Source organism: Simochromis diagramma, unplaced genomic scaffold, assembly GCF_900408965.1.
Source record: "Simochromis diagramma unplaced genomic scaffold, fSimDia1.1 OVJJ01000463.1, whole genome shotgun sequence".
Lineage (NCBI taxonomy): Eukaryota > Metazoa > Chordata > Actinopteri > Cichliformes > Cichlidae > Simochromis > Simochromis diagramma.
In genome coordinates, this window is record NW_024386941.1 from 293,938 (window position 1) to 435,396 (window position 141,459).

General features: G+C 41.6%; 9 protein-coding genes across 15 annotated transcripts in view; 5 read left to right on the forward strand and 4 right to left on the reverse strand.

Moving 5' to 3' along the window:
• The first annotated feature begins 21,502 nt into the window (after positions 1-21,502).
• On the forward strand, positions 21,503-31,032 carry LOC120737200 (rhomboid-related protein 4-like). Of its 2 annotated transcripts, none has more exons than XM_040037769.1 (8): positions 21,503-21,820; positions 23,665-23,816; positions 25,225-25,537; positions 27,723-27,855; positions 27,999-28,087; positions 28,311-28,367; positions 29,153-29,296; positions 29,425-31,032. In XM_040037769.1, the coding sequence occupies exons 2-8, from the start codon at positions 23,673-23,675 to the stop codon at positions 29,535-29,537; spliced, it is 993 nt and encodes a 330-aa protein (XP_039893703.1). In that variant the 5' UTR covers positions 21,503-21,820; positions 23,665-23,672; the 3' UTR covers positions 29,538-31,032. The 2 variants fall into 2 exon arrangements, with proteins under 2 accessions (XP_039893703.1, XP_039893702.1); XM_040037768.1 differs by having other exon boundaries at positions 21,504-21,820; positions 23,649-23,816.
• A 397-nt stretch (positions 31,033-31,429) lies between these two features.
• Positions 31,430-39,017, reverse strand: slc35f2l (info solute carrier family 35 member F2, like). The gene is made up of 9 exons (XM_040037417.1): positions 38,953-39,017; positions 38,524-38,532; positions 37,214-37,413; positions 36,598-36,725; positions 35,902-36,061; positions 34,728-34,884; positions 34,592-34,644; positions 33,638-33,792; positions 31,430-31,831 (listed from the first exon to the last, which is right to left on the reverse strand). Exons 1-9 carry the CDS (start codon positions 39,015-39,017, stop codon positions 31,583-31,585), a joined length of 1,176 nt encoding a protein of 391 aa, XP_039893351.1. The 3' UTR covers positions 31,430-31,582.
• A 1,565-nt stretch (positions 39,018-40,582) lies between these two features.
• LOC120737094 (cullin-5-like) lies at positions 40,583-64,861 on the forward strand. Of its 2 annotated transcripts, none has more exons than XM_040037571.1 (19): positions 40,583-40,697; positions 43,196-43,305; positions 46,799-46,898; positions 47,505-47,681; positions 48,219-48,360; positions 48,667-48,812; positions 48,988-49,068; positions 50,641-50,734; positions 51,144-51,274; positions 51,689-51,796; positions 52,448-52,512; positions 52,627-52,759; positions 52,852-52,983; positions 53,816-53,939; positions 54,149-54,324; positions 55,184-55,345; positions 56,244-56,362; positions 56,464-56,587; positions 57,559-64,861. In XM_040037571.1, the coding sequence occupies exons 1-19, from the start codon at positions 40,674-40,676 to the stop codon at positions 57,751-57,753; spliced, it is 2,343 nt and encodes a 780-aa protein (XP_039893505.1). In that variant the 5' UTR covers positions 40,583-40,673; the 3' UTR covers positions 57,754-64,861. The 2 variants fall into 2 exon arrangements, with proteins under 2 accessions (XP_039893505.1, XP_039893507.1); XM_040037573.1 differs by lacking the exon at positions 40,583-40,697 and adding an exon at positions 40,704-41,133.
• Positions 64,862-66,476: 1,615 nt separating this feature from the next.
• Positions 66,477-74,008, forward strand: dcun1d5 (DCN1, defective in cullin neddylation 1, domain containing 5 (S. cerevisiae)). 3 transcript variants are annotated; one of them, XM_040037574.1, is made up of 10 exons: positions 66,477-66,588; positions 69,317-69,366; positions 69,532-69,574; positions 70,170-70,266; positions 71,130-71,295; positions 71,525-71,616; positions 71,694-71,802; positions 72,367-72,471; positions 72,588-72,690; positions 73,266-74,008. In XM_040037574.1, exons 4-10 carry the CDS (start codon positions 70,202-70,204, stop codon positions 73,319-73,321), a joined length of 696 nt encoding a protein of 231 aa, XP_039893508.1. In that variant the 5' UTR covers positions 66,477-66,588; positions 69,317-69,366; positions 69,532-69,574; positions 70,170-70,201; the 3' UTR covers positions 73,322-74,008. The 3 variants fall into 3 exon arrangements, with proteins under 3 accessions (XP_039893508.1, XP_039893510.1, XP_039893509.1); XM_040037576.1 differs by having other exon boundaries at positions 66,482-66,588; positions 71,190-71,295; XM_040037575.1 differs by lacking the exon at positions 66,477-66,588 and adding an exon at positions 68,898-68,903.
• A 2,214-nt stretch (positions 74,009-76,222) lies between these two features.
• On the reverse strand, positions 76,223-77,799 carry LOC120736987 (proline-, glutamic acid- and leucine-rich protein 1). Its single transcript, XM_040037418.1, has 2 exons — positions 77,263-77,799; positions 76,223-77,054 (listed from the first exon to the last, which is right to left on the reverse strand). Exons 1-2 carry the CDS (start codon positions 77,589-77,591, stop codon positions 76,223-76,225), a joined length of 1,161 nt encoding a protein of 386 aa, XP_039893352.1. The 5' UTR covers positions 77,592-77,799.
• A 3,976-nt stretch (positions 77,800-81,775) lies between these two features.
• On the forward strand, positions 81,776-113,993 carry capn5a (calpain 5a). The gene is made up of 13 exons (XM_040037493.1): positions 81,776-82,017; positions 89,934-90,093; positions 99,249-99,380; positions 108,156-108,364; positions 109,382-109,574; positions 109,646-109,839; positions 109,934-110,011; positions 110,104-110,299; positions 110,383-110,505; positions 110,635-110,831; positions 111,158-111,279; positions 111,639-111,775; positions 111,848-113,993. The coding sequence occupies exons 2-13, from the start codon at positions 89,938-89,940 to the stop codon at positions 112,022-112,024; spliced, it is 1,914 nt and encodes a 637-aa protein (XP_039893427.1). The 5' UTR covers positions 81,776-82,017; positions 89,934-89,937; the 3' UTR covers positions 112,025-113,993.
• On the reverse strand, positions 104,408-106,610 carry ompa (olfactory marker protein a). The gene is made up of 2 exons (XM_040037494.1): positions 106,468-106,610; positions 104,408-105,579 (listed from the first exon to the last, which is right to left on the reverse strand). Exons 1-2 carry the CDS (start codon positions 106,540-106,542, stop codon positions 105,148-105,150), a joined length of 507 nt encoding a protein of 168 aa, XP_039893428.1. The 5' UTR covers positions 106,543-106,610; the 3' UTR covers positions 104,408-105,147.
• Positions 113,994-114,777: 784 nt separating the features above from the next.
• On the reverse strand, positions 114,778-132,658 carry rsf1a (remodeling and spacing factor 1a). Its single transcript, XM_040037419.1, has 18 exons — positions 132,389-132,658; positions 128,490-128,581; positions 128,280-128,372; positions 127,989-128,194; positions 127,777-127,901; positions 127,218-127,325; positions 125,569-126,889; positions 125,234-125,435; positions 124,928-125,140; positions 124,089-124,193; positions 123,001-123,080; positions 122,835-122,883; positions 122,377-122,483; positions 121,904-121,968; positions 121,341-121,515; positions 121,029-121,261; positions 120,163-120,360; positions 114,778-119,914 (listed from the first exon to the last, which is right to left on the reverse strand). Exons 1-18 carry the CDS (start codon positions 132,540-132,542, stop codon positions 119,148-119,150), a joined length of 4,293 nt encoding a protein of 1,430 aa, XP_039893353.1. The 5' UTR covers positions 132,543-132,658; the 3' UTR covers positions 114,778-119,147.
• A 5,657-nt stretch (positions 132,659-138,315) lies between these two features.
• The window catches only part of LOC120737065 (pannexin-1-like), an 11,702-nt gene continuing 8,558 nt past the window's right edge, over positions 138,316-141,459 (forward strand). The window contains exon 1 of one of the 3 annotated variants that reach the window (XM_040037514.1): positions 138,316-138,472. The gene's annotated coding sequence lies outside the window, so the exon portion shown is untranslated. Of the gene's footprint in view, positions 138,473-138,518; positions 139,400-139,426; positions 141,446-141,459 lie in introns of those variants that run through there. The other 2 variants (XM_040037516.1, XM_040037515.1) reach the window with 2 other exon arrangements.

The window sequence follows — 141,459 nt, forward strand, 5'->3', positions numbered from 1 at the left end:
AGCAGCAACATCCAGTTTGTTTTTTCTCATCTTACTTTAGACGTTTTTCTTGAACCAGGAGCGAAATAACCAGATTAACAATCGCTTTAGAGTAACAATTTCTTTGGGGCCTTGGAAAGTTAGTTATTAGTCTATTTTTAGACACAGCCGTTCACCTGAATCCTGATAAGTGAATACTGAGAGTGTTGCAGGAAATGTTTTTAGTTTTCCTCCATTAGTGCTGTCACACTTATCTTTATTCTTATTTTCACAGGTGTGCAGAGACATTCTTTGGGGCATGTGGTCAAGCCAAAAAAGGGCAAATTATTTTTTATAAATATTTCTAATAATATTTGGGTGGCATTCAGAGGCACTATCCATCCTCTTATCCTTGTGAGGATCACAGCTGGGCTGGAGTCTATCCCGGCTGTCATAGGGCCAGAAGCAGGATACACCCTGGACAGGTTCCTAGCCTGTTACAGGGCTAACACATAGAGACAGACAACAATTCAAACTCACATTTACATCTATCGGCAATTTAGACTCATCAATTACCCTAACCCCACTAACTGCATGTCTCAGACTGTGGGAGGAAGCCGAAGTACCCAGAGAGAACCCATGCAAACACGGGGAAAACATGCAAACTCCACACAGAAAGATCCCGGCTGAGTGGTGGAGTTGAACTCAGGAACTTCACCTTAGAAAGAGGTTGAAGTCCCCCCAGCTGCGTTTACATCACAGCTAAGAGAGGATAAAAGGTCTTTATGTCCAACCTTATGTGATTAAAAATGATCAAAGTGCTAAAACAGAGGTTTTCTCTAATGCCTATTAAGAAATTAGAATGACACTGATTCTAATAACAAGCATCACTGTAGCCTGTACAGGGTCTGATCTTGGTGTGTAAATGTGTGGTGCAGGATGGAGCTGGGCTACTCATCGTCAGTTCGTTCAGTCACCCACTGGGGTCACAATTTTTGGGGATCTCAGATTTCAGTTTAAAAAGGGAAACTATATAATTAATTTAACTAAAAATGCTAGTTTTGCAAGAAAACCTGATGAGATGGAATTTTTAAATGATTTTTCCCAGTTTCACTGAGTCAAAAATATATAAGAAACAAAAATAAAAATCCTGTGCAGTTTTTTTGGTTACAGACCTATCTAATCCACATCAATGTTTTTTTCAGCCATTAAGTCTGGTTGTGTGCACCCCCACCCCCTCACTTTAGTGTTCCAGTCACAATTGACCAGTCTGTTTTAGCAGCTCTTAAATGAACATAAGAAATATTTTCCCCACCAAATTCAGTTCAGTGGGCCATTCAGGGGGTCTGACGCCAAAGGGTGGGTGCTGGGTGGATTCCCATTCATTTCCTATGGCGGTCACTCTTGACCAGGAACACCACACAATGTTTTAACAACATTGATTAAAACACTCAAAATTTAAAGAAAAGGGTGCCCATCACTTTTATATGTTCAAGTGCGTAGTGCAAATGATGTAAAACACAACATTTATTTATGAATATTTTAATTTGTAAATCGGTCAGATTTGACCCGAAAGCAACAGAAAGAAGGCGAATGAGCAGATGGCGCCATCTAGTGGTGAGGGTGAGTGGGCTGGTGAAGACTGTGGGTAAAATAAACGTTATTATATTGCAACCATTAAAGGAGGAAAATGGGAAAAGTTCCACCACAGCAGACCCTGTCATGAACTTTAGATTTAGAAACACAGAGCTGAAAGCAGACAGGAAAACAAGACCTTACCTTATGATGTTGTAATCATCACTCTGTGTGCGTCTTATTTGTGTGATCAGTGTTTTCTGTTGTTGATACAGATACTAAACTGCAGCGAGGCAAAAAGAAATGAAACCAGAAACACACGTCTCATCTTTTACCCATAAAGAAAGCACTCCACTGTTGGTACATCTCTGAAACGCCTTCTTTCACATGAAGTCACAATGAGACTTTTTAATTAAAAAATAAATTCTGCAGAATTATCACCTCACACAGAGATTGTTTCTTTTGCATTCACTATTTTTCCATAGGCTGTTTGAGGTCAGATATGAATAAACAGTGTTGAACATGATAATCAAAACCAACCACAGTGGGATGCAAAAGTTTGGGTAACCTTGTTAATAGTCATTATTCTCCTGTGTAAGTTGTTGGTTGTTACAATAACAAAAAGTCAGTTAAATATATGATATAGGAGACACACACAGTGATATTTGAGAAGTGAAATGAAGTTTATTGCATTTACAGAAAGTGTGCAATAATTGTTTAAACAAAATCAGGCAGGTGCATAAATTTGGGCACTACAAAAAATAAATGAAATCAATATTTAGTAGATCTGCCTTTAGCAGAAATTACAGCCTCTAAACGCTTCCTGTAGGTTCCAATGAGAGTCTGGATTGTGGTTGAAGGCATTTTGGACCATTCCTCTTTACAAAACATCTCTCGTTCATTCAGGTTTGATGGCTTCCGAGCATGGACAGCTCTCTTTAACTCACACCACAGGTTTTCAATAATATTCAGGTCTGGGGACTGAGATGAACGTTCCAGTACGTTGTACTGGTTCCTCTGCATGAATGCCTTAGTGGATTTTGAGCAGTGTTTCGGGTCGTTGTCTTGTTGAAAGATCCAGTGCCGGCGCAGCTTCAGCTCTGTCACTGATTCCTGGACATTGGTCTCCAGAATCTGCTGATACTGAGTGGAATCCATGTGTCCCTCAGCTTTGACAAGATTCCCAGTCCCTGCACTGGCCCCACAGCCCCACAGCATGATGGAGCCACCACCATATTTTACTGTAGGTAGCAGGTGTTTTTCTTGGAATGCTGTGTTCTTTTTTCTCCATGCATAACACCCCTTGTTATGCCCAAATAACTCAATCTTAGTTTCATCAGTCCACAGCACCTTATTCCAGAATGAAGCTGGGTTGTCCAAATGTGCTTTAGCGGCTCTGTTTGTGCTGTGGGCGGAGAAAAGGCTTCCTCTGCATCACTCTCACATACAGCATCTCCTTGTGTAAAATGCGCTGAATGGTTGAACGATGCACAGTGACTCCATCTGCTGCAAGATGATGTTGTAGGTCTTTGGTGCTGGTCTGTGGGTTGTCTCTGACTGTTCTCACCATTCGTCGCTTCGGTCTATCTGAGATTTTTCTTGGTCTGTCACTTCGAGCCTTAACTTGAACTGAGCCTGTGGCCTTCTATTTTCTCAATATGTTCCTAACTGTGGAAACAGACAGCTGAAATCTCTGAGACATCTTTCTGTATCCTTCCCCTAAACCATGACCATGTTGCTACTCTTCAGAGAAAATTAAAAGAGGAGGGAAACTTACAGTTGACTCCCTTAAATACTCTTTCTCATTATTGGATTCACCTGTGTATGTAGGTCAGGGGCCACTGAGTTTACTAAGCCAATTTGAGTTCCAATAATAAGGTCTAAAGGTTTTGGAATCAATAAAATGACAACAGTGCCCAAATTTATGCACCTGCCTGATTTTGTTTAAACAATTATTGCACACTTTCTGTAAATGCAATAAACTTCATTTCACTTCTCAAATATCACTGTGTGTGTCTCCTATATCATATATTTACTGACATTTTTTATTGTAACAACCAACGATTTATACAGGAAAATAATGACTATTAACAAGGTTGCCCAAACTTTTGCATCCCACTGTATCACATTTATGCAAATAATACCAAACATAACTAAGTGACAGGAACTGACTTCCAGAGCACTCTCGGGTTTTGGACTTGCATGGTCCATGCGCAGTTGGAGGCCCATCCAAGAGGCAGATATTAGTTCTTGAAACTATATCAAAACATATAGCTTTTTGTTTCTTTTTTTTCTTGGTATCATAACAGTAACATCATTGGTAATTTGCCCTTTCTTTCCTGCACTGCTGAGGCTAGTGGTCTCTCCCAAAGTCAGCTAGCTAGTAGATACGGTACTGCTACGGTACAAAATAAAGGAAACAGGCCTGATGGGAAAACTTAAAATCACTATTTGCTGTTTAACCAGTTCAGGATGGATCTTCATTCAGTCCGGCAGATGTTGTGTGTTTAGTCTCGCCTCACAGAAGAGGCAGGAGAGCCATGTTTGTCTTCATGGTCAGCCAACATCGGGGAGATGAAAGCAGGAGGGAACTGAAGTGCACACGGGTGCATTTCAACACTATTTTCATAGTTAACTTCCTAACTAAAAGACGTGACCTGGAGAAATAGCAACCTTGCTGCTGTAAACAGAGCCGTTCCAATTCTTACCCTCGCCCTCTTAATAGTGTCTCTGTGTTTCATTTCCCTTACCTGTTCATGTGTGGCTCTCATTGTTTCTTCTCAGCTCTTCTGACCTCTTCATCTTCTTTAGGCTGCAAAATTTTAAGTCTCAAATATCAATGACAAACCACACTTGTGCTGTGCTCTGTGTGAGTGCACTGCATCATCATGAAGAACATTGGACACTTAAACCTGCTTTCAGTCTAACATTTACTTTTTATCGCCAACAGACAAGTTGGCAAAATGTAACACTCAGAACATGGAGTCAGAAAATAATGCTAAAATGTTTAATTATTACTACGATTACCTTTGACTAAAACTCTACTTTGCAAGCATATTGATCTTGATAAGGACGTGCTGCTTACTTGTGTGAAAACAGTGAAACATAAAAAGTGTTTACTAATTTGTACCAACGTGAGAGAGAAATGGATCTGAAACCACTGAAACCAGAGTGTTTGCAGACACACAGATAATGAAGACATGCTGCTTGGAAATATTAGATACAGATTAAAACGGAGTGTCTGTGTGTATCTGTGTTTGCGTGTGTGTACCGAGCCAAGATCACAAGATTACATAACTGCCTCAGCCCTTATAAGTCCTTACAAACTCTGTCTTTACTCGGTTTTTACTCACGTCAGTGAAGATCATACGTACATACATCACGACAAACTGCTGCAGTGGAGCTCACGTACAGCTTTGTGGTTCAGACTGTTTTCACACACACACAATCAGTGCAGGAGAAATACCGTGTACATGAGGTGGCTGTGGTCATCACCACAGCGCTTCATGACTGTCTGGACTGATATAATTCCTGAACAGTTAACACAAACCTGTTAAACTCCTTGAATAAAAGCTTAAAATCCCCTGTGGTCGAGTGCAGTACACTGCTTGTGTGTCTGTTTGTGTGATCATTGCAACAACCACATGAAGCTGACGTCACCTGTCTGACACTGAGCACATGAACCAAACTGTCCTAGAGTACATTCACTAATCTTCCATCCAGTTTGTGACATGAAAAGAGAAACAGGACCAGAAACTACTTGGACCGGTTTCATGCGCCTCATCTTTTACCCATAAAGAAAGCATCAGTACATTATTAGTACATCTCAGAGACACTTTCTTTCTCACAGTCACAGGAAGAGTAATAGATTACAGCTCTCACAGTATCTGACCAACCAGCTGCTGTGGAAAGTCTTTTTTAGACACAGAGATGAAAGATGTTTGACTGAATGCTGATAAGTGAAAACTGAGAATTTAGAAGGAAATGTTTTCATCTGAGGTTCTGATTAAAACTGACACACTAATCTTTATATTTTTATTTTTGGACACTCAAGCAAACGGATCAGATATTCTCTTAAATATGAAGATTTGCTGCTTTATTTTTAAATCTTTAATTTTTTAAATCTTTAACAAAAAACAGGCACAAAGATGATGTTAAAAGTCATCTTGACATATGAGTATATTGGAAAATAATTCTGACCCTGAGGTTGAAGATGATCCTGGGATCCAAATGTAGGTTGAAATGAGACCTTTCATATACTATAACTAATATGACCCACGAAAGTTTACTGAAAATAATGTTTTTTTTTTAAATACACTACAGTTATTGCACACAAAGAAATCAGCTGATTCTGAGGTGGGAACTTTGTTTTTTCAGATTTAATTAAGTATATATGGAATGACCCTCCCTGGTTTCTTGCTGGTTTGGGGTTCAAAGGAGTTCAGCTTTAGGATCAGAGTCTCTTTTGGAAGTTTTCTCCAGTGAATTATCAGAAAACAGATCAAACATCCAGAGTACCAATGCTGGTTTCTGTTACTGTACGTCACAGACATGAACCTGGTGCAGCTTTGTTAAATATGAAAAATAATGCAAATTCAAAATTTGAAAAATTTAAACCAAAATAATTAATATTAAGATGCGAATTTAGTGGCTTTTAAAAAACATACACTACAGTTATTGCACACAAAGAAATCAGCTGATTCTGAGGTGGGAACTTTGTTTTTTCAGATTTAATTAAGTATATATGGAATGACCCTCCCTGGTTGGAGATTTAGAAGCTTTTGATAAAATGTCAGCTTTTCTTGTTTGAGCTGTAAAAGGTTTTGTAACATCCACACATTAAGCAGACAGAGCGCTTGATACTGAGCCCAATGCTTCAGTGTTCCTTGATGATGTGATAAAGAAGTGGCGTTCCTCCTCCAACCACAAACAGGAAGCTGATGAAGCGAGCAGTGTCAGTGCTTGTACGACACTCACCAGGAGACCTCTGAGCAGGATGGCTGCAGTCGCACAGCTCTGCTTCTCCCTGCTGTTCACTCTCATCAGCAACATTCATGCAGAAGAAATTATCGCCATAAGAGGAGAAGGAGACTCTTTTATATTCAAGCTCCCAGGTGAGGGTGACTTCTGCATAACCTCCAAACTTATTGGTGAAGATACTCTGGTCCTGTGGAATATTTCTCACTTTGGGAAGAGAGTCCCCACATTACATGAAGATGTGACAGGACGAGTCTCATATTCAGAATTAAATGGTTCTCCTTCATTTACTCTCTATCAGCTGACTCACTCGGACTCTGGACTGTACCAAGATGTGTGCTGGAAAGAGGGCAAAGTTACATATGAGAGAAACATCAACCTGACTGTGTGTAGGAGAACACATAATTCAAAAATGCATAGTCAAGTTTTTTTTAACATGGGACATACAATGTGAAGGAGCAGCTGAAAATCTGACGGTCCACTGGATCGAATATGACGCGATGCTTGAGGAAGATTTCTCGACACCTTTGGTGATGGACAGTGGAAGAGCACATTTCCTGAAGGAGACAAACATTTCAACTCTTCATGTGTCCAACATAAAAATGAGCACATTGTACATCTGTCTGGTGATGAACCAACAGCAGTGTGTGAGCAGTACTTCTTTACATGTGACCACAGAAACACCGATATCGATCATCTATGGCTTAGAGGGAGAGACCGCTGTGCTGCAGTGTCCCTTCAGTCATGGCCAGACCCCAGTTTGGAGTAAGTCGAGTAAGTCTTTCCCAAAATTAGATCAAAACTACTCGCTGGTGCTTCCATCAGTGATGTTAAATGATTCGGGTTTTTACACATGTAAAGGTCAAAGAATAAAACAACAGAACTGGCTTATAGTGTGCCCCAAATTTGGTCCATCATCAGTAGAGGTCTTCTCAGAAGGAGATGAAGTCAATTTAACATGTTCAGCAAAAAGTGGGCGGTTCACAAAGTGGTTCATGAAGTTGAACCAGACAGAAAGAGAAATTGTGCACTTTGATTGGTTTTTTAAACAAAAAGGCAGGATAACTCTTTCTGATGACAGCCTGGTAATCTCTAATGTCTCACTGCAAGATGCAGGAGAGTATTGGTGTGCAGGTTTGGATTCAACTTATAGGTGTGTGTCAGGACAAAAAACTGTTCTGATCCACAGAGAGCCCTTTGTGGTTTACTTGACCTTCTACAGAGTCAGGTGGATACTGCTCAGCGGTCTGCAGGTGATGCTTTGTGTTGTTGTGGTCTGTGTGATACAGAAAACCAGGAGAGGACAGCAGCTTTCAGCTCAGACACACACTTAATATGCTCATCAGCATTTATTATAATAATTAAAACACATGGAAGTAACAGCATGAAAACAAAACAAACAAAAATATTATTGTAGATGTGAATCTGTACTCTGACCTGATTGGACGGCTCGGGCTCTATGTGATTATGATTTTATCTTGTCACTTATATGTATATTATCTTTGCTGATATTGTATTTCAACTATAATGATTTTGTGTGTTTTATGTGATTTGATGTTTATCCATATCTCATTCATGTATCTCTCAGAGTATCATTTTGAATATTCTTCTGTTTCTATCAGTGATCAGTTCGATCTATAATAAATGTTAGAAACCAGTTGTAAATGTATTCGTTCTTCACTCTGATGTGAATCATTATCATCTCTCTTGGAAAATGTATTTTGTTATTGTGTTTAAGAGCAGATTCATTACAGCACCATGTGTATCTGCACTATATTGTTTTCATTGTTGTGAATCATTTATATTTGCATTTCAATTGTTGTGATGCAGCAGACTGGAAACATGATTGTCTGATACAGCAAACACTTCATAATATGGACTTTACTGCTTTGATTGTGTTTTTATATTCTCCATTTTTATTAGGAAACATTTCTGAAATAAAAATATCTAAATCTAATTTAACAGGCTGAATGTTGTGAATTGAGGTTGTGCTGCATCATGTTACAGAGAGCCAGGAGAGCCATGTTTGACTTCATGGTCAGCCAACATCAGGGAACTGAAGTGCACACGGGTGCGTTTCAACAGTTTATTTTCATAGTCACGTTCCTAACTGAGCGACGTGACTCGGAGAAATAGCTACCTGGCGGCCATAAACAGAGCCGTTTAATTCTCTGAATACTGAGGAAAGGAGCTTCAGTGCTTCCTTTGTTGCCTCCTTTAGGAAACACTGGAGCATCCTTTATGAAAGGAGACGAGAAAATGCTGTTCCATAATTCACTGCAGCGGACCTCCGTTCATAAAAATGATCAATACAATAAATAAAGTGACACAGATCATGGAAATGTTCATTCTAACTGTATTTTCCTATTCATGCCAAAACCTGCTGTCATATTTGGAGTTTTAACAGTTTCTAAGCTCACTGTTGAACTCTGAACATCACACTGCTGGAATAAAAACTGCTTCTTGTTGAGTTGTTGCTTTACATGAAGAACACAGATCTATATAAAGTCAGGTTTACGGCTCGATATAATCAGTTTGCGTTAATAATGCCCTTTTCTGAGTTCCAACCTTTAGGATTCATTTTTACTTCAGTAAAGTTCAGCAGCTGGATTTAAGGAATTTTACTGCAGTCACATAACCCATAAGAAGGGAGGAGGAAAGGAGTCTCACTGAATCACAGCAGGTAAATATAAGGGAATAAGATGTATTTAATGTTATATGATGTGTGAAAGACTTATTAAGGGTGACCTAACGATCTTTTTTTACAGCCAGTTGCAGCCAGTTCACTTCAGCACAAATGAGAAACTCCAAAATCCCGAGGATGGAGCGTGAGGGAAAGCCTAACAGACCAAACCAAAATAATCTGAAAACAGTAAATGAAACTCAGAAAAATGAGGAGGCTGAAGAAAAATCAACATGCTGTTCATATCACAAATAACTCTTTGGGTAGAATTTGCTGAGCACTGTGCAAAGGGTCTGAGGATTAGGACTCAGGTGCCGATTCATCAAGAGGAGCGTGGCGTTACTACAAACTGTTCCACCCTATAAACACTAAATGCATTTGAACAGCTGACCTGAACAATGAGCTGAAGAACACAAAACGTTATTTACCTTCAGATCACGAGCCGTCCCAGTCGAAGTGTGCATAAAGGACATTTTTTTAAAAGCATATTGCAATACTCAGTTCATTTTATTTCTGCTCTGAGGAGCAACAAGTGGGACTGTAAACGGTCAGCGTGAGGACTGAGTGAAGAGTTTTAGGACCAAGTTTTGACTCTGTACTCTGTGGGAATTAGATCATTTTACAAGGATATAAATTTCTAGGTTAGAGTTAAGACATAATTTGCTCGTAACTGCACTTTGTGGCTGCATAAGCAACAGTTTTTGCAGAATGTGCTCCTGATGTTCCAGAGATAAGCGAGAAGAAGATCAACAAGAAGCACCTGGCGTGGAGACGGTGAAAATGTCTCTTTGAGTGTGTTAAAGGTCGTCAACAAAAGAACTGTGGTGACTGTTATTTATGCATGTTATGTATCTGCTGACATATAAAAATCATTTGAAGTGTGCTTTTTAGCAGAGATTTATCCTGAGGATTGTGATGGTGTATTTCTTCCCACACTTGTGTTTAATAAAATCATTGTTTTGACGCCAGTGGTCGTTTGTCTCACACCTCAATCACGAATCGGGACAGTTTTTTGGTGCCGTTGACCCAGATTGAGGAAGGAGGTTGTTTGGTGGATCGGACGAAGGAGGCCGAGGTCCAGTGGTCATCAAACGGAGGACAGGAGCCAGCAGGTCGACTGAGTGGCAGGCCCTTAATAGAAAGGTAAGGCACCGCCTATTGAATAAAGTAAATATCTAAAAGGTGCTGAATTAGAAATCAAGCTAAATTAAACGCCCACTCAGTGGATTTTCTGGTGAAATGCCCGTGGTGATTTTGGGTCATTGGTGATAAAAGCAAAAGTTTGGGGAATATTTGATTGACAAAATTTATTGTGATTAATGCTGGGGTGAATTTCAAAAGCTGATGTGACGTGTGTTTGAAGTTGGTGTGTTATGTGTGTCGAGTGTGACGTCAGCCAAGAAAAGAGATTATATTAGGGCATTTGGTTAAGGGACAGACTGGCGACCTGTCCAGGGTGTACCCCGCCTCTCGCCCTATGACAGCTGGGATAGGCTCCAGTGCCCCCCGCGACCCTGAAAAGGATAAGCGGCAGCGAATGGATGGATGGATGGTTAAGGGATTTCATTCCCAAATTGATTAGCAGGGTTAGACTCGGGCACCAGATAATTAAACTGGCAGTTAGAGTCCATAGTGGTGCTTTTAAATGTATTTAAATTATCTAGGACAGGAGTTGGACTCCGAGGAGCGCGGTTGCTCAGCGGCCTGGCGACGTCCCGCAGGATTTCGGTCACCCGAACCACTGGTTCACAACTGGTGAACAACAGGCTGTATGGTCAGTTTCTTGCAAACACGTACTTCCTACAGTTTGTTTCACCACTGATTTGTGCCATGAAATTACATCTTCATTTTCTTTCAGCTGCAGAAATTGAAACCACACTGGTGCTGTTGGAGCATCCACAGCCTCTGTGTGAGTGCACGGCAACATCATGACATGAAGAACACTGGACACTTAACCACACTTAAACTTTTACTTTTTATCTCCAATAGACATGTTGTCAAAGTTTAACACTCAGAACATGGAGTCAGAAAATAATACTAAAATGTATTATTACTATGATTACCTTTGACTACAACTCTTGTTTGCAAGCAGCATATTGATCTTGAAGGACGTGCTGCTTACTTGTGTAAAAACAGGGAAATATAAAAAGTCTTTACTAATTTGTACCAACGTGAGAGAAAAATGGAGCTGAAACCAGAGTGTTTGCAGACACACAGATAATGAGGAGATATTAGATACAGACAAAAAGTGGTGTGTGTGTGTGTGTGTGTGTGTGTGTGTGTGTGTGTGTGTACTAAGGCAAGATTAAAAGATTACATAACTGCCTCAGTACTTATGGACCTTATAAGTCCTTACAAACTCTGTCTTTACTCGGTTTTCACTCATTTCAGTAATCATCATGCTTACATATGTCACAGCAGTATAATTAACTGTCTGCGGATGAATTGCTGCACTGGTGCTCATGAACAGCTTTGTTGTTCAGACTGTTATCACACACATGCAATCAGTGGAGGAGAAATACCATATGCATGATTCATGCAGGTATGATGCAGAGTCTGCTGCAGAAAAAAAGATTTCTTTTTCTTTAAATTTCATTAAACACGACTTTATCTTGTTGATTCTTGGGCATGCGGCTGGATGTTCTGGCTTCGACCTTTTCTTTGTCGGGGGTGGGGCTTCTGCCGGGTACCGGCTGGTTCTTGGGCACCTGGAGCACTGGGACTCTGATCTCAGGTGGGAACAATACAAAGCAAACACAGCCTATGTTTTACCTGATGGGGTACAATGTTGCTGTTGAGGGGTTGCTGGAGCTCCTGCTGCTGATAGTGCTGGAGGGCAGGGCTGTGTTGATCTGAGACTGCAGACATTAAAAAGTCCATAAGTCTGATTAAAGTCTGACTAAACAAGTGGCATGAGATAACAATAAAATGCAAAGAAATGCAATGGTAGGCTAAGAATGTAACACAAAAATACACACACGCACATGAAGTGAGATACTTTCTCCAGAACACTGCAAATACAGTGGCCACAAGTTTGGTTCATGGTGCTGATCCAGAATCCTTCCCTTACTATTTATTTCTAGTGCTATAATAATAAAGTAATAAGAATAAAAAAATAAAGTGATAAATATTTTTTTAAAAAGTATTTATGATGATTTAAGTTGTTTGACTAATCACTCTGTGCAAAGAAAGATTATTAAATGTTTAAACTGTAGAGATGTAATAATTTTGCTGCTTTAAAATCGGCACTTTGTTATATTTGAAATGTTGAATTTGAAATCTAATATAATCTTTTTCTTAATGCATTTTCTTTAAAACACAGTGAATGTTTTTAATATAATAATTCTAATAATCTACATTGAATGTGAAGATGCATACAGTAGAGTTTTTAACTGTTTCTGGGGTTTTTTTTCTTTTTGTGTGATTTTAGATATTGTGTTGATGGTATTTTACCCTGCTGTCATCTGTAGGGTTTCCTGGGAGCAGCTGGTGTGTTCACTGGGTGTAGTCGGGTTTTTGGTGGTACCTGGTGAGATTTTTGGCATATGATGGAGTTAGTGAGTTTAATGCAACAGTGCTCCACACTGTGCTGCAACCTCTGTCTGTCCCATTGTCCACCTGATCTTTGTTTGGACCAACGTTTGTTTTGTTTCTTTTTTGCTTGTTACGGTGCTTGAACAGGAGATTTCTGACTGCTGTTGTCTTCATTTTAAAAGAGTGGTCACGGGTTTGCAGGGACACTTAAATATGCTTTAACCTGTTTGTTGTGTCCCAGCTCACTACTGATTTATTTTCATATGAAATCAACATGAAACAAAGATAACCATGAGGTAGGGAGGGGGGGGGTGAAGCCCACTTTAAGGTCTGATGTGTTGCGTATTTCCTGTCAGCTCAAAGCAGTCTGACGATTCTGCTCTGACATCGACATTTTCACCCAAATAAGTAACACTGACTGGATGTTTTCTCTTTTACAGGTCACTGAAACAAACATTCCAGATGTTTTACCAGCTGAAATAAGGGAACAGGCCTCACCTGGACATGAAACTGATGCTCAGTCAGGTGATACTCACCCACGAGCCTCAACTCTTGCGGCCTGGTACCAAACGACTCACGGACTAGTACCGGTCCGTGGCCCGGGGGTTGGGGACCTGTCCTAGAGTACATTCACTAATCTTCCATCCAGTTTGTGACATGAGAAACAGGACCAGAAACTACTTGGACTGGTTTCATGTGCCTAATCTTTTACCCACAAAGAAAGCATCAGTACACTATTAGTACATCTCAGAGACAACTTCTTTCTCAGGAAGTCACATGACGAGTAATAGATTACATCGCTCACAGTATCTGACCAACAAGCTGCTGTGGAAAGTCAATGGGTTAAATGCAGAGAGGAATTTCCCCACGGGGATGAATAAAGTATATGTTATTACATTATTATTATTAATACCAAGAATTTAGAAGGAAATGTTTTAATCTGATTAAAACTGTCACACTAATCTTTGTATTTTTTAAATTTGGTCTCACTTTAGCAAACACATCAGATATTCTCTTAAACATGCAGATTTGTTTATTCCTTTTAAAAAAAATGTGTATGTTTGTCTGTAAAAACAGGCACAGAGATGATGTTACAAATCCTTTTTGGGACATTTTCTTAGAATAATGAAATATGAGTAAGTTTGAAAATAATTGAGAAAGAATCTCAGTTTGATGAGCCTCGGTTTAAAATGTAACTCAAAAGGAGACCTTTCATATGCTATAACTTGTTTGAAGCAGCCATCTATCGTCATATGACCCTTAAAAGTTTACTGAAAATACACTTTTTGACGTTTTTTTCCAGTGAATTATCTTTTGGTGTCCCTGGAACTTGAACCTAGCTTTTTCTGTTTTTTTATGATTTCATGGTCTGTTTGGGTTTTCAGAAAGGATTTATGTTTTGCTCTTTAGTTTTCTAATTAATCAGTTGTTCCTTTTTGGTTTTCAGTTTTGTCTTTTCATGGCTTAAGCCCTTGCCTAGCTCTTGTTTGTAGGTTTGTTAGTCGCTGCGGCATAGGAATAACAGACCCGACCACATACTTTTCTCCCAGTGAAAATGTTTCTTCCTGAATTTAAGGGGCCCGGGTGGAAGTACAAAGAGTCAGCATTGCAGGTAAAGGCGACATGGGAGGAGGGAGTCCAAGGGGTCCGGGTGAGAAGTGATCCAGAGACTCCAGAATGTACGTGGTCCAACAGCTCTGGCAGGGAGGCAGGCAAGTGAAGTGCTACGATATGTAACCTGACAGCAGAAAACTTGCATCCAGACAGAGGTGAGTATTGTTCCGTCTGTGAAGCATGATGACCAGGCAGGTAAACGAGTTAGCTGAAGATCTGGCAGAGGTCTGTTGTGAGTGCTGGTGTTAAATGCTGGAGACTGCTTGATTGCTGTCAGGTGTGAAGGCTGATTGAACTCATCACAGTGTACTGTTATTTCTCAACAAATCAGCTGATCCTGAGGTTTCAGATTTCCTAAGTATATATGGAATGACCCTCCCTGGTTTATGCTGGTTTGGGGTTCAAAGGAGTTCAGCTTTAGGATCAGTGTCTCTGAGATTTAGAAGCTTTTGATAAAATGTCAGCTTTTCTTGTTTGAGCTGTAAAAGGTTTTGTAACATCCACACATTAAGCAGACAGAGCGCTTGATACTGAGCCCAATGCTTCAGTGTTCCTTGATGATGTGATAAAGAAGTGGCGTTCCTCCTCCAACCACAAACAGGAAGCTGATGAAGCGAGCAGTGTCAGTGCTTGTACGACACTCACCAGGAGACCTCTGAGCAGGATGGCTGCAGTCGCACAGCTCTGCTTCTCCCTGCTGTTCACTCTCATCAGCAACATTCATGCAGAAGAAATTATCGCCATAATCAAGGAAGGAAGCTTTTTTCAATTCAAGCTCCCAGATCACAACAGCTCCTGCAAAACCTCCAAACATGTTGGTGAAGATACTCTGGTCCTGTGGAACATTTCTCACTTTGGGAAGAGAGTCCCCACATTACATGAAGATGTGACAGGACGAGTCTTATATTCAGCATTAAATGGTTCTTCTTCATTTACTCTCCATAAGCTGACCCACTCAGACTCTGGACTGTACCAAGATGTGTGCTGGACTCAGGGCAACGTGACATATGAGAGAAACATCAACCTGACTGTGTGTAAGACAGTAAGTAATAAAATGAGGGATATTACAAGTCTTGAAGCAATACTGAATGAACAATGTAAGGGAGCAGGCAACAAACTAACGGCCCAGTGGATCAATTATGAATTGACAAATTTGGATGACATATATACAGGAACTTCCAGGATCAGTTTGACTTTGGGGAAGAATGCTGCAAGGCTACGTTTCCAGGAGCTGACCAACATGTCAACTCTTCATGTGTCTAACTTCATAGTCCACACATTTTACATCTGCCTGGTTATGAAGCAACAGCAGTGTGTGAGCGGTAACTCTGTACGAGTGTCCACACAACCAAACACAATCTATCACTCGATGGGCGAGACAGTGGTGCTGCAGTGTCCCTTCATTGATGATCAGCCCCCGATTTGGCGGAAGTTTGACGCTCACACCAAAACTTACAGAGAAATCAGTCGAAACTACTCGTTGGTGTTTCCATCACTGATGTTAAAGAATTCAGGTTGGTACACCTGTCAAAGTCAAACCTTAAAAAAGCGGTACCAGCTTATAGTGTGCCCCAAATTTGGTCCACCTGCGGTAGGGGTCTTCTCAGAGGGAGATAATGTCACCGTCAGATGTTCAGCGAAGAGTGGACAGTTTACGAATCTTTTCTGGTTTATGAAGTCGATCCAAACAGAAGGCAAAATTGTTCAAATTCCACAAAACAGAATGAAACTGTCAGATAAAGGCATGACAATCTCTAATGTCTCACTGGAAGATGCAGGAGAGTATTGGTGTGCAGTTTTAGAGTCATATGGTCCGTGTGTGTCAGCAGAAAAAACAGTTCTGATCTACAGAGAGCCCTTTGGGGTTTACTCGACCTTCTACACAGTCAGGTGGATACTGCTCAGCGGTCTGCAGGTGATGCTTTGTGTTGTTGTGGTCTGTGTGACACAGAAAACCAGGAGAGGAGAGCAGCTTTCAGCTCAGACACACACTTAGTATGCTTATTATTATTATTATTGTTATTATTATTATATTATTATTATTATTATTACATGTTATGTCTCTCACATGATTATATTTTTTTAAACATTTTGCCTTATTTTAATCCTTTGACTTATATCTAAGATAAATATGTTATTTGTGCTCATATTTCATTTAAAAGGTAATTCTAAAGTGTATTTTTTTTTGTTTTATATGATTTTAATTTATAATCTTATCCATTCTATCAGTCAGTGATCAGGTAGATCTAGGATAAATTTATTAGTTCTTCACTCTGATGTGAATCATTATCATATCTCCCGGAAAATGTATTTTGTTATTGTTTTGGTGCACGCCCAATCATCCAGTAAAGTACATCCCAAAAAGTTGATTCTGCTCATCTGGAAACGTTTCGTCACTCATCCAAGTGACTTCTTCAGTCTCAGCTGACTGCAGGTTTCCCCAACCTTATAAACAGTACAATTGCACATGACTGAAACTAGCACCACTGAATGAACAATGGGCTATGAGGTCAGTTCCTTGATCATTAATATGCAAATTGTCATGATTATTGATCAACAACCACTAATTTGCTCAATGGCCATGAGTACCCTTCACAGAGAGTTGGGAAATTGCTGCAATTGTTGTGGATTTTATTATGATATATACATATACCTGTATACACTGGACATATAATCATAAATACTCACATATATACTTTGCATATAATATCTATATATACTCTGTAATATATCTATATTATTGCTCATATATATTTTGTAATATATCTATATTATGGCTAAAGCACTTCTGGATGGATGCAAACGCATTTCGTTGCCTTGTACTTGTGACATGTGCAATGATAATAAAGTTGAATTCTATTCTATTCTATTGTAATCATATATACTCATATACACTACATATACCTACACCATTTTATAAGTGTTTTAACCTACATGTTTAAATCACAAGATGCATATATTTAGGTCCTATATTATCTACAATTATATTAATAAAGTCTGTGTCTTTTGTTGCATGAGCCTGTTGATCCATAGTGTTTGAAATGTAATAATTAGGATCAATGAGTAACCTTTGGTCATGTTATTGCCAACAGTGATCAGTCCAAACACAGGGTTAAATAAACTTCGTCCTGCTAAAGATGAAACTGGGACTCTCTCATGTGTTGGTTTTGACATCATCCTCTTGTAAAAAAGTTGCACATTTTCCAGCAAGTTTTTCTTCTTTTTTTCATCATCTTTGTGCCTGTTTTTACTGACTAAATATAAAAAAATTAAAGGTTTAAAAATAAAGCAGCAAGTCTTCATGTTTAAGAGAATATCTGATCTGTTTGTTTGAGTGTGTCCAAAAAATAGAAATATAAAGATTAGTGTGACAGTTTTAATCAGAACCTCAGATGAAAACATTTCCTTCTAAATTCTCAGTTTTCACTTATCAGCTTTCAGTCAAACATCTTTCATCTCTGTGTCTAAAAAAAGACTTTCCACAGCAGCTGGTTGGTCAGATACTGTGAGAGCTGTAATCTATTACTCTTCCTGTGACTGTGAGAAAGAAAGTGTCTCTGAGATGTACTAATAATGTACTGATGCTTTCTTTATGGGTAAAAGATGAGGCGCATGAAACCGGTCCAAGTAGTTTCTGGTCCTGTTTCTCTTTTCACGTCACAAACTGGATGGAAGATTAGTGAATGTACTCTAGGACAGTTTGGTTCATGTGCTCAGTGTCAGACAGGTGACGTCAGCTTCATGTGGTTCTTTTGCTTCTTGCAGTTTAGTATCTACAGCAACAACAGAAAACACTAATCACACAAACAGACTCACACAGACACACAAGGACCGAGTCAGTCCAGTCATAGTGTCTTCAGATCGCTTCAGCCTTCATCTCCCTGATGTTCGCTGACCATGAACCCAAGCACGGCTCCCCTGCTGTGTAGCTCCTCCTGTCACGGTCCTGGATCTGTCACCCATCCTTTTGTGTTTTTGAATTATTAATAATCTTTGATTTCATTGTTATTTAGTTTCCAGTCTCTTGATTTCTGTGTCTGTGCTTCCCCTACGTTCCTTAGGTCACATTTAGTAAAGTTATGTTTTCGTGTCTGTACTTCTCATTGTTTCAGTGTCAGGTTTGTGTCATGTTTCCTGTTTTACTTTGACAATCTCGTGTGCTATGTTTGTGTTTTCAGTTTTGCTTCCCCTGATTTTGTGTGATTTCTCCCAGCCCTCCTCCTGTGTCTCATTCGCTCGTTACCCCTGTGTGTTTTAAGCCCTTTATCTGTGTGGATCATCTGTGTATCACCTGCTGCATTTCTCCGTGTTCCAGGTTTCATGGTTTGTGTTTCATGTCTCTGACTGTCAGGTTTTTAGTTCCTTTGTATTGCTTCTATAGATGCTCCCAGTTTAGGTTTAGTTTAGTTCTTAGTCACTGTCTGCTTGCATTCTGTTCCTGTTATATCGAACAGCCCTAGTTACTCTATTGAGAAAACTGACCAGGAAGTGAATTCCCATTTGCTCCTTTTAAATCCACGCATCTGCCAAATTGCTCTACATGAATGATATGACCTGATGTGATGAAGTCCACAAGGCTTGGCATGTTTGTTGGTATGGCCAAATTGATGAAATTGAGACTTGTCATCTATTTCCCCGAGTCATGCCTGTGCCACATCGAGTCTGCAGCTCAGAGAGTAAAACGGCCTCTGTTTCTACTCTGGTCGAAAGAATCCACGCTTCGTACTGATGTCCACAATTCTTTTATTCCTCTCACAATCATGGAGCACTGTGAAAACTAGAAACAAGTAAAATAATATCAATAGCACATATGATATTCATCTCAGCCACTTATTTCCTTTCACAAAGTGCACAAGTGTTAAACAAATAACAGCATAATGATTTTTACCGTGTACGCCTTGTAAAACCAGCAGTAGAAAAGTTGTACATTGCGAAAAGTCCGCCGTGTTACCTTCTGTCTTGTCTCTCCCGCGCACAACTTCCGGTTCCCGCAACTCACAGGAAGTGACTACTTCACAATAATATTTTAACAGAAACATTTTTTATATAAGAAGGATATATCACTGGATTCATAGATTATCTTTTCCTACTGCAAATGTACACAAGCATGAGAAGCAAATAAAGAAAACAAATAGAAAACAATAACGATCTCAGATTCACTTTGGTGTTGTCATGGCAACCCACACAAACATTTCAGCGTCAGCTACAGCCTCCATTTAAAATGAATCCAGTTTCAAATTCAAATTCAAATTTTATTTGTCACGTACACAGTCATACACAGTACGATATGCAGTGAAATGCTTAGACAACTGCTCTCGACCTAAAGGAAAAAAAAAGGAAAAGGCTATGAATAAGATAGGAAATAAATATGAAAAATTAATAAGGGTAAATTTAACTAGGAAGGAATAAAATATAAATTAAGGTTAAAAATGAAATAACTGCACAACACAAATTAGAATGAAGGGTAAATTTAACTGGGAAAGAATAAGATAAAAATATAAATTAAAGTTGAAATAAAAACTGTACAACAAAATACACAATACACAGTATAGAACTATATAAGAATGTATGAAGAAATATAAATAAATAAATATATACACAATAACAGCAGCTGTACAAGTATTACCAGCGCAGATATGCTGCAGGACCGGATGCGCTGTCTACACCGGCTTCTCTCTTACCCTTTACCCGCCCCTGTTGCTTGTCTTGTGTTTCTATGGTGTATTGATAGTCATGTGCTTTTGTGCTGAGGTGTTTTTTCTGTTATCAAACTGTTCTCCCACTAGGAGCTCAGTCTGAGTGGAGTTTTTTTCTCCTCCTCTTACCTCATGTAGTGTATTTTCGTTGGTTTTTTTTCCCTATCAGCCTACCTTTCTGACATGTCTCCTCAATGTGATGTTTGTGTAAAGTTGGTCAGAAGGTTCCTTTGTAAGTGTGCATGCGCCATTAGCGTGCTGCCTGCTGTAACCCTAATTTCCCTCGGGATTAATAAAGTATTCTGATTCTGATTCTGATTAACTGGAAATGAAGAATATAGTGACCAGTGTTATGCAATCCACTTTATGTCTTGTGCAGTGCAAATACGCTTAAGTGATTTAAGTGATGAAGTGAAAACAATGTCCAGAATGTCCAGTGTGTGTGTAAGAACTGTATGTGTGGGTCAGTACTGTGTGGTGGTGTGATTGAGAGACCGTATCGCCTGCGGGAAGAAGCTCCTCCTCAGTCTCTCTGTGTTGGTCTTCAGGGAGCGGAATCGCTTTCCTGACCTCAGCAGAGAGAACAGTCCACTCTCTCCACTGGGCACTCGTTGATGACAGGGGTCTGGTAGTTCCTCTCCTGCTTAGTGCTGAAGTCCACTATCAGCTCCTTTGTCTTACTGACGTTTAGAAGGAGGTTGTTCCTCTGGCACCAGTTCTCCAGATTCCTAATCTCCTTCAGGTAGGCCGTCTCGTTGTTATCAGAGATCAGGCCCACCACGACGGTGTCGTCAGCAAACTTGATGATGGTGGTGGAGCTGGTAGCCACACAGTCATATGTGTACAAAGAGTACAGCAGGGGGCTCAGAACACACCCCTGGGGGGCTCCAGTGCTGAGAGTGGTGGAGGCTGAGACATGTCCGCCCATCCTTACTGCCTGTGGTCTGCCAGTTAGGAAGTTGGAGATCCACTGACACATAGATGAGCTGAGTCCCAGATGCTCCAGCTTGGTGGTGAGTGTGGAGGGAATTATGGTGTTAAATGCAGAGCTGTAGTCTATGAAGAGCATTTTAACATAATTCCCCCTTCTAGTGTCCAAGTGAGTGATGTGTGGAGGAGATGAGAGATGGCATCGTCTGTGGAACGATTTGGACGGTAAGCGCACTGTAGTGGGTCCAGTGTGTCTGGTAGTGAAGAAATGATGAAGTCTCTGACCAGGCGTTCAAAGCACTTCATCACTACTGAGGTGAGGGCTACAGGGCGGTAGTCATTGAGAGAAGCAGGGTGGGGTTTCTTCGGGACAGGAACAATGATGGACTCTTTGAAGCATGTGGGGATCACCGACTGAGATAAAGAGATGTTGAATATCTCAGTGAACACAGGAGCTAGCTGGTATGCGCAGTCTCTGAGGATACGACCTGGGATGCGTCTGGTCCTGCTGCTTTCCTGGTGTTCACGCTCTTGAAGGCTCTTCTTACTTCATGCTCGGAGATGACGAGCACGTTTCCGGTGCTGGCAGCATCTTCCTATCTGCAGCCGTTAGCGCCGCTAGCACTAGCATTGTTGTAGTAGCATTTAAACTATGTAGCATAGTTTAAAGCTTCAGAGCTGCCGTCACCTTAGAAACAAACAGCCGGGTGAAGTAAAGTGAAACGCCCACTTTTAGATTGACGATGTGCCACAGTGCCACCCTTTCCCGTGAACGCGCAGGAGAAACCTGGGTTAACTTAGCAAGTTAACAACCAGCCTAGTGTGGTCGGTTATCCTGATCAGCGGTGTTAGGGTAAGTGAATCCACATCACAGAAACGTAACCCGGGTGTGATTAACACACTTCGCCCTGGGCTCAGAGCGGTTAGTTATCACATGCTGCAGAGCTTTGTGTTTGTTAGCTGTTCTTTACAAACTCATATATTTTAATAGAAATGCAATTATGGAAGGATGGAATAGGATATAAGCATCCACGGCGCAGGATTTACACGGATGCGTTTCAGATCGTACTAAAGCCCAGCTCCGTCCTCAGCCAATGAAATCTCGCTGTGCAAACATACCGAGGGTGACGTGTTGCCCGCTGATGGATTTATTGCCCACCGGCAATCAAACTGTTTGTGCTGCTATTTGTTTATTAATTTATTGCGCGGGGTCGTTCTCCTCTGAGGTATCACTTTCGATTTTCGTCCCCCGGCGGGAGCGCGCAGACAGACCCACAGAAGAAGTGTGTGCCCGACCCAAAGCATGCATAAACAAACACATCGCCAGACGGCACTGAGTTGACCTGTAAGTTTGTTCAGATCCTGCTGATTCTTATTAAAAGAGAAATAATGAGGACGAGGAGCAGACACTGCTGAGTCTAAAGACTGCAGATTCATGTTTACATTATGTGAAAAAGTGAAGGTTTGGCTGTAACTGTGTGGGCACCGCTAATCTCGTGATGCACAGGTCTATACAAGCCTAGATGCTAAACATTTTTCTGTTTGTTTGTTTGTTTGTTTAGATATTATTAGATAGACCCCATCTTTGTCATTTAGTTCATGAAATAATGAAATAAAGTGACTCATCTGTGAAAAAGAAACATTAACATTTCAACATTTAGGGAGCGAAAGGAGTGCAGATAAATGCTCAAGAGAATGTGTATTTGAGCGTCTTTCAGCACACAGTTATTATAATGTTATATCTGATTATCAAACTCTAAACATGTCCATTTGCTCACTTAGGTTTGACAGTCTCACTCTGTTTGTTCTTGCACATCCACCTAAGGGTGCAGGGAGATCTTTGAGGCTGTGCGGCGCATGACCAGTGGAGAGCTCTGCCTGCAGCACTGAGCTCTTTTAGAAGTCAGCTAAAGACTTAAATACTAATGTTATGGCGTGTATCATCCCCCAACTGAACCAACCCCACTCTGCATGTGCGTGGGCGCGTGCTTTTCCCCCAAATCATGACTATGCTCACTCATTGTTTAATGTTTAATTGCAATTAATTTTGTCAAGCGCCAAAAGATGTTACTAGCATGTTTTTAATTTTTTTTAAAATTGTCGATCTAAAAATGTCTCAGTGACAATAACAGCAAAAGAGTGGACATCTGTTAGGAGCATCTGTAATGGGATAAAATGTGTTTTTTCATCATTAAGACTGTGATGTGATTACATGAAATGGTCCCTTCAGTATTGCTGCTGTGAGAAAGAAGTTTTGACACATACTAGTTTTTAATAAAAGGTTTGAAACAAAAACTGTAATATTCTCTTTTAGCTGGATGGTTTTTGTTTGTTTTACTTTTCATTGTCCATGTTTGTTTGATAGTCACATCTTCCGACAGAGTAGCGCTGTCGACAAAGTAAAACAATCCCGTGAAACTTTATTTTTCTGCTGTATAGTTTTGTTACTAACCACTGCGCCACTGCGACACAGTGGCGCAGTGGTTAGTGCCACACAGTAAGGTTGAATCCACCGGCCTGCCGGTGCTGTCTGTGTAATCTCTGGCCTGTGTGGGTTCTCTCTGGGTACTCGGTCTTCATCTCACAGTCCAAAGACATGCATGCATAGGTCTGGTTAATTGGTGATTCTAAATTGGCCTGAACTGTGAATTGTTGTCTGTCTTTATCTGTCATGTCAACAGTTCCTTTAAACCTCAGCTTTCAGCATGCAGAGGGGTTTCCAGGCAGGCCTCCTGCTCCTGCTTGTCCAGCTGTTCCAGGAGGGTCCGGGAAACATCCCAGCCATCACCCTGGCAGTCCTGGGATTCAATGTGTACCTGTACGTGTTTCCTCCTGCTCCACCACTGAAGGTAACTCCCCACTGTAACATTATATTATATTATATAGATTTAATAAGAGTGGGATGATGAAATGATGGGATTTAAAGATGGGGTCGTCTGATTGTTGGAGTTTCTATGAATTATTGTAAAGTCTTTACCTCATGATATGAAGTGCCTTGATGTGACTGTTGCTGTGACGAATAAAATAAAATTGAACTGAGGAAGCTAGCCAGCCAAATACACGTATACATCGAGGGCTCTCGGGAGGGGCTATACGCTTACCTGCTGCTCTCTGGCAGGTAGCTCCATGCCCTCCTGGGTTTTAAATGCACCTTAGAACACACATGCATCAACATTACATATGAGCGGGCGGAGGGAGGTTTGGAGTCTTCACACACTCCCGTTTTCTGTTGCCTGTTGGGGCGGGGGCTGGGAGGAGGAGCTGGCCGTCCGATTGGGGTCTGGAATGTGGGGCCTCCCTGCTGCTGCCGAGTGGGAGCAGGGAAGCAGGGAGCGGTCTGCTTCTCTCCACCCCAGGGAAAAGGGTGACACCTCCTGGGTCTGGGTGCAGTTTCCCCCCTCCAGGGCCAAGCGTACCTAGACCGGGGGTATAAAGTACACTTGGGGAGTGTGATTGTGTGTACATTGTCTATTTATGTCTGTCTCCACGTTGGGTGAGTGCTGAGTAATTGCATATGTGTGCATTGGAGGGGGGGGGGTCGTATCTGTATGTGCCTGGGTCCTGCGGCTAAAACACAAGTCCAACTCTCACTTGCTGATGATCAGTTAACCAATGACATTTGATAGCAGCACCTCTCTGCTACTTAAAGTGTACCTGTTGGGACAGAAATTAACCTGTAATTTTATAATTAGTTTATGAACAAAACGTTGAGTGCAGCGATTGCATCTTAGACTGACTTTCTTCAGAATCAGAAGTTGTTTTTATTTGTAATAAGCAGGAGAACCAGAAAATGGCAGGCATTTGGATGACAGGCAAAAATACATAATTAAGTCATAAAAATTGAAGATTATCTTCCCGGTTGAAGAGAATCATGTCTTTAATGATGAAACAACGAGTCTGAACAAAAAATGGAAAAACCCTGAGGTGAACCTTTAAACAGAGAGACAGGCGAGAATTTTGTTGAATAATTTAGCAACAGAAAGAGGAAACTGGATTTTAAAAAAAACAAACAGCCCACATGGCGGTGCTTCTGTGACAGCCAACACCTGCATGGCTGCAAACAGAACTGACAAACTGGTTTTTGTTCATGGTTTTTCTGCTGACGAATATAATAAAAGGTGTGCAGGAGCATTCTTCATACTGAACCATCAGCTGAAGCATCCTGCCTTCAAAGTCGCCTGTCAATGATTTTGGATTCACATTATTGATGTATTAAAAAGAATCAAAAGCATACGACTGTTTTTACTTTGTGTCCAGGCTTGCATGAGCCTTGATCAGGTGTACCGAAATAAAGAGTGGCGACGCCTCTTCCTGTCCCCCCTGCATCACATCGATGATTGGCACCTTTACTTCAACATGGCGTCCTTCCTGTGGAAAGGCATGAGGCTGGAGCGACGTCTGGGTGGACCTTGGTTCCTGTACCTGCTGTCAGTCTTCTTTCTGCTCACTGGATTGGTGTACCTGCTGCTGCAGGCGCTGATGATTAAGCTCATGGAGGGCACGGATCCTTCTGATCCATTATTGGAATATGTGCAGGCTTTCAGCAGAGAGTGTGTTGTCGGCTTCTCAGGTACAAACTCCCAGCAGTAGTAGTGATTCAAAGGAAGAAAATCTAGATGTATGTATAACGAGATAAGATAAAAAAGTACTTTAAGTAACTGTTAAATAAAAAAGCGAAGGAGTGATCCATCAGCACCAAAATTATCAGCATTAATTTTTTTAGACGTGATTAAATATTAACTTTTGAAGTATTATGTAAAATTTTGGTAGTTGAATGTGTTGATCTGTGGAACCAGCATCCCAATACAGGAAGTCTGGATTGGCTCTCTGTTCAAATAGACCAGTCACTGATCCTATGGGTTGTACCCGGTAGGCAGTGCAGAGCTTGGGTGCAGATGGGTGAGGGGACTAAATTCTGACTGCCCCTGTCCTCCAGATGTCCACCCTGCCCTGCAGACCCGGGTAACCTTGCAGGCCCACTTTCAGGCCACCAACCACACCTGTTGGGGCAGCTCCCCTCTAGATCAGTGCTCTTGGAATATGACTGGGTTTAGTTTAGTGACCTTGTCCACAATAACATTTAAGTGGATACTGGTGAAACGTGAATAAACTCAAACACTAACAGAAACCAACTAAGACCAAGGATCCTAATGACCTCATACAAGTTAAAGATACGAAAACACAGATGAATAAAAGACAGCTAAAATACTTAAGAACAAAATGAATCAACTAGAAAAAAAAACTAGAAACAAAAACAAAACGTAAATCTAAAAACAATAAAATATACAAAGGAGAAAAAAGGCCAAAGCCAAAAGAAAAACATTTTTTTTAAAAACTATAAGAAACTCATAGTACAGAAATAATAATATACTACAATCCACTCAATAAGAATTCTAAACCGTGTCGGGAGTATCGGAGCAGTTGAGACACATTTTTTCTAAACACCGGGTGTCTCTAGCTTTTAAACCCCAAAACACGCTGCGCCAAAACTGGTCCACCCCAAGGATCGGCTCCCCCGACACAAACAGAGTAACATAGTGTACGCTGTTAAGTGCAGGAGGATTGCCAGGATTTATACATCGGGGAAACCAAACAACCTCTGGCAAAGCGGATGGAACAACACAGAAGAGCCACCTCGTCAGGACTCTGCAGTCTATTCACACCTACAGGCCAGTGGACACTCTTTCAATGATGAGGATGTAACATCCTGGACAGGGAGGAACGCTGGTTTGAGGGCGGAGTCAAGGAGGCCATTTACGTGAAAAGGGAAAGATCATCTCTGAATCGAGGAGGGGGCCTAAGGGTGCATCTGTCACCATCTTACAATGCTGTGATTGCAGCCATTCCCCAACTCTCTGTGAATGGTACTCATGGTTATTGATCAGTGGTTGTTGATCAATGGTCATGAGAATTTGCATAATTAAGATTAAGGAACTGACCTCCCAGCCCATTGTTCCTTCAGTGGGCTGGTTTCAGTCATTATGCAAATGTCCTGTTTATAAGATTGAAACCTGCAGTCAGCTGAGACTGAAGAAGTCACCTGGATGAGTGACGAAACGTTTCTCCCACAAAACGCTACGTCCAGATGAACAGAATCAACTTTTGGAGATTTTCTTTCCTGGATGATTGAGAATGCATCAAGACGTAAAGAACCAGAACTAAACATGTCTGTGAAGGTTCTCAGTCATCCAGGTCATCGTAGTCTGTTAGACCTCTGCCTTACTACAACATACTTCAAATACAACGAAGGCTTCTACAGACAAAAACATGGCTGTGCCATGGGCTCCCCCGTGTCACCTATTGTAGCCAACCTTTACATGGAGGAAGTGGAAAGGAACGCTCTTGGCTCTTTCAAAGGAAGAGTACCCAGCCACTGGTACAGATATGTAGACGACACCTTAATTAATTACTTAATTAACACCATTAATATTTTGAAGTTGAATGTTTAAAATCCTGCAGCCACAATAAATCCAAGTTATAAAATCAAACAAATATATAAAATAAGTAAGTAAAAAATAGTCTATATTAAGCTAAATACACTAATTTAAACATAATAACTATAATACGTTGCCAGAAGGTGAAACTTTCATCTTTTAAAATGAGAAGATTTGCTGTTTTTCTTCCTCTCAGAGAAACTGAATTCTTTTCATTCTTGGACTAAATATATATTTTCACCTAAATGATTAATCAACTAATCATAACGAGATATTTATAACATTTTCCTTCCTTAATTTTACAACCACATCTGTTTGCAGGGGTCTTGTTTGCTCTGAAGATCGTCAGTAACCACTTCAACCCCGGTGGTGTGACGTACGTTATGAATATTCGGGTGTCCAATCAGTTTGCTAGCTGGGTGGAGCTGGTGCTCATCTATCTAATCGCTCCTGGGTGAGAGACTGCTCCAGTCCAAGATGATCACTGAGAAAACAAAATCGATTTTGAAGCGTAGATTTGAAGGCAGCATCTTTTTTTATCTAAAACTGAGCAGATATTTTATCATCATGGTCTTTTTCCCTGCTGCTCTCTTTCAGGACCTCTCTGGTTGCCCACCTGGCAGGTGTCCTGGTGGGTCTGCTCTACACTGTGGGTCCACTGAAGACCATCATGGAGGCATGTGCAGGTCTGAATGCTGCTTTTTCAGTTTGTGTAGCGACTGAATTCTTCATTCTGCAAACAAATAAAACAAAAATGATAAAATTATGTTTTTTACACAGTCATGATCAGCAAACATCACATTAGCAGTTACAGCATGTTGTATTTGTTAACTGTGTGAGCCTGTGTGAAAGAAATCTTTAATACTTATATATGAACCTGAAAATGCTTTTTTCTCTCTCTCCGATCAGATATGATATCTTCAGATGGAGTTACTTCACGCCAGCGTTCATACTACAGCTTTTCAGGTACAACAGCAATGTTATAGAAAACATAAAGGATCCACTGTTTTATAGAATATGCAATAATCCAGTGAGAAAGACTGTTTGTTCAGTTTTCTGGTACAGCTTTTAAAACCTGGGTGCCCACTTTCTGAAAGACGAACCACTTTAGGATCCATGATGAGGTTGCCTCAATTTATCTTCAACACTTTATTATTGGAGATAAATTATCTAAATTTCAGGAGTGGAACCATGCCTCCAAACACGCCCCTTCCAGGTCTTAAATATATATGAAAAGCTGTTCGCTCTTGTTTTCATACCCAATCTCCCCCTTTTTCAGTTCTTTCACTTCTTCACTTCTCATTAGTACACAAGGATCTGCCGGGCCCTGGAGCCACCGCATGTGCCCATGAAGGCCTTCCACAAACCGCAGCTCAATTCTTGATCAAGCCATTCGCCTTTATCTACCTAAAAACGCTGCTAAACCTAAGATTAGTGAATGTGCACCTTGCAGTCTTGGACCCGTTTTGCCTTCACAGCAGTCTGAAGAATTAAGGTCACATAAACATCAGTGATGTGACTCTCATGTTGTAGATCTGGTGACTGTGGAGGCCATTCGAGTAAAACTCGCAGTAATGTTCAGGAGACCAGTTTGAGATGATTTGAGTGGATAGAGTTTATAGACACTCAGTACTTTTATTTTTATTAACTTTCTGTGTTGTAACCTTTTCATTTTTACCCAGCGTTGCAAGATTTAAAAATTAAACTCAAGTTAGAAACTTTAATCTTGTAGTGCACATGTGTGCCTGCAGGCTACAGCGGGACCAGACGAGAATACTTTGAAGAGCCTCGACCTGCGGAGGATCACGCGTCTGATTATTCTGAGAGCTACATCTCAGGACTGACGGAGGAGGAGCAGATAGAGCTGGCCATCAGAAACAGTCTGAAACATCGAGGCAAGAGGCAGAAGTGACAGTTTGCTTTCGCTGCTGAAATTAATACTTAATTTTATCAAATAAATTAGATACATTTGAGCCAAATTATATTTAAAAATTAAACATTTAGCCACAACTTAATTTTTCAGAACAAACCAGGCGAAGAGAAACTGAACATGACCCAGGAGACTCTGAGGATCTCAGGAGGAGGCGGCTGAGGAGGTTTGAGCAGGAAGTTACCAACCAGAGAAGAAGATTGTAATGACGGGTTTTTATTTTCCATTTTTGTTTTTTTCTCATTTTCACTGGTTTAACTGGGAAGATGCCTCCCATCACTCTCCCTTGTTGCTGCGGGTCACATAAGAGGATTGAGTCCAGTCTGATGAAAGTGCGGCCTGCAGCGGTCTTCGAACAAAGACTCCCTCCTAGTTTGGACTTCTTGTATTACTTGGTGACTTTGTTTTCTATTGCATGTCACCTTTGCTTTTACTTCCTGTCTTTATTTTCCTGCTGTCTGGTTTTCTGCCAGCATATCGGTTTTATCTGTGGTTAATTGTTTCCACTTCTGTCTCGTTATTCAGTCTCTTCTGTGTATATTTAGTGTTTTTGCTCCTTGTGTGCCACTGGCTTTTCCCTTTTTGAATTTCACTGTGGGTTTTGCCATTGGTGGTTCTTCATTACTCTGCCAGCTGCTGCAGCTTAGACCTGGGTCCTCTCCACCATGTTTAGGCTACTCAGCGTCATTCATGTAGACCTGCACATCTGAACCCAGTGAGCACAGACCTGGTTCACCATCACTTTAATATGTGCCTCAAATTCTGTGTATGTGGAACGCTCCTTTGTTGCCTTCGGTAAGCCATTCCAACATTTAGCTCCTGTATTGACTAAATGTTGTGCACCTACAGACTGCCCCACACTCCCCTCTAGCGGTGGCCCTTGTGCAACTTCACAATCTGACTTTTGATTAATAAATTCCTTTAAAGGATGTGGAGCAAGTCTATGTAGATCCTTATAAATAAAACAGGCATACTTATTTTTTTAAATTATGAAAACTCAGAAACATGTTTTTCCAGAATTTTTCAGGGATAAAATAGCAATGAGTTTTTATCAAAAAGTTTAAGGTTTTTTTGTAATTTCAAGTATTTATAACCACATAGTGAAACAATACTCAGTATATGATAAAAGTCTTGAACTGTAGACACATCCTCTCTGCATTGATGGTCTGGAACAGTCTGATTTGCTTGAAACTCTGAAGGTTAAATTTTACAAGCTGGATAACTTTTTAGAATCATGTTTAGATGTTAAAGTCGGGTCCAAAGCGAGCACAGCATATTTATACTAATTTACAGCATCAAGCTCCTCCCCTTGAATCCTTGACTCCTCTCCTTGCCTCCTCTGATTTTGCATTAGTCCCTCCCACCAGAGATGAGGAGGAGGAGGCGAGGGGAAACATCCATCCAAAGGTGTCCTTTCTTAAACCGATGTCAGTAAAATTTGACATTTGATACACTTCATCATAGTTTTGTTAACGGGTTTTACGATCTCAGGTGTGACACTGCAATGTGTTATATTTAGGAACCCTTTTAATTTAAGGATATCACACATTTTCTTGAATTACACACACAGAAATTGTGGAGGGTAGAAAATGTAATAATCTTAACTGAAACATCATCATAACAGATAAAAAGCACTCCCTGTGTGCAGGGCCTCTTTTATAAAAAAAAAAAAAAGAAGACATTATCAGGAAAGACTCACCTGTACAGGTGAGTCTTTCCTGTATGAAAAGTATGAAACGAAAATGTTTTCTTTGTTGATAGACTTTGTTTGCAGTGCAATTTATTTGTTGCCGGATTGTAAGATGAAAGTAGACACAATTTTCGGGCTCCCACATTTTATCCGAAACTTTACATAAACAAGTTTGTTTTGTTTTTTTACTGTTATTCAAATGCAACCGTGGAAATAACGAATAGAACAAAAGTCATTCATTCTTACCTTATACTAATCGTGGTGCAGGCCAGTGCAGTGCTTCACCTCTGATTATCATCCTCCTGCAGCTTCACGATACATGTTAGGATTTGAGACAGCCTTCAGTATGGCTCAGTGAAACACAATGTGTTTAAAGAGGTAAATGCTGAAATTTAAATCACTCTTTTCTTTTGCATTTGCACTTTTATTTATCTTTTTTTACATGAACTTCTGTATTGTGTGTTTTTACATGTACCATATGTGTTATATAAGAAGCAAAACTCAATAAATAACTGGTTAAAAATACATATACGACATGTTTGCAGACTGTAAACCAGCTGATCACATTCTAGTGCCGAGCTCTGTGCTGCCGTAGCTCTGCTCTGGCCCTGAAGTGCTCCTCTTCCTCCTGTCTTCAGTCGGCTGCAGCTCTTGAGCATCCACAGGGTTTTCAGAGCAGCCTTCCTCGCAGGTAGCAGCAGGTGAAGACGAGGGGCTGGAGTCTGTGGCAGCGGTGGGAGTCGGAACAGCGTTGAAGGCGACAAAGCCAATGAGGATGACCACCAGCGAAATAACGTAGAGGCCGGAGAACTGAGCAGGAGCAGAAAGTGAATGTTCAAATTGCATGAAAAAAAGGAGTGCAGAAGGAAAGCCAGTTCATTGGGTTCAAGTTATGAATGACATTTTACCTGAGCTGGGGTTTGGCCCAACTGCACACAGTATTCTTTCCAATGACCAGCAGGGGGCGAGTCTGGATCCGAAACAACTTTTTATTTGACTTGGATTTCTGATCCTGAATGTGCAATATGATGTCCGTGTAAAGTCTGACATCTGTGTTCACATTTATGAGTTTCTCTGTTTAACGTTTAATTGCAGGATTTAACTTGCAATTAAATGATAGATAATAAGAACAGGTCTTTTTGGTAAATGAGACTTTAAGTCTCACCTGTATAAATAAAGGTTAAATTAAAGAAAAAACAATATGGGAGTTTAGATGTTGACACAAAGAATGTAATTATGCTTATTAATGAGAAAATGTGAGTGTTTTATTAGGAGAATACTGTGCCACCTCTCATCTGGAACTGACTCATTTAAATTCACTGGCAGGTCAAAAGAGACAGATTCATATTCAACACATGCACAAACTGCATACATGCATGGAGCTCTGCATGAGAACACACAGCACAGAGTTACATTTTAACTTTTATCATTATTATTCATTAACACTTCTGAGCGTGCAAAACACTCAGCAGGTCATTATGACCCAAAGACGGGGTGGGAAGAGACTATCAGTGTTTATATGTGTGTGTGCTGGAAATAAGTCCTGTCATTAACTGACATTAAAGATTCTCATCTGACCCTGACTAGAAAACACATTAAAGCTCTGTTAAAAGACAAATAAATCATTTTTGTATCTATTCAAAGTTTCACACTCTAAAGATTAAAAATCTAATGTGTGTTCAGTATTCCTATTGTCTGTGTGTTATTAGCAATTTTGAGGACGTGCACATCCCCAGGTGTGTAACTTCACACCACTGTCAATGCAGCCTGCACAGGTACGAATGCTGGAAATGGCACTGACCACTTGCGTGTACAGTGCTCTAGACTCCTAATTGGATTCACTGCAGAAGCACAATTCAAGCATCATCTCAAAAGAGAACGTGGCAAACTAGCAACAAAGTAACAACTTGATGTTTCAGTGAGCCTTAAATGGCTGTGAGAGGAACTACAGTCGTTTCACTTTGTTTTGGCTTTATTTTTTAGCCCCTGTTGGTTGCGTACCATTTCAGTGAAACATGTTGTTCAATCCAGAAACTACAGAAAATGTTGTGTTTTCTCATTTGAATGTTCTAAGCCTCTGTTCATACACCTACATACCTTACCCAGATTTGACTGATTACCGTTCATTGTGTTTTCTCAGTGTCTGTGCTGCTGACAAAGAAAGTATCCACGTCATGTGCAGTTAAGTCTTGTCAGAGCCTGTCTTCCATGGTAGGAAAAATGCATAACTTAGGGTAAAGGTAAAGATCATAATCAGTCCTCCTGTTGCATGATGCTGGTGCTGGATGTTCAGAGGGAAGACTTGAAGGCTGATTAAACTGATAAAACTTCAGCTCCTGCTGATGGTGGGCTTTTTCCAATAACATAAATTGTGAAATTGTTCCCTCTAATGAGAAGGAATCACATACTAGAATACACTGGATAGATCCTGTAGTCATGACCTTGTAGGATCAACACATTGACAGACGATGTGATGCTTTTTACTAAGATTAAAATTGTTTTTTACAGTCCAACAGTGGGGAGGGTGTTAAAGTGCAGGTCAAGTTTCCTCTTGAGGCGGTTTGAAGGAAAGGACTGTCAGATATATAAAGTAAGAATAACTGAGTGTGCACTCACGTTGTAGTGGAAGAGGAAGATCCCACAGAAGAGGCCGAAGAGGTCAGCGGTGAGCAGGGAGAGGTTGACGGAGGTGGCGCTGCTTAGCTTTATCACTATAGGCATGAAGCTGTACAGAGCATACATACACAGTGCATAGGCAGCGAACAGCAGTCCTGAGAAGAGACATGACCACTGTTAGTTCATTTAAGTATTAAAGAAAACTCAAACATGAAAGAAAAAATCTCTTTATTTCTCAGGTCGACTTCTCCAACATGGTGATCAAAAGTGTCTAATAAAACCTCTAAATTAGTCATCTTTATACACTCAAAGATAAGTTACTGAAATAAGGAATATGAGGGGTGATGCTGTGGCTTTGTGATTTTTAGAAAATGTTTTTTCAAACTTTCACTGAGAAAATGTGACAAACGAGACAAGAACTGTGTTTCTGTGAATTTGGGTTAGATTATTTCTGCCCCTTTGTCATGGTCCCTGCTGTGAACATCAGATTTTAGTTGCCTGTAGTTTCATTTTCTTCTCATTTCTTCTCTTTTTTTGTTACTTTTTGCCCTCCTTGAAGAATTATTGACCTTGTGTCTCCTTTCTTGTGCTTTTATGTTTTGAATTATTTTTTCAAGTTAGTTTTGTCGCATTAGTTGGTTGTGACACATTGGTTTTCCTACCAGCTTTGTTCTTTTCTTCTGGCTTTTATTAATAAAGTTTGTTATTTTTTTCACTGTGAAAATCTCAGTGTGCATAACCTTATGTTCTCATAGTTTAAAGCATTAGTTATTCTGACACATATAGTGTTTATTCAGGTCCCAAAGAGTATACACTTAGGAGTATTTGTGTTGACTGTACCATAGCGCCTTTAAATATTTATAGTTTCATAATGTGTTAACATGCGTAACCATCTGGAGGCTTCGGCAGTCCTGTTTTGTCTTCAAAATGTTCCTGAGTCAGATCAGTACTCACCGACTTCCCAGCTCCACTGGATGGCAGGAATTTCATTACGCTCCAGGATCACCCTGAGTAAAAATAAAAACAGAAACATCAGATAAACCACAAAGTCCACTGAGTCCTAAAACTGATGCCAGTCACACACACTTACATCTGTATGGTGCTGATGATTGTGCCAAAAAGGCCGACCATGCCCAGGAACTCCACCCTGCTCAGGTTCTTCACGGTGTACTCCTGACACACGTTAGACACCGCATACAGCGAAGCACTGAGGAGCACCAGACCATCACCCAACAAGATGTTTGAGGCTGAGGAGAGAACAACAAGATCATCGCTAAGGTTCAACATCATCAGACGAACGCTAATGTTGCCACAGTGTTGGTTTCCCTGTATGTCATGCACAGGCTGGAAAACGCTTTTATCCCAGATTAGAGACCAAAAAAGGTTGGAAAAGTGGTAGCAATGGGATGTATTGTTGGTTTTATAACCATAGAGAAAGTGGTTTTTTTTATTTCTTATATGTTTTGCATTGATTTTTTCCATCGCTAAGTGTAAAACATGTATTTGGTTTATACTTTTTTGTCTATTACCTGGTTAGGTTTAGGCACTTACACTACTTGGTTTGTGTTACATGTTGGAAAACACTGTGGTTTGGATGAAAAACGCACCTTCACGACAGTATCTAAACTTTTTTCTGTAATAGAAGGTCTCAGGAGTTGAAAATATAAAACTGACACAGGTCTTTATATCTAAAAATTACCTGATATGTGAAGGATTTTTTCTTTAGTCGTTCACTTAAATCCAAAACATCACATGTGTCATAATTTAGGATTCATATAAAGGTTAAGGTCACTTCCTGTTTTATTTTGCACTTCCTGGCCTCTTTACCATGTTTTCAGTTTTACTTCTTTTGTAATTATCACCTGTTTCCAATTAGCCACCTATGACCTGTGTAGCTCTTTCTATTTTCCAGATTGTCTTTGAACTCATCATAGTCAGTTTTCCAGCTTTCCAAGTGTTCCTTGTATTTTTCCTTAAACAGAATAAAAGCTTATGATGAAGTCTCGAGTGTTTTCAGTGTAACCATCTTGGTGTTGTCCTGTGTCTTATAGAGGTGGGTGGATTGATCCAACTAATGATAGATACCAACACTGACAGTGATATCAGATCAATACTCACGTGTTAGGATTCATACTTTGTCTCTATTCTCTCTAAGTTAAGTTTTTTTTTTCACTGGTGTCCTGCATGGACTTGATTTATTAAACAATTTATAGTCTTCCATCAGGGATTTGATTAGTGAGTAAACTCTTTGGAGAATTCCTTACTGGAGCCCTGGTCTCGTCCAGCCAGCAGGTCGGCTCCCACCATGGCCCCCACTCCGAGCAGACAGATGCAGACGGCGACAGAGTGGATCAGCCTGTAGCGAGCCTTCAGAATCCACCAGCTCAGACCCATCAGGACCGGGATCACGAAGCAGTCCAGCAGCTGGAGGCAGAAATGATAGCTGTGCAATAACGTATGCGATGGATCGATTAATTTGTTTTGAGCTAATTTTAATGACCACTAATTCACTCTGATTTTTTCTTTTAATTAATAATTAGTTAAAATGACAAAACACCTTTCAGTTTCAACCTCAAGACAACTCATTCATTTAACGCAGTTTAGTGGGCTACATACTGAAGTGAACTGAACACCAACACCAATGCCAGCTGGTATTGATACGATCGATTCTTTGGATCAAACCCCACACTTCTAGTTTTTGTGGTGCCTTTTGGAGCAAATTGATGGAATTATTTGATTTGTATTATTTACCGTGTGGAACGTCCAAAACGCTTCTGATCCAGCTGTGACTTTTGAGTTACAATTTACTGACATGTGTTTCCATTTTAGGAAAGATTGATAGTGATCGATTGATACGACTGAGCATATTATGTTACATTATGTACTGAAGGAGTGGTTGCACCCTTAGTAATCTTGGCACTTTCATAACACACTGAAATAAATTTTGAAAGTCTACTCACCTGTATGCTGGTGATGGTGGTGTATTGGTACGCTTTAACCACAGTGTAGTTTGCTTCCACGTCCACCAGCCCGAGCAGCAAGTACTTCCACCATCGTCTCTTCAAAATCTGTAAAAAATTGCCATCCCCTGCATTTTAAAGGGGAGCACCCCTGAACTTCAGTACTGATGTGTTTGTTTCTGCAACAAGCCTGAGGACACGCTGCCTCACTGCAAAGCAAAATATATTTGCATATTTACAAAAAAAATCCAAGACAAAATCTCACAAATTTCTGAAAAGGACAGTCCTAAACTTAGAAGAACAAATCAACAAATTTACCAAGAAAATTTTAGACTTTTAGTCAGAGAACCACATCGCTTTACTTTTCTAGTCCGTTTGCAAAGGGCAACACAAAACAATATTTCTATCATCACAATTACTTTACACATTCTGTTAATCACAATACAACACCCAGTTTGGAAAAACCTGCCTCTGAATATCCCAGTAAAGACTGATCAAGTGTTCTGTGTATTTATGTGTAATATGGCATATAAAGATTTAATTTTCCTGCCATGAAGTGTTGCTATACATGTCATAAATTTCAGCATTAATCTCAGGTGTTCAGCACGGGTGTCACCTGTTCTGCAGAGCAGCATGGTGGTGTAGGTGACAGTCAGCAGGAGGTAGTTCAGGAAACTCTGCAGCATGGGCGTGTTCACATGAAAGTTTGAGGCCAGGAACTGGGAGGTGATAGCTGTGCCACAGATGAGGCCCGCCAGCCCCTGACCCATAGCCAACGTCTTGGCCAGCTGCCTGAGAGAGAGATGAGCGGTGGATCTTTAACAACAGGCACAACAGGCAGCTTTGCTTTTTGAAGTCACTGTAAGCAGATTTAAGAGAAACCTCCTCCCTGCCTGGCAGATGATGCTGTTCAACATGTATATACAAAGTGTTTTTCACTTTTCTAAAGAGTTTGTGAGCAAAGCTTGCTTTACACAAGGTGTTTGGTTGATGATGTTTCTACATGGAGTTTTCCCAGTATAACTAACACAACTCATTTTATGTTCCACATAAGAGTTTGGTATCAATCATATCTCCTGTTGTAAACTACCACATTATTCCTTTAAAGGCAAGTTTTTTTATGTTTTATAATTTGATGTTAAAAATGTATTTGACAAAATAAATGTAAGTACAAAAAAAAATTAGTTGTAGTCAACAATTTAACCTATGACTCTTTAAAATAAAACAGTAGAAATGTAAAGATGTGTGCTGAAACACTGGAAATAAAGTTTAAAATAGATGATATTTAAATATTCCTAAATGCTGCGAATAACATTTTTAGAAAAGTCTTCATTATCCAGCCTGCAGCCCACTGCAACCGTGGTGTCACAGGTCCACAAATATGGAGGCAAATGAAACAACTTTAGCAAAAACACAAATTAAAATCAATCAATAAATTGAAAATGGCTGCTCTCTTAAGTTTTCCTGCTGCAGACCATCCATGCCACATTAGGGTTTGGGTTAACTCTGACATGGCACATACACGCACAGTAAAAGACTAAATAAGTTTAGAAATGTTATTTAAAAAATAATCTGCTGTACTGAATGCTGCAGGATCTTAAAATATTTGTTTGTTTTTAAAATGTTGAGTTAAGACTTGTCATTTAGGTTTAGCATTTAGGTTTATGCCCCCTGCAGAGGGGTACCGGCTTACAACAGTGACCTGGCTGTACACAGCAGTGGCCCAACCACAGACAATGGTTTGCAAACTGCTTGTGCATAACTAATGAAGTCGAGCTAAAGAATAACTTCTTTTTATCTTTCAGCCTCAATCTGTCATTTGCATTTAGTTTGAAAAAAATGTTGGACTTTGGTTTATTTTGCCCTTTTGAAAATTGTTCAAGCATTGGCCCTTTGGTGAGGCTGTTGTTCACAGCTAATATTTACAGATGTCTCCTACATGAAGGCAAATCATAAAGTTGTCTGTTCAAAGCTTGACTGCAGCGATATCTGTGAAAACATTCACCTGATTTGGAATGTTTTAATTAATTTCATGTGAAATTTATATGTGAGACGCTGCAAATAAAATATCAGAAGCTGTGAGATCTGCATATGTTTAGGGACTACAAGCATCCATCAGTCTATGTAAACCGAGCTGCACACCTGAAGGACTTAGTTTCTAGATAATATGATCTTAAAAGGCCCCTCAAAAAACTGCTAGAAAAATGTTTACTCGGCCTCCGTGCCATTCAGCAGCTTTGTCATTTAAAAAAACCCAACTTTTGATTCACTTGAAAGTCTAAATAAAACACAAGTAACTGAACCACTTTGAATCAGACTGCTGGTCTCCCCCTCTCGCCTCCTCTGTTCACTCACCAGGTGAAAACCTGTTTGGGGTTGAATTCTCGGATCCACAGCAGGGTTCTGCTCCTTTCGTTCATTTCGCTGGTGTTCCTGGACGAATCCTCGGACCGTTTAGCAACCGTGTCGTCTCACCAGTGATGGAGGAGTGAGTCCTCTCTTTAAGCTTTTAGCTCCTCCACCTTCACGGTATCAGAGCTGAATGATTAACAGCCTCAGAGGGCAAAGATTACTACTTCACTTATCTGTTTGTGTGTGTGCACCAAAGACTAAAAGATAAGAACCGATGATGAAGGATATATATTTTTAAAGTCATCACTGGGATTCTTTTCACCACTGATGAGATGAAAAAGTCCTTTATCCTTGTTTTTTGTATGCAAATGTCCATGGTGAAGAATATAGTTTAATCATGACATAGATTGTTACTTAAATCTAAGTTAATATTTCCCCACTTTAGACAATTGTGATTTACTGCTTTTAATATTAAGATAGAATTTTAAAAACGTATAAAACTGAAATTATTAAACACATTTAAAAATATATATATTAACCAGGACATCTTAACCTCTATGGTTAAAAGTCTTGGGGCACTTTTCAGTCAAATAAGGTTTGGGAACATAACATGATTATTTTATTTGTAAAATTTGACAGAGATATCCCGAAGTGCATGTGCAGGTTTAACACCTGCAATCCAGAACAGGCAGATAGCCCATGGCAAAACAAGCCTTCAGGGATATTTGGATAGTCTGTAGCCTTTTTACCCAAATACTCTCTCCATTGAACAGATTTCTGTGTGGATGAACAGTTGGTAGCTTTCAAGGGCAGGTGCAGTTTCAGCAACACATCCCTGCTAAACCGGCCAAGTGTGGCATAAAGATCTGTTGTAAATGTGATGCCAAAACTCCCTTTTTACACAAAAATGATTGAAAACTGTGAGCATGTGAATGTTTGTAATGAAAGCTGATCTCATAGTAAAAAAAAATGGTTTGCATATGAATCCAGATCATCCAGTAAAGCACTAGAAATTGTTTCTTTGTTCAGATACAGAAATCACTGCAATAAATAATATTTACTTTAAACCTCTCCACCCGTCAGCTGCAGGAAAAGCAAAAGAATCTCAACAGGGCTGAAAGACTATTTGTGAGTGAACATTCATCCCCACCATCCCAAATAACAGCAAATAAAAAAAGAAACTCTACATCATACAACACATGTACAACATACCATCATATAAACAATACATAACAATTAAATTTCAGATTAAGAATAAAACTCAATGTCAGTTTGGAACAAGATTTAAAATGAAATATAAAAAGCATTCTCCAATATTCAGCATAAGACAGTATAGCATATAAATATTTACCACCTCTAAACTATTTCAATAAAAGGTTATTAATACAATGTCACCCTAAAATAATAATCCTAGTCCTTTTCAAAGTCTTTCCAAAAAGTTATACAGCAACCACAAAAGAGATGAGTCAACATTATTATTATTGCTGTTGTTGTTGTTATAAGTCCATGTTATTACACAATTTTATTGTTGCACTTGTTAGGACTAATTGTGACACGTGATCCACGAGAACAAGCCCTCCGCCCCTTCGTGTGTGCGTGAAATAAGGTTTCTGGGAAGATTTCACAGTAAAAACGCTCCTTTTGTGCGGGCTGACATTACCTAATGCTGAGCCGGCTCCAGCAGGAGTCTCGCGAGATTCTGCGAGGTGATAAGTTGAAGAAACATGGCGACGTCTAATTTGTTAAAGGTAAGAAGCTCTCGAATATATCGCATTTCCTATGCTTGTGCGCACATTCAGTCTCTCCGTTTCAGTGTGTGTTCACGCCTCTAACGGAGATATGTGCTGTCGGTGCCGTGTTTTGCATAAAAGCGCGCTAATTTTTAAATAAACGGATTAAATGTACAAATAGGTGCGCCTGAAGTCACAGTTGTCACCGCTGTCGTCTGTCCGGTGTTAATATCGGAGTCCGTTTGCCCCGGTATTCGTGTATGGCTCCAGCAGAGCAGAAGCAGAACCGAGCCCGTCTCCTGCGGTTCTTAACTCGAGCCAAACCGTAGCCGTTAGCCGGTCACCTCAAGCCGGCGACGACGAACCGACAGCCGGAGCCAGCTTGAAGCCAGGGAAACACGGTTCGGGGAGAAAATCAACCGACAGGACATCGCGTCAACCCCGCAGCTCAACCGTAAATACGTTTCTTTTGGCCAGGTCTTTATTCTTAATTGGTTTTAGCGATCTAACAGCCGGTACACCGACACCCTCCCTCTGCAAACGAAACCTGCTAAATCTACAAAAGCCTCCATTAAACATAATGTCTTCCAGCAGCAAACGTTAATAACACACCGGGCTACCTATGACAGAGGCGGTCAGGTCGGTGCTGAACATAATTATCGACAGGCGGCTCCCCTCCCATCTGACCCTTGACCCTAACTGCTGTCACACTGTTGGGAGACTTGATGAGCAAACACACGTGCTGTTTTTCAAGCAGACTTGATCTTTCCAGTGTGTCCCAGTGTGAAGGAGCAGGAGCTCTGCTTTGAGTGCCTCCTAAATCACAGAGCCCCTCACCTTATCCCTGTCCATAAGGCTGAGCTCATACACTCTTCAGGGGAAGCTCATTTCCGGCGTTTGTATCCACAATCTCATTCTTTTGTCACTACCCAGAGCTCATGGCTTAGGTGGGGGTAGGAGCGTAAATTGGTCAGGTCTGTGTCAGATTATGAGCTCCAGAGGATGAGCAGCATTCTCTCTGCACCACAATTCTCTGATTTTACGGTCCAGAGGTTGTTGAAAAGGCCAAGAGGAAAAATCTCGAGGTCGGGAGCTTTTCCCTCTTTCTAAAACAGCCTGGCTTAAATACAGCGAGCATAGCCCTGCACATTTGAACAGAAATGTGACAAAGTGCTGAAATGTATCAAAGTCCATGAATGTCCTTAAACATTGCAGAGTGCTTAAAATCGAGTCATTATTCCAAAAACCTTGCTTTGATTGCTTAAATGAAGTATTAGATGGGCAGATATGAAGAAAGAGTATGAGAAGTGCTCCAGTACTCTAAATCTGTGGTTCCCAAATGATGTAAAACAACCAATATTTTATTATTACTGTGTAAGATGGCATATAAAGTAATGTAACAGTACACAGTCATTTCCCCTGGGGGAGAAAAAAGAGAAAACCTTTGTCATAGGTAGCTCGGTCTGTTTGCATAGTTACTGGATGATGGGGATTATGAGAGTGATGAAGGGAATTCAATTAAATTGATCACAACATACATGCATTAAGACATAATTATAGATCAGAATTTGTCTTTAAAACACACATTGAAGGTTTGTGTCCAAAATGAATGTTAAGTTTTTGGGGGGTTTTAACAAATAATTACTACTTTTGAAAAAGAAGCTTTTTTTTATGTTATTAGATTAGAGTGGATCATCTGCTCCTAAAGAATAAGATGATGAAATTTATTGAACGTTATAATTATTTATTCCGCTCAAATAAATGGAATGGTGCATAGCTTTTTAAAAGAAAAGACAAAATGCAAGTACGGCTAAGTGGTTGTCTTTTCTCACTCGCTTGGGTTGGTTTCCTCTTATCTGTGTACGTGTAAAAACCGTAATCAGTGAAGCCTTTGTTTTCGTGATATTTAACACATATTTGTCCCCAAAGTCAGGACAGAGTTGGGGCTCAAAGCTTTTCAGTTTGTTAGAAATCCACACAAAGAGCTGAAAGAACTGGTGGCTGTGGTAGTCTTTAAGTTAAGAAATGAAACCGAACCTTTCTGTTGCAGTCAGTGGTTCTGTGTGGCTGTTGTTTTTGTGCCATTTTAAATCCCTCTCACCTGAATAAATAAAGGTTAAAGCCTATATTGTTCTGATACAATAAGTCCTCCTTATAGTGTCTCTAAGTTTGCACAGATGTAAATACAGGTGTGTGTTCAAACACTGATTTGAACTTTGCTGTGACTTTATCAGAAAAAGTTTGAAAACCTCTGCTCTAAAGTCGTCTTTTCCTTCTTCCAGATCTTATATAAATGTGTGCAGCTGAACAGCAAATGTTACCACAGGTGTCACACGAGTGTTTAAAAGTCTTGCTTATGTAAAAATATTAAAAACTTCACTGCAGCCACTGGCCTGTGGTCGTTTGTCTGTATTTGTGTACGTCTGCATAGTCTTGCTTTCTGTCTTCACGCCTCTGTTCTCATGGCTGTTTTTCTTCTTCCTCCCACTCCCACCCATCCCATGTCTCTCCTGCAGAACAAGGGGTCCCTGCAGTTTGAGGACAAGTGGGATCTGATGCGGCCCATCGTCCTCAAGCTGCTCAGACAGGAAGCTGTCACCAAGCAACAGTGGTTCGACTTGTTCTCGTAAGTGATGCTGTTTTGCTTTGTCCGTTAGTTACACAGCAGCTGCTGACGTTTCTGGAAACAGCTGCTTTATTAGTTCATTTTCATGCCGATGTTCTTCAACGGGTGTTGTTATTGTTCTGCAATGCTTTCACAGGTCCTGCAGATCTTTCAAAACTCTTAAAGCTTCTGAATCTATAGAGCACAACAGTGAGATTCTGGAAGTAAAAATCCAGTTCACGTCCTCCACAGGAATTTTGATAATGAGCCATAATGTTGTAACCACCTGAAGTGGACTGAAATATTGTGAAATGATGCTAGGCGCTCCTGTAGAAAGCACACGTCCATACGATATCAGCTGTGTTTTAACCCAAAAAAAGACATTTTATTTTCAATGTCATGAAGAACTGTTTGACCCACAATTCTAAATTTAAATAACGACTGATTGGTGCAGGTTGCTGTTACCATGGAAATGTTTAAACCAGTGCACGTCGGGTCACTTAGTGAACGCAAAACTTCAGAAACTGCAAGAGCGGTGATTAGTCGGGAATGAAGCTCTGCAGCATATCGGTCCGAGGCTATTTTTACTGCACACACCACGATAATGAAAAGGAATAAACTCAAGAAGGCTGGAAGTCGTTCTCTGTGGAATCTGGGATTTGTAGTCCTTTATGTAATGAGTTGTTCCTTCACAGTTAAAAGTAATTATGCACATGGTTTTGTACAATTTTTTTCCCAAATCACATCTTTAATGTTCATGATGCAAATCGGAGCAGGTTGGTTGGTTCAAACTTTAAAAATCTTCTATTTGGGATTTTCCAAAAGGTCAGTGGAGAAAGTAAATGGGGAAATTCACTTCTACATACGGAGCCCTTGAGAAAGTGAGCCGTCACTGTTGTTGCCCTCTGTTCACCTAAAACTAATGTATTAATATCAGTGTTTTAAGATTCATTTATTAGAAGTAGCTCAGTGAACAGTTGCTCCTCGGGACGTAAAGTGGGTGGTAATCAGAAGGCCAGATCAATGTGGTATAAATGCCAGCAGTCCCTTTAAATTCAGCCTTTCTGACATGCGTTAGCTCACCTTTTTTGTTATCTCTGTACACAAATCCTTGTGCTAGATTCCAGACTAACCAGTGTGTTGTGGAAACCTCAGAGAAAACTGTTATTCGTAGTTTAGTTACAGGTAACTCTGATATTTCCTCCCATAAAGCACGAGTGGACAGGCCCACGAACTCTGTCGGTTTCTTGAAGGAGGTACAAGTTCCTTTTGTGTAAACATGGGCATTATATGATTTTTTTTTTTTTCCTTTTGTGAATTAAACAGCTAATTGAGATCTTTACTTACTAATGTGTGCCTGTTTCATGTGTGCATGTGTGGTCATGTTCGTGTTACCCCCAATGGGAGACAATAAAATACTTAACCCTATTTTTTGTTCTGCTAAGTCTGTTAGTCCAGAACATTTCTGACGAGACAGCAAGTTTGCAGCTGATGTAGCCCAAAACATCTCAGAGCAGTTTGTTGTTAGTAATAACAGGGACACCTAACAGCTCACAGAGCTGAACATCTGGAGACTTGTTGTTGGTTTTTCTGTTTTGGTAACTATAAAACTGGTCTTGAATTTAATGCACAGAAGCATTAAACATGTCTTACAAAGGCTGAAGATGTGGGAATCCTCAAAGTAGTGTGGAGTTTGTGTTTCCATAACCGCTTCATCGAACAGAAAATAACAAGCAGCTGCAAGTAAAACCCACAAGGGCATCAAGGCATCTTTTCACCGGTGCTTTGACCTGTTTGCTCATGAAAATATGATGATTTTGTCTTTAAAATTTGTGTTAAATCATAAAAGGCGTGAAAGTACCAAGTGCTATTTCAGGAATTAAGAGCTGTATAGAGGATTACATTCATATTTAGTAAAGCACTTGTAACGGCTTTGTTGGAGAATTTCATTTATCTAGCCTTCAGTCTTGTCAAAGATTGCAGAAGATCGCGTGATTCATAGGTTTAAAGCCCTGCAAGCCTTTTTTTTTTGTGATTTTTGCACTATTTAAACTTGAACTGTGTGGAGGCCAAAAGAGGTGAATAGGAAGTTGGTGACTTGTCATTTGGTATTGAGAAATATGATGAAAATAGCAGAACAGGAACATGGAGAGTTTTACTGCGACTTCTTATCTTATCCAAAGATGTTTAAAGAGAGAGTGGTCCAACAGTTGATGGAAATTTTAGCAAGTTTATAACGTTTCATGTGGAGACAGGAGCTCACAGAGCGTTCATATGTAAGGTGCTTAGTTATAGGTGAGAAGGATTAAATAAACGTGGCGAGCAGGAGAAAGTCCCCAAACTCAGTGATCCAAGAAAACAGCTCAACCCACCATTTGTTGGTGGATCAAACCAGCAAAATGTTGCTTGCTGGTTTGATCCACCAGCAAACATCATTTTCTCCACATCACGCTGGAGTTCCTGGATCCAGAATAATATCTGCATCTGGGCTTATTTGGACTATTCTCTTTTGAACATGAAGGAAACATCTCACAGTTGTTCTTATTTTAATGTGATATGTATTTGTAAAGATATGATGTCAAACCTCCGGATTTTCTTATCTAACCTCATTTCTTAGTGACACAGAGAGCAAAAAAAAATCCTGGATCCAGATCAGGTTCAGGTTTATCACAGTGCAGCAAACTGGGAAGTGAGAAAAAAGAGAAAGCCGAAAAAATGGCCTGCACATTTCCAGAACAGCAGGTCCTGTGGTGTGGAGGTGGGGCTTCTTCTAATCAGTTATTATCAGCAGTGTTGTGATTGTAACGATTAAAGCCCAGCCTTGGGGGGGTGTCGGGGCAATCTAATGTACTCCTAGTGTCAGTCCAACGCTCGGACTGATGGGAGGGTTGCATCAGGAACAGCACCCAGTATAAAATCAGTGCCAAATGAAATATGCAGATCCATCTGCTGTGGTGACCTCGTGGGAAATAAGGGAACTGCCAGAAGTGTTTTACTGAGATGTAACTCAATTAAGCACGTAAACAGATTTATTGAACTTAAAAATAATTTTTAAAGTGAATGTCTTTGTATTTTAATTATGATTTAATTGGAAAATAATCATTTGAGCTGAATACAAATGCAGTAGCATTGCAGGGAGTGAATGTTGCACTAAGTTTGAGTAATTTCACAGCCCTGAGCTGCAACACGAGGAGCTTGGATGTTATTACAGAAAGTTATAATAGAAAGGTGTCTAAACACATGTGGACACAGATGTGGTTGCGAGGGTGGTTTTCCACTGTCATTAAGACCTGTGGGTATTTTGGGTTAAAGTTTTTAGACTCTCTTGGGGGGTTCGGTGTTTGTGTTAAGCACCTGTATTTGCTTTGTCTTTGCACTTTTTAACTGTCAGGCAGCTGATGACCTCTGACCTAGAAAGGAGCTTTATGAAGAAGCTTAGATTACTCTAAATTTAAGTTTACATGAAAAAATTTCAGGTCTAAAGCCTCACAGATGTGCTCTTTCTGTCCTCCAGAGATGTTCACGCTGTGTGTCTATGGGATGACAAAGGACCAGCCAAAATCCACCAAGCCCTCAAAGACGACATCCTCGACTTCATCAAACAAGCACAAGCTGTAAGCAGATAAACTCAGATCATGTCAGGAGGATTAGGCGGGGTCATTGTCCAAAGTTGCCCCTTTCCACATGTTGCACACTCGCTCCTGGCATCTTCTCAGAGCTACGAGTACTGTGATTGGTTTAGAGAAGGGACCTGCTTCAGTAGAGTGACCAGGAGACTCTTTACACTCACTTGCTAACTGTGATTTCCCCACAACATGTCATGAAATCGGTGATGGGGAGCTGGAAGGTTAAATCCTGTTTCAATGTGACCTCATCAGACATTTGGGCCCTCACATCCAGGTCCATTGTTTACAGTATAAAATGCCTCAAGATGACAGTTGTTGTGATTTAGTGCTATATAAATACATTTTGAGAGTTGGGTGGTTTGGTTAGCAAGCTGCATCCATATACTGTACAACTACAGACACCGATATCTGCTAATTGGTACAAAATAAGAGACTAATCAATTATTAGAAGCAAGCATGACCATAAAACGCATGAAAACCACCAGATGTGACCTTTAATTGTCATGCTTACTCTGGAAAGGGACAAACACAGACATGATGAGTGTGTTTGTTTGTTTGTTTTCTGGTTGATCCATATCACCTCCGTCTTCGCAGCGAGTGCTGAGCCACCAGGACGACACAGCTCTCCTCAAAGCCTACATTGTGGAGTGGAGGAAGTTCTTCACCCAGTGCGACATCCTGCCCAAACCCTTCTGTCAGCTGGAGATCACACTGATGGGAAAACAAGGCAGCAACAAGAAAACCAACATGGAGGACAGCATTGTACGCAAGGTGAGAGGTCAACATATGAGCTGAGGAACCAGAAGCACTAAAGGAAGCAGAAGGGAAACACGGTGGCTGGTGTGGACGGCTGATTGTGAAGAAAAGCTAAAGAAGCAGGAGGGGATTAGATGAAAGAAGACAAAGCCTTTTATGAACTTTATAAAGTCATAAGTGGAAAAGGTTAGTAGGGAGGGCAGATATCAAAGTGGAAGAATAGTAAAAGGCAGAAAGGCTGCGAAAGAAGAGGCTCACGCAGAAGAAAACATTGAATTTTAACTGTTATATGTAGACGGTGGAGAGCAGCTAAGGGTCAGTTAGCCTCGAAATCTCGAATCAGTGAACAGCTTAAAACATGACTCATACGATATTTATTTGATCTCTGTGAGGAAGGTCTCGGAAGTGAGGGGGATGCTGTGGGTGAGGGAGTGTGACTCAGCAAGCAGGAGGTTTTGTTAGAAGCGCTTCATAAATAAATTCGGCTTCACTATTCTCAGGTTGCAGGAAACTGATGGTATTTTTGTTTAACTCCCTCCTTATTTTTCACAGCTGATGCTGGACACGTGGAACGAGTCGATCTTTTCAAACATTAAGAGTCGCCTGCAGGACAGCGCCATGAAGCTGGTGCACGCCGAGCGGCTGGGCGAGGCCTTTGACTCTCAGCTCGTGATAGGCGTACGAGAGTCATACGGTAAGACAGGGGGGGGGGCTCCATCACTGCTTATCCAATTTGTAAAACCCATGAATGGTGGATGTTCAAATCTGCCTCGGAAGGGAAGATAAAATAATGATAATAAAAGCCAAAAACAATATTTTTGAAATCAAAGTGATAAATTTAGGAAAGATAAAGGAAAAAAATGTAAAAAATATACAGTGAAAATGTCAAGTTATGAGGAAACAAACTGTGTTCAGCCTTCAGTAGCCCCAAAATGTCATCATAGTTTATAAAAAATCTTGAAAAATATAAATAAACACTTTCTTACTTCTCTCCCACCAGTCAACCTGTGCTCTAACCCGGAGGACAAGCTGCAGATCTACAGGGATAACTTTGAGAAAGCCTACCTGGACTCTACAGAGAGGTTCTACAGAACTCAGGCGCCGTCCTACCTGCAGCAGAACGGTGTCCAGAACTACATGAAATATGTACGGCACAATAGTACTGATGCATATAAAATGATCCCACTAATGAATACGGAAAGTCCACCTTAAAACATTCTGAGGACAGAGCGTAGAATAAAGTTGTGCTCCTGGCTTTGTGCATTAATAAAAGCTTTAGCTGTTTGAACCTAATCTTCATTTTCTGTGTGTTTCCTTACAGGCAGATGCGAAGCTGAGGGAGGAGGAGAAGAGAGCGCTGAGATATCTAGAAACACGTCGTGAATGTAACTCTGTTCAAGCAGTAAGTGTCTTTAAGAGGAACAGAAGTTCTTTTACTGTCCTGAACGTGTGTTTCCAAACTGTCCCATCATCTGCTCGCGTTATATTCAGTGTACTGATGCAGAACATCATAACCGAGCCTGATTGTGCTCTACACATGACACCGAGGTAGGACAGATAAGATTATTGGCCTGTGGAGAAAGCTCATGTTAATTTCTTTGCCTTCATAATTTATGTATTTCTTGATGTATATAACCAACAAATTAGCAGATTTATATTTTTGATTCTATGATCTAAATCTGCACAATAATTGGTATCGATCCATCCAGCCATCCATTTTTCTAACAGCTTATCCAGTTCACGGTCGAGGGAGGGCTTGAGCTCATCCCAGATGACTTTGGGCTAAAATTATTTCTACTAAGAGCTTCTCAAACTTTTGGGAGGCAGGGACTCCTCCTTACAGCGGGTAAAAAGTTTACCCGCTGGGCTGCCTTACGATCCTCATGCTGATAAAACTCGTTACGCTTTAGCTTGGCTGACTTCATTTGCTACCACTCGAAGACACATAACCCGTTTTGGTCTTCCATCGTCATTCTCGATAAAGCCAAACTCAAACATAACCGTCGTCATACTTTCTAATTTTAGCTGGTTTGGCTTGGACTTAAAAATGTGTCCATTGGGCTAATTAGCTCAGGCCCGGGTGATGCACATGTATTTATGTGCCACGACATGTTTCCAGTATATGGCTCGTGGAGCCCTTGGGGTCCAGGCACCCCAATTTGAGAGCCACTGTTATAATGAATAAATGAACATAGTGAATAAGCTAATTAAAGTTTATTCTGCTACCCGCCTGGATGCTGCAGGCATCGCTGCCAGAAAGAGAGACGGCTTTTTTATTTCTGGAGTTCACCTGAAATCAAACGGCTTTCATTTGATTTTAATTGAGTTGTGCTGTCGCTGTGTCGACACGCCTGAAGGTAGAAGGAGACGCTTTTCTTCATGTTTAAGCTTGTTGAACAGGTGCTTTCATGAAGAAAAGGGTTGCCATGGACCCTTTACCCCCTCAGGTTTAATTCTGACTGCAGTAAAAAGCACAGCTGGTGCTGACTCAGCTCCACCTGCTTTCACCATCTTGGTTGCCTTCCTGGCTCTTTGCTTCAAACTTCTGTTGTTTGTCACATATTTTGTTGTGGAAAAATGGGGCCTGCTTGGGCTCCTAAATATGTTTTGCAGCCTGCGTATGCTTACTTTAACTCAAAACTTCTGACTGCAAGAAAAAAGAACTTGTTATATCTTGTACACCTACGACTTCACCTGTGAAAGTAACAAGTAGTCGTAACAACAACTTCACCTGTGAAGTCGTGAGGAAACAACCTCAGGTCAGCAGCTCGTCACTGAACTTTCTCTCAGTCATCCGTTGGTTGTGTTGAACCCTCCCGTGTGTGCTTTCCTTCATCTGGCCTTTCTTTTAGGGTCACTTCCTGTGTTGGTTTCAGTTTAAACTGAATTTCGGGAGTCTTGTTAAATGTACGTGCTGCCTGTTAATTTATATCTCGTCCTAACGGCAGTCTGTATGTTCTGTGTATCCTCACAGCTGATGGAGTGTTGCGTGAACGCTCTGGTGACCTCGTTCAAAGAGACAATCCTCGCCGAATGTCCAGGAATGATCAAACGCAACGAGACAGTCAGTGAGTACCTCAGCAACGTCGCTGCTGAAGTTAACTCTGTTGATTCGCACTACAAAATATAACATCTGCTGAAAATAGGGGCTTTGAAATTCACTGCTGCATCAGTCAGGGTCGATTTAAAGATAGAAACTGCTTCTGCTCTGGTTTCCTGCATGTAGAGCTGTTTGTTCACCAACCACAGTCAGGGCTCGTGAGCATTTACGACACAAGTTGTTTTTTTAGTAGAAGGATTTATAATTAAATGAACAAGTTCAGCTTACTCTTTAAGTTGGCAAAAATCATTTTGAGGACTTGGATTATGGCAGTCCTCAGCCATCTGGGCTTTCCATGAGCCAGAAAGAGCAGGAAGTTTTAGTTTCATCCCACGTGCTTCTTGTCCAGTGTGTGACGCTGCTTTTCTCTGGAGCAGAGCTGCACCTCATGTTTTCACTGATGGACAAGGTTCCCAACGGGATCGAGCCCATGCTGAAAGACCTGGAGGAGCATATCATCAGTGCTGGACTAGCGGACATGGTGGCTGCTGCAGAGACTATCACTACTGTACGTGCACAAACACACTTCAGCAACCACGGTCACTCGAGGAAGAATCAGTCAGTTCCTGCAGCTGTTCCCCTCAGAGTCGGCTCAATGTTTTTTATTTAATGAAGCCATGCAAATACATTTAACATAGTTACAGGTGTACGGGTGAAATCTGGCACTTTTAAAGTTGCTCTTTTTCTTTAAGTGCAAGGTTTGGACTCCTTTGTTGTACTCGGGAAACATTCATAGTATGAATAAACCTTGCATGGCTTCATTTAAGTGGGAACCTTTTTTGAGATTTGAAATCATTTTTTGTATTTTTTTATGGAATGAGCCGTTTGTTGGCATGTTTGAAAGATGAGAGATGAAAGTTAATATTCGAGGTCTGCTCTGACAGCATGCTCAGTCATTTTTAATGTGTGTGTGTTTGTCCAGGACTCTGAAAAGTATGTGGAGCAGCTGCTGACTTTGTTTAACCGCTTCAGTAAGCTGGTAAAGGAGGCTTTCCAGGATGACCCACGCTTCCTCACAGCAAGAGATAAGGTCTGTTTTATCTGACTTCCAAAGAAGTCACTCCTTTAAGTTCAAATATCCAGTGATATTTAAATGAGAATGTGCAGGCCTGTGTATTCCTCACAGGTCAGGGTCAGGTGCAGCGTTTGGGCTGGTATTTTGGTCAAAGTTCATATGAACAGGTTTCACTTTTACAGTGTCGGTGCTACAGCACAGCTTCAGAATAGCAGGAGGGTTCTACACGAATACTCCAGGTTCATAAGAACTTAACTGTAGCTTTATTTATCCAATGTAATCCACCGGGAAGAAAAGTGATCCGGTGTTCACACATGTGGATTCATCGTACTGTCACATCCTGATCTGTGCTGATTCAAGGAGGTTTCTGCTAAAATAAACAGAACGTCTTAAATCAGAGCAGCGTGGACTACTGGAGGTGGGGGCTGCTGGGATCTCTGTTAGGGTTACAGTAGAAATCAAACATCATCACATGTTATTTTGTTCAGCTGTTAGCTGGTTTATCAAGGACTTCGGGAATCTTTAGTCGGCTGTGCTTTTGCTAAAACCACTAGTGAAGAAATCAAATTGTTTCAATTTATTGTCTGAAATTGAAAGGCTTTAGGGCTCTTTGGTATTTTAAGAATTGTTTTTCTCATTGCGGCGGTATTTTCTGTTACCTCGCAGGCTTACAAAGCGGTCGTCAATGATGCCACAATCTTCAAACTGGAGCTGCCGATGAAACAGAAAGGGTATGTTTGGCCACTGTGGGTCTTAAATCGCTCGTCGCTGGTTAAAACTGGTCACAGTGTGTGTGTGTGTGTGTGTGTGCATAAATGTGTGAATGCATTTCCTTGTTGAATCAGAGTGGGAATGAAGACTCAGCCGGAGTCGAAGTGTCCGGAGCTGCTGGCAAACTACTGTGACATGCTGCTAAGGAAAACCCCGCTCAGCAAGAAACTGACCTCAGAGGAAATTGAGCTCAAACTCAAAGAAGTGGTGAGTCTAATCTCAAAGCATATCAGTCCATTTATGACTTCCCCTTCTCTCGTTCTCTCGCAGATTCATGCTTTTCTCTCCCCTCCTTGCAGCTCTTGGTGCTGAAATACGTCCAGAACAAAGACGTGTTCATGCGTTACCACAAAGCTCATCTGACCAGGCGCCTGATCCTGGACATTTCGGCCGACAGCGAGATTGAAGAGAACATGGTGGAGTGGCTGAGAGTGAGTTCAGCTTTTCTTGAACTTTCAGCAGCAGAGTCATAAAATCACTACTGATTTCAGCGACATATTAACATATGTATTAATATCGCATTAATATATTAATGCAGCAAAATTCAATTCAGTTTTATTTATACAGCACCAAATCACAACATCAGGCACTTTATATTGTAAGATAGACGCTACAATAATACATACAGACAAAACCCAACAAGCACATGACCCCCTATGAGTGAGCACTTTGGCAACAGTGGGAAGGAAAAACTCCCTTTTAACAGGAAGAAACCCCCGACAGAACCAGGCTCAGGGAGGGGCGGGGCCATCTGCTGCGACCGGTTGGGGTGAGAGAAAGAAGACAGGATAAAGACATGCTGTGGAAGAGAGACAGAGGTTAATAACAAGTATGATTCAATGCAGAGAGGTCTGTTAACACATAGTGAGTGAAAAGGGTGACTGAAGAAGAAATACTCGGAGCATCATGGGAATCTCCAGCAGCCTACACCTATTGCAGCATAACTAAGGAAGGATTCAGGGTCACCTGATCCAGCCCTAACTATATGCTTTAGTATAAATTAAAGTATTAAGCCAGTTTTAAGTGCTTTTATCATTTCTAGGGTGTCCTGTAAGTGGTTTATGTTTTTGTGCTTATGCAAAACACATCGGGAAACTGCTCTTCCCGACGCAGAAAAACTGGTTACTTGATAGAGACGAAGGCTTTGGTTCTTTTAAATATTTTATCACATCATGCCATGTGATGTAAATCTGATGTTTAACAATCAAATTACCCGTTTGTCTGATTTTATTGCTTCCTTTGTGTGTCTGTGTGTGGCTGTAGGAAGTGGGAATGCCTGCTGATTATGTGAACAAGCTTGCCAGGATGTTTCAGGACATCAAGGTGTCAGAGGACCTCAATCAGGTCTTCAAAGAGATGCACAAACACAACAAGCTGGCACTGCCAGGTAACACACACACGCACTGTAGCATACAGCGCAACTATTTTTATGCTAACATGCGTTAGCTATGACATATGTCTGCGATATTATGTGTAGCATGGTGCCGCACATGTCTCAAACAGTTAAAGCACATTTTGATTATGACATGTCACGTATTAAACCGAGCGTAAACGGTTTCTCTTGGTTATTCACTTCATCTTTTCCTCTCCGTGCAGCGGACAGCGTGAACATTAAGATCCTGAACGCCGGCGCCTGGTCACGAAGCAGTGAGAAGGTTTTCGTCTCGCTGCCCACAGAGCTGGAGGACCTGATCCCCGAGGTGGAGGACTTCTACAAGAGGAATCACAGCGGTCGGAAGCTCCACTGGCATCACCTCATGTCCAACGGCATTGTGAGTGTGTGGAGTAAAGCAGAGTTCCTGCTGCCATGAAGAGCGGAAAACACGACTCTCCTGGAAACTAAAATCTGAATAAATTTTTCTGTTTTTCTCATCTCTTCTTTGTTTATCTGTCATCCATACAAATTTGTTCAAATTTTTTCTGCATGTGCAAAAAACAGGGCATCTTCCTGTCTGTACATTTCAGAATAAAAGCCCTAGAAATATAGCAGTGTGGGAGATTCTGGGAATTTAAATTAAATTGAATTTTTGATTTTTACAAATTAGGAAATAGAAGATTTTTGTTTCTTAACGCCTTCTTTTATGAAGAACGCCTGATATTTGGAGTTAAGGGAACTCTAAATCTTCAATTTTATTATCAAACAGGACTTTTATAAGAAATTTGGATGCAAGAATGTCCATAAACGTAAATACATGAGAAAAGAACTGGATTAAATGAAAAGAACACAAGTTATTGACAATATCCTTTTTAAATGATACTCATGTGTGCACACCTGAGCATTTTCTCATGCTCGGGTGATACTCTCTCAGTTTTACTCATATTTTCATGAACTGTTCTCCTTCAGACGTTTGTTATCTCTGTGATCTTTTTTCTGGTCACCTCTGTTTACACTTTCCAGTTTTCAAACAGGGATTCTTTGGGTCATGTGGAAAAGTTAGAAAAAGAGTTTAACTTGACAGTCTTTTGGAAGTGCTGGTTGAGACTACTGGAGAGTTATTCTGGTGTATATTTTAGCAAAGCTTTTGTTTACAGCCTGCTGCTGCCCACCTTTCTCTTTAGAAGATATCGGGCTACCAAATCAGCACTGACACTCGCCTTTCCTTCCTTGTCCTTTGGTTCTGCTCTGATCAGATCACCTTTAAAAATGAAGTGGGGCAGTACGACCTGGAGGTGACGACGTTCCAGCTCGCCGTGCTGTTTGCCTGGAATCAGAGACCCAGAGAGCGAATCAGCTTCGAGAACCTCAAACTGGCCACAGAGCTGCCCGACGCAGAGCTACGCCGAACGCTCTGGGTCAGACCGAATTTCTCCTCTTACAAGTTAGACCAGAAATACAGAGGATTTAAAAGTTACTGAGGTTACATCAATTCTTCGTAACTTGTAGTAGAGATAACGCTGCCTGGATTGCAAAGCCATCCACCCAGTGGAGACGGCAGATGTTTAAACAACACTGTGATTTGGTTAAAACGTGAAAAGACTTCTAAAATAAAAGGGAAGATTGTGTCTAACTTTGTTTGAGAAGTGAAAGGACATCTATTCCTTCTCAACTTTTGGACAACAGGCAGGTTTGAATTCAGTCAGCTGTGCTCAGCGCTGTTAGCACTGCCTGTACTACATTTTTATTTTAAGACTCTTAAGATTAAAAATGTCTTTTGCAGCAGTGCTCCGGCAAAGGCAGGCATCGGGTCAACCAGCAGTGGTTACATAGATTAATAATGCATGCAACAACACGGAAGAAGTTTAAACATGTAAGATCATTAATGAAAATACTACATGACATAAAAACATAGTAACAGGTAACTGTCACAGTTATATCTGGCCACAAGGGGGCAGTAATGTTCCAGCAGCCATGAAGTAACTGTCTGCAGGTCAGTTAAAATGAGCTTAATGCTGTTTAACGTGAGCAGCTCTTTTAGGTTTGGTTTATTTTGCAGCTAATTCCACAGAGAAGGAGCCTGTGAACGCCTGTCTGTACGTCTGCAAGTAAGATGGGAACAGACCAAGAATGGACTTATTAAGCGTACACCAGTAACCGATTCTAGGGAAAGAAAAAAACATCCTAGAATGAAACTTAGCAACAGTTATGCCCACAGAAAATCAGTGGTGATTAAATAAGAGTCAAGCTGTCCTTTAACACGCGGTATTTGTGGCTGATAATGATGATAAAGTTTAACTTCTCCTCACTGTGCAGTCTCTGGTCGCCTTCCCGAAGCTGAAGAGGCAGGTGTTGTCTTACGACCCCCCGGTGAGCTCACCCAAAGACTTCACAGACGGCACGCTCTTCTACGTCAACCAGGAGTTCTCTCTCATGTAGGTCTTGGCATTTATACAGATCTTAACCTCTGGAAATGATGTGGACATGTTTAAATGTTTCATTGTTATTATTGTCTAAATGTCGACATTTTTCTCAGTAAAAACTCCAAAGTTCAGAAGCGGGGAAAGATCAATTTGATTGGCCGTCTGCAGCTGACCACAGAGCGAATGAGAGAAGAGGAGAATGAAGGAATCGTTCAGCTCAGAATACTGAGAACTCAGGTACGGGAACACTCCACCCACACAGACTGTGTGCAGCCTTGATGGCTGCAGGACAGAGATGCTTCTACTCTGCTGCTTCTGTTCAGCTCATCTGGGGCATGAGCAGGTCACGGCTCGACAACAGTGCTGGGTGTTGCCGTTATCACATCACATTTTTCATTAATGTAAAGCACAGTCAGGCTTTACTAAATTCACTAATTTCATTACAGTTATACTGATGTCATTACCTGCATTACAAAAGTTGTTCAGTTATCTGGAAGCTGGGCAAGAAAAAAATGAAACAATTTCTTTTCTTCTTCATGTTTTTCACTTGCGCTACAATCAGCTGATTTCAGTTTGTATGTGGGAGGAAGAAAATTGTGACGTGGTACAGCTTTGAGGAGCGGAGATATAAACATTACTTTTATTTTTATTGAACGAAAAAAAACACAACTTCAGCAAACATCTGCACAGCCAGCATGCTAACGCCAAGCTAGCCAGGAACCCGTTAAGGTTGAGTGCACTCTGACCTCAGCACAGCAGCCACAGCCTCCGTTTCTACCTGTTTCTACCTGTTTCTACCTACCTTTGTATTCACACGTAAATACTACAAGAAAGTTCGTATGTGTGTCCTCAGTAGTTATCTATGTGGGATTTGTGTTTGTTTATGTGACAGTGCGTTTCAGGACATTTTACAGAGTAATGATAAGGCAATGTAACGGTAAATGTAAATGACTTCATCAGACAGTTAGCACGAGGGTCCATGTGGACGTCTTCATGCCTGTGTGCAGACGCGTCGGAGAGAATTTACGCCACAATTCACCAAAGGCCCATGTGCCTACGAGGCAGACTTCAAAGAGTTAACAACAGGTTAATAACAGGAACAGAGTATAATCCAGGCTTAAATCAGTACGACCCTCTAAATGAAATGTCGTCCATCCCTGGTCTACACAGCTGTAAAGTTCTAACATTTCCTTTTCTTTCCTCTCCAGGAGGCCATCATCCAAATCATGAAGATGAGGAAGCGGATCAGCAACGCCCAGCTGCAGACGGAGCTGGTGGAGATCCTGAAGAACATGTTTCTGCCTCAGAAAAAGATGATAAAAGAGCAGATCGAGTGGCTCATCGAGCACAAATACATAAAGAGGGACGAGGCGGACATCAACACCTTCATCTACATGGCCTAGGCAGCGAGGACGGAGTGTGTGTTTTGCTGTTTTTTACGACTGGCCTGCATCTGGCGCTTTAAAACCTGCGAGATGAGACAAACAAGGACTTAAAGGATGTGTTTGAAGAAGGAGAAGAGGGCTGGGAGCGCGCTGAAGGACACGGAAAAGCCTTTTTAACAAAAGTGTGGCTATTGTTTGTGTTTGTGAGACGCCAGTGTGTTACCGGAGTGTCATTTCAAGCCGTAGCGTTGAGTCATCTGGCCGTGTGTTTGTCCCTGCTGCCCTCTAGTGTCTGCTCAGAGGAGAGGAACGGCGGCGTGCGCCGTCCGCCAGCAGCTCAGAAGAAGAAAAAATAGTGATGTTATTGAATACTTCCTGCCTTACTTTCATCAGCAGTGGACTTCGGAGAAGGAGGTGGAGAAGGAGTGAGGGCAGAAAAGGAGAACAAAGCTGATATCAGTCCTTTGCTTTCACTTCATGCGACGGCTGCCATGTTAGCCGCAGCCATTTAGCATCCCTCCTGTCCTACACTGATCTAATACTCGAAGAGGGAATGCAGAGTGAAAGCTGCCATCGAGGAGGAGAGAGACGAGTTCAAACTACCGAGGAGTATTTTGCCAAATCGTGTGTGTGTGTGTGTGTTTGAGTGCATGGTGTGTATCTGATCTTTTAGTTGTGCGTGTTTGTATGTGTGTGTGTGCACTTTCAACAGCATGCTGCTCTATGATTTTTTTTTTTTCCCCCTTCAGTGGAGAATCTGTCACACTTTGGTTGTATCAGAAAGGGTTGGGAATTTAAATGCTGGTATTCAGATTTCTTTTGCGATCCCCTGACCAGGCTGCAGGTGACGTCATCTTTGCAGAGCCTCAAGAACAAAACGAGAAAGTGTAACTGCCCCAGCGTGTGAGGTCTGGACTGTGCACGCACTCAGATGGAAGTTCGGTGTCTAAATTTTTACCTCATTCATTCTAAGAGTGTCTCTGTTTGTTTGTTTGTTTTTTGCACAGTTAAAGAAACCCACACAGCTGCTCTGTTGCTTTTACTTAAGGTTTGAATGAGCTGCTGGTGTTTGGACCTTTTTCCAAAGCAGAACACTGTCTGAGTTTGTGTGATGTGTGCGCACTGCCCTTTTGTTCTTCCTCTCTGCCTGAACTCTCAGAAACCTACAAATCACCTTCAGCCCATAAACCTTCATAGTGTTTGAAGCAAAGCAACAATTTAGTCCCTTTAAAGCAGCTCTCACGATTCTGCAGCCATAACTTTAGTTCCGTTATCACCAGGACATAAAAACTATTTAGAATTGTCAGTTTGTCTCTGAATCACAAAAGCCTTTAAAAGATTGGTGACTGCCTCAAAACAAGCTGAACTTATTCTACACACTTGGTCCAGAGCAACAACACGATTGTTTCTCATCACGTCAGAGCTCTGAATTTGCTCCATGCTAATGGAGTTGGAGTAAATGATGAAAAAGTGAAAACTTTTCCCTTTTTATTACCATAATGAGGACCTAGAAACACCTGCCACCACACAGTGAAGCTCCAAACGTTTAGGGGGAATTAAATAAAACAAAATCACAGGATGTGTCAGGGGGTCGAACCAAAACAATAATTTTTAGAGATGAAAGTTGTAAAATTACAAAGGAAAATATGCAGATGTGCTGTACAGCAGATCCATTACACTTTATATACTTATCATAAATCTGGCACAGGACGACACCTTAAAGAAAAAAGACAACTATGAACTTCCTGTTCAGGCTAATGTGCTATTTCCCTATGTTAAAGAATTCAGAGACCTTTGGGAGGTGACCGCGCACTGCAGTAAACACCATGTTACATACAGTAAAGGCACAGAGGCTGTTTTATCATATTTAACCAAAATCTAAGCATTTTCCATACAATCTATAAACATTTGATAAGCTTATACTCACATAAGGACAACTTAAATTTAGGAAATGTGTTGAGGATAAACAATAATCCAGTGTCTGATTGGTGCAGGGCACCAAAAATTCCACTAAACGGGAAACAACCCTCTAAAAGTAACGAGTTCTTCTTCTGCTCTTTCTCACCTGATTGTCATTTGGTGCTGTAGCCTCTGCAACATCTTCAAAATGAGTGTGAAAATGTATTTTGTCAGCTGACCGGTCAGTGAATGCGAGATCAGCTGCAGTGAATTATAGAGAATAAAAAGCTGCCGAGGTAAATGTGGAGAACCAATCAGTGCCCCCCACCCCTCACAATCAGCAGATGTTGTTTCTGTAAAATTACTTTAGGGTATTTAATGAAGACGTGTAAAACTTTACATCACACTGTGTCTGCAACTCACTTAGGGGTGAGTTGCAGACCCTTAAAGTACACAGGGTTGAGTGGAAGATTGAACTTTTTAATTTATTAATTTCCAGCATTTTTCAGCCCTCATAACTCCAGATTAACTTCACTCCATGTGTCATCATCTTAACAGAGTTTTAGTTTTTTCCATGATTTTTGGACACAGAATTATAATAATGTAAATAATGTGTTAGTCCCCGCAGTGAAATTACTCCTCTGCATTTAATGTCTATAATTCTGAGTAACAGAACCAGGTTTTGGTATCCTGGAGAAAAAGTGCGTTTTGGGTAAACCTTCAGTAGTCATCTCACCATGAGGGATAGGTGGAGGATCAGACCATGCTATGGCATGAAAAGGTTTCATTTCTAGCTACGTTTTGATGCCAAGCTCACCTTCCAGAGGTGATCCCTTCATATTAAAAAAAACGTGGCTGATTTTTATCAGTTGCACTGGGAATCTTTTTGCTCTTGTTGAACTGAGAATCAAATCCTGTGAGCAGTGAGGAAAAAGAAAGACGACTGTGAATGTGTGGGGTTGTTTTTTGTTTGTTTGTTTTTTAATATTTATTCTGTATTTATGAGGAATGTTACTTTTTTGTCCATTTTTTTCTTGCCTTGTTTTTGCAAACACGTCTGTTGCCGTTGCAGTACTGACTTAAACAGTACCGACTTACTGACGCTCTCTCCTCTGTTTCAGCCTGCAAAAAAAAAACTGTTAGTCTAATTTATTTCACTTTCCACATAAAGATTTATCTGCAGTTTTGTCAAAATGCTGAAGCCGCTTTTAAGTTTGTTACTGCGACACATTGATGTTGAGAATAATCCATTTTACACACTGACGTGCAAAAAAAACCATTTTAAAAAACGCTGGAGTTTTCGGATTATTGTGAACTCTTCTGAATGCAGTGAGGCCGTCTGCCTCAGGTTTCACCTGAGATGAAACTAACTCCACATGTCAGTCGCATTATATGCAGTTTTATTCTCTATGCACAGGCCTGGCTCACTTAGTTGTTGTTTTTTGTTTGTTTTTTGCAGATGATACCCTGTTGTATTTTTAAACACATTTGAGGACACTGAGGGACTTTGATGAGTTCTTTCTTTGTGTGATCTGTGAGGAAAAACACTCATTTAATTATATTCAGTCTCATCTGTCTCTGTGTTAGTCAGTAGGGGGTTTCCTCCTCTGGTTTTCTGAAGAGAAAAATCTATCCCAAAACTCTTAAGTCTCAGTGCTGGGCTGCTTTATTCTTATTTTCTGTCACAGTTGAGGAGTTAAACAGTTAAACCTGCAGTAATCTGTCACACAAAGCACAGAGACGTACAGCAGAACTGGCACAAAATCCCAAATATGGTGCACCATCTAACCTCTTATTCCGCTTGTTCCGGTGGTTTTAGAGGTTTGGTTTGCCTATAAAGATCTAAAAAAGAAGAATTGCTCCACGACTGTCAGGTCAGCATGCATGATCCCCGTCTCTTAGGATAGTTAAAACCTCTGAGAATCTAATCTGTGTGTCTCGTACTGTGCATGTGTTAAGCTGCTTTACCCTGCTTACAGGTTATCTGCAACCTGCTTTGCAACCCACCAATACTCAATCTCCTTTTTTTGTTTTTAAACTGCTGTTTCAGATTTATTCAGTTTCAGATCCACAGTCATAGGTGACATCACTAGCTGGGTTTATTTATAGGCATAAATCCTCAAATCCACATACAGCTAACTGGATGAAATGGATCAATAACTGGACCCAGCACACTAAATATTTTTGGGGTGGGTCCTTCCTTTGTTTATTGTTTCTGATAAGCATCTTTTTCTGGTTGAGTTTTAACTTCTGGCCTCAAGGTGTACTGTGTCGTTTTGATTGAAGAAGTTCCAACAATCACAGAAACTTGGTCTGAAAATCATTTTTTTGATGGTTGGTACTCAGAAATGATAACTTGTGAAAAACTAAGAAATTCAAGTTTGTTAATCTGTCAGTAATCTGTAGTTGGAGGGGGGAAATGTCACCAGTGAGATTACAGAAGGGCATCAAGGTACAAAGCTGGATTTGTACTTACAAACCTCCAAAAATGTTTCAGGCACTGAAACAAAACTTTCAGCTTTGAATCTGCCATTTAATTATTTTTTTCTCTTTTGTTTTTCTCAGACTTCACCTCACTGTTGATAGAAATTATCCTACTGATGCTGAGCTCATAGCCGGGCTAGTGGTTGTCTTCAAAGTTTAAGACTGAAATAACAACCATCCATCCATTTTCTTCTGTTTATCCTTGTCAGGGTCACAGGGTAGCGCACATAAGTGCGCTACCCTGTGACCCCAGCTTGATTCATTCATATAAGCACTTTTATTCTGTGCTTTCTTAAGCATAGTTTTCATTCATCATCCCATGGATGTGTTGGAGAGTAGCTTGGGGTTGGTATCCTGCCCAAGGATATTTGGTGTCTAGACTGGAGCAGCCAGGGAACCAACAACTTTACAATTATAAGATGACCTGCTCTACTTCCTGACATACAAATCTAAATCTCCTAAATTTAGCTCAGGCATTCATGAATCCAGATGATGTTTGTAATCTTCTCACTTGTTCTGAAGTTTATACGTTTTAACTCATAATGAGAGGTATGTGCAACAACCAATCCGTCAGATGTATTTGTGGCTTCCAGAGGGTGGGTTACTGTAACTCTGATGTCCTTTCTATTCAGCCCTCACAGAAAATTGTACAAATCCTTTTTGGTGTTTGTGGGTTTTTGTCCTGTTAATTTTTGACATCAGCTTTATTTGTTAATGTTTGCAAGGTTTGCTGCTATAGTAACAACAACAGACGAGCTCAGTCTCACTCACTCTTTGCTTACTTGACAACTTTGGGTTTGAATTCAAAGAAAGTTAAGGCATCCTTCCCTGTGTGGCCACACTTTGAGAAATTTAGAATTCGTTTTCTAATCACTTTAATGCTTTTTGTTTAATATGTCAGTTATGTAGAACTGAACACCTCCAGTTTAACTGAATTTCCATCAGCTTCAGCTCTGCTTTGTATTAAGTGCTAGTTTTCAACTATTACCATGTAAACAGACTGAACTCAGAGGGTAAGCATACCTGTTGCCTGTCAGACTACGGGCTGAACCCTGAGCCTCATTTGAATTGTTTATACAGGCTGACAAACTTGAATTTCTTCAGAGGTTTTTCAGTTTCACTGCATCATTTCACAAGCTGTCAGTCTTCAATAAAGGGAACCTTTTATTCTTCTCACTGTATGTCATATACATGTACGGTTAGAAGCTATTTTACTGGCTAAAATGACAGAGTAGTGTCATTTATGACCCCATTATTTAGCTTAAGGTTTCTCTCCTGATCTTTTAGGAGACTATAAACTTTGCATCAGTACCAGATATTATAATAGAAACTCATGAAATGGACAGACTTGTTTTAAATGGCTCTGTCTGTGTTTATCGTACCTATACTGTTTCCCTATCTATGACGTATTCTAAGATATGTCTTAGAACTGAAGAAGCTTCTCTGATGAGAGGTGGAACATCTTCAAGAAAATTTAAAAAAAATCCAAGTACCATGACCTGGATAACTGGGAACCTACACAGACATTTTATATTCTTAGTCATTTGTTTATTCGTTAGTTTTTGATCATTTTTGTGCAAAAAGGAGTCGACTGGACTCATTCCTACATCAGCTGAGCTGTCAGTTTGGGCATTAAATGTCTGTCTCAGGGCTTCTGCAGCAGTAAATCTTTGCATTATAGCTGTGTTAGCCATGGTTCACTACAAAACATCACAATGATTCATTCCCACTTTTAAGCACAACACAGGGATTAGAAATGGGAATTTACCCGTAATGTCTAAAAACATAAATATATTTCCTCACAACTTTCCATGATCTTTACCACACACGTGGGCAAATTATCTTACAGAAAACTATGAAAGGTTTTCAAAGAAGGAAACTGACAAATTGTTGGGGAAACATTTTTAAGATTTAAAAAAAAAAAAAAAAAACACAGCAGTAAATATAAGTATTTAGTTGAGGTCATAAAAATTGGATGGAAGCAGATTGTTTTGAGTATGAAGGGAAAGACTAAACGAAAAAAAAATAAGAATGATTTCGATCTTCGAGTCATGCAAAGCTACTCTATCAGAACCCAATCATCAAAATATGGAAATAAGCATAAGTGGACGCCTTTAAACTTTCGTAACTTCCTAAGCTAATTCACTCTCTCCAAAAACAAGCTGTTCAGAATGTGAAACTTAAATAAAGAGAATCCCATCATTTCAGTTTGTATCTTTATTTAAACAAAAACAATACAAAGACAACATATCAAATCTTTTTTAATAAACCTTAGATTTTATTTCAGCAACACGTTCCACAAAAGTCAAACCCAACTGCAGAAACATCCCACGGCTCGTTAAATGTATTAATGACATGATTCCCAAAGAAAAGTTTTTCTCAATGTAAAATTTCTTTTTCCAACTAAAAACAAGGGTGTCACCACCTGTGTGATCTCATTTTATGCCCCTCCCCTTTTTTAAAGATATATTGTCTGATTTTTGCATTTTACTCTCGTTTGAAACATTTGGATTAACCACAGCTGAAGTTAAAAGACTGAGTGATTCTTTTCTTTTTCTTTTGGTTGTCTCATGTGAAAACCCGGCCTGCACTGCACAGAAGTCAGATTTTACTGTAGCCTTGTGTGACGACAACACTTGAACTAAACACAATCAGCCACAGCCTGAAAACCAGCTGAATGTTTGCTATGACATCAAGGAAGGACTTTAAAAGTGTGTGTTGGCAATAAAAGAAAAAAATCAAAGTGGGATGAGAGTGCTTCTTTTGAGTACTGCTTTGTTTTTGCTTGTTTTAAAAAATTTTTTAAAGTTGAACAATTTATTTACTGGCAAAATAAAGACAAATGTTTTCTTCCTACTTCCAGTTGCTGTAAAATTTAATAAGTTGGATGCATTTAAAGAAATTACTTGAGCTTATTGCTTCAAAAAAACCAAATGACCTCAATTTAACACGAGTGGGTTATACTCGGGTGTTTATTTATCAAGAAGATAAATTACAAGGACTTGATGTAGTTTGCAGACTTATTCTGCAGTTCAATTTCCTGAATTTCCTGGAGGAACCCACCCAAGGGATTAATAAAGTTTCATCTAATCTAATCTTACTTCATATTAAGTTAATTAAGAAAATGGTAAATAAACAAATGCAATGTCACAGTGAATGACCTAGATTTTTTTATTTAAGTTTTTTTTTTTTTTTAAATAAATCTATGAGAATTTATGCTGAATATTTACATTTTAAGAGATGGTGTATGGGCCACAATCATGTGCTCCATACACCACACAGTTACAGGAACACTGGGTTTATTAATGTTCCAACAACCCTCAGTATAAACACTAACTCTGAGTTAATAAACACTACACAAGTCTCAGGTCAAATGGTCTTTTGCTTACTAAACCTTTAAAAACAAAGACTAGAGACCAGCAGGGGGTCATATAATGACACCTGTTATATGCATATGTTTCTACTAAACTATATTTTGCACGTAGATTATACTTTTTATCCATAACATTTATTTTTAAACTTGTTATTTTGCAGATACATTGTGTTATTAAAGGACAAGCTCTCACTGCAGGATTATCTGTGGATCAGCTGCCTCTTTCCTGTCCATCCTGCTCACTCCCAACAAACATCATCAACGCCTCTGTCTTTGGCCTCACGTCCTGTCTCCAAACCATACATCACAGCAGGTTATGAGAGCTTCTCTTTTACTCTCGCTATCACTACCTTTCTGTCATAAATCACGTCACCCCTGACACCCGTCTACACCCAGTGCATCTAGCCTGCATCTCCTCTCCACATCTCCTGTGCACTGTCCATGACAGAGTTTTTTTTTTTCATTTTACTTTTTTATTTGTAATTTCACTAGAATTAACCTAACCTCAATGTTTCGTTTTAGTTAACTAGGATAACCTTGCTTGTCGTTAACTCAGAGTGATGGACGAGTTTTTGAACTGTGAACAGCTAAAATTTAAATAAAAAGTTCAGAGGAAACTCTATTTTAGAAAAATAGCTGACAGAGATTTTACAGTTTTGTATAAATGTTAAAAATATTTTAAACTTTATTACACCCTGCCTCTCGCCCTATGACAGCTGGGATGAATGGATGCATGGACATGAGTACATGTGAGCATGTGAGCCAAAAATAAGGGACTATTTCTTTAAGAACTAAAACGATATATTCGGCTCTTCGGGGTGTACATTACAACCATCAGATGTTGTCGTTTAGATAACTGTTGTCTAAGACCATATATCCTTCTTGTAAATGAGGTTAAATGTCGTGTTTTATAAACATCCATTCTTAAAAAAGAGCGTTCGCGCACATTTCTCTGAAGAGGGAAACGCTAATTTTGTATTGCACCCCCATAAAGCGGTGGTATCGTCCACTCTCGCGGAAACGCCGGCTCCAGCCAAAACTCCGGCATAAGAGAAGCAGGTGGAACTGAGACAGTAGTCTGAGTGTGACTGAAAGTGGTAAGTGTTTAAAACAGTGCCCTATCAATTACCAGGTGTTGCCCCAGGCATCTGTCTTATATTTGCCTCTAATTATGATGCGAGTGATTTAAAGACTTTTGATGCGTGTTTGGACACATTAGCAGACGTTAGCAGAGCAGCTCTGAAACCCGCGGTGCGCCACTAATGTTAGCTAGCAAACAAAAGAGGTTCCCTGTGAGTCAAGTCTGACTCTCTGAAGAAAATGAAAGAGATAAATGTGGACTTTGTAATACGAATCATGTTTTTGTAACATTTAAGTGGCGACAAAATGCGACATCCTGGCACGAAGTCTATTAGTCATTCTAGCCTGGTTAGCTAACGTTAGCATCAAAGGCGGAGACCCGCAGCAGTTTGGATTTTAGCCCAAAGTTTAAAGTTTAACAGAGTCCAGACCCTTAACAGACTTTTTATTCAATATGTACCTGTGTCTTGTGCTTTAGGTGTGTGTGGTGGAGGAATGGTGACGTGTGTTTCCCACAGAGCTTTTTAAACTGCTTCTGCAGCAGTGCTGTCGTTACCATGTTTATTTTTAACGGTTCAAACGCTGGAAAAAGTTCGCGTTTAACGTCGCAGACACTGCAGCTGCGCGACAGTTACGTTTGGTGGTTTTTGTTGAAATGCAAACGTGACAACGCCTGTTTTCTTCCGAGCAGTGTCCTCGTTTTTCTGGTGAGCTTTTATATCAAGTCTGAACACGAAAACGGAAATTTAGTGTGATGAGGCAGTCCCTGTTTGCTCCTTCCTTTTAACCAGCTATGCAGGCCGAACCGAACAAAAACAGTGTTTCCGAACTGGCCCATTTCAATCTCCAACAATGGCGTCACCATTCATTTTAACAGTACTCAAGTGAATTTTGTGCATTTATGAATCGTACTTGTGACAGCTGCTGCGATGGCACACTCTGCCTCTCCACACATCATCTCCAGGAATCACTTGAATGATCCTAATGGGGAGTAAAGTCACAGAATTCATTGTTGTGTATGTGTCTGGGATCATGTCAACATGGGATCATGTCTACATATGATCCTAAACTTCCAATGGGTCCTATACTTAAAGGCTGTGGTTCCTCAGTGCTGCCCTGAGGCAAGTCAAGGTGTCCCCTGAGATTTTTGCATCAACGAAACATTGTAACTGCACAAAGTACTAAATGTCATTTCAGTTGACCTCATTGGCCTGATTGATAGTGAGGAGATATAATTGAGCAGCTGGACTTGTGATGTCAGCAGCCTTCAGCCCGAGTTAATCTGTTAATGCTAATATAGTGAGCTAAAGAGGGCCTTGGAAACTAAACATCCTTTTATAGAGAGACTTCACCTGCTTTAAAAGGGTAGAAGAGAGCTGCGTCTGAACCAGAGGCAGCAGGAATCTACACTACATAAACAAAATTTCTAGGCTGCCCACATAATACACCCACAGGAGCTGCTCTGCCATAGAAACCCACGCCATGAAGCTCCCAGTGTACAGTTTACATGCTGATCTTAATGTCAGAGGTTTTGAGGTCTGCAGTTACTGAGTCAGCAGAACATATGTGCTTTACACCTCAGCACGCAGCGATCGCACTCTAACTTTACATGATCTACCACTTCGTGGATTAATGATTCCTGAACACGTCCACTTTACAATAATACAGCTGACTGCGGAATATCTAAAAGGGAAGAAATTTCACCCACTGACCTGTTGCAACAGTGGCATCCTGTTTCAGTAGTACTCAATTTCTGTTAATTCTTTAGAACGACCCATTCTTTCACAAGTCATTCTAAAGGCTGACTGCATGGCTGGGTGCTTGATTTTATACACCTGTGGCTATGGAACTAAAAACGCCTGAATTCAAAGACTAAGAGGTGTGTCCCCATATTTTTGACCATACAATGTATGTGTTCTTGTGTGATAAGAGGATTGATGCAAGTCATACTTTAGTGGTGCTCATTGTAGTTCTTAAAATCAGCTAACATTGCAATCAAAAGAAGTGATGATATTTGAAATGAGAGAGTATGACATGGCATTCTGCACATATGAAGACAGCCAAGTTTTAATTTTTGGTTTGCTGTTTGTTTTGCTTTGGCACAAAGGCTTAAAAATCACAGCTCTAAAGGCAGAAATCGGTTCTTTCCTTGAATTTCTGAACGTTCAGTTGACCGTAAGGCCAGGAGGGCAACTGCAATGAAACTTCAATTAACAACGACGCACAGATATGATCCGAATGCCTTGGCTTTGGAAATCTGCTGATACAAAGTACTCACGTCATGCCAGTGTTAAATAAATTTTCTTCAATCTTCATTTAAATCTTGAAAGTAGTTGTAAAAAATAATAATAATAATAATTATAGTTGTTATTTTGATAATTTCATAAATATCTTGAAAATGACTCAAATTCATATTAGCAGAATGAGAGAACACCACACAATCCAAATATTTTAGAGACTTCAAGCATCTATTATTCTGAATGAACCTGAGCTGCCCTCCTGAGACTCCATTCATAGTCACAGTATCAGATATTTACCCTAAACCTTTCTGGTTTACAGAAACTATAAAAAAAATTTTTTGGATCTCATCTGAGGTCTTTGACCTATGATCAGATTTTTCCTCTTGGTTTCAAAGTGATGGTGGTGTTAGTAATGCCTCGCATGTGTTTTGGCCGATGCCTTCGGTCTTCCTTGGCTGACGTTCCCTGAATGATGCTGAGTCAGTGCTTGTGTGCTTTCTCGTAGGAAAAGTCCTGGCAAACATCGGCACGCTGTCAGAAACGCTGGACAAGCTTGTGAGTTTTTGTGTTGATTTGTGTGTAGCAGACAACGCCGGTGTAGTCCGGCACGTTTACAGTGATAATACTGCTGGACTTTAGCGTACAGCATCCATCAGCTTATCAGGTGCTGTGCAGAGACTTTTTTTTTTTTTTTTAAACCAGTTTTCTGTTTTATTCCAGCATTGCTTAGATTTGAATGGACAAGGCAGGCAGAAGTATACAGGTACAACCTCTCACACATCTCATATATATCTGTGTGCTGTTATTTTTTTATTTATTTTTTTTAATCATAAAAACGTTTCACACCATGAATTTCAGTTTACTTCTAATATTTTAACAGGGAAGGGTAATAGAAAGATGTGTAGAAATAGAAGTATGTTTTTAAAAAACACAGGCGTTGATTTTTATTAAATTTTTTCACACCTACCGCTGCAGAAGGCAGCTGCTTAAAGCCCAAAGATGTACTGATTTGCTACTGACGTTAAACTAATGAAAGAACACAGAACTTAAAAGTCCAGATTTTTGACCCAAGATTAGATTAACTGATTGTTACACTGCGTCAGTGCTCCTCCAATACTTGTTCCATAATTGGCCGTCTCATTTCAACAGTTACCCTTTCAGATAATTCAGTAATCAAAGTGTTTTGAATGTTTTGAATGTTAGAATACCCATCATAGATGGAGGAAATGTTTTGGGTATGAAGCATACAAAGTAAAGCATTTCTGTAAATGTACTTGAGTTGTTGTAGCTGCTAAGATGGCTCAGTCACTCCAGGGTCAAACGGATGTTTGACTGTTGTCTTTGCTCTGTAAATGTAGCCCAGCTAGTGAAGCCCAGTAAAGGTGCCGTGATGCCTGTGAAGAAGAGGAAGCTGCCTGATGCAGATGATCATGAGCAGAACTGTAAAATTACGAGGTAAACAGATCTATCTGCTCACACTGAGGGTGTCCTGTGTCTGCACCGCTAACCTTTGTCTTCTATCCATCCTATGTGCTTCTTGAACCTTTATTGATTACCTTGTGAGTTCGATGCTCTCTCAGCCGTGTGTAGGCTTTCTGAGCCCTTCACCTTCTCCTCTTCTTCTTCATTGTGTATTAAGAGTGTAGATGAATGCTCATGCTGCAGTCACAGTGAGGATGTAGCCAAAACGCATATCTTCACACATGTTGTGAGTTATGCTTCTTACTAATCGAGGCACTCAGCACATACTTGTCATCTTAATCAGCACTGCCTCAGTCTTCAGGACTGTAGGAGAGTATCTAAAGTGCCACTTTATTAGGTACCTTTGCTTTATTCTTGGATATAAATGAGGTGGATAATCCATCAGTGCCTCAGCTCTGTACATCATAAATGTCCGTGCAGACTTAATTTCAGGTTTTTAATGAAATATGGTGACAGTTTGAGTCTCATGTGAATAATCACCCGAGCCATTTGCATACAGCAGCATCTGATCTGACTTGGTAGCAGTTGATTCTAAACTGGCTGGCTGACTGGATACACCAATGTTCTTGGAGAACATCCAGCTGTGAGGCAGCTGTGGTAACCACTGAGCCACCGCGCTGCCATTAATCTGCAGGAAATACTGACAGGCTGTTTTCTGAGCCACTTTACCCTGTTCAGAGTCAGGGGTGCTGGAGCCTATCCCAGCTCTCACAGGGTGAAATCCTTTGTTGTATTTTTGCTTTGACTGTAGTCCAGCTGTTGTATAGCTGCCATGTAACAACCTCCCAAAGTTATGGCTGCACATTTATCTTTAAAATGTTTGGTCTGTGCTGAAGTTTTACCCGACCTCTGATCCGCGGTCCGAGGTCAATCAACACTGACAAGCCCTTTTCCAGTAAGAAGTGCCTGGCCTGGTTCCACAAGTACGCTGCCCCCGACAAGGTGTTCGGCCCAGAGGCCATGGAGAAGTTCTGTGAGGACATCGGCGTGGAACCAGAGAATGTAAGTCAGCAGCTTGACTCTTAGTCACTCTGCATGTCCCTTACCTGATGAACTCCTGACCATCAGGAGTCATAGGGTAACACTCAGAAAAGAGACTGTGAGGCACTCATGATGTGAGAATGTTTTATGGAGCTTTATTTTAGCAACAAATGTTTTTTTTCTGTGAAAAATAAAGATGGTAGGAAACAAGCTTTCTTACACTTGTTTGAATCTCCTTTCTTTCCTGCAGATTATCATGTTAGTTTTAGCGTGGCATCTAGAAGCAGCAAACATGGGGTACTTCACAAAAGACGAGTGGCTCAGGGGAATGACGATATTACAGTAAGAAATCTTATTCTTTCAGTTTATTTGTGGTTGAGGTTACAAATACGCTTAAATGTGTTTTCGTCTACATGCAGGTGTGACTGCACAGAGAGATTACAAAGTAAACTCGATTACCTGCGCAGTGAGCTCAACGATGCTGCGACCTTTAAAAATATCTACAGATACGCCTTTGACTTTGCCAGAGTGAGTCTATTTATTTTTTGTTATTATTTGGAAGTTAAGCCTGTAAAAATCCTTGAACATCATTTTGTAATATGTCTGCAGTGTTTGTGCTCCTGACTTTGTGATTGTTATGAGGAAAAGTTGGAATAAAAATAATAATTTAAAAGCACCAAATTACCACAAAATAGTTCCCTATGGGGTGACCATGTTTTAACCGGGAGGAGCAGATGCTACATTTAAACTCTGAGCTTCTGAAAAGATTTGGTGTGGTGACCATAAGTGAAGCTTAACTTCACCAACACAGGCTTTCAGATCAAGTCTCTGAATTCTGACTCTGAGCCTGATGCAGTGAATCTCCCTGCTGATGCAGCTGGATTTTTTATTTTTTTATTATTATTTTTTTTAAATAACCATAAATGAGGGAGTGTCTTTTCAATTTCAGTGCAGCAACCGTGCAGTTAGGTTTAACTGTTATGACTAATGGGATTGTGGGGAAACACTCATCAGCGCATTCATGGGATCATAAGAGATATGAACTGCTGCACTTATTACTGAGCTCACTCACTGAGTTGCTTCTGTCCTCAGGATAAGAACCAGAGGAGTTTGGACATGGACACGGCAAAATTAATGCTGGCTCTGCTGCTGGGAAGGTCATGGCCGCTCTTCCCAGTCTTCAGCCAGTTCCTGGAGGTAAATCTCATTGCTCTGATAAAGGAGATGTGAAATCAGCTCATCTTCAAACAGCTCTTCACTCCTCTCTCTGGGTTGTTTCCTCACTGTCTCCCTCCCATTAATGTCTCCCACAGCAGTCCAAGTACAAGGGATTGAATAAAGACCAGTGGTATAATGTTCTGGAGTTCAGCCGGACCATCAACCCAGACCTCAGTAACTACGATGAGGATGGAGCTTGTGAGTACCACTTGTACTAGGAAAATAGTGCAGGCCTCTTTCACAGAGCTGCTTCAAGGCGGGAATATAAACCTGTATGAAAGGTCCAAACATGGAATAGGATGTGTTGGCCAGTTATCGCCCCACCTGGACCATCCAGGGCTTTGGTTTGGGAATGGCCGCTGTCGCACAGTTTGTCATAATGCACAAGAACACATCTGGATCGGTTCACACTCTTAGGACAGAAGGATGAGCATGTTATAATTCTGGGGGGTCTTCCGTGATGGCTCACTCATTTCTGTGAAAGGAAATCTAACATCTGTCCATCACTTGTAGTCCAAAATGCCACAGCAGTCCTGATGTTAATAAATTTACACCAGCTTCCCTCCATTTTTGTATTGATTTTAACATTCTTTTATTTTCTAAGTTTTAAATGGCCAGCTGTTTAAGCAAACTTTTCAACATGTATAACTGCAAAAGAATGTTAAACAAGCATTTCAGTTTTAAACCTTAAAATGGCTTCATGTCTTCACTGAACAGTAATAACGTGCAGGCGCACCTTTGTCTATATTTACGGGTTTATTTGTTTTTTGCAGGGCCGGTGCTTCTAGACGAGTTCGTGGAATGGCGAAGAAGTTGGTCAGCTTCATAGCATTAACAGCCACAAAAACAAAAGGATGAAGAGGGAGAAAACTGAGAACCCGGGAAGGAGTCTGGAAAAAGGTTTCATCCACACATACACAGAAATATGGAGTACAACCTCGTCCCTGTGGACCTTCGAATCCCGTTAGAGGCGCCTGTGCTCCATCGTCCAAATGCTAAGAGGCCTTCCTCCTGCTGAGAAGACTTTTTTTTTTTTTTTAATTATTATTATTATTATTATAGTGTTAATTTCAAGAAAAGAAACTGTCAGAGGGAAAATGAACTGAGAAGAGCTGTGGAATTTATGTTAAATGTTTTTGTTTTTTTTTCCCCCCATTTTTGTGTCTTGTTTATAGAAGTTTTCACAGTAATAAAAAGGAAATGGAAATTCATCAAGCTGCAGAGCCCAGGTTTCATTCGCCACTCCTGCACCGTGTTTTCACACTAATGCATGCAGAAACTGGTCAGCCTGAAGAAATTTACCATTTCTTTTTTAGGTGTCAGTCCAGCAACCCCTGAGCAGATACAGCAGTTATCCCTTTACCTCCTAACACTTCTTATTAGGCCACATCCTGCCAGATAACCAGCACCTAACCTGCTAGAAGCAAGTCTCACCACTCTACAGCTATCCTGAAACCCCTCTGGGCAGTTAATTTAGTGAATGCTTTAAAAAAAAAAAAAAAAAACAACTTTAAAGGTACTTTCTAAAATTACCAGCTGCAAATGTCAACTAAAACTGTGACCAGCAGGGGGAGTTGTTTCCCCAGAGCTCATAATGTTTCACATTTCTTCTTGGACTTCTCCACATTTACTCATGAGACTCTTTCACCGCTGTAAATAAGAATATATTCTTGGCTGGTTAATGCTTACTGTTCATGTTGTATGCCTTGCACGGTATAATCTGGGCCCTACAACAAATTTTGAACTGCACATCAATTTAGAATGTGTAAACCAGCGGTACCCAACCCCCGGCTCCGTGAGTCGTTTGGTACCGGGGTTGTTGGGCTCGGGTGTGAAATTAATGGTTTTCAGGGTTTTTATTGTTAACTCTGTTTCCCTGGGTTTTTCCCCATGTTGTAGTTGTGTGTCTTATTTTGAAAGAAATATTTACGCGTTACCGTAGCGACCAGAGAGCGTTAAGGGGCAGAGAGGAGGATGTTACTCTCAATGTTGTTGGTGCATTTTAGGAGGATGCTGCTAATAAAGTTGCAAAATTACACAGTTAATTTGCGTTTATTATTATATTTACAAAATAACAGTTTTTGTCTTGATCGTATCATTTTATTTGTTGTATTTATCTGCGACACCTTAAAGGCCGGTCCGTGAAAATATTGTCTGACATTTAACCGGTCTGTGGTGCTAAAAAGGTCGGGGACTGCTGGAGTAAACGGCCTGCCCTAATAAGTGGAAGATTAATCCTTAATTAAGAGAGCAGGGAGAGTCAACTTATTTCCCCCCCCAAACACAAACTAAATTTACTGACATCATGTCCTGTTTTATACATGAAAGCATAATAGCATAATGATTTAATCATTACAAGTAGCGAGGACATTCTCAGAAGCGGCAAGTAATTTACTCACATTTCATCCACACACAAGTCACAGTTTAACTGCTCACACTTAAAGGACTTCATCTACCTCACATACATGACCAGTTAACCTAACATGGATGTCTTTAAACCAGGCCGTGCTCTGAGGTAACAGCGTTAACCTCCATTCACGCCCATGCTGCCCTATTTCAGGTGTTGTGCCTGCACCTTGTGACCTCTGGTCCATATGATCAGTCTTATGCTGTTTTACTTTTTCATAGTTTAGAGATTTGCCCCCTATTGTCCTCCAAAAACCATCAGGTGTCAGTCTCTGCAGAAACCTGGGTGATGGGAACAAGCATTAGTGCAGGAAGGGTTCTCATTAGTTTCAAATGTCACCACAGTCCCAATAAAAATGCACACAGACATGGCACGTACCACTTCAGTTTCAAGATTCCTTAAAATACCTATTTTCCTTGACTTGACCCAGGCTGGTGGATCTAAACTTCATCTGAACAGATACACCCGTATGACGGCGTACAAGTTAAAATCTTTGACCCGAGCCACATGTAAGATTAATTTACTTGTTGTGTCACCTTGTGGTACAAAATGGTATTACAAAAGTGAAGCTTAGTTCAGCTTCAGCTGTAATCTCATCAGCAGGATGCAAAGATGATTCAGGATGAAGTCATAGCATTACTTTGATGATGGCTTTAGCTTTTTTTTAAATTTATGCAAAAATTGATTCCCAGATATAAAAAGTGCGTGTGCAGATTCACCCGTCAGACCTCATAAAAATACAGTGTCCCGTCTTAGGGTATGTATACATCGATTCCACACCCAACATATCAGGTACAGGTGTGCATCATTTCAGTTCAGCCACTGGGAGATGGCTGTTCTGCTTCGTTCAGGTGTTTACAGCATAACTAATAACTTCAAAACATGAAAGTCCTTTTATATTGTACATTTTTGCAGATTTTCTGAGAAAATCAAATCAGTGCAACTCAGATCTGCAAGTAAGCATGAGTGGAAATTATAATATATATAGTTATAATGCAAATATAACTTATGACAAATAATAATAATATGCACTGAACATCTGTGCCAAAGAAAGCATTTAACTTTTGAAGAATGGACTCCCCACTCGTGCATTATATGGTATGCCCCCTAATTATTTTACTTTGGAAACTTGAATGTGTGAGACTTTGTCCTGAGGGGTAGCAGTAAAGCATAACGCAGGCTCTGTTTGTGGCGCTAAATGTGGCGACCCTTCCAAACAAAGTTTGTAGAGCTGGACTCGACTTGAGCCATGGTGTTGTCATTATTTTGTCCACTCTCTGTAGCATCTATCAAATGTCCATGTGGAAGTTTGACGTCTGCTCACTATCCTTCTTCCTGTTGACTCTGGTCCAGTGGCCCTGTTGAGGCTGCAGCCATGATGGCGGAGAGGCGCGTCAGAGAGACGGAGCGCTGTTTGAATCTGGGGGCGGGGAGAGGAGCGTCGGGGCCAGGGTCTGGAAGGTGGCCGTATCGCTGGCCGTCCTCGTCATACTGGTACAGGCGGATGACGCGGCTGCGGCGGGCTGGGCGTGGTGGGGAGGGCGGCAGCGCTCCTTGATCGGTCACCTCCTGGTTTTTGCCTCCTGTCGCCTCATCTTCACTTTCAAAAGATGACTTTTCAGAATCTCTGGAAATCTCCGTCTCACCATCTTTCTCCTCACCGGCCGCCGCCTCCTCCTCTTCCTCCTGCACCATACTCCTCTTCACCTCCCTGCTCTCGCTTCCATGTTTGTCCTCCTCATACTCATCTGTTTCACTTTGACTCTCTCCATCCTCTCCTATCAGATACAAGCGACCAAACCGGCTCTCTTTCTCCCCCTCTTCTAACTCCTTATCACTGCCTTTATTTCTGTTCTCTGCACATCTTCCCTGTTCTTCCTCCTCCTCCTTGTAGTCACATCCTTCCAGATATGCAGTGGTCTCTGGTGGCTCGTCTTCCTCTCGTTTGTGCCGGAAGCTTCTCTGAGGTTTGGCAGGAGGAGACAGGTTAGGCGCAGAGTTGTTGTGCACCACCTGGTCGTTTTCAGAGGCCGGGTTCTCGTTCGTGGGCGGCAGGGTTGTCATGCTGACCTCGGGGCCGCGGTCGGTTGTGTCGCTTTGGCGCTTTCGTCCTCGTTTTGGTGACCGCAGCTTTGCCCTGACTGCCCCTGAACACCTGAGAGGAAAAAACAGACCTTTAATGTAAAAAGGGTCAGTCCACATGTGGTGTTCTCATTGGCTCACACTGAGATTACCTAGTGTTTGCGTCTTTCTCTATACTTGTTTAAAAATACATTGATTCCAATGATTACAATGCTGGTGATTTAGCTTGGGTTAAAACGTCTTCAAGAGGCACCAATAATGACGTAAGTCCCTGAACTCACCTGAGAACATGAGTCCTGCTCAAAGCTCCAATGCTGAATCCCAACACAAAGGTCAGCAGCACTGATGCAGCCACAGCTCCTGCAAACAGCTCGGCTGAAACACCTGCCTGCTTCGCCTCCTCAGACCCAGCATCCCTCCTGAACCTGAATGCAGCACAGCGGCTGCTTCGCTCGTATTCTCCCAGTTCCTGAAGGTTTTGACCATCGTGACCGACGTGGAGCTCATACGGCCACAGTGTAGTTCCCTCTGTGTGCTGCAGGAGGCAGTAGTACAGGCCACTGTGGAGAGCACTGGTGTTGGGGACCAGCAGGCTCCCGTCATGGTGCATGACGACGGGGTCCAGTTTACCATGGGAACCAGGAGTGTGGAGGTCTCCAAAGGGGGTGTGCCAGTACTGGACCACACCTGCATATGAGAGAAGAAGTACCAAAAGAGAGAGAGTGTCACAAAAACCTTTCCTTTGTGTCTCACGTGGCAATGCTGCAGTTCCTCTTTCATCCACTCGAGACTGGTTCCAACATAAATAATAAATAGAATCCATCCATCTTTTATAAACAGTTATGGTTTATCGGTATTGAAATGGGCACAAAGCTATGGCTGTAAGCACAGAAGCTCCGCCCACCTGCTTTTCAAACCCTCTGTTTGTGAGGGGTAGCTAGTCAGAAGAAAGGTGCCTTAAAGGGGAGGAGCTAAACAGCTTTTTCTGATTTATCAACCAAAAGAGACAAAAAACAGAGTAAACATCTTCAGGTGTGTTAGTTTGTGTTAGCAGCTGGATGAGTGTTCGAATGTTGGGTGTGTGGTGGAGACAACAGCTCTTATATGCTCCAGGGAGGCCGGCCAGGTGCACTAAATAACCTCACCTACTGAGAACCTGCAACACAACACAGAGGGACACACAGCAGGCGCAGTGGACAACCCCATCCACCTACTACACCTGATTTAAACACAGTGAACATCTGTAAGCATTATCTGTGTTTTATTGTGTAGTTGCGTCTGATTCACAAACCAGCTATTTAGCAGCTATACTTGAATAATTAAAGTTTCATTGTTAGCCAAAATTATTATAAAGTGTTATCGCTTTAGATTCCTTTAGATTGGTTTCTATTAATGTACAGTCTGAAATATTTACAGCAGGAACGTGACCGCTTTCTACATTTAACAGAAGTCAGCGTTTGCCTTCAGAGAGCAGAGAGTGAGATGGAGTCTTCACTCACCTAAGTCCTTTCCATCTCCACAGTGTAAAGTCAACTCCACCTCTGGATGACCTTTGACCCGGCAGGTGGGGGCCACAGTCAGAGTGCCCTGGCCGGTAGCTCCTCTTCCTGGATTGGCTGGGACGGCGAGGAAGGCTGTGAAAGTTAACCACCTGGTTAACATTTTAAACCTGCAGAGGACATAAAAGTCAGCTGGTTTTTACAGTTTGAGGGCAGTAAAATACACGAGTGTGTGATCGCACATGAAATTAAATGTATGCTTCTTTAGTGTCCGAATTCAGTCTAAAAACAGCAGCCAGTAAAAGTACAACGATTCAAGTTAGGAAGAAAGTGGAGCTTGTAGATGCAGAACGGAGCTGAAAGAAAGTGACCTGCAAATCAAAAGAAGAGCAGCTGAAAACATTCCCAGCTTGTGGTAAGGAGCTTTTAGTTTAGAAGGTAAATGCAAACAAGGGCGAAAAGCTAAAACAGCTTGTTACAGAAAAATAAAGACTACTGTGAATCATGTATCGTGCAAAGTTACTGTGGCAAGATCCAAAAAAAGAAGCAGTCCCATTACTTCCATCAAATTCCTGCTCTGACGAGTAAAATACTTGAGTGAGCTGTAAATTTAATTACAACAAGCATCTTGGCCGCACCATATAAGATGCATCAGGAGTATATCAAATTGTGAGTCATGCAAAACCACTCTGTTCTGTTAAAGGTGTAACGGGAGTGCTTGTAAAGGACTTTACTGTCATTTCTATTCAAAGTCAGCTGTTTAAAGTGATGATTCAGGTTTTTTACTCACAATAAAAGAGCACCTGAACACATCACAGGACCCCTACAGCTTTAGGAGAAACAAGTCAGTGCGAATAAATCAGATGACAAACCGTCCACAGTGAGACAGTATTTTAGAAAATACCTCAGTTCTGCTCTCAGCCTTTTTAAATTATTTTATGAGGTGAACTGTTGAGTGAGTTGGTTCACAGCAAACGAACTCAAACCAAAAAGAGTGAATCTATGAGTATAGTTTAAATAATAGAGCAGCTAAAGTAGAGCCCACGTGTTTCATATTTACCTGATGTGGATCCTTCCTAATGTGGTCGTGTTATCCCTTTAAGTCTGATCTCGTGGCTCTGATGCTCGTGCTGCTGCTACAGTTTCCTCCAGCAAAGTGTAAAGTGCAGTTTCTCACATGACTCTGTGGATGTCTTCTGCTGTGATGGTGTTAAAGATTAATAACGTCACACTGACAGTGGCTTTGTTTTCACCTGCCTTCTGTACGACCTGCACTTCTCACACAACTTCAGAATAACAGTAAATGGACTGTGAGGTCAGGGAGTACTCTAACCCCTTTAACGCCATAGTGTAAGATAGTACACTATGAGTTGGGCTTAAAGGTATATAGATATAGAATAAAGATGCAGTTTTAAATTGTAAACATTTTACATCTGGTAAGGTGTTGAACAGAGCTGCTTTAAACTGTTTTACTTGCTATAAACAAACACAGGAAACAGGTAATTATCTGCTTGTGTTATTTCTCCCTGTGCAGACAGGTATCTGCCTGTGGTTGATTACACTGATACAGTACATGTACGCACCACCTCCTCGGATATACAGAGTCTTGATTCTTAGTACCACTGACCTCTATTTTATAAACACAAATGGACGGCTCCCCAGAAAGTACTAAAAGTAAGCTGAGAGTACACCTAAACTCATAACAGTTCATTCTGGCCTTAGCAAAAGTGTCTTCAATCACAGATTAATTGCTGGTTATTCACATTTGAGTGTGGGATACTGGACCATGCTAAATAAGATGTGCTAATCTGAACGAGCTGGGCTGAGGGTACCTATGAAACATGAAATAGGCCAAGCAAAGCCTAAAACTGTATAGAAGTAAATCTGAAGAAAGTAATGGCAGCACAGAAGAGACTGTGATTTATAAACCTCCTTTAAAATAAAAGGTTTACTGAAGATGAATAGCACAAGCTGTGGAAACAAAGAAAAGCAACACCTGGATATGAGTTTGAAACGAATCCAGTGCCTCAGTGTGTGTGAAGCTGCAAGAACAATGCAACAACTTCAGGCAACACGCATCAACTTTCTCTTTTGTAAAATCACTGAGGTGACAGTACTCACAGGTGTTGTGGAAGAGTGTAGCGATACATCTGAAACACAAAAGAGAGGTTTAAAAATGAAGGTGGAGCAGCGAATCCACCAGCTGGAGGAGTTTGTGGCAAAAAGAACGGAGAACCAGCAGCCTTGGAGAGAACACCAGGTGATGCCTGACTACACAGCTCAGGTGATCTGTCACACACACCTACACCAAGTCTATGGAAACTTCTCTTGAATTAAAAGATAAAAAGAAGTAGAAGTGTAGTAAAGGACTCACTAATGGTTTTTATGAGGAAGAAAGTTATGCATGGTCTTTGTAGGTCATATTACTTGCTAGTTCTTGCTTTATTTTATTTCATCTGTTTCTGTTGTGCTACCTTTTTCTGAAATAATTTGCTTAACCTTGTAGGGGTTTGTCTTTGTGGTCTCTATTCTTTTCATGAAGGCATTTTAATGACACGGGATTTATTGATTAAATAAAACTTCAATTAATATTGCTAAAATGTTCATGTTTATTATCAGCAGTAGAAGTAGTAGCAGTAGAAGTAGTAAGTATGATGCATGTGTTTATGGTTCTCTCATGTCAATTACTGGAACAGACACCAGAGGTCAGCGTTGTTTAACAAAAAGCCCAGAAGGAACGCGTCTACGAATAACTTACAACTTAAAACATAGTAAGACGTTTTTCTTGTTTAAAATTTTAATTGTAAATAATTCCGTGATGAAAATCATCTGATCTTAATTAATTTATCACCTGCTGTTACTGAATTTGTTTTAATTTGATTTCATTTTACAGTTTTTAATGGTTATTTCAGTGTTTTGTTTACAGCGTTAAGATTTTTTGTGTAAAGTTAACAGGTTTTTTTTATTTGTTTGGTTAGTTTATTAGAATTAGGGGGGTATTCCTTATAATTTTTGTGTAAATTTTACAGTTTTTTTTATATATTTGTACTTTTTTCTTAAAAAATAAACATTTTTTCCCAAAGTAAAGTTGACAAATTCTTTTTTTTTCTCTGTATTTTTTGTAAAATTGCTAGCTTTTTAAAAACAGTCTTTTTTTTTTCTTGTAACTTTGCTTGTAAAGTTTAATTTGTAAGTTTTTATCTCATAAATGTGCCACCCCTCCTCAATCTCTACTTCGATTTAGCGCTTTAATCCAAAAATGATTAAAGGAGAGAGGAGTGGTTTGTCTGAGCGGTACGTGAACGCATCTCCTCCCTCGGTGAAGGCGGGCTGGTCGGTGTGACAGCAGCAGCGCAGAAGCTCCTCCTGCCTGTTTCTGTGTGGTTTTTATTTTTAGGGTCGCAAAGTAACCAAAAGAAACGTCCTCACACCACCGAGCTGACAGCAGGGAGAACACGCCAAAACCACCCGTGAAAAGAGCGAGAGACGCGGAGTGAAGCAGCCAGGGAGCCCGAACCAAAACACAACCATTTCCAGGTGAATATAATTAGTTACAGCTAACTCGGTGCTGAAATGCAGTTACGTCTGCAGTCGTAAATCACTCTGGAACTCTTATTAAATACTTTTTGGGTTGTTGTTTTTTCATGCAAATATATTTTATTAAATTTGCCGCTTTTTTCTTTAGCAAACAGGACGCAGAACTGTTGGAGTCTGCGTTAAAATAAGAAAACGCTGGAAAAAGATGAATATTGTGCTACAGAGCTGCCCTACAGCAAAGGGCTCTCTGTATTTGTTCACGCTTTCGATTTCCTCGCCTTCACTTAAGATCACAAGATTTAGGAATAATAAAAAAAACTTCGAGCAAAACTTCATCTTTTAAGCTAGCTAGCTTTCACATACACATCCGGCGCGCCCTTCAAAATAAAGGCAACGATTAAAAATTGTTGCAAGATTTTGAATGGGTTTAGTAGTGTAGCTCGTGGAATAAGACTCGACTATAAACAAAAGATAAAATAGAATAGAAGTGTTTGCGTGGTGTAGTTTCAAGAATAACGAAAGAAACGTTTAGGGATATTGTAAGTCATTTTGATGGTTAACGTTTGAGTTTCCGGTTTGATTTTAATCTCTCTCCGGGTGTCTTTACAAAGCTGTAAACATCGAAAGTCTTCATTAATGTCATCTCATCTGAGGCAGAGTGAGGCAGGTGGACTGTGGTGCAGATTATTGTGAAAATTCTTCACCCCACACGCATTTTTGTGATGTCACATGATATCACACATCATGCGATGTTTCAACATCTGCTTTGGGCTGTTTGTGTCACACATCCGTTGTGTGTTCGTGCCCGCATAAAACCACACCCATGTCTGGCTGGTATTGGTCGTATTGCTCCATGGTTAAAGCTCTCTGTCTGTAGATACCAGGGGTTAATCCAGTCACGTCACAACACAGTAGCTTTACAGCTGCTGGAAGGAGGAAGACGAGCAACCTGCAGCTGTTATTAGCAGACTGATGTAAACAGATGTGTTCAAGTCTTTAAGGTGTTTGTCCTGAAACGGCTGCAGACGCTACACCTAATGAAATATGTTGTCTTTCCTTCACCTCTTGCATAAACCTGTCAACAAATTGACTTCTTAAGTCTGAGTTTAATAAATTGCATTGGTTAGCAGATTCCATTGGGTGACAAATTAAAGGAAAAACTCAAACCTCTGAACCAACTTTTTAATTTTTGGCTCTCCACTATAAAAGTCCTGAAAATGAGGGTTGATTTGTTAATAACTCACCTGTTTGAATTTCAATATATATATAGTTAGGGGCGTGGCTGTTTTGACTGACAGGTGTCCGATCAGTGTCTGTTAGACCTCACCTGAGTGACTCAAAGGCTCCTGTCGACTGTGTGAGTGTGTTTGAGAGGGTGTAATTGGTGACTTAGGGAGCATTTGTAAAGCTTTCCTTGCCTCCTGCAGTTATCTGATAAATATTGGGTTTTGTTATGAGGTACGGCCCACATTTTTATTCTTGGGCTCTTTTACAGTAGCTTTGCACTATTCGTAGTTCAAATGAATGCTTGTATGTGTTGCACTCAGTCTTTTTGCAGCCCTTCACTTCATCCTCTGTGTGAAACAAATAGTTTGACTCTTTCACCTGTTTATTACCACCTTTTTGTAAACAGGGTAGGTGATAAAGCCCAAGCCCTCTTTTAAATAGACGCCCTTATAGCAGTCTGAATAAAACAATAAAGGCACAAAGATAAAAGAGATGTAAAACAATAGAAAATAAATCCATTCAGATAAAAATAAATCCAAACAGGGCAAGTTGTTCTTGTTTGTTTTTTTTTTTTTGTTTTTTTTAAGATTTATTTTTAGCAATTTATCTTGAGGGGGAGTGACACTTGGGAAGTACTCTGGACCGGACTCCAGCTTTTGGTATATGGTGTCAGCTCAACCAGGTGAGCAATAGTGACACCTCTGGGCTTGAATGTCTGTGTGGGATTGGGGGGCCTGCACAAAGATTAATCTGTGCACAGAGCCACAGTGATCTAATAAAACTCAGCCCGAAGTTGCACTGACTGGCCCAAAGTGGACGACCCCTCAAGCGTTATGAGCTCCATCTGCTGATTCATAAAGTCTTGCTATACTGGTTTTATTGGCGTGAACTAGGGCTGCCACAAACGATTATTTTGATAGTCGACTAGTCACCGATTATTTTTGCGATTAGTTGACTAATCAGATCATCATCCATTGGATGTAAAACGTACAGCTTATTGCACCAGCAGCATCTGCTCTTATATAACTATCATTAGCTTACAGCTTTAAGTGTTTAAGGTATGTGCTAACTAAAAATAAAGACAAGATGATAGTTTATTAAATTTTAATGAAATTTGCAGTAGAGCTGGGCGATATATCGCGTTTTTAAAAAATATCGATATATTTTTATACGAGATATAAGCTGTGACAATATCCTTTATATCGATATAGTCTATGTTACGTTATAATTATACTTGTGGAGCCGCAAGTTTGCCTCTCTTTCGTCCACTTTTGTCTTTACGCAGCGTTACTCAGCCTCGCCTCTCCTTCACTGAACACAACTCCCCCTCCTCCCCCATCGCTTCACCTGCAGGAAGCGACAAGATGGACACGGCAAATCTGCGTTAACGAGTTACTGCGCATCGCCCCGTGTGTGGGGCTGGACGGCGTCAACGTGTTAGCTAGCTAACCACGCTAACGAGCTAACGCCATGCAGCCCAGAGGCGCTGCACAGCCTAAAACCCTTTCATTCTCTCAAAAGTTGACAGCGCGCCTTATGTATGAATTCTGGTTGTGCTTGATGGCCGCGAACCGATTTTATGTGGTACACGGCGCTCAGCAATCTGTCAAAATGTTTTAGTACGACTTTGGTAAGCTACGGAGCTGCACCGCTTGAGGGATTGTCGGAGCATTACGGCTGAGCCTCGCGGAGTGATACGTACTGTGCTTCAGCGTAATATTACCGTATTGTGTGTGTATAAGGACCATAAATGGCACCTGTTAAGAGACACTGTTACTAAGTGGATTTCAAACTCCAGGCTGTCAGTCAGGCAGTAGAAGTTGGGAACAGAGCAGCTGTGAAATCTGTCTTTGTTATTGTGCTCAGCGTCTTTTAGTTTACATTTTGACTGCACAATTGTGAGCTTTTTGTTATGCACAAAAACAACAGTTTTCTTTTATTTATGGAGCATTATTATTTAATAAATGCTCATAATTTATTTTTGAGTAAATTTTATGTACATCTATGCTCTATGTTAATAAAAGTGCCTGTGTGACATCTGGGACACAGCTTTGACTAAGAACTCTCTTTTTGTTCTTACTTTATGGCTTTAAAAAAAAAATATCGAGATATATATCTTATATCGCCATCCAGCTAAAAAATATCGAGATATGAATTTTGGGTCATATCGCCCAGCCCTAATTTGCAGATTGTTTCAGTGAAGTTTAATAAACTCCTTGCTATCTAAAATATAACAGCACACCGGAGTATATTCTTGAGCATCTCACACTTCTGATAATCAGCTGTCTGCTTGACGTTTATTCAGCTGTGTAAAACTATAACTTAATCTCAGCCAAACCGATTTACTCAGGAACAAATAAAATACTAAAAAAAAAAGCCAAACAATAACATTTTGAAGTTATCTAAGTGACTTATATATGTTTAACCTGAGTAGCGAAAGACGGCGGTGGGTTTGAAAACGATTTGCCGGGAGTCCGGTGTTCTCACCGACTCTAGTGACCCTGCCCCCGGCTAGCTATCGAGCTGGTGGGTAACAGACGTCTCCGAAAACGTCGGAGCGCTTTTAAAAATATGTGGTGTCTTGATAAACTGAGCAGATATTTGAGGTTTACACAGCTACATTCTCGCCTGAAAATATGTTAAACGTTTAAGAATAATAAGAGTAATATTAAAACTAACTAGCTGCCGCCATTGTTGGAAACTGATGTCCTCTTTTGACATCAACATTATTTTAGAGGATTTATAAGTCAGCTTTCTTCTGATTGGATGCCACTTACAAAGGGTAAGTGTGAACAGCTGGTGGGTGGGGCTTCTGTAGGGGGGAAAAAAACGGTCTAAAAACCGAGGCTCCTTTATGGCAGAAATCATAATAGGTTATTTCAATCAGCACTGAGATTACAGTTATTTATCTTACACATGAAAAATTGTTCTTTTAATTAAGAGGATTTCCATTAATTCAAATTCTGCTGGGTTGAGATTTTTATGGAGGGACCAGGAAGAGGATGTGATGAAATGAGAGCATTACTACAATACCAAATGCAGCACGATAATTATTTATCTTTATTATCCTGTTTAATATAAATATTCAATGAAAGCCAAGGTTGTAAATCAAATTCACATTAATTGCACAGCTGTACTGGTGTGTACTCTGCACTTCAGTGTGAATCTCTGCCACCGTAACAGGATATAAACGTACTTTATATCATCACACCTTACATTTTAATGTCCTTAGAAACAACGTGCTGTCTCTTTAACACATTTACATTCATAAAATCTGAATAAACTTGATGAAGTCACGTAGGAAAACCACCTCAAAACAGGAACTTACATATAACTACATTCATTTTGAGGAACAATGACAGACCCCCAGAAACAAAAGTAGTATTGAAACATTTTTTACTTTCATCTTCAAGTCAAATAACTGCAAATCAACTGTTCATGCAAATCAGTGGAGACGCCATCTTATTGGTGATCAATCTGTTATTGGTGCCACTAATTTGCCACGACTTATTAAAAATGGCTGTAAATACGAGACACAGAAAATCGCAGCGTCCCCCTCCTCCCATCAGGCAGTGAGTCATTGCTCAGTAACGCTGCTGAAGAAGGTCACAGTGGTTTCTTCCAAACAGACGCTCGCTCAGATCCTCTCAGGGTCTGCGTGCTTCCCTTCAGAAATGTTTACTGGCTGTTCTTTTTTACTCTGTCGTACATTTGATGTTTATTCTTACTTTCTCTCAACCTTCAGATGTCTTACGAGCCGTTTTCTGTAGAAGCGTTTCTGAAATTTAAAAGCTCTGCAGATAAAACCCAAGTAATAAAGGTTCATTTCAGCTGCATTTAAAAAGCAATAAATAAGTTCATGTTAGAGGATCTAAAAATGTAAAGTTATCATTTGCATGATGTAAGTTCAGTATTTTTATATTTCTCAAACTTTATTCTTTTTGTCTTACTGGTCGTTTTACTGCTTTTTTTTGTCACGCGTCATGCAAACTTGGCTTAACTGTATGTTCATGTTTGTCCACATGAATATAAAGGTCTTCAGTTTAAATCTTGAAATATTTAAAGTGTTTTGAGTTTTATCAAAGTCATTTTACATCCATAAGTGTGTCACGTTTAGTTTGTAGTTGGTAAATGTTGGCAGGAGGACTCTGTGTGCTGATGACGGGAGGAAACGGGGACGTTTAACAAAAGCTCCTGAGACACGGGAATGAACTCCGGTGAAATAATAGTTTGTAACAAACAAAAACGAGGGAGAGTAAGATAAAACGCCGGCCCTGACAGAGGCGCTAAGGCACAACAGAGTTTAGACTACATTTAGAAAAAAAAAATTGGATTGCTTTTGTAGAATAAAGTCAAAAATAACGTTGAACATGTATTCTTAGGAGAAAAAATCTAAATGTGAAGATTTCCGTTGTTTTTTTTCTCAAAGTAGAATTACGACTTTAATCCCGAGATTTCGACTTTAGTGTCAAAATGGTCGATAATATATTTTTTTCTTAATCTGGCCCTAATACTCCATCGAGTGGGAAAAGCACAAAGGAGGAGCCAAGTTTCAAATAAAACAGGAAGTAAACTAAAACGGAGGCCGTGCACTTGTTCAGTGTTTTCTGCATCATTCGGGAAATCCGTTCTGTGGCTGTGTTTATTGAACCAGACCACCAAGCAGGAACCTAATTTGTTGGGGGAAACACACGCGCTCATTATTCTGCTCTGTTCAGCATCATCTCCGTGTTTATTGGCCTTATTTGACAGTGATATCATTACAAATGGGCCTGATGATTCCAGTGAAGAGTCTGCATCAGTCTGAGCAGAGGTAGATTCATGTCAGTCCAGTAATTTTCATACATGCATGACATGCACATGTCAGTTTTCATAACTGTGGCATTGTTTTGAAGGCTGATTGTCCTGCCTGTACGTGTTGTTTAGCGTCTGAGTCTTTTAATGCGACTCAGTTCTAATGACTTTATTTGTTGTTTTCAGTTTTATTGATTTTCTTATTGTATTCTTTTAGCTGTACAGCACAGTTGTTTCTGAGTGTCCTTATAAATAAGGTGACTGTCACAGTTTGATGCTTATCCCATGCCCCGGCTCGATGAGCTCCTGGGTTTCGGCACCACTGTGACACAAAAAGGACCCGAAGCACACAGCTTTGACCCTATGGAAATGGGGAAGGCGTGACCAGGTGTTGAAGAGCACCTGTTTTGATCAGCCTGTCCTGACACCACACCCTGAACCCACTGATCCACCCCTCCCCTGCAACTGAGCCACAAACCACGCCCTGCCACAGTGACTTATTTTACCCGGTAGTCACTTTTTAAAAACAAAAGAAATCTGCCTTTAATGTATCCTGAATATCTGAACATCGCAGTACTAAGTGGCATCTGCAGCTCTCCTGCAATGAATGCAGTGTTTAATTGAGGAATGCTTTCAGCTGAAGTCCTGTGGTCAGTCCTTCTCTGTAGATCAGTGTGAGAAAACATGCTCTAACCTCAGTGAGTCACTCTGAATCTGGATGCAATCCCGTTCCTGGAAAACAAAATAAAAATATTCCTTTAGTGCTCAGCAGGCCTCTGGTTTCTCCACCTGGGAAACAAAAGCACAGCCCTTCCTCTTTTTGTCTCACTTTTTATTTATCTGACAGGAAGCTGAAGCTGCTGTTAGGACGTTTTTGGTCAGATCAGGCTTTAATGTCACCACACTTTCACACAGGCATGAAACTTTGATCGTGTATTTACTTTGCTGCCGATCCGTAGTCAAACATGACCGCCCGAGTTTCTGTTTGCTATCCTGTCACATGACTGGTGATGATCTGACTATCTTGTGTGTGTGTTGTGCATGTTTAAGGAGTTTTAAAGAAGTACTCCCTTGTTATTAATCCTCATCCACAGCTCTGTGTGCAGTGTGAGGCCTTGAACAGGATCAGGAGACACTGAGGCTTCTTAGAAATCTCTGACTGTTTTAATGGGAAATATAGAAGATTAATCAGTCGTTATGGCTTTTTATCATTAATAAGAGGTTTTTTGTTTCATTAAGAATACAGCCCTTCCTGCACACTCACACACCCTCCTAAAACATGACTCGTGATGCTAATCATGCTGCTGTTGGTTTAGGGTTGTATAGTGGCTAAATAGTTGGTTTCGCCTCAGACAGACTCATTTGATGTGTTGTGGTTGAAATGAAATTCAACATAGTCAGATATGTTTTTGATACTATCTGAATTCACTTACTGCACAGACAGATTGTTGATGTTACAGTAAGTGAAGGCGGTTATTGATTGGATGTGTCAAGCTGCGATTCCCCATTCCATGGTCATATGGTGTGAACAGTCATTTCACATAAAACTGTAATATTAGAACAATATAAAGAGGTTCAGTACGCTACACAGACTGTGTGTGTGTGTGTGTGTGTGAGGAATAAGGTCAGTAAGACCAAAGCCTGCAAGGGAAGGCAGCAAACCTGTGAGTCAATACGACATGGCATAATTACAAGTGAATGCAATGGTGATACTGTTTTCCAGTCTTTTCATGTTTTGCATATGCTGATAAACTTCAGAACACTTCGTAGGAGGCTAACTAATTAAACCCCTTATCCTTCCTCACAGCACAGCCCTCTGATAGTGAGGAGTCAGTAATTATATATCGTGTAAATGCTGTTTGTGCTTCATTGTAAAGCATTTTGTTTCTGTGCAGGAGGATGGCGGTGCCGTACGAGGGTCAGTCTTTCTCTGCTCTGAGGAGGCAGTGCCAGCATAAAGGAACTCTGTTTGAAGACCCTCTGTTCCCCACCTCCGACCAGTCTCTGTTCTACCAGCGAAATCAAATTGGGCGAGTCACCTGGAAAAGACCAAATGTGAGTGAAAATAATGTTTTAATAATGGGGAAGTAGTAGCGCTGCACAATTATTCTGATACGTATTGTAAACATGTGGAAAATAATAATAATGATGACAGATGATATTTTGCAAAGTGAAATCAGTCAGGTTAGCAGTATTTTAAAAAATATATTTTCTTTGATGGTTTGTATCACGTAACAGGCCAGAAAACAAACACAGTTGTGAGGTCTGTTTCAGTGTCTTTAAATATCAGCTACAGCTGCTCATATAACCCCGAGATGAGGTATAAAAGAGAATAAGCCCTCACAGAGTCGGTATAAAAGGGGAAGCTATCCATAGAGGCCAGCCCTGCTTTTAGTCACACACTTTAAACATGTTTATTTCTGCTGAAAAGGTGGTCATTTTAACATGGGAGCTATGGGGACTGAGTTTCTTATAAAGGCAGCCTCAAGTGGCCACTAGAGGAACTGCAGTTCTCAGTGTTTGCTGCTTGTTTCCATCTTTTACAGCTCAGTGGGATCAGCTGCATAATCATCCGCGCTGGCGATCTTTTGTAGAGCTCTTATTTTATGCCTGTGTGAAAGAAGAACGCAGTAAACTCAAAGAAGGTGGAGAGTTAGTGATACATCAGAGACGAAGGGTCAGCTGTTTATTCACGGTGGAGACGGACAGAGGCCGTAGGCTGGGAATGGCGGCGGTGATCATGAGACAAGGCTCCATATAAAGAGAGGAGAGGTTAAAGCGGCTGAATGGGAGAGGAATTCATGGAATTTCAAGCCAACAGCAAGGAGTTGTGTGTGTGTGCGTGTGTGTGTGTGTTCATGTTGTAAGCAGTTTCTGGTAGTTACTGAACAAAAGGAACTTGAATTTGAAAGTGCTTTACAACTGGTCGTCTTCACACTCACCCTGAGCAAAAAGCACCTTCTGTGAAGCTTTTGACTGAACTGTTCCTGTTAAATATAACAGTTAAATACAACTGTGACTAGGGCTGGGCCATATTATACCGTTCACGGTAATACCGGTACAATGTTAGGCAACGATAAGAAAATGAAATATCGAGATAGAATATGGGTAAAACGCGCATGCGCAGTGCCTTTGTTTTCAAAGGGGAAAAGCGGATTGTTGAGTGAAACAGATGAACCAGAATTGGTTTTTAAAAATGGTGCAACTTCACTGGTTTGGTGTTTGTCCGTCAGATACAAAACAAAGCACATTTTTTTTGTAGAACATGCAAGCGGGCCGTCGTTATTGCCGTATTTGTCGGACTAAGGTGCTCGTAAATCTGGGAGTAATCTGGGTCCTAAACTCTGTCTTCTTCAGGTCCCAAAGTCAAACGAACACTGCAGCATCACTGAGAGTTAAAAACTGTCTACATTCTTTCATCTTTAATAAAACAATCAGCATTGCTGCTTTACCAGGTGTAACTATGAAGTTTAACATCCAGGCATTCATGAAAACAGAATTTATTACATTTAACGGAGTTAGAAGTTAGCAGGAAGTTAGCTCGCTAGTTTTGCTAGTTACCTAAACATGATGTAGCATGTTCTGACTGAGAGATTTCTGAAAAAATTCATACGTGCAGCTCTGCTGTCACTTCCAACATAAATGAAGACAGAAAACTAAACAGCAGTGACGTTTGTAGGGTTACTGAAGTTGGGCTAGGCTGGTGTATATAATGATGTGCTACGTCAGACCTTCCCAAAGTGTGGGGCCCGCCCCCTAGGGGGGGCGCAGAGCCATTGCAGGGGGGGGGCGAGGCATGAAAAGGGGAAAAAAACAAAACAACGCTTGGACGCTGCTAGCACGGGGCGCCCACACAAACGCAAAGCAGGAGATGAAGCATCGCTGAATATGTTTCCAAACCAACTTCATTCTAAGCCAAAGACTAGAAAATATGGTGAAGCATATCTTCCCTTTGGCTTCACCTGCACAGGTGCCGAGGTAGGTCTCCCCTGCAGGATTGGTTTTCCCTGCATCGAGAGCACGCGCTGGGCTCTCCAAATCACAGACAAACAGTATCCCACATACTTGATTTTTAGTTCACAAACACTTGTTGTAATGACTAACTACTCCTGACATTTTGGAGATGTTAGCTCTTTATACAGTAAAGTTGCAGCGGGATACGAATAATATCAGGCTGATCCTGCCAGGATTTGTTCCCTCGGTTCAAATCACGGACAAACAGGATCCCAGCTGTTTATGTTTTTAAACCTATTTTGCAGAGGGATTGAAAAATGCATTGATAGCAATGTTGAATATTATTACACAGGAAAAAAACAACTACACGTAAAATAATCACACCGTGACGCCTCTGCCTTTCTAAATGGAGGGACAGTAACTGCGTGTGTGTATGTAAGCGTGTAAAACCTGAAGATGGAGACAAAATACTGTTAATCTGACTATCTGCCATTCTGTAATTCATCTCCTGTAAACAATAACGTGGCGCACAGCGTGACGTGGAAAAAGGCACATACCTTTAACGTTGCGTGACGAACTCTGTATTCCTCGTCCACAGGCAGTTATTTGCAAACCTCCAACACCTTCTCTGCGTGACTGAAGTCAGTCCAGGTCACACTGCGACTGTTTGCAGGAAGGTTGAGTCCGATCAGGCAACCTGTGGAATCGCTTTACGATCAGAAGTGACCGAGAGTGTTCAAAACGCTCAAGCTCTCCAGAATGTGAAAAAAATCAGTACAGCTTTCCTGTTTTTACTCGTGTGACTGAGACATTAGCTTGCTCTGATTTAGGAGGTAGCTTTATCAAGCTAAGTGTGCCAAGTGTCTGATGATTTTCTCTAGAGCCAATTTAATACAAGTTTACTCGGCTACCGTTATCTCAGGGTGGTTGTCTGCACCTCATCATTGGACCACGGTGGTGATTTGTGCGCAGCCATTTTACTCGTTGCAGGTTTCTGCTAATGAAGAAAAGGCGTAACCTTTAGCTTCATACAGTTTTTACTTGTGAGAATTTATATTTCCCTATTTATGGTCATCTCACACATATGTGACTGAGCACAGAAGCTCCACCCACCCATTGTTAAAACCTTCTGTTTTCAAGAAGCAGCAAATCGGAAGACAGTTGGCTTAAAGGGAAGGAGTTAAAACAGCTTGTTTCAGATTAAATGAACTGAGGGGCTTCACCAAGACAGAGTATGAGATAATGAGGATCATTTAAAAGTGAACAACGTTTTTATAGACCTGGATAAATGTCTAATGTTGCCTTAATTCCATGTTGGATTTGTTTAGGATCCTTAAACTGCAAAAGTGCCTCTTATCAGAGGCTTTGAGTCAGCCCCACTGCACCTTTAGGAAAGCTTTATGCAGTGGAACAGCAGCTGTTTAAGTTCAGATGCTGGCTGAACATCGTGCTCGTAATGGAATTGTTGCTTAACAGATTTCCAGCCTCGCTCTGCTGCTGTGTACAGAATCCGTGCTCGGCTTTTCACGTTAATAATGCTGAGTGAAAAGATTCATTTCTTTCTTGTCTTGTGATTTTTTTTTTTTTTTTTTCTTGACCTGCATAAAATCTAAATGCACTGCTCTTTAAGTGCTTCTCATTGAGTCTTATTTGATTAAATGTGTAATTTTCTGTCTTCCTCTAGGCTTGTAGTGTATATACACTATGAAAGAGTGATTTCTGTGTATTTCGTATGCTTTTACTGTTAATTATTCATGCTAAATTATTAAACAGAGCACTTAAAGCATTTGATCAATATTATTGATTTGTTCAGGGAGTGGAGAGATAAGGGAAATATTTCTTTGGTTACACCCTAAACTTAACCCTGACTTCTCTGTGGTGTCTCGTGAAAGTTTAGCACTCAATATCAATACTTCAGCTCCAGCACTCAAAAGACAGCTGTATATTTAAACCAGTGATCATATCAAGAGCTTATTATTTCAAGCTCTATAAGGCAGCAACCTCGAGGGTTAAAAAAAGTGAAGTGCCCCAGCCTGCAGTTCCTCTAACGTCCACTTGAGGCTGTGTTCAACAGAACGGGTCAGTCCCGTATTAAAATGTCTCACTTCAGAGCAGAAATAAACAAGTTCACGACCTGGTACAAAAACTAGCTTTGGTTTCTGCGGATAGTTTTCAGCTTCAGCTCTGGGAGGGCTGAGCTGTCTGTCAAATCATCTGCTGTGGCTGCTTTGATAAAGGGGCTGATGCTAAGCAGGTATAACAAAGTGGATCTGTCGACTGAAGTTGTGCTGTTGGTGAAATTATTATTTTTGCTTCCTGTGTAAAAAGTTTGTGCATCAGTTTTAAATGATAATGAGTATTTATTTATTTATTTTTTGTTTGTTATTTATCACTAATCAACAGCTTTCTGTGTCTGTGCTTATGGGTTACGGATGCCACTCGTTAACCAAGCTAGCTAGTGCTTACGGCTCAGGTGTGGTCACATGGTGGTGACTAAATGTCGAGTTTGTGCCAAGTCATTTCCTGTTTACTGTTTTTGTCAGTCTGTTTGTTTCGGTCAGTTTGACTTGTTTCTTTTTGTAGTGTTATGTTCTCGCTGTTGTGTCCCCTCCCTGTTAGCTAACACCTGTTGACACCACCTCATCGTCATGTTTCCAGGCTTTGGTAAATGGATTGGTTCTTGTATAGCACTTTTCTACTTCTACCCAAGAATACTTTGGCATGCAGACTGGAACAGCCAGCGATCGAACCACCAAGCGTCCAAAGCGGTCTTTACATCCTTTAGATACAGTCTGTGGCTTTTACTGACCTTTCTACACTGGAGTTTACAGCACTATAATTTGCCAGCATTTTCTTTTTTCATAAACATTTCTGATGTGGATCTCTCATACTGCTTTTATTCATTGTGAGTATGTTAATGTCTTTAAAATGCCACTGGGAGGCTTATTGACTGATACTTGCTTCACTTTCCAAATTTCTGTTTAACAATTTAGCTTTGAACTAAAGAAATGTTAATAATGAGGTAATAAGTTAAATAAAAGAAATCATTAGTTTAAAATCAGAATAGTTCGCTTGTCCAGCATCCTGCATGTTACATGGTTGTAAGCTTTTTTACCTCTAATTCTCCTGAATGCATGAAGTAAATGCACAAATACACAAGATAAGATGGAGAAGCAGCGTTTGGTGGCTAGAGGTGAAACGCGAATCAAAAATGGCTCCTGCACTGCTAACTTCTATAAACAGATGATGCAGATGTAGGCAAGTGACCTGAAGGTTTCTGCTCACATTTCTAGTCCATGTTTGAACTCCACGTGGAGTAGAAAAGAAGCGCTGCAGCACTCAGGATTTAACAAGCAGTTTTTATTGAAAGCGTGTGGAAGTAAATTATTGTTCGTGTAGGCGATGAGGTGTGTGGAATGATAAGGATGGCGAGGAGGTGGTTCATGGCGTGTTAATATTATGTTGACATGCAGATAATGATGGTCGCGGTCGTTGGGTAAGGCAGTTGCATATCAAAGGTTATTTAGTGATTGGTCCCATTGAGACAAAGTTCATCTTTGAATCGTAAATTAGAAATGTTTCCGCCTGCGTCAGTGATCGAATCGGGAGATACAGACGAGGAACACCGCCCAGATAATTTTGTACACGCCAATATGTGTTGATGTTTCAGGCAAATCAGTATGATGTCATAGATTTACAGCTTAATGGAAAAATGCTAAAGCACGGCTCGTGCTGCAGTGGAAGAGCAGCAGAGTTCGTATAAAGATGAAGCTGTGGTGCATTAAAGCGTCAAAGTGAGGACTTTGATCCCTGAGACATTTTGTGTCCTGACATTCACTCTTTGAATTTCTCACAGTGCTCTTACTTTTAGAGAAAAGTTAATATTTGAAATTAACCATTTAACAGTGTTAACTGTGTATTAAAAGCACTTTTAGATTCATCATTAAAGAAAACTTCTCCCATTTTTCTTTTTCTTTTATCTCTTTTTTTTTTTTTTTTTTTTTTTTTTTTTTTTATTTCTTATTTCTGTGAGGGTTCTCAGTCATCCAGGTCATCGTAGTCAAAGGAGCTTGCAAAGAAAAGCGTCTGGACTTCTTTAAGTTGCTTGAAGACGTTTCACCTCTCATCTGAGAAGCTTCTTCAGTTCTAAGGTCAAATGGCGGAGAGTCCCAACCTCACATTACAAGAAAAGAAGGCCGTTGCTTCCCTGAGCAAAGACCACAACATCACTATTTTACCAGCTGATAAGGGAAGATGCACCGTGGTCCTAAACACTACAGATTACCACACAAAGATCACAACTCTCCTCAGTGACAACAATACCTATGAAGCCTGAAAGTGAGACCCCACAAGCAGCTACAAAAAGAAAGTTATAGCTTGCCTTCAAGACCTTGAAAAGGGCAAAATCACTGACCGGCTTACATATCACCGCCTTTACCCAGGGGATGCCATACCCTGCATTTACGGACTTCCTAAAATCCACAAAGAAGGGGTCCCACTCAGACCCATAGTCAGTAGCATAAACTCAGCCACTTACAACATTGCTAAACACCTTGCTACCATCCTTGCACCTCTCGTGGGGAACACCCCACACCACATCAAGAACTCCACCGACTTCACCGACAAGGTCCAGAAACTTACCCTGGACCCAGATGAAACGATGGTGTCCTTTGACGTAGTCTCTCTCTTCACTTGCATACCCACCACGGAGGCCGTGGAGACCTTTAGAAAACGACTACAAGAAGACAGCTCCTTGGAAGACAGGACCAACTTCACACCCAATCAGATCTGCACACTGTTAGACCTCTGCCTCACCACTACATATTTCAAATACAACGAGGGTTTCTACAGACAAAAACATGGCTGTGCCATGGGCTCCCCCGTGTCACCTATTGTAGCCAACCTTTACATGGAGGAAGTGGAAAGGAAGGCTCTTGGCTCTTTCAAAGGAAGAGTACCCAGCCACTGGTACAGATATGTAGACGACACCTGGGTCAAAATCAAGACACAAGAGGTGGAATCCTTCACTGCGCACATTAACACTGTGGATAAAAACATCAAGTTCACCAGGGAAGACACAAAGGACGACTGTTTGCCTTTCCTGGACTGCGCCGTGCACATTGAAGAGAACGGCAACCTCAACATCGAAGTTTACCGGAAGCCCACACACACGGACCAGTACCTCCTCTTTGACTCCCATCACCCTCTGGAACACAAACTTGGGGTAATTAGGACCCTACACCACCGGGCAGAACATGTTCCCTCTAAGCCTGAAGGGAAAAAGAAGGAACACACGCATGTAAAGGAAACACTTGAAACATGCGGTTATCCTAAATGGGCGTTCTTAAAGTCAGCAAAGAGGCACAGAAAAGAAGATCAGACACCAGCGAGGGAGGATAAGAAGGACAGACGCAACAACATTGTCATCCCCTATGTAGCCGGTGTATCAGAGAAACTCAGGAGAGTTTTCTCCAAGCATGACATCCCGGTGTATTTCAGACCCAGCAACACGCTCAGACAGAAACTGGTTCACCCGAAAGACAAAACTCCAAAACACAAACTTAACAACGTGGTGTATGCTGTACAGTGCAGCGAGGAATGCCCAGACCTCTACATCGGAGAGACCAAACAGCCACTTCACAAGCGCATGGCACAACACAGAAGAGCCACCTCCACAGGACAAGACTCAGCAGTTCATCTGCATCTAAAGGTCAAAGGTCACTCTTTCGAGGATGCCAATATTCACATTTTGGACAGAGAGGACAGATGGTTTGAAAGAGGAGTGAAAGAAGCCTCTATGTCCACTGTGAGCGACCATCTTTGAACAGAGGCGGTGGTTTACGACACCAACTGTCTGCCATCTATAATCCAGTTTTGAGTTCCCTCCCCAGACGCCTTAACGCCCACTCACATCCTGGGCCATCTGACCTCAGGAAATCGCATGATAAGGTGGGGCCAGGTTTCACAATGAACTTACCCGAAACCCTGGCTGATTGGGACCCACACCCGTTTTCACACCTTGGCTCAGGCGATTAGAGGATCATCAGGGGGTCCTTTTGTCCCTCTGTGGGGGGAAACTCCCACTAGGTTTATATCTGGGACTCTCCACCATTTGACCTTAGAACTGAAGAAGCTTCTCGGATGAGAGGTGAAACGTCTTCAAGCAACTTAAAGAAGTCCAGACGCTTTTCTTTGCAAGCTCCTTTGACTCTTTTTTTTTTTTTTTTTTTTTTTTTTTTTTTTTTTTTTTTTTTTAATTGATATTATCTCTTTTGAGTTTGTATGGATGACTCACCTGCTGCAGGTTAAATCCTCTTACGGGTACAAATAAAGGAACCTGATATCACACTGTGCCCTTTTATGAGAGTATGGAGCGTTTTCAGCATCGCTATCTTGGTGTTTGAAACCAGGCGTGCTGACTGGAAATGGAGCTGAATATTAGACCTGTTATCTCTTGTCCCAGAGAGCAAACACATATACATCCTCCATCTTTCTCCTCTTCCATCATCTCAAATACAGTCTTAGGGAAACACTGGATCTTTACTGTCTGTGCATGTATAGTAGCTATATGCACTAAAAGTGGCCTTTAATTTGGAGAATGCACACAGTAAAGCTTTCTTCCTGCTGTGGGCTGGCTCTGCTCATATCTGCAGTACACAAACATACTGTTTTAAATCCATTCTACACCAGATATAAGACCCTGAGAGGCTAACTTTGTGGAGCCATGTGTACATTTGTCTCTACATACAGTTAGTGGTCTTCCTGGGCGTGTGCTCTGGTTTATCCCACCTCTATCATTTGGCTGCCGTCCCGTTAGTCTGCCTCTGTGGTTTGTTTGGCTTTGACCCCTCAGAAGAGACTTGTAGTTAATCGGGGAGTTATTTTACTCTGTGTTTACATTATGATGTTTGACCGAGTGCTCCGGGTAACGCCCCGCTTTACGTTCATCCACACCTGGCAGCTGTCCTGACCACATCCGCCTGCTGTTTTCCAGAGACACACTGCAATAAAATACACAGTATAAAAAGATTCAAACCTGGATTAAATTATAATACGGTTAGAAGTTGATTAATTGTGCCTGTAAATAAGAAGATGAGGATAAGTATTAACTTTACAGGGGCCGTGATGGTTCCTGTACAGCTGCCTGTGGGTCCGATTTTATGAGTAACCAGTTACAGAGTTTTGAGTGTATGTAATGCCTCTAAGGAAGAAAATTAGTTTATCAACAATGATTTGTCTCATCTTTGCTGTTCCAGGAGTTGACCAGCGACCCCCATCTGTTTGTGGACGGCATCAGCGCTCATGACCTGCACCAAGGTCAGCTGGGAAACTGCTGGTTCGTAGCCGCCTGCTCCAGTCTGGCCTCCAGAGAAGCTCTATGGCAGAAGGTGAGAGAAGGAAGAACAAAAGCTGCACTCATTCCAGAGATTTTTATAGACGTGGTGGGAAAGGCTTTATAGGAGAGAGAAGGCATTGGTCCCACACTCCTGTGGCATCCAACTCCCAGGATACAATGCAGCAGTGGCTGTTGTGAGACACACGGGGGCTTTTCTAGAGGGCTTTTAAATAAAGGCCTAAACTGTTGCAACAACAAATAATAATAATCCAGAAGTCAGACATTTATTAATCCAAAGGGGAAATTTCATTTGTTAAAGGTGCTCAAGTGTGAGTGTGAAATATAGAAAAATATAAACTGCAGTATGTGCGAAACTAAACCGTGAGGATGATCCAGGTGTTACAGGTAGGAATGATTTGGTGCATCGTCGAGCACTGTGAAGACAGCATGCTCCTGTCTGACGCCATCCTCAGTCATAAAATGATGTTTCAGCTCTTATTTCCAGTCAGGTTGATTTTAATGAAGTTTTTACAGCAAAACTCACAAAAAAGCAGCTGCAGAATATTAATATTTATTTTAAACGCGTTAGATACGAGGCCTGACATGGGATAAAAACATGCAGTTTTAAGTGTCCTGTATCATTAATGCACTTCTACAATTTGTAGCATATCAGAGTATTTTAAAATAGATTGAAAATTCAGAATCGTGAAGGAAAAAATGTGTTTGGTGATTAAGTAAATGCTATATATAAAAAAAATAAAGTAAAAGTAAATAATTAAACATTAATTATTGTAATGTATAATAAAAATAGAGGGAAAATGAAAATAACTGAATTAAATTTATCTCGATAGTTTATAACTTAGATTATTTTTTTCATGTTATCTGAGCTGAACTGAGAGAAGGAGGCTCTAGTGTGTGTGTGTGTGTGTGTGTGTGTGTGTGTGTGTGTGTGTGGGGAGAAGCTTGTAAGATTATTGTGAGTGGGTGTGTTGCCTTTAGTTGTGTTTAAGCAGCACTTTGTGTAATCTGAGTGATTTTTCTTATCGATTAGCTGCTAATGGAAGTTCTCTGAAACTGAAACCTCCACACCAGCCATGAACTGAGTCTTGAAGAGGAAAGAGCTGACAAGACTAGGGCTGTTCCTGCTGACTAACATGCTCATCATTTAAACTGGAGAAAATCATCTGGCTTAACGCAGGTCTATAAGTGAGACAACGTGAAACGGTCTAAGATGAGCGATTAAGTGCTGTCCGCATAAATGTTTATGAAATGAGGGACGAGGGAAGCGATGTTTCATGACTTAATCGATTAAAGATTACATCTCCAGATGAAACTGTGCTCGTGAGATATCTTCAGTTCATAGTTTTATATCCTCGACCACACAAATATCCTCTGCTGTGTTATCACCGGTTTACTGAGCACACGAACAGGACTGCACACGTCTCTCTGCTCCGGGATATACCGATAGTTTCTGATATTTTTGAGAACATCAAACTGATTTCTCCCTTTGGGCATTAAACTAATCGGATACTTTTCAAAGATTTGATCTAATACGCCCAATCTCGAACCATCTCTTGATAAAGATTCCTTCCAAAAATATTCCAGGATGCAGATCTGGATCAAACCCCATCTTTGGTAATGCTCGCATGCAGGTCCATCCATAACTGTTGGAGCTTCCTGCTAATAAATGCCAAACAAATCCAACTGCATGCAGCCTTTGGTGTCGGAGGTCACCGATGGAAGTAACATCTGTTGTCCATAAGATGGCGGTATAAACTGATGAACAGATTTGCTGTGGGTTGCAGACAAAATGACTTAGCCACATGCTTAAAATCCAAAATGTTGTCTTAAATATTGAGATATAAAGTGTGTTTACTTTCTGCTGCTTCGAGGGAAAGATCACCGCTGTTCTAGAAGTATTTAATTAGGCTGCTTTTATTCTTTTTACCATTAAATCAACACTTTGTTACACATGAAAAACCTGTGTAACCACACACACACACACACACACACACACACACACACACACACACACACACTTGCTGCCTCCTGCTTCCTCTCTGCTCTCAAAGGGCCTCCTCTCAGCCTCCTAGTTTTCCATCAACTGGAGGGAAAGTGAAGTCTGTTTTAGGTGTAGTTGCCTCTGTGGAGCACCCAGTTGTCTTGACACCCTTCAAAGGTCCGAAAACAAACAAAACCGCTTCTGTGGTGACGACAGCAAAGCACATGGACGCTTACACAACAGTTACTGTTGTGTGAAATGATGTGTTTGTGTCGCACACAGAGAGTGGAAGTGTTTCAGTAACACTTAACGTAAATAGCACATTTATAATTAATAAAGTTAAGGTCTTAGTTTGGGAACTGTTAAATATCGCCAAATGTAAGACTGCCGCTAGCTGTTTAAACCTGAAACAATGTTTCCTTCTTTGTGTTTGATTGAAATGATTTATTTTCACTTTCTGATGATTTGCCTGTTGAGACAGATTCTCTAATAACAGCTTTGCTTCCAGGAGCTAACAGCCACACTCCCTTTCAGTTCTTTCTCCTTAATGTTGAAATCCTGTAAGACACGTTAAGGATTTAAAAATAAATAAAGGAGGGGAGGGGCTGAAAATGAAGATTAACTTTAACAGCTTAGCTTAATACTCCCGGAGACTCAAGTGGACAAAAGGCAAATAGACTTTTCCAGAGTTTTGCTGTAGTTTCAGCCACACGACCTGGACAGCATTTACACAACTCTGTTCTCTTGCTATAGAATTTACACAAAATAGTACATAAAGAAAAAGCATCATATTTATCAGCTGTGCTTCTGTTTTTTAAAAAGGAAATTTCTTCAATCTATTTACTGTGGTACAATTTTCCTGTGTTTTGATTATAAATTGCACTTTTTATAAAGTAAAATAAGAGGAAGAAGCTCTAAAGTTGCTTAAAAGTTGTTCAACTTGATTTCTCTTTAATCATAAACAGAAAGTAAGAGCGAAACATTTTGAACCTAAATGCAGAGGTTGAAATCTTGAGGTAAAACTGTCATTTTTCTTAGCTGCAAATGTTCATCCTGGAAGATTGTGACCATTTTTTAAAAGTAGCTGCCGTTATTTTTCAAATGAGTGAATCCAGAGGGCAAAATGTTCGAGTTATCTGCTACAATGTCCAGTTAAAAGGGTGCTTTTTTTTTTTTTTTATCTTGTGATGCAAAGATTACAGTGTTTAGGAGGCATGAAAAGGAAATGTCAGAACTGTCAAAAGGAAAAACAGCTCGACTCAACTTGCAAGCTTCTCCCAGCTCTTGTTGTTGGAATTGTTGGAGAGAAAGCCCCCATCATTTTATTGCTAAGCGTGTTTCAGTAATGTGGAAAGTTTGAGTGGAACCACAGTGGGGACTATTGTAAGCCAAGACCAGATACTGTAGCGCAAACCAAGACACGCTGGAGTTTTTCCAATCTGTTTCCATTCATTCGCAACAGAGAAACACACAGAGGAGGAAGCAGGATCACACAAGTTACAACACAGACCTCTAACCTCTTCAAACAATTAAATATGCTGTTATAATGGGGGATTTATAGACACACAGGTGTAGGAAAACTTGTAGGAAAATCAGCAGAACTGTAATAAAGATTATTTCTGATCATTTATAAGTAGGTTTAATTTACTTTTTTAGTAAACGTGGCAGAAGGTGACAGTCTAAAAGTCCAAAAATGTGTAGTGGGCACACATGGGAAGAAGATGGTGTGACAAACAATCTAAATGAGGTTCAGACGAACGAATGCAAGAACACAAATTCCTGTGTTCCTAGAAAGCTCGACCAGTCCTGACAAGCAGCACAGCTCAATCTGGCAGCGAGCAAAGAGAAGCTAAACGCAGGGAGGAAGTAGAGCTGACAGGAACAGACAAGTACCCACAATAACAAAATAAAACAGGAAATGACCTGATAGAAATTTAAAAATAAAATAGTTTGTTTATCAAGCGGCTAAACAGGTGTAGAGTGCAACATGTAAACAGTGGGTGTCTTAACTATGACCCATTGTGCTAACGTTAGTAGACTCCCTCAAGGGCCCATTTTGAGCAGGGAAAACACTGCTGACCATGGCCTGAGTTTCCAGTAATGCGGTCAGTGCACAATCCCTGAGTCCACACTGATCTAAAAGCTCTGTTTCGTTTAGGTTTCTGATGCTGGATAAAGTCGTGGGCGGAGTTTTACTCATCTAAAGCCTTACTTGTAGATATGTCAATGCTAATTAGAAAACTCAAAAACCAGTTTTATTTTTCTCTCTCATCTACCTGACACTTACTCTGAGTTTCTTTCTGATTTCTCAGACTTTTTATCTAATTTGGTGCTCAGCTAAAATAATTATTGTGAGCAATTTAATTTTAACATACACATAGATGCTGAAAATGACAGCCTCAACACGGCATTCAATCTATAATTAGACTCATTTGGCTTCTTTTAAAAAACTAAAGAGCCCACCCACCACTTTGATCACACTCTGGAGCTTTATCTGAAGATCCAAAGAGTGTTTAAATTATAAACAACAACAACCCCTCCTTTGTCTGATCATTTGTTAAAAACATTGCAATTCATTATTGTAAATGAATTGCAAAGCGTGGGGAATAAATTTCATTACAGTAGATGTCTTTCTGAAGTGCTGTAACTACGTTTAAGTTCCTCCACTGTTGCCTCCTTACATCCTCACTGTGTACGACTGTCCCCACCCGTCGTTACCTCCTCTTTCCTGCTCAGTAACACCAATAAAAACCAGCACCAATGAGAACACACACGGCTTTCAGTGGTTATTTAATTGGCGTCACACCATTGATCTCTGTTTCTATCAGCAGGCATGCAGTGGAAATATTTGGTTATCTATAGAAACAATGAAAGGAATAAGAAACAACGAAACAACAACTGCAGCAAGTCAACAGTCACAAAACAAAGTAATCGACATGTTGTTAAAACAGTCAGCTGATCATAAGTTGTTGTTTTTGTTTTGTTTTTTTAGTGTTTTTATTCAAAGGTAAATAATTTCAGAAAACTTTAGAGGTTCTAAAAAACTGTCAATATTTATTATATGAAACCTAATTAAATAATCTAGTAGATAGACCTGCGAGCATCAGTAACATTGTATTTAGCATAGTTTCAATAGCGAAACTTCTCAGATGTGATACATTGTAACAGAAACCAGCATTGATACACTGAATGTTTCTGATTGTTTACTGGAGAATGTTTGGAGACTCATATCACCACGTGGGCTTCAAACCAGTTAAAACATATGAAAAGTTTTCTTTGTACCTATACTTTGATACCAGGCTCTTCATCTTGCTTGATATCTTCTATAATTTTCTAATGTAGTTGTTTTTTTACACTCTGACAAATGGATCTTATGTCTGTGAAATAGAGAAACCGGACTGCATCCATTGGGGTGAACTGTCCCTTCAATTAGCACCAACATATATAAAAGCATATTAAGTGTTAATTCAGAGCATTTGTTTTCTTTCTCTTGTCATTGTGTTCGTTTCAGGTTTTATTTTCACTAAAAATGTTGCTTTTGTGTTGAAATACTTGCTTTAAAGCCTGTTTTTGGTGTTTATGTTACTTTTGTTGTTTAAAAAAAAAATCAAACAGGCGTCTTACTTACACTCAAAGATAGAAAGAGAGTTACTGTTTAACTAGTTCGAGGGAGAATATTTAAGCTCATCTATCTCTGATTGGTTGAAACAGAGTTGTCAGGTTTTTCTAATCAACAGTAAAACAATGGCTGATAGAATAGAAATTTTTAAAGGCTTCTTCTGGACTCTATCAGGATTCTACTGGCACTAAATAAAAGTCATTTCTCTGTCGTGAACTCGATCGAGCAGTTGAGATTCGCCGCCTCGGCCCCGTCCTTGAAAGCAAGCAGGAAGTACATGACCTTCCTGACTTTGGCGAGCTCTGCAATCCTTTCGCCGAATTCCTGCATATCCGCCTCCAGGCACTTGAGCTGCGAGTCCTCGGGGTCGCCGGCATTACGCCAAAATGTTCCAATGGGCTCCAGCAGCTGCCGGGTCATCAGGTTGGTGAGGTCGGGGGTCCAGTGCTGGCAGATACCGGTGATGGTGACGCGGCCGTAGCCGGAGAGGGAGAAGTACCAGCGGGAGAAGTTCAGCTCCTGGATGGCGAAGTCCAGCCGATACACGGCCTCGTAGGGCAGAAGCAGACGCTCGCCGTCCTGACGCTTCTGCCCTGACCGCTGCAGGGAGGACACGCGAAGGCGCATCATCTGCACAGGAAAGAAGCACACAGGAAGTCAGTTCATGTTTGATTTGGAGGAAACTTTCAGTCTGGGTGCCGGTATCAGTCTCTGATAAGACTCATAATGATGGGAAGGTGATGGGGCTCAAAGGTTTGTGCATTTGTGTCAGAATAAGCAGTGTTTTTAAAAGAAAAGCAGATGAATGGCACAAACGGGTGATGTGCTCTCTGGGCTATTTTATACAAAGTGCCGTTCACACCTATAAAATTAAAATTATGAGTCTGCAGTTTTTTATCAACTATTATCAGTTTTTTAAAAATATTTTGTGCAACTCCACAGAGGAGATGATAGTTGAAGTGTCACAGGCACTGCTGCTCTATTTTTAAAAGGTTTAAAAAAATGTTTAAAAAATTATTTGTTGACTGTAAAGTTAGTGCGGCTGCTTTGATTGGCAGGCTTGCCGACACAGACTGTTACAGCTGATTGTTACACATCTGCTAATGAACACACGCACTGAACTGGACCTCTCAGCTGTGCCTTTTGGAGCATATTTAATGGAATTAGCCAACAAAAGATATGTCCTGTTGTGCTGTTTGAGGAGTTTGACATTTGAACTCAGTCATAAAAGCTGATCGCCTCCACTGTGACAGCCACACAGCTGAGTGATCACACGTCAGTCTGATGGGACTTTTGTGCATCTTTGTTTCCATCACACACTTGACCTTTTAAATTTTGCCCCGCCACATTATAATAATTAAAAAGAGCTAAAGTTACACAGAAAATGAAACTTTATATGAAATAAACATTAAAAACTGTGCTCTGATCCAGCTGCACTTTATTCTGAAATTTGCATCCACACATTGTGCCAACAGACTTTTCTGTTTTGCATCTGAAGTTGAGAAGTAAAAGCCTCACCTCTGTCAGCGCGGTGTCTTCTTTGAACTCCAGCACAATCGTGTTGGAGGGAGATTTGGCCTCATCAGCGTCCATCTCTAAGGTTTTATTCCTGGGATAAGCAGAAAGGAAGAGCCTGCCTGTGTGGATGGATGCTGTGAGAGATGAAGCTCTGATGGAGTTTCTAGTCTCAGCCTCTTTTCTTCTCTCACTCTATTCTCATAGGCTCCTCTCCCCCTCCTCCCTTCCCAACAGTTTCCATCACAGTGTACCACTTTCTCATTTTGTCCCATCTCCCCCCTGGAGCCCACTGGGTAGTTTGGTTGGGACGTATTGATTAGCACGAGGGGGCAGGAGAGATGAGATCGATGCAAACATCTGATTATTGTGACAGTAACGGTCACATTCGTTAGTCGTCTGGTTGTGCAGCCAACCCTGCTCGGGTTATTTCAGTGGTCCAGCCTGAGTCAGACGTTCCTGCAGAAACTGAACATTTCTGCAGAATCACACAGGTCAGCTGTTTGTAAAGCAGTTTATATTTGACATGAACGCTGAAGCTAACACAGAACAGCTGAGAGCATTTTCTGTAGATTCGTTTTTCTCTACAGACTGTACAAAATGTTTGAAAATACTTTTTGAGGTCCTTTTATTTATTTATTTATTTATTTATTTATTTTAAGGTGTTAAGCAGGCAGGTGATGTGTGAAGGTGCTAAGCAACAGGAAACGCTGCTGACGTATGACAGGGAACGGTGGGAGTTTCCTGAGGGCTTCTGGGAGCCCGGCTCGTCTTAGCTCAATGGATCGCTTATTTATTTATATCACTCACTTCACTGGGGAGTGTGTGTGTGTGTGTGTGGATTATGTCAACGTGTTGTCAGCTGGGGTTTCAGCGCAGGATGTGGATGGATGACATTTGCTCGTTAAAAACTTTAATCCTGAGTTGCTCCTGTTAATCAGAGGCGCTGAATGTCATTAATGGGAAACGAGTGAAAATCGCTCGTTTCAATCTTTATTTTTCTGTACGTGTTTGTAGTGTGGAGCTGTTGTGTTTATCTACATTGTTTATGGCAGCCTCGCTTCTGTCAGTCTGCCCCAGGGCAGCTGTGGCTACAACTGTAGCTGCCTCCACCAGTGTGTGAATGTGAGAGTGAATGAATAGTGGCATTGTAAAGCGCTTTGGGTGCCTTGAAAAGCGCTATATAAATCCAATCCATTAGAGAACCCACAATCGCTCCCTGTCTGCACCTGAACACGTTTTTAAACACTGTTATGTCCACATACTGTTTGTTTAATATGTGGCTTACATTTAAAACAGCCTTCAAGGACATCACCTGTAAAATAAATGACGCTGTAAGCAGCGATGGTCAGTCGCACCTTTGAGCTGCGGTCCTGGTGTTTCCTTTGGGTGTGATTGAGGTCTGGCCCTGGATTCTAATTGGCTGTTGAACAAATGAGTTATCAAACTCCCAATGTCACAAGGTGGCGCTGAACCTCATTTAACGTTGACGTGCAGATGTTTCCAGGCGTGTAAAAGGCCTGAAAATGACCAAAACGGCATCTGTGGGCGACTTCCTGTTGGATTCAGGGCGCAGATCCCCGGGAGGCTGCTCCCCATATATGACACAGCTGAGCAGACCGCGGTTACGCCTGAGCTCGAGTGGGGTGATGACCATGGTTTTTATGTTTTTTCTGGATTTTTTTCCAAAGGTGATTCCTGACTGGAAGGATCAGGAGTGGGACAAAGACAAACCGAACTCCTACGCCGGGATCTTCCACTTCCGCTTCTGGCGGTTTGGAGAGTGGGTGGACGTAGTGATCGATGACCGGCTCCCCACGGTGAATGGACAGCTGGTGTACTGCCACTCCAACGACAGCAATGAGTTTTGGAGCGCGCTGGTGGAGAAGGCCTACGCCAAGTAAGCACTTCCTCAGATCAGTAACTGAAAACAGCAGCTAATAAAAACAGAGGATATGAAGAGACAGGATGAAATAAAATCACTTAAATATTTTACAGCTGTGGAAAGAAAAGAAACACTCGAGGAAACTCATGTTGAAGAAATGACTCAGGAATACACAAATGCATTAGAAACTGACCCAAGGCTCTTCAGTGACATAAAAACAGGAACTGAAATTAAAGTAATTTAGCTCAGAACCAATAACGCGATACATGGAGGAATTTTAAGAACTCTGATTGGATGATTTTTTTTTTCCCCTGAAACATACAAACGGGTGAGTTTGTCCCAAAATAAGGACTGACAAATTAAACTCTGAAGGAAAGTGTTCCCACAAACTAACATAGGACAGGAAGTCTCTTTGCACAGCTGTCGCCATCTGGTGGACTTCAGATAGAACGCAGGTTTAAGCCACCTCCACAGTGGCTTCATTTTTCCCACTCGGAAGCTCCGTCCATGTCTTACAAGTGCTGAAACCTTCTGATTACAAGGTGCAGCCAATCAGAAAAGGGTTAGTTTAAAGGGGGAGGAGCTAAAACAGCCCTTTTCAGATGAAAATGGGCTGAGGAGCCTCACAAAGGCAGCATAAGATAAAGGAGGATTAATGTGAACAGAGTCCGTGAATGAGTCCAGTATAAAGTTTCCTTCTGTGCTTTTAGAGATGAAATCTGAGGGGTCCGATTTTTAACTCTGACATTTTTCCCTTAAACTCAGGGACCACCACAGCAGATCTATTTTCTCATTTCAACAGTGAAATTCAAACAGGTGCTGATGTGATCCTAGTTTAACATTTCACAATGTTAACGTCAAATTGATTAAATATAAATTTTACTCCCTGTAATTATGTTTAATTAGCAATAAAAATGATGGCATGAATCCCTGACTCTGTGTTGTAAATCTCGACAGTTACTTGAAAAGCAGAATGAGACTCAAACGTTTGTTTATAGTAAAAATAAATGTAAATGTTTGTGTGTTTTCCAGGATGTACGGGTGCTACGAAGCTCTGGATGGGGGCAACACGGCCGATGCTCTCGTGGATTTCACGGGAGGCGTGTCCGAGCCGATGGATTTGATAGAGAACGGGTACAAACAAGACGAAGAGAAGCAGCACGAGCTGTTCGAGAGAGTCCTGAAGGTTCACAACAGAGGAGGCCTCATCAGCTGCTCGATCCGGGTAAGGACACGTCAAACGCAAACCCACGCCAGCCAAACGAATTCATTCATCTTCTCGACGTGTCGTTCCAGGCGACCACTCAAGCGGACATGGAGGCCAGGCTGGACTGCGGCCTGGTCAAGGGCCACGCCTACGCCGTGACGGACGTCCGCAAGGTGAGGCTGGGCCACGGCCTGCTGGCCTACTTCAGGTCAGACAAACTCAACATGATCCGCATGAGGAACCCCTGGGGGAAGAGAGAGTGGAACGGGCCGTGGAGCGACAGGTGAGGAAGAGAGAAATCCTTTGAACAGGTTCTCTTGTTGAGATCTGTGGTGTGATACAGATGATACAGATGAAGCGTTTGTGCCTGTTTGCAGCTCTGAAGAGTGGCAGAAGGTCAGTAAGAGTGAGCGGGAGAAGATGGGCGTCACTGTGGAGGACGACGGAGAGTTCTGGTGAGTTTTAGTGCTGCGCTGCCACCTGGTGGCTCTTTTTCAACTTTATCTCACAGTAAATCATGCGAGTCCTTTCTCTCCTCCTCCTGCAGGATGACATTTGATGACTTCATCGCCAACTTCACCGACCTCATCCTGTGCCGTCTCATCAACACATCCTACCTGAGTTTACACAAGACCTGGGAGGAGGCGGTGATGCGGGGCTCCTGGCACCGCCACGATGACCCGCTGCTCAACCGAGCTGGGGGCTGCACCAACAACAAGCACTCCTTTCTCCAGAACCCGCAGGTGTCTCATTTGTTCAGAGTTTCAGGTTAAAATTCATCCTGTGCGTTTATGACGGTGTGCATGTTCGTTTCTGTGTGTCGCAGTACGTGTTTGACGTGAAGAAGCCGGAGGATGAGGTGCTGATCTGTCTGCAGCAGAAGGACCGCAGGGCCACTCTGAGAGGGGGGCGAGGAGAAAACCTGGCGATCGGCTTCGACATACACAAGGTCAGATATTCACGGGCGTTGTTATAAAATCTCCAGGTCGTTTGTATTTAAAGGACGGCTGTATTGGATTCAGTAATTTAAAGTGAAAAGCTCAAACTGGAGTGAAAACTTCTGCTGCTTCCTGTTCAGGTGGAGTTAAACAGGACGTACCGAATGCACGTGACCCAGCAGAAGGTTGGCGGCAGCATCTACATCAACTCGAGGTCTGTCTTCCTGCGCATCGACCTCAAAGAGGGCCGCTACGTCATCATACCCACGACCTTCGACCCCGGCCTGGAGGGAGACTTCCTGCTCCGCGTCTTCACCGATGTCACCTCAGACTGCAAGTACGCGGCACGCGTGGTTTAGCTCGCCATTTTTAGAAATTTTCTTCTGTTTCTATTAATGTAGGCGAACAGTAAAGACGGCGGACGGCCTCCCTGCTGCACTTTCAGGGGAAAATAAACTCTTGTTTTCCATTAAATCCATCAGAAATGCTGGGAACTGAGAGTGAGGGGAGATCTTTGGGCTTCCTCTCAGTTCAGACATGCAGCCAATAAAGACTTTATGGAAACAACAACACATGAAAGCATTAATTATCATTCTGTGTGTACTCAGTGTTGCACATTTAAACACTGAACCACAGAAACAGATCTTCCTGTCTGTCCCGCAGGGAGCTGACCCTGGACGAGCCCCAGAAGACCTGCTGGTCGGGGATGTGTGGTTATCCCTCTCTGGTCACTCAGGTCCACATACTGCAGGCCGACGGACTCGCTGCACAGGACTCAGACGGAGGTAAATGCTTCTGTTCTTCACAGGAAACCTGCCTTACACCTCAAAGACTGTATATAAAAGACGGACGTAACCACCGCGATCCACTCAGGCATGTTTGTTTGGCTTTGTGAGAACGATTTGGGGCATTAGACTTTTACCCCAGATCACGGCCTGATGATTAATCAGCTTTTGAATTCAGTGGCTTCCGATCATAAAACCGGAAAACTCAGAATAAAGCGGTTTAAAGTCCTGTTATAAATAAATGTTTAAAGTGTGGTGAGACCTGCATGAGATGCGTTTAGGGGACATCTGTAAATTGTAGCTCAGAAACATCATGAAATGTCCACTGAAGTGTTGATAACTCAACTGTGTCTCTCCAGCGTCGGATCCTTACGTGATCATTCGCTGCGAAGGACAGAAGGTCTGCTCGCCGGTCTATAAAAACACGTGCAGTCCCGTCTTCGACACCAAGGGGCTCTTCTACAGGAAGAAAGCCAACCAGCCAATCGGCATCGAGGTTTGTGACACACAGAAGTGTGTGTGTGTGTACATTTAAAGCGCTGACCTTCTGTCTCTCTGTGTCTCTCAGATCTACAACAACAACGTGTTGAAGGACTCCTTCCTGGGTCAGGTGACGCTGCCCGCCGAACAGGGAGAAATAAAGAAAACGTTCCACCTGAAGGACAAGGGCGATCGCCGTGACAACGACCTCTCTGGTACCATCACTGTTGCGATATTGACGAGCTCGATACTCACCGGTATCTAAGATTTGGAGCCGGGAAACATTTCTGAAGTTCCACAACGCCCGGAAATGTGTCACAGACATATCCATAGACTGTAAGTAAAAGATGGATGCAGCTAACGAAATGATATTTCTCAGCAGCATGATCTCATCTACACAGCCTGAATTTTTGTAGTCCATTTTAAGGATGTTGTAGTCCTTGAAACAGGCAGCAGAGAAAAATCGAATTCCTTTGAATCCTCATGAATTCTCCACATCTTTCCTCCTTTTGCCTCCTTCATGAAAAAAAACCACAGGAGGGAATTTTTGGAATCTAACAGAGACCAAAAGTGTTTTTAAAAAGTCCAAATACCCACTTCAAAAAGTTTCAACTGGAGGCTTCAGAAACCGGACACGGCAAACCAATGGATAACATGGCTGTGGCTGCTGCCATCTTTCTTATACAGTCTATGGAATATCCTGAAAACGTCAGTTTGATTGTAAAAATTTGTTTACACTTTCACAGGTTTTCTTTTTCCCCAGATTTAACTTTCTGTCAGCAGCTTCTCTATGTCAGTTTTTATTAGACAGTTTAATGTGTTTTATCTTTAATTTTCACGCGTTCATTCCTGACGGCCGAGGTGAACTCTGGTCGCGTGCTCTCGCTCGTTATGAAGCTAATACTGTTTACATGTCAGCCTCGCACAGGACTCTGTGTTTGTTATTCATGGCAGAAACATGCCAAAGATTTTTAAAATCTGCCACTTCATTATTTGTACCAGCAGTCTGTAAAATATCCGGACAGCAGACATGTTCAGACGTGCATGAGATTATCTACCTGCAGCAGGTTTGTGCCGCCTGCTGTCGTCTCTTTGTAAAACTGTCCCAGAGTCACTTTAATCTTAGTTGAATATAATAATGATTTTTTTTTTGTCATGTTTCATTATAGATTCAATTTAATCTCAGTGCTCGCTTCGCACTTCATTATAACGCCTCCCTAGTTATCGCGACCCTGAGTTGGAGAGCAAGGTCTCAGCTCAGTATTTTTAGGGTTTGTTATTAAAGTGCTCAGTGAGTGTAGATCACTCGGTAACACTAAAATGACCACTTTGTCCATCTTTGACTTGATGTGTGTAGACCTGTGGATGAGCTGTGTGCTCACAAACCCGCTGAGACCACTGAGTGAGGGGGCAGCTGCATTCTTTCTAATGGCCAGCAGAGGGCAGCCACTCTCCTGTGAGAATGCAGCCCTGCTTGAGTTCACGGTGCCAGTTATTTGTTTATTTTGTGATTTACGGCCAGTATTAGGGGGAAAAAGCAGAATAAACACGGTGTTCAGGTGTGCAGTAGGTTTTCTGATTACTGCAGAAGTCAGAATCACAATTATTTTAGCCTTTAATCTCAATTTTTGAACATGACTGAAGATCTGGGCTCCTTTGGTAAACTTTGACCCTGGTCTTTCTACACCAATTACATATTACTCCTTCTGGCCTACAGTCATCGTGTAGTGTCTGATACCAACATTGTCCTACAAGATGATTAGTTATCAACAAACGCGCACTTCTTCAGATCGAGATCGTCTTGTGTACTTTTACAGTTTTTTGCTTTCAACTTTAAATCGAATCCAGATGAACCCAAGTGAAATGAAAAGGAGGTGAAGGGGGCACAGGGTCATTTGGCAGGGAATGAGCTTTTAAGTTAGTGTAAGCTTTTATGGAGCATACCACTTTAAAGGAAAGGGGTGTGTTCAATTTATAACAGGATAAAAGGATAGCTTTGAGTAGATGAACGGCTCGATTATTCTGGTTTCAAGACAATGAAATTCAGTTGCATGTCTGATATCCTGTTTCTCACCTCCACAAACGGGGTTCTGTCCATCTTTGATTACAGTCGATCTGTTTCAGTGCTGTTCAGTCTGATGTAATCAGGCCTGTAAGAAGCTTTGTTTCTGTCTTATGTTCAACTCTTGCAGTGTCTGATGGTTGTTTAAATAAAGTTTACTTTTAAAAACTTTCCCTTTGTGTGGTTTGATGGAGGCACTGCACTAAAGTTGTGCTTCATAAAAATCCCACAGCCTCACATCAAACTCACTGATCATCACAAAAGCCAGTTTGCGGAGTACTGCATGTGTCCTCAAACTACATTTAAACTCTATAAATGTATCTCTACGAAAAAAAGAAATTATCGTGTAAAAGAAGTTTAAAATAACTGATCAGCAGTGTTTATGTAGGATTTACTGTGAAATCTTCACGTGATGTTTTCAGTTTCAGCTGTTCAAAACCTGCAGCTCCAAATGAAGTTTAGAAATAAAACCCCGTTTTTGTGTCATGTGAAATCACAGCCACACCTGCTTTCATTTAATGACCCATAATAACAGAAACAAGCATCAGTACTCGTGATGTGTGATCCCTTTCTAATATCTCACTGTAAAAATGTTAAAAGTACATTTTCAATACCATGTGGTTTGATCTGCTGATCAATAATGAACCTCTTTTTCCCTTTAAATCCATTTGCTACCAGGCTCACCATGACCGTCTTGCATTCAGTTGCCTTAAAGTGTTTTCCAGCCCCGGATCTCAAAATGCTGGAAAATAAAGTGAAATAAAAAGCAAAAAATTTGGACTTTGAAACTCATGAAATATTCAGAGTAAAAGTTTTCCTGGCTTGATTAAAATACACCAAACCAGCTGACTGTGAGGAGTTCAGTGTGGCTGTTTTCACTGGAATGAACACAAACAGGAAAACACGGAAAGCGGAACAGATCCAGGTGAAGGAATGATAATGAGACACGGAGACTGTTTTCGAGGAGATGCCGGGATGTCGGTTTTAATAACTTAGAAAACATTTATGTTACACCAGTACTACGGTAACAGTACAACAGAGAAATGGAAGGAGCCGCAGTCACATCCAGTTTGAACAGTTTAAACAGCTTCGGCGGCCGACACTCAGCACATCGCGTTCAGTGGAATGATTTCAGACTAGAGGCGTAAAAAGCACATTTTAACCTGCCCTTAATGCTAAACAGGTGAGTGGAGGGTCAGCAGAAGCTTTTACTGACACACGGGACTGAAAATTAATATAAACTCAGATCACTGCAGTTCAGCATGGAGGGGATTTTCCAAAACCCACTTTAAATCCAACACAACATGATAATGAGACAAACCGTCCCGCAACACCTGAACAAGCACGGAAAGTACCTGAAAGAATATTTACCAAGAGAGCTGGCGGTGAGCTTCGGCCACGAGTGAAGTATTAACCTCTGTTTTAGGGAACAGAGGTTCTCCAGCAGGAAGCTAAGCCTTTTCTGAAGCTCAGGAACAACAATAACAGTAATATCAGCTTTAAAAAGGATTTTAAAAAAAAGACTAAATAAACCATCTGCTCGCATGTGAGAACCTCCCACTGTTTGCATCTTTATTATCTTCAGCTCAGATATTTTGGATTCTTTGACGGTTCATTTAAAAATAAAAATGTCTCAGGCATTTCCCGTCTGACGTATCGGCGTCTGTGTTGTTCAAGAGCATCACTGGACACCGATTATTCTGTGATGTGTTTAAAGCAGAAAAATCAAATCTTTCTTGAACGTCGAAAACTTCAGACTTTGACCAAGTAAACTCTGTTCATAAAAAGAACCAACAGGAAACTTTATTTTAAAAACATGAAATCTTTTTGTCTTTCCTTCCGTTTCTGCTGCCAGGTCTCTGTAAAGGAACTTTTTGTAAATTCCTGTATTTAAAAATAGTTTCAAACTTTTTTGATTTAACCAAAGCTGAAAGAAAAGAGATGCTGTGACTTTGTCCATTAAAGAGTTTCAGTTCAAGGTGAACTGGGGCTGCACGTTCCTGTAATGCCACTTTTATGCCACAAGTGAGTAAGCGTAACCTTGATTTAACCAGGCAAGTCATTAAGAACAACTTATTTACAACGAAGGCCTGCGGGAGTCAAGTGGACACGGTGGTTTAAAAAAACCCAAAAACAACAAACAGAAGCACACGTCTGAAAACATCTCAACACAGCTGCCAGTAAAACACTGCCCCCTGCTGGTGAAGTTTAGTTACATGTAGCAGAGGGTCATTACAAAAAGCACCTTTAAAGGGTGCCGTTTGTAAAACTGTCAGTTTAGAAATACTAATAAAAGTTAACAGCACAACGTAAAGATGTAACAGCTGCGACGTTAGCTTTGTTCTGAGCATGACCGCTCCTGCCTCTGGCTGTAACGTCCAACCTGACAAGAAGTAGCTTTGCTCAGACAGCCGCCTTGTTTTCTGTGAGTCAGTATTAACGCTCAGGTTTGTGTCTATCATGATGGAAGCGGACTCGGTGGCCTGTGTAGTTTTTACACATCACACCTTTAAAAAATATTCGAAGCTGAAATCATGAAATCATCCAATCAGAACCGAATCATCAGGGCTGAATTTATCAAACCACTTAAAGAGAAATGGATGATCTGTATAATGTTACAGAGAGGATATCCCTCATATGGTCATCTGTGGCAGAGATGCCCCACCCACCTGCCATTCACGATGGGCAGCCAATCAGAAGAAACTTAAAATGGGCGGGGCAAAGATAGCTCATTTCAGATAGAGGATGTACTGGAGCTGAACTGAGGCCCAGTGCCAGATGAATACAGATTATTATGAACTTTGAATCATGCAGAACAGGCCCGCTGTGAGCCATCAGCCATTTATAAGGTCTCAAAGCAGATTCATCGTGATGGCTGTGAGGAAACAATAATATACTAATGCATAAAAAAACAAACAAAAAACATGTTGACTGGGTTTGTACTTTTCCATGTATTTCCTCCTGTTGATATAATTATGCATTATAACTATATTACACTGAATTATATTTAGTATTTGAGTAAAATTAAATGATTTTAAAGAATCCAAAAACAGCTGCTCTAAACGTTTTTACACCTCTAAGAGCATTTTGAGGTGAACTCTGAGTACTTTGATAAACGCAGGCCTGAAGTTTAATCATCATCTGAACTCTAAAGAAAAACTTTTCAGTGCCAAAAAAAAGTCTCGGTAAGGTCAGCGGAAATGTTTGAGTCCAACTTTTAAAGGTGAGCTTGGTGGAAATTTAAAGATAAATGGAGCCTCTTTTCATTAACAGCAGGTTAAAGCCCTGACAGTGATTCGACTGTGTGCGACGGTTAAACAGAAGCTGACGGAACAAAACTCTGATTAGTGATCGGTGTTCGTTTTCCTCCCCTGAGCCTCGGTCAGAAATGAAGATTTGTTCCTCCTTAAAACGAGGCGTTCAAACTGTTAAAACGCTCCGGAGACGCGGGGCGGGACTGAGCCGTGAGACGGGGTTTTACTGGTGAACGGGCTCCACGCTGCTCTGATGGAACTCCGCTGCGGAAACAAAAACCGCTGGTCGCCGGTCGATCTGCAGGTCGCTCGCAGCAGCATCTCTCCTCCTCTCCTTCGTATAGAAAATATAACACTATATTTTACAAGAGGACTAAGAGAACAGAACGTCTATTATCTTACAAGGAACAGGCAGAGTATGTACAGCGAACGCGCCGGCACGAGGACGAGAGGAAGCCAGACACTTTGGATCCGAAGCGGCGACGTGGAGACGGAGCTCGCTACAGATTCAGAGTCTATATTTACAACAACTTCTAAAAACTTTTCAGCGCCGGGACCTCCGTACGATTAAAAAAGTTCCAGGATCGGTCAAACCCGGTAACAGAAATCTGATTTATTTGGTTCCTCAAAGCCTGGATTAGCACAGTCAGTGTTCACAGACAGCACGAACAGTTTAAGGTAACACAAAATGAAACGGCAGACGTTCCCTCTTCAGTCATAAACTCTCACATTAGGGCAAAAGTCAACTTTTTCTGTTGAGCTTTTAATAAACAGATCACAGAGCAGATGATGCTTTGTGACCTTTAACCCCTGGAGCTCTCCATCACCCTAACCTCAGGACTTTTTCAAAAAAATCCTCCCAAATCCCAGCGGAGGACAAAATCATCACTGCAAAAACTCAGTTTGTACTGAGAGATGTCTCGTTTTGCTGGGTTAGAATGAGGCTCGTGACTGAGGCCTGGCAGGTAAAAGCAAAGAAGAGGAAGGAGGTGAAAATATGAGCTGATTATAGAGGGCGATGAAGGCCGGCGGCCGGCTCACGTCATTCATAGCTGTTTAAAGACCTTTTTCTTTCCTACAAATCTGTGCAAATTAATAACAATGTGAACTGACTGGAGTGAATGATTCAATCGGGAACGCTGAAGGATCGAGACAATCGACCGATCACAGCCGGACATCATGTATCGTCGGTTACACTGAACGTGTAGCCGTGTAGATCTGACCTTAGAGCTGCTTTGAAGAACCAAATTATCTTTGTGGAGCACAAACGGTTTAATCCGACTTTCAGTTTTATCTGAAAGTGTCGGTTTCATGGACCAGCTGCAGGCTCTGATTATTTTTATCTCAAATAATTACATTTTCTGGGGGCATAACGGGCAGCTTTTTTTCAGTAGTGGTGTTTCATTTTTAAATGTCAATATTTAATTTCTAACTTCATTAGAAATTTGAAAAGTTACATTTATTTAGTGTAATTAACTTCGTCGTCCACCTGCAGTTCCTTCGTAGCTCACTGCGGCTCTGCATCCCACACTGAGAATCACTGTTTTATAAAATATCATTAAATAATGATTAACCAGTTTTCTAAATCCTAATATTTATATATAAAAGTTTTGTCCAAGCGACACTTCAAACCCACAAATATTCAGCCTCGAGAGAGTTTTCTCCGACCGTCACCTGATCCAAAGTGCTCGCTTTGATGCCGACGCCCTCCTCGGTGCCGGCTCATTAAGTGCTATGAGAATGATGAAGTGCTTTAAGATGAAATACACGACAGACGAACCGCCCCCCCCCCAGCTGTGATGGTGTCACACGGACCTGTCGGGTGGACGGTGAGGTGGAGCCATCCTGCTGCCGGGAGGCGTCAGCTCCGCCCGCCCGCCCGCCCGCTATAAAAATGGGTAACCATGAGTTTCTGTTCCAGCGTGTAACTGTGGACAATTGCGCTCTAACACAACACGACGGCGAAGAAGAAGAGTGAGGAACGTGAGTCAGAGTGAGATCCGGGCAGTGGGCGGGAGGCTTGAAAAGAAAAAGCAGAACAAAGAAGCGAGCGTTGTGCACGCACACAGCCATCATGACTGCAGACTGTTCTGGACAGAGTCTCGGGAGTCCCTCTGTTCCTCCTCCTCTCCCTCCCCCTCCTCCGGATGTGAGGGACCGTTGTGCCTGCCCTGCCTGCCCGACCCTGCAGCGTCTCTGGGCTCTGGGCCTCTGGAGGTCCGATGTCCGTTTGGCGGAGACAGGCTGCGGCCCCTCGCCTTTTCCTGAGCGTCGCTGTCAGCTCTCCTCTCCCCCGTTGAAGATCTTTTGGTCACCGTCTTCTGTCTCCCATCCTCGTCCTCCTCGTCCTCCTCGTCCTCCTCTTCATCGTCATCTGAGTCGATGCGGTTCAGTCTTTTGCGGACCGGACGATCCTCCTCCGATGATGACTCAGAATACGAGTCGTCGTCCTCTTCGCCCTCCTCCTCCTCCTCGTCCGTCGAAGGCCGCCGTTTCTTCAGCATCTGGGCGAGCCGTTTGCGCCGCTGCTGCGACAGGATCTCTCTCCTCTTCCCCCTCCCCATCTTCTCCAGATCCTCCTCTTCCTCTCTGTGTGTTCTCTTTAACCTCCTCCGCTTGTCTCTCTCCTCCTCGGCCTCCTCTTCCTCCTGCAGTCTCCTCTTCAGCCGCCTCCTTCTCTCTCCCTCGTCCTCTTCGTACCTCCTCCTCCTCTTGTCTCTCGTCCTCCTTGTCCGGAAGTCTTCCTCGTGTCTCCTCCTCCTGTTCACTCTCCTCCTCTGGTCATCCTCCTCCTCGTCTTCATAATCGTCCTCCTCTGAATCTCTGGAAGAAGCCGACACTGAAGGAAAAAAAGACAGAAAAAGTCATTATGAACAAAAATCAATGACTCCTAAAATCAACAAAAGGTAAACATTTGCTTATTGATAGTTATGATACTACCACCTGCTGACTTACTGATGGATAAAGTAAGATATATGACATTTTTTCCCCATTATGGAGATAAATCTGGAAAACATCGAGCAGATTTCTCCTTAAGGGCGACTGAGCTGATTAAAACTCGTCCTTTACGCTCTGATGGTGACTGACCGTCGCTGTAGTCGCTGGAGAGACGCTCCTTGCGAGGCCTGCCGTGGCGCTTCACCTTGTCCTTGTTGGCGGAGGCTCGCGAGTCGTCCGACGACTCTGACGTTTCACGGTAGTTGACTTGTTGGCGCTGGCCCCGCCTCAGGCCCCGCCTTTTTTTGTCACTGTTGCTGTCCGTCATGTCGCTGAACTGATCCGAGTCTGAGAGACCAACAACCAACAAGTGAACTAGTTATCAGTCAGCACTGAGACACCTTTCCACCTGTCTCCCTCTCACTCACACACATGTATTCTGTTCCTATCTGAACCTCCCCGGCTCTCCCCGCAGATCACAGTCCACAGAAACTCCTGCCTGACCTCAGATGAGGTCAGCGAACTACTCAGAGCCGACCCCCGATGTAATCCCACCTCCACCTTTAAACCATCCGTCGCTCCCACTGCACACCTGACCCCTGCCTCTCTGTACTTGTGCATGTTCTGCATCACCCTCACTTCGCTCTTGGCTTCCTCATGCAGCAGCACAGCTTCTCGCCATCATCTGTTTTCTCCAGATCCACAAAGACACAGCGCAGCTGCTTCTGAGCTTCTCTAAACTTCTCCATCAACACCCTGAAAGCAAACATTACATCTGCAGAGCTCTTTCTCAGCATGAAGCCAAACTGCTGCTCACTGCCTGCCTGTCTCACATCTCCCCTGTTCTGGAAAGTCCAGGACTCCAGGATTGTGTTAAATGTGTCGTTATAATTAACTATATTTATAGTTTCCTGATAATTGTCTTAATATTTATTTAATCTACTGTTAAACTTCTTTATTCCACTAAATACACACAACTCAGTCTGTAATAAAATCAATCAATCTTGCCGTCTCACCCATCTCTTCCTCGCTTTCCTCCTCTTCCTCGTCGGAGGAGCGTCTCCGCCGCCGTCTCAGCCGCTTCCTGCCCCGCCCACGGCTCCTGCCGGGTCTGTGTTTAACCACTCCTCTCAGCGCCTGTCTGGGGCGAGTTTTGCTATCCCAGCTGCCGGCATCACTGCCCGCGTCTTCGTCTTCCTCCTCTTCATCGTCGTCTGCTCCGGATGCGCCGAAATCTTCGTCCTCTGAGCTGTTGAGAGGAAGAGGAGGATAAATAAGCCGGCAAAGAAGATATGAGTGAGAAATCTGGAGAGAACCCGCTGTGTCACCTGTTGCTGAGCATGAACTCGTCTTCGCTCTCCGCCGCCGTGCTGTCGCTCTCCAGGTCGTTCAGTCTCCGCTTCTTCCTGTTCCGTGCAGCGTGAGTCTGGCTTCTAATTGGCCGCTGACTCTCCTTCCCGTCCTCTGACAGGCTGGTGGGGAGGTCTTTGCCCCGCCCCGCTCCTGAAGCGAGAATAATGCACGTGAGTGCTGAAAAATCGACTTTGGGTGAAAGTAAATGAAAGCAGACCGGATGTTCTCATTTATTTCATCTGTTCATCCTCAGTGCAGCCACTCAGCTCTTCCTGTCTCAAACAAGCTCCTCCCTCTTTAAAACTGCTTTTTTATGATTGGCTGCCCCTCATAAACTGCCAGACATGCAGTCTGAAGTATTTGTACATACAGTGATTAAAATAATCCAAAATTTGAAAGTCAAAAGAATAAAACTGTGCTAAGAATGTAAAAGAGAATAACATTCATATGAAGACACTTTGATATATAAACCATGTGAATGAGTGTTTAACTGGGATCTAAAAGAAGGCCTTACTGGGCCTGCAGTTCCTCCACTCACCTCCACAGAGGTCCCTGAAGTCCTCCTCTATGGCCTCATCAATGGCATCATCAAAGTCATCAAACCTGGAACAAAACAGCTGATTGAAGCCTCTTTCTGTCATTTCACTTTTTCCCCACGTGTGCGGGTCATTAAATCATCCTGCAGGCAGCGTTATAAGAGCCTGGTGGCTTGCAGAGGTCAGCAGCCAGAAGCATAACCCTTCCACCCATCACCAGAACTCACAGACACACACGAAGGTGTCGTCTTCGTGGCTTCTGCTCATTGGAACGATGCATAAATACAGCCACCATATTGCCTCCCAATTAATGTAAATCAATGACGGCAGAATTTTCAGACGGTTTGTGTTGACAAACTGAACTAAAAGTAGTTCTAAGATTTTCTACGTTTTTTTTAAATATTATACTTCAACAACTGAGAGTCAACTGTAAAAACCTCCTCCAGCACCTTGAACACCCCCAGGCGACACCCACCTGTAGCTGATGTGCTTCCTGGTCCTGGTTGATCGCCTTCCGAGGTTTTTGCTCTTTTTGGAATCCTTCTTCTTCGCAGACTTCTCCTCTTCCTCCTCATCTCCCTCCTAGGACACCAAACAACGTTCTTTTAAATGCTCCACAGTAAAATCTAAACTTCTACAGATTTAAGATGCAGAAGATGAAACACAGTGTTTATGTGAAAGCAGGAGAAAACAGCGACACTGGAGCTAGAAGCCGTGTTTGTTGCATGTCGATTGTGCCTCACATACCTTAGTAACAGCTTTGATTGTTACATTTGTTTTTTTGGCACTTTTGGATTTTTTTTCAAACATTTCAGTGAGGAGAAAAATTCTAACAAATGCAGATATTTAATTTCCATAGTCTGAGGCAAAAGGAAGTGGGCGGAGCATCATTCCAATGAAGTGACGAAGTGGCCGTGCTCTTCGTGTACTCACAGGGATGATGTTCTCCACGCTGATTCCTACGTACACCAGCCGTTCCCTCCTGACAGATAAGAACAAAGAAGCTGTGTCAAATTTTTAAACCGGTATGCTGATCGCAGCATTTTCATCCAAACGTGCGTGTGTGTGTGTGTGTGTGTGTGTGTGTGTGTGTGTGTACCTTCTCTCTGCTCTCTCCTTTTTCTTCAGAGCGCTGTCCAGATTCTGCAGTTGTTCCTCCAGTTTCTCACACAGCAATTTCTGAACAGAGGAAAAACAAACCACCGCAGCTCTGTCACTCTGTGATCTATAAATTATACACTGATGTCGACTCATCTTCCTCACCTCCCTTTTAAACTGTTTACACAGTAAGCCAAGCAGATGGGCTGGTCTAAGTGAAACTACTATGCTTTTACATATTTTCTGGCAAACATACACCATTATGACAGATACTCATAACAAACGTGGACCCAGTGTCAAATAAAAAGCTTCAGCCTGCTTTAAATGCTTTGTTCCAGACAGTTTTTTCTACACTTGGATCTGTATGATGTCAGCAAACACGGATCCTCCTTATATGGTCATCTCAAGTTCACAGCTCAGGATGTGACCATGGAAGCTCTGTTTACGAGGGCCAGCCAATCGAAACAAAGTCTCAAAGTGGGTGGAGTCAAAAGGGCTTGTTTCATGGGGCCGTTACGATCGCCACATCTGCTGGTGCAAACTGACTGATGCCATTTTAGCCTCTTTATTTCTGTGATCCGCTGCGTTGTGCCGACGCCGGGTTGAAGACACGAGTGTTAATGACACAGAAGCTCAGCGAGTCTCAGGTTACAATGAGGGAGATTTCTTTTCTTCCAGTTGTAATTCTTCTCCTCTTTTACAAAAGCTGATCTGGAGCTTTTGTCTGAGTGGCGAACAACACAGTGAGTACTCGCACCCCAGCACTGGTAAACTGGTATGTAGCTGCCACAGTCAGCATACAGAGTGACCAGTGTGGCAGGCATACTGAGGCCCTCAGTGTGAGGATGAATTAAGGAGAATTATTTCAAACTGTGACTCATGCAAAGCTACACTGGAAGGATCCAGGCTTTTGTTAACTGGGAACTTGTTAATGTGGCGTTTATATTCACTCTTCGTGAGCAAGCATCAAGTATCAGTACAAAACTGCTTCCTCCTGTCAGTTATCTGAACCATAAACAGGACTTTGGGAGTTATATTCTCATCAGCAGACATGACGGAATCAGTCCATCCTCTCAGTGTCACACTTACATGTTGGCAGGGGGGACAGAACCACTCTCCATCAGGGATCAACATGAGAGGCGGCCGCAGACAGGCAGTGTGGTATCCACTGTCACAGGAGTCACACAGCAGGATCTAAGGACAGACACACACACACATTAAACTCCACACAAACCAGCAGAGATGACAGCTTCTAACATTTATGGTTTTATTCAGAGAAAGTTATCAAACATCTGCTTTGCAGCCTCTGAGTTTCTGTTTGTGTCTCTGTGATTTAGACATTATTACAGAATTCTTTCAGAGTGCAGCTGGAACTGGTGACAGTTTACAAACAACACAATAAAAAATGAAAAGGTTTCAGCAGCATTTTAGGTTCTGCACAAAACGATATACTCAAAGTAAAGAGACAGACCCTCGAATTATTTTTAGAAATGACTTTAAGGAAACACGATGCATGATGGTGAAAATGCTCAAGTTGGAGTTTGATAACGGGGCGTCACAAACTAATGAGTGACGTCATTCTGGCTACAACCATCTGGTCTGCTGACCACACCCCCATTGACCTGCTTCTAAAACTGCCTCCATCCTCCAAAAACAACAAAAAAAAAAGACTTGCAGAAGATTTTGGGATGTTGGATTTCCTCCCACTCAGACTCCTGAGCATTAAGTCAGGATTATACTCCCACACACGTGTGCACACAGACCGCAGACACCTTAAACAAGTGTCTTCTAGTGTCAGCACAGCCTGGAGGATGAGCTCTCACGTTTATGTTCTCATGATGAGTTCAAGTCATGAGGACTAAAGCAGAACCGGGCGCAGCGTCCAGACATCTCTGTATCTGTAAGCACTCACGCGAGCGCACACTCACCAGTTCGGGGTGGTTGGGCAGGCCGCAGTGAGTGCAGGCGTCCTCGCTGGGAATCTCCTCGGATTTATACGATTCCTCCTCTGAGTCGCTCCCTCCTTCGCTCTCCTCCTCTCCCCGTTTCCTCCCCCTGTCCTCCACCTCCCCTCCCTCATTAAGTTTGCGCCTCTTTGTGCGTATGTTTGACCACCGGGGGCGCCGGTGCCTTCGTTTACCCTGGAAGTACAGAAAGCCAGAGGGAGAACGAGATGGTCACAGAGACGAAGAAAAAGAGCAACAAGGTAAAAATGACCTGACAGGAACTGTTACCCTTCGCTTCCTTATCTGCTCGACGGGTTCAGTTTTTTTGTCTTTCTTCGTAGCTGAGCTCTGCTCCTCTTCATCCTCTTCATCCTCATCCTCCTCCTCTTCTTCCCTCGTTCTGGTGGGTAGTGCATGTTTTTTCTGTGGGTTCTTCTTCTGGCTCTCAGCCACCTTCGAGCTTGGCCTGCAGGTTGGCAAAGCAGATGATCTTCAAGAAAAGAGGTTTAGATGGGATGAATTTATCGTCACAATCAAACCGACTGCAGCTGAGAATAATGGACAAAAATAAACAAACATTACTGTGTAATCCCCCAGCTTCGTGGATTTTACTGAACACATACCTGCAGATCCTCGCAGACCTCCTCAGCGGCCTCCCTTCCTCTTGCGTCTCCAGCTCCCTCCCTTTCTCCTCCTCCTTCATCGCCTTCCCCTTCAGCTTGTTTCTCCGGTGGGGAGGAATCTTGATCTTTAGCCTGATTCCTTCCTTCTGGAGCTCAGAGGAGGCTTCCTCCAGCAGTCCCTGCCGCTCCTCCGAGGCCTTTGCCTTTTTCTGCTCTGCTAACCCACCGTTGACGCCCTCCTCCTGGTCGTCCTTTTTATCCTGTTGGTCCAGTTTCGGAGGTGAAACAGAGCTTCCCGATTCTGCCTCCGCTTGTACTAAAGTTCTTTCATTCTTCACTCGGTCGTCTTTTCTTAATCCCTCTGCCACACTGAGCACAGACACCTCCCTGCTCCTCTCCTCCCTCTCATCATCCTGCCCAGTTTTCTTCTCCTTGTCCAGCTCGTCTGTGGTGTTTTTACCCTCATCTTCTGCTGTCTGCCTCTTGGGTTCCTCTGCATTCTCAGACAGCGAGGAAACGCCAACAGAGTCCATTTTTGAGGGTGTCGGAGCCTCCGTTAGTGCATGAGGAGGAAGAGGAGGAGGGGGAGGAGAAGAAGTGGCAGCTCCCGCTGGTGTCTCCCCTTCTGTAAGGCCCTTCCTCACCAACACTGACTGCCGGCTCCCTTCACGTTGTTCCTCCGCTGCTCTCAAGTCCCGGAGGTCTGAATTTGGCCCGTTTTGTTCCTGCTGCTCGGCGCCGGGCGCTCTGTGACGCTCAGATGGGCTGCGGATGACTCCTACGTGACCCACCACCTGACCTACTACCCCATTTTGCCCATCTTTGTGCGGCAGGAGCAAAGCTCTCCCATTGGTGAGTTCCAGCCTTGATGCGCTGACGACCAGATGCGGCTGCGAGGCAGATGAACCACCAGGGGGCACTAAAGAGTTAGACAGCTTGGCCTCCCTTCCGTGACCGTCCTTGGCGTGGATCACTGACGGGTTACAGACAATAATACTGCTGCTGTTGGTCTTGTTCAGGTGATTGCTGTGGAAGCTTTCTGCCAGCTTGAGCTCCCTCTTCTTCAGTGGTATCTTGGCCTGCTGGCTGCTCCTGACGACCGCTCGCTCCGCTTCCTCTTCCTGTTTAGCCACGGGCGCCATGACAACCGATACTGTGTTCCTGGGGGCGTCGGCGTCCCTCGATTCTGATTTGATGACTGTGGTGATGGTGCTCACGCGGTTATCAAAGACAGACGGTTTGAGGAGCGTCTTCTCCTCCTTCACCTCAGCATCAGCGTTTTCCTGCTTGATGGGCGGCGGTGTGAGCTCCTCCTTCACCTCTGCAGAAAGAAAAAAGATTTTAAAGATGCACGCAGTTAGGTTGGTTAGGTAAATTGGCGACTGGCGACCTGTCCAGGGTGCACCCTGTCTCTCGCCCTATGGTAGCTGGGATAAACTCCAGCCTCCCCGCAACCCTGACAAGGATAAGCGGAAGACGATGGATGGATGGATGCAACTCATTTTGATTCTTCAGTCTCTTTCGGGTTGCTCGTATTTTGTTTTGGTCATTTTGTATGTCCTTGTTGGGCATTTAGTGTGTCCTTTTAATGGTTTTGCTAGTTTTGGATAGTGGATGGAAACCTGAGGCAGTTTCTTTCACCTACATACCTGGCCTGGTTTGTTTTTCTCTGTTTTGAGGGTCAACCTTCTTGCTGTCAGCGCAGTCCTCTGAAGTCTTTGAGGCCTCAGGGTTGGAGCTTCTGATCGTCTCATCCCCTGCATCAATATGAAAAAAATACAACAGTTTGAATCAAACGTTTGTTTATTATAAAGGACAGAAAAAATCTCAACAATTTTTGCCGTTAAAATTGCTTCTGTAGGGTCGAATAATAATTTTTTTTTTTTTTTTGTGGTGAGATGCGGGATTTTATACATTTTTAGACAAAGATCAGCCGCTGTGGACTCAGATTATTTGTTTTCACCTGTGTTAGTTGGATTTGAGATTACTCAGTATAATTTTTGCCTCAATGGAAGTTATCGTTTCGCTGTTGTTAAATCTGGAATCTCTCAGGTTTTGGTTGCATGTTTTTTTAGACATGAAGTGTAACCTTCAAATGATTTTGAAGGTTTACTCCATTTAAACTATAAGGTTATTACTACCATGCATTTACAAATCCTCTGTGCACTGATGAGAACTCAACTATATAAACTCAATAATCCAGCGTACCAGCTTCTTTCTGTGCAGGGCTGGCACTCCTGGATCCAGCCTGGTTCTGGTCTCGTTCCTGATTGTGGTTTGGATCAACCTGAGCCTTCAGCAGCTCCAGAGCCTCTGCCAGGTCGTTGCGAGTCCTGAGAGGATGGGCGCGCATAAGAGTGTAAGCAGAAAGACAAACATGAGACAACCTACATAACTTTAGCCTGAGACAAAAGTACAACCTAACGATGCACTTCCAGGTGGATCCATCCAGATCGTCCTGCTCCTCCGTGTACAGCCGGATGTTCTGCTCCTGGTCCAGCTGAAGCCAGTACATCAGGCCCTGCTGGTCCCGACCTACAGGCTGCAGACGCATCTTCTCCGGGTCCTCGTCGTTGACCGCCGTCTTGAACTTCAGGTTTTCGTCAAACTGACACTCGCAGAGGTACTGAAGAGTGGAGAACATCAGTGTAGTTAGCGCCTTGTCTGGAGAAGTTTCAGCCTTTTATACAAACTAAAGTAGGGTGTCATACTTTTAGGATGGTGGACTTGCACTCCATGGACATCTCCTGGTAGCCCTTCTGTTCCAGCTCCCATGCCCAGGTGCTATTCAACTCCTGGCAGACCTAAAAGAAACAGTGATTCTGTTAGGATCAAGCTTTCAGTTTTAACTGCGTCCCTTTACCCACTGACTGACACGTTACCCTTCCTTCCTGACTCCTGAGCTCATGTCAAACTCTCACCTTAGCCAGGTATTTTTCCCAGCGGTCAGCAGACACAGACCTCCCCAGTTTCCTGAGCAGCTTCACATGGAGCTCCACGAGGGGTTTAGGAACTGGAAAACACAGACAGGGCGATCAGAAACACGACACAGTTCATCGTAATGTTCCAGAACCAGTGTCAACAAACATTCACCCCACTGAAGTGGCCTCGCTGTGTTATTCTGGTATCTGAACCTGATCTCTCACTTCTCTGTGTGCCATTTCTGAGCTCAGTCACTCACAAACTGTCGGATAGTGCTTACATTCTTATGGCATGTTGACAAATTGTTAAATTATTTTATTTCTCAGCAGCCAAAGAAAGTGTTTAACACAAATGTTCCCATTTTTTTATTAAGAGGGTGAAATATGCACTAACCATATCTGCAGAAAAATCCTTTAGACAAATCAAAAGCAAGAAGATTTGTAGTTTATGCTGACAACCAACCACAGCTGAATATCAATCTAAACAGGACCACCTGTAAACTGTGAAAAGACAAAAACAGCTCCTTTGACTGGCATGTACCACTTCAGATGTAGGGGGGGCTTTTTAATTCATTTTTATCAAAAGCTGCGATAAAACCAGGCTCACCCGAACAAATACACTGCTCACTGGGCCAGTTATCATATATGGCAGCTTCATTTTTCTTATCACCTCTGCACAGAAACTCAGTCCAACTAATAAATATTTACTGTGTCACGGGTACAAAATAAATGAGCAAGGCAGCTACTTAGTCGACTAAATGTTTGATTTTCAGGGAATATTTCAGCCAACTGTCAGCCCATCACATCAGTGGGTTAAAAGCCATAAACTGAGATTCTAAATGAAACATTATTACAGTTTTATTTCATTAGTCTGAAGAGTGGCTTGGCTCGTTTCACTTCACGTCTTTGTCGTTTGAAACTGTTTAGTTTTTATTAATTTCATTCTTCTTTATTATTGCTGTCAGAGCCATGCTGTATGTTTGTGTCACAGATCCTGCCACCAGTAGGGGGCGCAAGAAAGTCGCAAAAGAGGCAGAAGTATTTAATCAGCGAGTTTACCTGAGACAGGTGCTGCAGGAGAGAAAGCACACTTTTTAATGTTTAATTCTTTGAGGTATGCTGAATCACACATTTAAATAAAAAAATAAAAGAATGAAGATCTGAGATTGATTGAAGAAGGTAAGCATTAAACTATATTTAAATTATATCTGGATTTAAACTGTGGAAATGCTTCATTCATTTTGGCCATTTCATTTTCATTGCATGCTTGAAAAGATGTCCTGCTGTCACAGTAGGGACCATTTACTTGGTCATTAGAAATATGGTAGAGTACTCTTCAGGGACTACATTTAACTGGTTTAATCATCATTACATTACAAATAAAAACACACTCTAAAGGCAGACAACTCACAGACATCCCAGACTCAATAAAACTACCAAGACTCAATCTAAGGATGTTTATTTTTCTTTTTTTTTAGCAATTAAATTTTAGTCAACAGTGATGTTGTTGCTCTATGTCAGCGGTACTAAGTTTAATTAGCACGATTTCTGTAGGGAAAATAAAGAGTTTGCTATTACTATCCCGTTGACCTTTATCTTACTCAAATTCAACTTGGATCCTTTTTTAGTGTTAATGATTAATTTTTTTTTAAAATGTGGAATGTGAGTACAGTTACCAGGTTTTCCTCTTTCTGTGGAATTCCACACCATTTTTAATCCCCGGGCCCACTTATTACACTTTATTTAGCTATACTAATACTTGTACTTATTCACTGACTTGGTTTTAATTTTCTTAGCTGTTGAAACTGAAGAGTTTTCCAGATCTCAAATAAGTAAAATAATCTTTGTATTATTATATTGAGACAATGACAGGCTCTAGTTTACAAAAGTCAGGTGAGTCTCAGGAGAGATGTTTGGCGTAAAAAGAGAAGCGCAGATCTGTGTGCATCTCAGCTGAAAAACAGAGATGATCAGCAAAAATAACAGCACACTGACATCACACCATAACAACAAACTTTTGCTTCCATTCATGTCTACTGTGTTTGCTTAGCAAACACGATAAGCATGAATGTTCTTCACATTTCAACACTAAACCTGTAAAATCCATAGTTTGCTTATTTTCTATGTTATAAATACTTTATAGTTAAATACATATTTAAATATAGTTAACTGTGTGTGGCTCTAAACATGTTGCTATTAACAGTTTAATATGGTAGGGTAGGTGTAATAACTTCACCTTGTCTGTGAATAATTTGTATTTTTTTCCATTTAACTGAATATGTGAACTTTTAAGAGCACAGTGTCTTTTTGACGTTCTAAGACTGCATTACAAAAATACAAATAACCATATTTTAGCTGTAGTTAAATACAGAATAACATACTATATTAAATTCTAAAACTACCTCTCAGCACTATTACCGTGTCCCACTTTGCCCCACAAAAAATATGCTTTGTCTCACATTTAGTTTGTTGTGTTCTGCTTCTGTTAACCGTTTGTGTATACTAAATCTATTTATAACTTTATTATGATTATATTATTATCATCATTATTGTTATTATTATTTGGGAACTCAGAAAAGAATGGGGATTGGGTCAAATCCAGCATTAAGACATATTAAACTGGGCTTTATGGAAGTCCTTAAACGCCTGTGACTCGTTGTGTGGTCTAGTGTGAGGCTTTTACGCAACTCCAAAATTTGGGGGAAATTCCAGTTTTCTCTGTTGGCACGGTAAACTGACAAAAAAAAATCCCAGAATCACATTTAGAATTCAGATTAGTAATGGTTATTACTTATTTCAACAAAAATATCAGGGATACATTACTGATGACTACCATGGACATTTTAGTTCTTATGTTTATCTGAACGCTATGGGCTAATTATACGCTAGTAAGCACTAGATCTAACGGTCATTTAAAGTCACCAGCGAATAAGAAGCGATTTACAAAGCTACTCATTCGACAGATATAATCCTGAAATGGATGTTTATTAAATCCTAACGTGGTGTGTTAAGTGTAGCGGCAAGTCTTCTACTTTTATTAAAAGTTGACGAAATAATTGAAGCTAACTAGTTAGCAATGGCTGGAATCTGCGCCTTCTGCGCATGCGCACATTTGACAGCCTTTCACTAACGGCCAAAAAAATAACATCCAGTGTTTTCAGCTAACGTCGCCGCTGTGCGGTGACAGCGGTCTGAAATAGCCACTAAAGCTGTAATACATACACACAAACAGCACCAATAACCTACTGGACACTGCTGTCAATTCAGCCCGCCTGCCAGTGAGGCAGCCGGTGAAAAATTACACCTGACAGCGCTCCGGAGCGAGCTGGTTGGCTGTGTGTGTGGTCACTGCTGCATCATGGCTCCCACATCAAGTTTAACGTGAGCGGATCAATAGCAACCTCGACACAATCATCGATAACCTGTCACCTGATATCAACTAAAACCCCGCGGGACCCCGGGCCAAATGTCGTGCCCCCGGTCTCTTTCACCTAACTTCAGCACAGAGTCCAAACTGTTAAATTCAGAGCGTCTGCTAGCTCTATGTTAGCACGCCAGTGTTTTCCAGCTGCCCGAACGTTTCCTCGGAAACTGGGGAGTCGGACTCGATTTCTGCGAGGAGAAAAGTGGCTCTAACCGGGACCCGAAAAAACGCCACAGCCGATCTGAGCTGCCTAAACTCTCGGTGTGATGCTGTCCTGCTGGGCCATAGACACACACACAGGCGCACACACTCCAGTTTTCGTCATCTTCATCGCGACCGTGACGACGATGGTGATGGTGGTTGTTGTGGTGGTGTTGGCCCCCTTCTTTGGCTTCAAGTGTCGCAGCTTTCCAGCACTTCTTCGCCCCACCGCCACCACCACCACCACCAACACTACCATCAACCGGGCTCTCACCTGTAGTCGTGTCCCGTAGATATCTCTCCATTTGCGGGAAAGTCATCTCGGGCAGATCCAGCACCGCTCCGTACCGCTCCAGGAACGAGCAGACCTCCGCGAAGCTCGGGCAGAGCGGCGGGCCGGAGCTCCTCAACACCGCCGGAGCAGCCATCTTTCCAGGCGGAGAGAAACAGGAGGGGAGGGCTCGGCTCGCTGCTGGGATGCGACTGTGTGCGAATGAAATGAATGGAGGGAGCGAAGCGTCCACCGGCGTCAGGCTGCGCGGAGGGAGAGCGCGGAGCTTCCGGTCCAGACTTTCACAATAAAACATCCAGGTTATGAAACAGACAAAATACATACTTGTCTGAAAGGTTTGAACTTATTCTGTCCCAGGGCCAAAATATCAAACACAATTTACAATAAAACCACGTTGAGAATCTAAATAAAATGAAACATGGCACAGAGTCGCACTGTTACATTAAAAGACACAAAACGAGGAGTTCTGTCAAAAAGAAAATAGCAAAGAGGTCAAATAAAGAGATGGATGAATAAAATGTTAATATGATACAACAGGGCGTTTAATAATTAGAAATCTTAACAAATAGAAGCAGGTGTGGTATGAGGTGATAGAGATTTCTGCCCCCTGGCAGCAGAGCCGAAGTTTCTCCAGGAAGAGGATTATTCATTTATCATTTATAGCGGTTCATGATCTCAGTGTCTACAGTTTACTAAAACTAAAAAGCAGGAATGAAAAACATTTTTTAACTTGCTGAATTTAAAAAGAAAAAATGACTGCAGTGAAAGTGAAGTGAACCGTAACACGAACAAAAGAATATAAAAGAAAAGAAAATACACAGGAAATGTATTTTGTTTTAGTCTGTGTCAAATTTATCAAACAAAATTAAGCCCGAGAAGGGGGATACATGTGTGTTTGAGACAGATGTGGGTCTCTATTTACATCATCTGTTCCATTCACATCTGGCATCTGACTCATACGCCCCATGTTATGACTGAAGAAATAATAAAACGGAAGAGTGATGACGTCGCTCCAGAAAGCGATACTAAGCTGAGAAACAGAACAAAACAAATCTCCAAAAAAGTTGATTGTGTTCATCTGGACGTAGCGTTTTGTGGGAGAAACGTTTCGTCATTCATCCAGGTAACTTCAGTCTCAGCTGACTGCAGGTTTCAATCTTATAAACAGTACATTTGCATAATGACTGAAACCAGCCCACTGAAGGAACAATGGGCTGGAAGGTCAGTTCCTTAATCTTAATTATGCAAATTCTCATGACCTTTGATCAACAACCACTGACCAAAACCCACTGATCAAAGACCACTGATTTTCACTATCCTACCCTGAAACACCACCAAGCCATTGGTTCCGATATGTGGATGACACCTGGGTGAAAATCAAATCTCAGGATGTACCACAATTCACGGATCACATAAACTCGGTGGACCGACACATCATATTCACCAGGGAGGATATGAAAAGTGGCAGGTTAGCCTTCTTAGACTGTGAGATTTCCATCAGGAATGGGGGACATCTAAAAGCTGACGTGTACCGTAAACCTACACATACGGATCAGTATTTAAGGTTTGACTCTCATCATCCACTGGAGCACAAACTGGGTGTCATCAGGACGCTACAACACAGAGCGAACACCATCCCCACTGACACAGCGGCCAGAGAGGCAGAAGAACAGCACATCAAGAAGGCCCTGAGTAAATGTGGTTATCCCAGCTGGACTTTTGTCAAAGCTGGGAAGGCACCTAAAGAAAGCTCCAGCCGATCCAGGAGAGAAGGACAACCGCTGCCCAAGTGAAAACCTGTAGTGATCCCGTACGTGTCAGGAGTATTGGAGCAGTTGAGACACATTTTTTCTAAACACCGGGTCTCTGTGGCTTTTAAACCCCAAAACACGCTGCGCCAAAAATTGGTCCACCCCAAGGAACAGAATCAACTTTTTCGAGATTTACTTCCCTGTATGATTGAGAATGCATCAAGAAAAACAAAACAAAACAAAACAATCTATTTAAAAAATACAAAAACAATAACTCATACCCATTTTGATGAACCAGCTTCTTATTTGCACACCTTGGGAACATATTGGCCCCTTTATGATCTCAAAGCACCCACACAACCTCATGATTGCTGTGCTTATGTTTTAAAATCTTAATATGCTTTATTCTGTTTATTTTGCATTGTTGAATTTCAGATTCCAATAAATTATAATCGTATTATTACTAAATATGTGTATTTAAATTATTATTTTATTATTGTATACCTTAGTAAGGTCAATGTCTTGATACGTTACATTGTATTGCACTAAGCTATTTTAAAAAAATCGGTTTCCTGTGTGGTTTTAGGACTTTTACCACCTTTTGGGATTAATAAAGTGTTAGTTATCAAAAACGTTACATCGATAGTCACTGAAAGAGAGCGGACAGTTGAGGGTTTCTTTTTCCCTCCAGCTTCTCGGTTATGTTTTCTAGTGTAACATCCTCCCATTTCCGGCGCATTTGTGCCCATTTCACTGCAACTTGACGCAGCTGGAGAAGTTTGGGAGGACCGCGGAGGGCAGAACGAGAATCCCCAGAATTCATAGCGATAGACCAACATCAATATGACTTCAAAATGGTTTTCGTTCTGACGCCCCAAATATCTCCAGAGCAGAACAGCTCATCTCAGATGGCCACACTTCAGAAGAGGCGCAGGCGCGAACCGGGAGCCTGACGCAGGCACAGGATCCCGGCCGCTCCTCATCACTCTTCTCCACACTTCAGCTTGAAGAGCTGCTTGTTGTTGCGTTTCTATGAATCAGTGTTTTTCCTCTTTGCCACAGAGCTGCTGCATGCTGCGCAGATCCACAGTCACGCCGCCCTGGAGCATGCTCCCTTTACGGGCTCCAATCTGAGCCGGAAATCCCAGCTCACAGAAACAACAAATCGTGCCGGGGAGGAGGGAAACTCCAGGGTTGATTAAGACTTTTATAATATCATCATTTCTCTAAATGAATATCGTGACCAAAATAATTCACTTTGCTGACGTTACTGGATACCTAATATAGAAAATTTGTCGAGGAAAAGAAAAAGAAAGGACGACAGGTGGCGGTACAGGTGATACTCAGTCACCTGTGTGTCTCTTTTGTTGGCAAATTAATCGCTCTGAAAGCTGAAGAGAGAGTTTGTGGCCACAGCGCTACAACAGATAGACAAAAAGAGCAATTACACGATTTTTAACACGATATTATAATTTTAACTAGCAAAATAGCAACAACCCAGCATTTAAACTGTGCCACAGCCTTCATCCGAAGGCTCCCTGAGTGCAAACATTAGGGACCAGTCACCCTGTTTGAACACTAATTTTTAAAGTTATGTTCAAGCTACACATGAACCCATCACAAACACACTGAATACCTCCATTCAAAGCACAGACACAGATGAAGGCAATCATGCCAGACTTTTTAAATAGAAAATGGGAAACAAGAGGGAAGTCGAACTCTTTTATTAATATCTTTATATTCAAGAATCAAAGGGATTAAAATAAAACACCAAATTTACTGAATCAAAACACAAGCTGCAAAGATTCAAGCAGAGAAAGTGTGTTTTAATTTAATTCTATTCAATTTTATTTATATAGCTCCAAATCACAACAGCAGTCACCTTAAAGTGCTTTATATTGTAAGGTAGACCCTACAATAATACATACAGAGAAAAACCCAACAATCATATGACCCTCTATGAGCAGCACTTTGGTGACAGTGGCAAGGAAAAACTCCCTTTTAACAGGAAGAAACCTCCAGCAGAACCAGGTCTCAGGGAGGGGCGGGGCCATCTGCTGCGACCGGTTGGGTGAGAAAAGGAAGACGGGATAAAGACATGCTGTGTTTTAATGACCGGCTGCTCTGTGATTAGCTCCTGTGAGGGGCCCAAGCAGTGAGGCTCAAGGACAAAGTGTGGAAGCTAATTAGATTTTAATCAGATAGAACAGTTATGAGAAAAATTCCCCAAACTATGAAGAAAAGTAGTTGTTAAGTGAACAGGTTTAAAAATGAGGTCAACCAAACACAAAGGAGGGGAAGCTTACACAGCAACTGTATATAAACCTGAACAAATGGACATATTAAATTAACAGATAATAAAACATGTGTTCCTTTATATCATATTTATTACAACCAGAACATTTTTATTACAACTCGTTAACTGCAGATCCTCTGCAGGGTTTTCCTTCCCAGATCCTCTGCAGTTAACGAGTTCTTTGGAGCTTGGAGAAAACATACAAAGTAAATATGATTGTTTTAATTAAATGTGTGCACTCCTCCTAGAAAACTGAATATATTATATGAAAACCAACAAATGCCTTTAGTTATATCAGTGTTCAAATAAAAAGTCATAATGGATTCTAAACTGTGTGCAGCAGTAAGTATAGTTTCCTAACATCACGTGCATATAAAGATGTGTGTATATGATTGTGTGTAACAGCAGCAGGAATAAGTTTGGTGCTGAAGTGTCTTCACTGTGCCGAGACTCTGCGCTGCCGTCCTGATGTCAGAGGAGAGGTGTTAGTCGCTGTTCTGAGAGCAGCATCGTCTCCCAGGTTTCCAGCGGTTTGTGAATGTCTCCTGTAAAGCTTTGTTTCTGGTTTATGTGCAGAGATGGTTGTGAGCTGACATACTTACTGGGCCAAATCATCCAATGGGAGCCCTGCGCAGGGGCCCACCCAAGAGCTGAGAAACAAGCAAGCAAATAAAAGAAGAACTAGAATATTATTTCCTGAAACCTTTAAGCTTGAAAGTATATTAAAAAAAATAGGTAGAGTGCAACAAAATCTTTCATGTTTCCACTGCACTGCCAAGGCCGTTAGTCTCCACCAAACTGAACTTAGTGTGAAGCTACAGTCCTTCCAAAATGAGTCACATAGCAAATGAAAGGAAAATGAGAACAAGAGGAGAGAAAGGCCGACTGACCCACTATTGAAGCAGCAGCTCACGATGCATTCACACTTATGGAAAAAAGCTTAATTTTCCATCTGATATCAGCTACTATAAAGCTTTTACTGAAGATATTTTTGTGCTCTAAATTTTTGTAGCTGAGGTGCTCTGATTTATGTACTCATACATTCTACGTGTAATTATTGATGAAGGGGTGGGAAAAAATGAATAAACTCTGTGAGGGCTCATCAAACTTTGTACATTTGTGTCATGTACATCAGTCCTGCTGGGTGTCCGTGTCTTAATCAGCAGCAGCAGGCCTGCAATTTAAAATGTAGTCTTTCACACTTCTTACTGAAGCAAACTGAAGCTCATTCTGCTCTCTTTTTATTAAAAACAACTTGACCTCTGACCTGGACCCTTGTAACAGCACTGGTCTGTATGCCTGCTGAGCATGCAGGGACTGTCTACAAAGTCCAGCACTGAAATACATCACCGATGGCTGCCCCAGCCTACTTCTTGCTCAGTGCTTGCTCATAAGGGGTCATTTGATTGTAGCGTGTTCTCTGTATTATTGTAGGGTCTTTACCTTCATTATAAAGCACCTTGAGGCGACTGTTGAATGAATATCTTAAGAATCAACCAATAAACACAGTTTTAGTCATTTGCATGACTTCTGGAAACAGAAGTTTCACGATCCCTCGGAGAGTGTATAAAAGTTAGTGCTGTATCCTCTGGATGAGCACCTAACTCTGATGTGTGTAGCCTGCAATAAATTTAAGATCAGTGACTATTTATATATCAGATAAAATACATTTAAAAAAAAAAAAAAAAAAAAAGAGAAAGAAAGAAAGATTTTTCAGCAGAGTTTGCTCGCCGATTGACTCCCGAGCTACAAGTTACAAAATCCCGCGCTGCACTTGAAGGCAGCAAGAGATCGGAAAATTCTGAGCCAACATGAAGGCATCACGAAGATGAACGGAAGGAGTTTTGAGTCTTACAGGAAGAGGATTGATTTCGAAAGTTGTTTTGTTCTATCTGTTGAATGCCTGGCGGCCACACCGCCGAGCAGCTGCGCTGGAAAGCACCTGAAGTGATTCCCGCTGCACACAGCCTCCACCGCGGCCATGACGCTTTGATACACACCTGACGGAAGCAGCAGCAGGTAAGCGCGGGTTTATGATGTGTGCCATCTTTGAGTAAATCACAGCTTCGTTAAAAGTCACTCTACCGTCTGTTTATGCCGCTTCATCGCTGTTAGCCACCCCAGCCGTCGGGGGTGTCAAACTTGCGACCCGCCGGCCAGAACCGGTCGTTTTCGGTCCACCGGCGGTTTTTAAAGTGTGAAAGTGGAAGCACAATTATTAATAAGTCCATATTTTTCATTATGGTGATGCATTACAGAGGAGGGAACGTGTCTGGAAGGTTGGAATTATTGTTAGATGGAGACAAACAGGTCAAAAATCATCAAGAGATTTAAAAAAAACAACAGCAACCTTGTTTAGATACAAAAACTCTACATTTAAAGGTTTTCTGTCCTTCCTCTGTGACATTAAATGTCTATGTATAGCTTTATAAGGTACACTTTTCTATTTGTTCATTAATAGAAATGTCAGCCAATCACATGGCAGCAGCTCAGTGCATTTAGACATGTAGGACCAGCTGATTTTCAAACAGCATCAGAATGGGGACTTAAAAGTGACTTAAGTGACTTTGAACGTGGCATGGTTGTTGCTACCAGACAGGTGGGTTTGAGTGTTTCAGAGAGTGGTCAGAAAATGAGAAAATATCCAGTGAGCGGCAGTTTTTGGAGTGAAGTGGTGTCGCTGATGGCAGAGGAGAATGGTTGGATTGCTTTGAGCTGATATGGAGGTAACAGTAACTCAAACAACAGACACGTGCTACAGCCAAGATAACACAGAAGCACATCTCTGAATCCACGGCGCGTCGGAGCGCGCGGCAGATGGGCTGCAGGGCCAGACCACAACCTCTCGGTATTTTTGGTGCATCGCTGTTGCTTCAGTTTCCTGTTCTCAGCTAAGACGACAGTTCACACGGGGCACCGACGTTAAACAACAGAAGGTTGGAAGAAGTGAGTGTCAGTTTCTGCTGTGGGTTTCAGATGGTCGGGGCAGAATTTGGCATAAAGAACAGTATGGATCCTGCCTTGTGTCAGCTGTTCAGGCTGCTGCTGGTGTGATGGTGTGGGGGATATTTTCTTGGCACCAACTGATCATCACCTAAACACTACAGCCTACCTGAGTGTTGCTGCTGACCACACCCACCCCTTCATAACCACAGTGTTACCTTCTTTTTTCAAGCTCTTAAGACACGCGGCAGGAAACAAACTCCAACCCTGATTTGTATTTTTTAAAAAGTGCCATGGAGATTGACATGAGGTTTTGTAACACTGTCATTAGCGTCAGGTATATTTAGCCTGATAAAACTTACTTCCCAAGTACAACAATTCATGACAAATTGAAGTACTCTTCTTGTATTTTCTAATTCTGCTTCTTTAAGCTTTAAAACCTTTGGAGGAGCGTGTGTTGTTATGCAGTCGTCTGTCCCACTTCAGATCAGGTCGGGTCTCCTGAACTAAAACATGTTTGACGCTCCGGAGTTGCGTAGTCAGCCCATCTTTGAGAATAATGAAGACTTTGCATTAAAAATGAAGAAAACAAACAAGTAAAGCAAACAAAGCAGGCCGATGATGTCGTGGGAAGACGATCACGAGGGGTTTTGAAATCCTTCTTTATTAAAATCAGGCTTCGCTTTACTCCACGAGTCTGAGGTTGCACAGCTGAGGAGCAGCGGCGCTGGTGGCTGAAGTGGCCTGTACCTCATGACTCATAGTGACTAATCTTAATCTTTGTTCATGACATGACGCTGTGGATAATAACCGTGAGGCTCCAGGCTTTAACAGAAGGTGATTTTAAAGAGCTCTGTGCTGTTATGTTAATGACTACAGAGCAAAAGTTCTCAGCTTAACCAGACTTCCAAGAAATGCTCATGATGAATATTTAGATCAGGAGGGAAACTGTGGATGTGAGAAGGACTGGCACACACGGTGAAGACAAAGAGGCTGTGTTGCTTTACTTAACAGAGGTCTGTGTGTTTTCCTGCTATTTTTGACCCTTTGACAAGTGAAATTGTGTGCGAGCTTCAGTTTATTAAGAGGAAATTGTTGAAATATTTGTTCAGTAGAGCAAAATGAAACCAATATCCCTGTAGAGCAGTTTGCTTTGCAGACAGAACCCGTACCAAACACCCTAAAGATCCAGAAAACACTGCTGAGGGTCTGAAGTGATGCTCACAGCGGAGCCTCGTTCCATAAACATGTTGAATTTACGCCGAAGGTCACTCGGAGTGGCACAGCCTGACTGTTCCAGCCTGTTTAATGCTTTTCTACAGTTGATAAAATAAAAAATAAAGGTGCCCAAAGATGGAAGATTGAGTTCAGAGGGTCGGCCTCAATAAAACCCTGTCCAGCAGTTTCTCACCCTGCACTGGATCCCCTCAGGGATCGATCGTCAAGAGCCGTCGTGGACCAAGAGTTGTCTTAAAGTATGCTGGCAGCTCGCTGATTATGAGTTTTCTGCAGGAAGTGGAGCAGGAACGTGGCCTGACCTTCACTAAGTGGTGTGAGCGGTTTTTCCTCCAAAGACCAAAGAAATGTCCAGTGAGGAGGCTCCTTCATCCTCCCCCTGCGCCCATTTCGGTTCATGTGAACCAGCAGCTCTAAATAATCGAGACAAGAAGTCAAAGTTTGATTTGAATACAGACACTTTAGATAAAACGGTAGATCGGCTGTGGTTTGCCTTTCATTTTTAGCAGATATTCTCAGTACTGCAGATGGAGCGTGTCCTTTCTGTCTGTGATGATTTTCTTTTCCCGTAGATTATCCCAACTTTAATCTCTGTGACTCTGAGTAATAATAGAATTTCAACAAATTATCTGAATCTGCCACATGACTGGCTAATTTGCACGGATGCACATGGAGCCGTGATCCTAATAAAGTGCTCACGGAGTGAACACTGACAAACAGGAGAAAGTGGAGTTAAAGAAAGCTGCTGTTGGTGAACAAAATGAGCAAAACCTCATTATGGAATCTGGAATGTCTAATTAAAGACTAATACAGGTTATTATGTTAGT

Excerpts from the sequence above, each read along its gene's own strand:
- LOC120737200 (XM_040037769.1), top strand. The coding sequence starts at position 23,673 with ATGCAGAGGGGTTTCCAGGCAGGCCTCCTGCTCCTGCTTGTCCAGCTG. Across the intron at positions 23,817-25,224 it reads CTCCTGCTCCACCACTGAAG|GCTTGCATGAGCCTTGATCA; the intron begins GTAACTCCCCAC and ends CTTTGTGTCCAG. Across the intron at positions 28,368-29,152 it reads TTCATACTACAGCTTTTCAG|GCTACAGCGGGACCAGACGA; the intron begins GTACAACAGCAA and ends GTGTGCCTGCAG.
- capn5a (XM_040037493.1), top strand. The coding sequence starts at position 89,938 with ATGGCGGTGCCGTACGAGGGTCAGTCTTTCTCTGCTCTGAGGAGGCAG. Across the intron at positions 109,840-109,933 it reads AACGGGCCGTGGAGCGACAG|CTCTGAAGAGTGGCAGAAGG; the intron begins GTGAGGAAGAGA and ends GCCTGTTTGCAG. Across the intron at positions 110,012-110,103 it reads GAGGACGACGGAGAGTTCTG|GATGACATTTGATGACTTCA; the intron begins GTGAGTTTTAGT and ends CTCCTCCTGCAG.
- LOC120737094 (XM_040037571.1), top strand. The coding sequence starts at position 40,674 with ATGGCGACGTCTAATTTGTTAAAG. Across the intron at positions 53,940-54,148 it reads CAACAAGCTGGCACTGCCAG|CGGACAGCGTGAACATTAAG; the intron begins GTAACACACACA and ends CTCTCCGTGCAG. Across the intron at positions 56,363-56,463 it reads AACCAGGAGTTCTCTCTCAT|TAAAAACTCCAAAGTTCAGA; the intron begins GTAGGTCTTGGC and ends CATTTTTCTCAG.
- dcun1d5 (XM_040037574.1), top strand. The coding sequence starts at position 70,202 with ATGCCTGTGAAGAAGAGGAAGCTGCCTGATGCAGATGATCATGAGCAG. Across the intron at positions 72,472-72,587 it reads TCTTCAGCCAGTTCCTGGAG|CAGTCCAAGTACAAGGGATT; the intron begins GTAAATCTCATT and ends TGTCTCCCACAG. Across the intron at positions 72,691-73,265 it reads CTACGATGAGGATGGAGCTT|GGCCGGTGCTTCTAGACGAG; the intron begins GTGAGTACCACT and ends TGTTTTTTGCAG.
- rsf1a (XM_040037419.1), bottom strand. The coding sequence starts at position 132,542 with ATGGCTGCTCCGGCGGTGTTGAGGAGCTCCGGCCCGCCGCTCTGCCCG. Across the intron at positions 127,326-127,776 it reads CCCTGCACAGAAAGAAGCTG|GGGATGAGACGATCAGAAGC; the intron begins GTACGCTGGATT and ends ATATTGATGCAG. Across the intron at positions 120,361-121,028 it reads GGAAAGCGAGGAAGAGATGG|ACTCGGATCAGTTCAGCGAC; the intron begins GTGAGACGGCAA and ends TTGGTCTCTCAG.
- ompa (XM_040037494.1), bottom strand. The coding sequence starts at position 106,542 with ATGGACGCTGATGAGGCCAAATCTCCCTCCAACACGATTGTGCTGGAG. Across the intron at positions 105,580-106,467 it reads AAGACACCGCGCTGACAGAG|ATGATGCGCCTTCGCGTGTC; the intron begins GTGAGGCTTTTA and ends TTTCCTGTGCAG.
- slc35f2l (XM_040037417.1), bottom strand. The coding sequence starts at position 39,017 with ATGAACGAAAGGAGCAGAACCCTGCTGTGGATCCGAGAATTCAACCCC. Across the intron at positions 36,726-37,213 it reads CATGCTGCTCTGCAGAACAG|GGGATGGCAATTTTTTACAG; the intron begins GTGACACCCGTG and ends TTTAAAATGCAG. Across the intron at positions 34,645-34,727 it reads ATCATCAGCACCATACAGAT|GGTGATCCTGGAGCGTAATG; the intron begins GTAAGTGTGTGT and ends ATTTTTACTCAG.
- LOC120736987 (XM_040037418.1), bottom strand. The coding sequence starts at position 77,591 with ATGCACCATGACGGGAGCCTGCTGGTCCCCAACACCAGTGCTCTCCAC. Across the intron at positions 77,055-77,262 it reads AGCAGGACTCATGTTCTCAG|GTGTTCAGGGGCAGTCAGGG; the intron begins GTGAGTTCAGGG and ends TTTTCCTCTCAG.